The 144,179-nt window shown below is 39.4% G+C and overlaps 3 protein-coding genes across 3 annotated transcripts in view; 2 read left to right on the top strand and 1 right to left on the bottom strand.

Annotated features, from left to right (window-relative positions):
- The window catches only part of LOC139692017 (peptidoglycan recognition protein-like), an 11,875-nt gene extending 9,114 nt beyond the window's left edge, over positions 1 to 2,761 (bottom strand). Inside the window, exon 1 of the mRNA XM_071590024.1 lies at positions 2,646 to 2,761. Coding sequence (XP_071446125.1) covers positions 2,646 to 2,700 — 55 coding nt within the window. The 5' untranslated portion in view covers positions 2,701 to 2,761. The remainder of the gene's footprint in view (positions 1 to 2,645) is intronic.
- Positions 2,762 to 14,216: 11,455 nt separating this feature from the next.
- On the top strand, positions 14,217 to 18,702 carry LOC139691915 (alpha-ketoglutarate-dependent dioxygenase alkB homolog 4). Its single transcript, XM_071589855.1, has 5 exons — positions 14,217 to 14,436; positions 14,507 to 14,632; positions 14,705 to 14,797; positions 16,312 to 16,595; positions 18,075 to 18,702. Exons 1-5 carry the CDS (start codon positions 14,338 to 14,340, stop codon positions 18,643 to 18,645), a joined length of 1,173 nt encoding a protein of 390 aa, XP_071445956.1. The 5' UTR covers positions 14,217 to 14,337; the 3' UTR covers positions 18,646 to 18,702.
- A 12,245-nt stretch (positions 18,703 to 30,947) lies between these two features.
- On the top strand, positions 30,948 to 143,564 carry rl (Mitogen-activated protein kinase rl). The gene is made up of 9 exons (XM_071590942.1): positions 30,948 to 31,088; positions 107,496 to 107,622; positions 110,375 to 110,485; positions 113,479 to 113,613; positions 131,802 to 131,918; positions 132,823 to 132,990; positions 135,624 to 135,812; positions 138,311 to 138,455; positions 138,934 to 143,564. The coding sequence occupies exons 1-8, from the start codon at positions 30,958 to 30,960 to the stop codon at positions 138,437 to 138,439; spliced, it is 1,107 nt and encodes a 368-aa protein (XP_071447043.1). The 5' UTR covers positions 30,948 to 30,957; the 3' UTR covers positions 138,440 to 138,455; positions 138,934 to 143,564.
- Positions 143,565 to 144,179: the final 615 nt, after the last annotated feature.

Here is a 144,179-nt window from a genome sequence, read left to right as displayed (position 1 = left end):
AACCGAGTGCTCGGTGGAAGAAAACAAAACCGCTCGGCTCACCAATTCGAGAGAGAAGAGGTAAGTGTTCGGGGAAGTGGAAGAGACCGAGCGAGAGAGGGGAAGACCGGGGTTTCCCCGGCCACGCACGCACGGCCAATTCCCCTTGTTCGAGGCTGCTAGAACCTCAGGGACGTGTGACCTCTCGTCAAGGATGAACGTGAACAGTAACTTCAATCTGCTAGGATGTACCAAACACGCACCTCGAAAAAAAATGAACTGAAAAATGAAAACACTATCATCAATAGTGCAGCAATTGGAAGCGGTGTTAACGCATGATAACTTCGTTGACTAGTTGATTACGCCAACGAATTCGAAAGCTTTTTCTTGTAGTACGGTCGCTTTGGAATTTGTAATCGTATTTTCTTGTTGGATCATTGGTAGTTTGTTTTTTGGAGCAATAATTTTCCATTGTTATGATTATTTATATCCCATTATAGAGGAATCGAATGGAAATACATAAATGTCGGACCAAACTTTTACGTTCAAACTTATCCCTGTACGCGAAAAATGTTGAAGAGCTTGAATTTGGTGCATAAAATAGACAAGGGAAGACACTAGATAAAAATAATATGAACACGCGAGAAGATTAGATGATGTCAGAGTCAAATTCTGTGTCAAACCAGCCCCAATATTGATGAAAATCAATCTGTTATTTTCAAAGCGCAAATGATTTCTGTCGATAGATAGATAGAGGTCTTTATTTGGGCGAAATTGAGACCTAATGGTCCCTTAGAATAGAAAACTCCTGGAAGTACATTAAGATGGATTAAATATTTTATTGATATGGCATGCGATCACTTCACGAGCATTTCATTTAAATGCCTAGTTAGAGAGTAAGGGAGGTTGCTCATCCACACTATTCACCAGTCAATATTTGAATTCATTCAAAAACAAGCATTTTTCGTTATGCAACTCAACCTAGAAAATAATGCTATCCGTCTACATAAAAGAGCATACTTTTAAGAAATATTCTCTGGAAGAATGAGAAAATGCCGTCGGCCTGGAAAAAATACAGGTTGATTTCTTTTGATATATTTCGATTGATGAGGAGATCCTCTATGAATTTAGATGTTTTTTTTCTGTGAAAAAAGTCTTCAAAAATTTGGGGCGATAAATTGAACCTTAATGCTTTCTCCAAATGATTGCCGCATATTTCTAAAGCGGTCAAATCCACTCTTTTATCCTAATTCTATCCCCGATGCTATCAACGGCGGATTTTAGTCTCTCAATGAACCCAAACGAATACTTTTGGGACTAATATTCAGTTCCTGTCAGATAATTTTTATTATTCAATGGATGTTTCACCACAGAGATATTCTCGTATCAATATCATCAGAATATTTAGTTACTACTAATAATACTACTTAATACTGATTGATCTGTATGACGCACAAGAACTATCATACCAAAGGGAGCCACAGTATAATGAAAACTATACACTTTGATTACAATAGAAACAATTCATATATTTCTCATGGCTGTAAACATGTTTTAACTTCACAAAATAGTACAGCTTTATGAGAGCTAAAAACCTGAAGTTCCAGTATTTACTTTTTGTAAAAGAACGGAGACGTTTAATTTTTTCGAGCCGGCGTATGCAAGCAAGTTCTTGGAGGAAAGGAAGTATTCCATTACTCACCAAAGAAGACATTTTCTATTTAAATAACGCAAAATTCGAACGGTGAAATATCGTATTTCATTCTCATGCAATTGGTTGGGGCAAGAGTTTGCACAAAGAGGCCTTAGCACACTGCCAAGGAAGTGTAAACGTAAAAAATAATGACACGAAAGAATGATAAATGGTATTATTTAAATTAAAAATGGATTCACGGGGAAAAAAGATTTTATTTTAGATCTCTAAATAAAATGTACTTATTTTCATTGAATCCGCGATAATCTCTAGCCACATCCATTCGGAGCTATTTCATTAACTACGCGTGGAACCGGTTAAATTTCATCGTCATCATTGAGGATGGACTGCCCGAAGTTCCAAATGGGCCGTAGAGATCCGGTTCCCGAATGCAAAGTCTGATGAGCTGTGCACGAACGAGATCTTCTTTCATTGTTTTTCTCGTAGGAAAAATAGAAAAAATAACTTAGCGACGTCCAAAAGAGGTAACATGTTTGAGAAGCATAAGGAAGAATATATGAATAACATCTTACAGAAATCCTTCAGCAACAACAGGTCTATATCGGTAGATGAAGTAAAGGTTTTGTATTGACCGTCTCTCTTATTTCTTCATCTCGAGAATATGGTTTTTTATTAGAAAAAATGGTAATGAGCGATGGGTTCCCCACGAAAGAGGCCTTTGAATAAAATTGAGTCATTTCACTTGATAGTTATCATATACCCATTGAAGAAAAAATCCTCCCCTCCCTTTCTTGAAATCTATTATCTTTTCGCACATTTTCCCCTAAAGTACCACAAAATGCAAATATCATTATGCCCGATGAAAAAATGCCAATCTTTTTTCAGGGATCTACTTCCGACCCCAACATTGAAACCTTTCCGTAACTCTGCCGAATCTTTTTCGGAAAATTCTCTCCTTAACTCAGAATCTAGACATAACACACACGGTTACAAGGACGCAAGTTCCACTCACCAGTCACGGAGACGACGAAAAGTACCAGTATCGCGTAGCTTTTAAGAGACGCCATGGTTGGACTACCTCCTACGAAAGAACTCTGCGAACTATACACACACACGGCTCGCCGTCGACTAACCAAGCTGCAGCGACCTTCAAACTTTTATGCTCTTATTTTATTAGTATTTACCAAACAGTCCGCTACGGCGCGAGTATCGCAATGACTGTCCGTGATCTCCTTCCCCCCACAGTTTCTACTTCCTCAGAGTCTCCGTGGGAGTGAATCTCAGTGACCTAGAGTCAGCTTTACCTTTCCACCTGTGGCAATTACGCCACACACTTAACTGCAAAAGATGAAAATAAAACAGATTTTTTTACCGAGAAGGCTAGTCGAGCGGTGTGACTAGATGTCGGAGTTCAGCGACCTCTCCTGCCGGAGAGCACATGCGAAGTGGCCGTGATTAGTAGCCCGCCGATGCCGTTTGCCTGCCTGTCGAAGCTGCGAATCAGGGATCCTGTTTGATTAGGGTATAACAAAAACGTGATAGAGTTAGATCGCGCATATAATTCTCTTGTGAGCGATCACGCGGTCCGGTTCGATCATTTAATTCATCTGGATACGTACTTGAAGACCGGAATACTTTTAGTTGCTATTTCGATCGGCCAAATTGTAAGGTGGGAGACCCCGAAAGAAGGTCTAGACCCTCCAGGCATGGTGGCTATGCCGTAGGTCAGTAATCCAACAATGTGAAAGAAGACTATGTATACAGGTCTCAGGGAAGACTAGGGAATACAATGGGAAACAATGGTGCTAACAAAATATTTGTAAGGACAAATTAACATGAATTCTCGAGAAAAAAGAAGTCGCAACATGTATATATATATATATATATATATATATATATATATATGCATATGTGTGTGTGTACACACACACATGTTTAACATTTTGACGGCACAGTAGCATACAAAATAAAATTAATAACACGTAGAAAGAGTCTAACCTGAAGAAGGCCTCAGAGAAGGCCGAAAGCTCAATCAATCTGGTGTCCAAAGAAACTACGGGAGATGCCGCAACAATAACTTTTAACGGAGTCTTCAAAATGTGTTATTTTCGTGTTATTAACTTTATTTTGTGTTCTATTGTGCCGTCCAAATATTATATTGCTCTCGTAAGTGCTTCTAGGTCATCGAAAAAATAAATGAATTAAAACAAATATATATATCTATAAATAAATAAATAATATATATATATGTATATACATACATTCTAGCACGAAAACCGGCCATATGGCGAGCAAATATTCATTTGCATGGAAATCGTTATCGATACATCCTCGGGAGGTAAATTAAATATATATGATGTCGCTAAAGAAAGGATAATTATTGCCACTTTTCACACAATAGAGGGTTCCATATCTTTAGCGGTGCCTGTGCCACAAAATAAGAGGGAAAAAAGTGCGAGAAATTCTGGAAAGAGTCAAAAAGAATCTACCATAGCCAAAATAAAAATAGTAGCAAATTAGGGACTTTATACATATATGCTCGCATAGGCAAAATTCCTATTTCCTAAGTAATAAGCACACAAGGTGCACATATTCGGAATGGCAATGGACTAAATTTATAAAATGTAGGACTTAGGATAATTTTAAAGCTACGTATAGATTCTTCTGGCAGACTAAATGAGGAGTTCTACCTATCTTGTTTACGTCATAATTAATGGAAAACTGAACAGTCAAATAAGAGATGCAAGAGTTTTTCGTGAATAAAATATTGGCTCCGACCATTTCCTAGTCATTTCGGTATTAGATATCATCATATAGGAAAAGAACAACGGGAAAGACAATAAAATAAAATGCACTTTATGGATGCAGAGCGGGCGAAAGAGTTATATCAAAGAATACAATGAAGTGCTTATAGAATTTAAAATAACAGAAGATGCCGGACACGAATGAAGAACCTGGAAAACGGGATAACGAAAATAGCAAAGGACGTCCAGGCAAACAAAGACTTAAACACTCGAAACTAAATTAAAATGTAGGCAACCGAAACGTAGGCAGCCATTATATGAAACAAGAAGCACCCACCTGCCCTCACCGCTAGAGTCGCTCCCAATTTAATTTCTCTAAAAACCCTGCCAAAGTTACCTTCCTGTTACAGTTTTTGACAAGTTTACTGGATTATCTTAGGAGTTTATTTGTTAAAACAAAATAAACAACGGGATGTTAATAAATAAACATCCCGTTGGATCCCAATCGCTCTCCGCATATTTTAAATGTACATCGTTTATCAGCTAATTTCAAGAAACAACTCTCCCCTTCTTTGTCATTAGCTACATTTACCTACCAAATGAAATCGTGTTTCTTTTGAGCTACCTCAATACCACTAATTAGTTTCCCATTTTAAGAAAACGTGACTCCGAAGTACTTAACTTGTTCTGAGTTCCTTACAATTTGTTCAGACGTTTCCACTGTGTGTATAATGTGTTTCTAATTTCTTCTAGTTCCAAAGTTAACTACGGTATTTTCATTAAAATTTAATTGTAATTCCTAATCTTTATGCTGCTTCGTAATTTCATGAAATATACGTAATCAATCACGTGAAAAAAACCAAACCTTTTCGGTCGTGGGCAAATAATTATGTTTAAGTTTATTTTAAATAATATTATCAATTAATGAAATTGCACCCGAACAAACAAACCCCCGTGGCCGAGTATCTTTGAAGGATAAAGGCAAATAATATGATTGCTAACGCACCCTTTGATAAAGTGACTAATAACATTTGAGGAATTAAGGGAAAAATCAATGACTTCGGGAATTCTTAAATAATGCGTAATTTCATTTCTGGCCTTGATAACTAAATAGAAAGAAGGAAGCATTTTATGGAATGTTCTGAATCCGTGCATTACCTCATAATTTAGTTAATACAACATTATTTGTATTTACTGGTATAATTACTATTAAGATAACATCGAAAAATTATGCAATTCAGGGGCAATTTTTCTTCCAAATTCGACAGGGTTTCTTTCTATCCATCGAATGATTACGGCTATGAGCTCTCCCAACTCTGAGTGATTGTATTTGAAATTTAGCTTTTTCTAAGTCTCGAAAATCCGAGGTTTTCATGGAACTCCTCATTGTTTCATAAACATTTGATGAGCGGAAAATTAATTGCGTTACTTAGTTCAGAGTAAATGATTGATTATTCCACCTCTTCAGAGCTATGAGGCATTATTTTATTTCAGAAATTGTTTCCACACATGGGTGTAAGTCGTATCGTTATACAAACAAATGGACAATCTGTGCAGGTTAAGTATTGAACATGAATATATAACTTAAAGAGATAATCGCTTAATAGCGATATTCAGTTGTTTTGAAGAATTCCGATGCCAGAAGCTGTATCGCATTGAAACTCGATCAAGTGAAATATTTTACTCGACTTGACAAGATCCGTACCGAGGTGGGATTCGAAATCGTTCTAAAACTAACATTCCCCATTTTCCAAATAACTGGGCCTTCATTATGCAGCTGATGACTTCCTTACTTCATGCTCGGATAAGCCGCGCTGAGAATTGCTAGCGACGCCATAGAGCAATGGACAATCCGCAAGGATAAATTAGTTCCTCGGTTTTGATAACACTATCGGGTGACCTAACTCACCCCTCAGTTCATGGTTCGCATGGATAAACTTTCTCTCGGAAACTCATACGAATGCAGCATCTTAGACTCAAAGGCCGTGACTTTCAAGGCATTTTCTGTTCTCCCTGCGCTGCCGATGCCCCATTGCTGAGATTTTTTCGCATCTCTTTATCATCGATGCAATTCAAATTTTGTCAGCGAGGTTCTTTTCAATTGATTCGCTAGCCTTGCTGTGTTTTAATAGAAGAAATGAACACGTTGAATTGAGGCTCTCACCTAGTGGCTCACCAAGAACTGCTTCTTGTATAAATAAGTGAATCCTGGAGGATTTTCGGAAAGCTGTTTGTTTCACTATTATTCCTCAAATAATAGACATTTATTCCTCGAATTAAAAATTACTCGAAATTAACCTTGTTTCTCATCTCTGTTGTTCGAATCGTATTTCATGGAAGGGACAAAGATTGCAATGCGGATTCAAATAACTGTGGTGTAAAAATTGCGATGCGAAGAGCAACAATGCGGGAACACATTTCCCTCTGTCATGCAAAAGGTTGTAGTATTCAGGGTAGTCTTTTATCATTTGGGTAAATATGAGGTGCGAAAGGACTTGACTGTTATATATGTGCAAATGATACGCCTATGTATCAGCCAACGATTAGCTGAATCTTGAGCACACCGTGAGGCATAAGGGCTTTGTTAGGAACATGAATTGTTTTATTATTTTGCAATCCAAAAATAGTCAGGTTGTCCTAGCATTGGATTGCAGACAACGCACGTAACTAATCAATAAATAAATACTCACTTAAAACAAGAAATGAACACACTAAATATTATATGTAGACCTCAAGAAAGCAACATTATATCACATGAGCATACTATAGAAATCAAGGAAGGGTGAAACTAAGTTCGCGATTACTCACTTTAGCGTGAAAATTGCACTATTTACCGGGGTAGTCATTTGATGTGAATGATGTAATATCTGAGAAGATATTTATTTCAGAAGCAAGAGAGTCAAGGGAATTGAAGGTGTGTACCAAGAAGAGGAAGGAGGAAAATAAGAGGGGAAGGCCCTGGGAGGAGGCCGAAGGTCAATGTAAAGAAAGCAAAGAGAGAAGGATGAAAGGCGGAAGATCTGTCGGGGTGGGCGTCAAGGAGTTACATCGAGAAATGAAGAGCGGAGGGCTGCAATCAACACTCTAATTTAAAATCTGATGATGAAGTGCATGTACAAATTATACACAAATAATGGCATCACAATAAAAAAATCGGAGGGTTTGATATGATAGCGCTCAAAGCTTGAGGGCATTTGTCAATCGCACTTTCAAGTCGAAGATGAGTAATTTTCTTACACTGCAGTCTCCAGGAAATTTTGGTATCGAGATAATTAAACATCCTCAATTCGCTGCTGGTTTTCAGAGGCACCACTCGGATGTCAACAGTCGAATATTCAGATAACTAGCAGACAGCAATCTCGAAATCCATTCAAACGCATTCCCCTCCGTCGTGTCAGGAAGTCTATCAGTCATCACTTGTGAGAATTTCTGTAGCATGGTTAATAGTATGGAACCTATAAATGAAGGATTTTGACGAAGTTGAAATTAGAAGAGGAACGTGTCCTCAAAAGTTTCTAAATACCTACCCGACCGGTCAATTCCCGGCATCGGAACATTCGATCTTTATTGAATGATCTGTGTTTATTTTAGGTGTTGAAATTGCTCTACTTATTAACCTTGAAATTTACTTATTTCTCAGTGTACTCTATTTCAATGCCAAGAATTTGATTTTGTCAGGCCGTAATTTCACAGAGAGTTTTCCGGTTGGAACTCTGCGTCCGAATGATCTGATTACTCCAGTGCTGTGAGTGCCAGATTTGTCTGTCGACGAAGCATTCTATGGGAGGTGTGTTCAATAAATGACGGTAATTTGAATTAGTTGGAAATAATCTTATTTACTCGTCTGTATCAATTGTATCCCCTTTGAAGCAGTAACCAGTAGATATTATACCTTTATGCCAGCACTATTTCCAGTCCTCGAAACAAATCTGAATCGAATCGATCTTTAATATAGCTTTAAGCCATCCCAGTGATACGTTTTTAATCTTACCCATGCTTGCTATACGACGGCCCTTTAAGGCTCTCCCTATTGCTGGAAACAGAAAAGACACACGGGACCCTGTCTGGCGAATATGGAGGTTGGAACATCATTATATGACTGTTTTTGGCCAAATATTCACGGACAGTCAATTAACAGTGTGAAGAAGGTGCATTATCGTGATGGTGAAAAAGCCATAAATTGTTTCGTCACTTACACGGGCGTTTTTGTTTGTATTGCTTAACGCAAACGGCGTTGAACTTGTAAGCAGAACTCTTTATTGATCGTTTGACCTTGTGGTAAGAAGTCATGGCTCACTAGGCCATTTACTATGCGAGATTACAAAATTCCCGTTACTTTTTTGACACACCTCGTACTGCCCGTGCTACCACGGTGTGATAGGCGTAGTTGCATTTTCAAATAAATAAACTTTTAATTTTTTTTCATGGAAAATATTGAATATTTAAATGTAGTCTCTTTGGTGGCGGCGGTTGGTCCTCTTACACGGAATAGAACTGGACTCTCTTTATGAATCCGTAGTGTAAATGGTACGGCCCACTGAATACTTTACGCCTATAATGAGAGGTGTTGCAGCGAAGTCGGTCTTGCGAATAACACTATGGACACTCCTGAAATGCCATGCACCCTGTATCACACCTTTCCAGCTGTATCCCACAGTAAGAATGCTTGCACCCTTGAATCTGAGAGTTTCGCCACTCAGAGCTTCTACTCTTAGCTTGTCCTGGTCAATTGCATTAACTGCAGTCTCTTTATAGATGTACAGTATGTTACCCATTTTTTGTCATAAAATATCTCATTATCAAAATTGAAAAACTTTTGAAGCAATAGATGTTGTGGTATCAAATAATTGAGAAATGTATCTATTTATTATAGAATTATCCTCCTCATTACCTCATAAGGTCGAGTTGTTTTAAGCAATTTACTTGAATTTAAAATATGTCAATTCCGAATATTTGACTTCCCGGGTAAAACGACTCGCTCATCGAAACGTCGGCAGAAATGGATAACCTATCCCGGCAGAAAACCCGAGAATATTTCACTACTCGTAGTAGTAGTAGTAGTTTTTATGTGAGGCGACCGACAGATAAGGTCATTGGCGCCATTAGGGATGGATGGGAAAGGAAGGGTGGAGAGGAACCCGGCGTCGGCATTAGCCTACTCTAATCGGAGGGCCCCAAGGGGTCTGCAGTTTAACATCCCATCCGACGGACGTCGTACTCACTCAAAGTGCTCTCCTCAAAGCACAAGTAGGGATCGGGATACCGCTGAAAAATATTTGTTGTCTCCAGAATTTGAACCCGGGTTCTCACAGTGGAAGCCTGTACGTTAGCCACCACACCATCTTGATCCCCTCGCTACTCGTTTATGATATCAATGTTTCCAGTTTTTGTGCGCGAGTCATACAAGTTTGAACTGGCGAAACAGGATTTTGTTATTAGATTAGATTTTAATTTTTAAGAGTTTGCATGCGTATTTATATTTACATCTGTTATTTCATGTAGCGATGCAATCTGGTTAACTTTAGGAATCTAGGAACCTCTTTAGACGATTTAGTCTGTCCATTTCACATGAGAGCGAAAAAGGAAAAGTGAAGATTGCAGCGATCTCTAAAGTAACGCACTTCCCACAGCAGCTATTGCGACAGTTGATAACGAGTTGAGCTGTGGCAATGAAAACATAAATGGTAAAACCTATTTTCCCATCATGGAAACTGATCGGGAAATTTCCTGTTCCCGATAAAAAAATTCGTGCTAACTATGTTTGCCCTTTGATATTATTTTTATGTGCTTTATTTAATTTTATAAAAAAATACGCAAACCAATTCGAAAGTGGGGAATTACGCGTGAACATATTTGCCTCGAAGTATAGTAAGAAATCAAGGATTCTTCATTTCAATGATGATGCACTGATGGCATCGCTACCCGCGGGGTGCCTCTTTTCTTTTGAGACCGAATACATACGGAGGTCTTATATTTTGCATCTTACACTTACACTTATCTTACTTATCTTCTTCTTTGCATCTTACACTGGCTTAAATTACATTTGCAGTAAAGACTACGAGAATGTTGTCTAGTATACTCAAACTGAAGAATCGTGTGACTGCCGTGCATTGTGCTCAATTAAACAGAGTGAAGCAGAACAAATGTTTTCATGCAGCACTTGGTAAATAGTGCGACATGAAAGAATACTGACAAGAGTCAAGAGAGAGACAAGCTAGAGCATGGAGAGTGGAAAAAGTCCGCGAAAAATTATTTTCAAAAAATACATATTTTTCATATTGCATTATGTAAATACGAAAATAAGCAGTTCAATTTATAATAAATTATCATAAATTCAATTTAGAAAAATTTATAAAAAATTCTTCATTAAAAAATATTTGTTTAAAAAAATACCAAAAATTCTATTTAATTTGGAAGAATACATGTTGGCCACATTGGATTAGGTAGGGCTAAAAGAAACGTGGCACGCAAGCCATTGAAAAAAGAACAGCCTTCGTACAGTTTTGAAATGAAGACATTGACACGCACTGTTTAACACTTCAAGTCAACACTTAATAAAGTGCATGATTGGTTTTTTAAATATCATATATTTCAACTATTCATGATAAGGATATAACCTTGGTGTGACCCTATTCCATTTTTCGAAAATGTGTGCGTTGTATTTCATACTGCGAAGAAAAATCCGTGCTGTCCAAATAAATACCAGGAGAGTATATGCATTGCTTCAAGGGGAAGAGGGGTTTGATTCTTGGGGAGTCCGTCCTTGACAGGGCATTAGTCGGAGAGATAGCAAGTGGCTTGATGTATATATGTATACGTATCTATGAATAAAGGCTGATATTCTAACACCCCCGCCACATGCCCCTGCAATGGCCTGCAAGGTATTGTGTAGCTGTGGATTGGTTTCTACCTCTAGATCCTCATTAACCTTTCATGCTGTTTAAGCATGTCTCGTTGAATATCCGAGAGTGTCAACCGATATATGAACCCTGGACTCTCCAGTCAACAACACTACGACCCTCTACTCACTAGGCTAATGGTCACCAACCATTCGAGCCTCTAAACATTATTTTGAATACCGCCAACCGCTAGCATGATTTGTTTAGATCTATGAAATAATTCAATATGAAATGGTAACTACGAATTTTTACCATCAAAAAGTTATTAAAGCTTATTAAACGTTAACAAAATTGTATGTGCAGTATTTGTTGCTGCCAGTTTTGAAATTTTTCCGCGGACTACTAATTACCGGCTGCTGCACTAGACTACTGCACCCTGTAAGGCAGGTGAATGCTTTAACGAGATATTTGTATGTATTCCCCTTGTATGAAAAATGCATGCCTCATTGTAAATGAAAAACATGCGAATTTCATATCTAAAAAGCGAACTAAATTTTTTAAATATTTATTTTCTGGCATTTATTCTTTTTTCAAGCAGTCACTTCCAACCTTAATCGTGCAACGATGCATTCATGACCGTCCATCCGTCAGCTAAAACGGCGCTCGTCGAATCTTTGCCGCCCTCCGAAGAGATATAACGGGAAATACACGGAGAAGAGACGGGGGAGGAATCGATGTGGGTGGCGGAGGAGTTTTTTTTTGCGACCGGAGTCTGGGTTCTTCCCGATGGGAGGATAAAGAGAACAAACACGTCACGAGGAAAAAGCGGTCATCCATCTCCCTCGGTGACGGGAAATCTTTTCAATCCCCTCGGTTACTGAGACTTAGCTGTTTCTGAGGGCCAAGGAGATTTTTGACTTGTTTTTGTGTTGTTGATTGACCGTGTGTCTCCCGTACCGTGGGGGACCCCCTGACTGCATGTTGGGAGGGGAGACACGCCTCCTTGTTGCGGGTAGGGAAATTCATGAGCGCAGTCATGTTCGCGGAGAAAACTGGATAGGTCATGTTAGCAGAATTGCTGAGCAGAACGATCGGTCGACCTCACGAACTTAAAGCGCATTTAATTTTTCGTGTTTCGTTCCAACGCTCTGCCCCCGTTGCAAACTTGTCTTCTATGATGCCATGTTCCTATCTCACAGGCACGCATAAGAATTTTGTTTTCATAATGTGATGAGGTATGATTTGGAGGTTGTCTAATGTTAAAGAATATATATGAAGAATACCATAACACTAATAATAAAGTTAATGAAATAGAACCAGAGACGCAGTCTTACATTTACAAAGGAGATATGAGAATACAGGAACTCTCTCCTCACGAAGACCTTTTTTTTAAATACACGTATTGAATGACTAGCACAGAAAATCTAAGATCATTCATAGCATACTCAGAGACTGCTGGAAACGGTAATAGGGAAGGGAAAATTCTGGGAAAGCGAGTTCTAGGGAGAAAAAGAACAAGAATTTTGGATTAAATTAACGGAGGTAGAAAGCAAAGTAGAGCTACGTGTAAATAATGATTCACAGGCATTGTAATATTTAGCATGAGTTTTAAGGATTTGTGTGTTGTATTATGCAGGGCTCAGAATTAAAGCTGTGCGTAGCGCCCGTGCCCATCGAAACTCTACCCTAAACGTGTACACTAATGTAATATAAACGTACTCGTCAGACATAAACAAAAAGTCTTGCAAGAAAAAAATTGAGTGACATAACCTGCTCTTTGGACGCTCCGATATATTCATCTAAACTGCCATATTTCGAAAACATTCTCCTGAGATATACCCGAATATTGAGGCTTAGAGCTATGATTTTGACAGTCGCTGGATTTATAAATCCTACATGGTTGCAGGTAAAAAAATTAAAAAATATTTAACTACCTATGAATGAAAACTATAAGTAGATTCTAGTAACTGATCGTATTGGAAAATACAAAAGGGGAAGAAAGGTGATATGATTTTATGTGATATCAGTTACTGATGCCTCTCATGAATGCCTCTTCTGATATAACAGTGGATTAATGTTGGTACCTGAGCCCCTGAGTGCGTGCGTACAATCCAATCCGATACTGAAAGACGGTGAAGGTAAGTAAATAACAAAGAGATGAATCAAACCGTTTTCTTCCGCTGGTCCACAATTTTATTTTTGAACTGGAGTCTCACATTAATTTTCACGGATATATCGTCGATTTTCTGAAAGGCTATGAAAATAAATGGCTCCTCTGCTTTTTTAATTATTTACTAATTATCAAAAAAAGATTCACAATATAATAAGGTGACAAGCATACAAGTCGATGCATCCATTATTATCGGAACCAAACGGGATACGGCGCGCAACGATACTCCGGGAAGTAAATGCCAGAAAAGAGTTCGAAATTGCCTCATTAAATCGAAGTAACTTTAAATTTAATTTGAAATCTATTTCCTGGTCCATAAAAATTATTTTGAATATTCCAATCAATTGTGTGTGATGTTCACGCCAATTTACTTTGAATTGGATAACGTTAAAAGATGGCTACGTAAAGCTTGAAAGTTACGCTTACAGGTATAAGAAAGAAAAAAGAAAGTTTTGTTGGAATTAAATTCTCAAAATTAATTGTTAAAAGTCCATTCTCGAAATAATTAATGCATTAGTTTTCAAAATATACCAAATACATTATTTCCACGTTGCTTTCAACAAAAATGTTTTTAAAATATTCATGAAACGAGATTAAGTCAAAAACTGATACTGTCATGAAATATTACAATATATGATTTATGTTGTAAAAAGTTTTCACGGGATGTAGGTATCAGATAGCGACTATACTTTCGCCTTTCGTTAGATAGTCTGGCCATCTGCACACGTCTTTTACTGAAGTCCGTCTTCTAAGTAGCTTTCATATTCCCCTCCTCACCGTTGGCCTTGGCCCGTGTTTCGACCCAGTCAATGTTTTGGTCGAATTCGTGGTCGAACTCAATCGAACGTGCGATTGGGCGAAAGAATCCCGAGGGATATGGACAAGTTATCAGGCATGGCTAACTAACACTAAATTTGAAAACCAAAAACGGGAAGCCTCGTTTCCGCAGATATGGGTCACCCGAGACCTTGCGGGTGTAAGGGAGTAAGAACATGCTTGGTCTGCGAAACTGAATTTGGTGCTGTCAAACGCGAATTCTCAATCAATGAGGTATGTTTGTTTATTTACAATTGTGAATGCTCACCTTAAAGTGTATTCTTAAGCTTTTAAAATTTTTCAGGAATGTCTTTCCTATGTATATTGCGCGCTTTGCAAGAAAGCATGGAAAGGGAAGAACACGAATATGTGGGATGAACACCCCAATCACCGAGGGGAACCCTTAGATTTCCCTGGAATATATATTGAGGTACTTCATGTTTATTGCACGACACTCCAAATTAGATTCAAGTTTGAACCTAAACAATTATTTTTTCCACAGCTGGATTTTATAACTCCGGAGGAGCAAGAAAGCTTGATATGTCATATGGATAAGTTACCTTGGGACCCGTCACAGAGTGGAAGAAGGAAGCAGGTAAGAATTGTTTGGAAATATGAACACACGTAATTAATTTTACACGAGGACGACCGAACAAAATAGCTTGGTTTTTGTCTCGGACACAAGAAATGTTTCCTTGAAGTGATTTCAGGCAGAATTTCCTTAGCATTTGCCACCCTAGGCATGCACATTAAACACTGGTTTGGAAGACGAGCATATAAAGCAATGTTGAAAGAGAAAACTTGATTCACGTAGCCTAAACCATTTGATACGAACTACTTCTTGGGATTCATTTTCTTCTTTTCCATTTCGTTAGGTCTTGCGTTAACTCCTGCTGTTCTACAACGCCTCAAAGTTACATATATTTTTGCAGCTTCAGTGCTTGACTGTCAATAAGTCGTAGCACAAAATATATTTCTTTCTTCAACTTTTGCCATGATATTTTACTAGGTATTTTTTATAGAACGGTTATTCTGTGGCAAGAAGGGGGTACAAAAGCAGATTATGTAAATAAGGCATTTAATCAGAACTCTGTATATGGTTGTGGTGCTGTAACCATTGCAACCCTCAGGGTAATGCTCGTAACTAGAAAAATAGGTTCATTGCCACAGAAGGATTTGCTCTTCCACCAAGTTAAGGTACTGTGTGTGTACTCTGGTTTCATGGATTTCAATGCACTAAATTTAATAGATTTCGTTAATATATTACCATGCAACAATTTCAGAGTGTAAAAATCATTCGCCTTGACTGGGACTCGAACCCAGATCCCTCAATATCCGGTCGAGTGCTTTAGCCACTTAAGCTACCGAGGCGTCCTCTTAAACTCTGAAATTTGGAATATATTACCACCTAGATATGACTACTTGATCTTTGATAATTCCTGGAACATGGTTCCATGACATTTTATCCTTGTTTAACTCCTCTTGAAATAGTTGTTTACCATTTTGCTATCTTATTTTTTTTTGCATAAGAATGATTAATTCATTTGTAATTAATTCCAATAGATAAACCAACTGATGACTTTATTCTTTTGTGTCATTTAATTTTCAACAAGATATTTTTTCAAGTTAATATTGTCGCCATTGTAAAAATTAGATTTCCAGCAGTTTAGCAATGAGTAAATACAAAAATATTGTTGTAAAAATTGAGTTATTGTGGCAATAATGACTGAAGGGCTCCGACTGAAAAGTATAAAACCAAATTAATGTGGGAGGAGATGGACCTGCTTTGGTTGGGTAAGAATTTTCATTTTTGTTAGATTTGAGTAATTTTTTTAAAATCTCCAGGAAAGCCCAGAACTATGTGTAGGCACATATTTTGAATTTCAGGACTTTCACTGGCAGGTATTTCATATCAGGTCACAAGACACCAAAACCATAGAGTTGTGGTAGGATACTGGCAAAAGATTCCTAAAATTTAATCAAGGTAATGTAACAAGTATTCCATAATTTATACTCTTTCTTTGAAACCTACAGAAAAGATTTCTGCTGGGTGGAAAGAATTTCTAAGAATAAAAATTTTGGATATAAAATTTCCTTGTAAATTTTCAGAATTATGGCCCCAAGTGCAATTTCAAGAAGAAAAGAATGAAAGTAGGAGATTTTGATGGCTTCCCCAAGTTTTCTGAATTCATCCAGCAGCGATTTCATGATGTGAGCATTTTAGAAGGATTTATGACAGTGGAGCAGTGCTCGTTGGAGTATATCTCAGACAGAGGAGCTTCAATTGACCCACATATAGATGACTGCTGGGTGTGGGGTGAACGTGTGGTCACTGTAAATGTGGTTGGGGATTCGATGCTGACTCTTAACCGTTATGTGGGCACGCATGAAAGGTAGGAAATTCAATTCAAACTTGTGCCTTTGTCTATTACCAAAGTGTACTTTTGATTGTCTCTTATCTCAATAGATATTTTCAAGGTAGACATTGTCAACCTCAATATTAATTCTTTCCCTCTCTTCCAGACTTGGCTCTGGTCTGGGGCATATATGCTCTGAGAGCATGTACTGCTGATTTCACATAACGGATATAAATAAAACATTTACTTCCTCACTCATATCTACTAACCTATAACTTCCTTGCTATGTGACCCTGATATTTCTCTTAGCCATCATATGTCTGGAGAATCTCAATACTTTAGCTGTCTTACGTTTTATTTTCATTCAATATTTTTTATGCCAATTCTGAAATGAATGTGACTGCATTACTTTCACTGTCTTGTTTCATGAAAGAATTATCATATACTAGTTCGGTTGACATAATCAGCGCTTGGCTTACTTTCATTTCTAACTCTAATATCTTCCATGTTCTGATTACCATTTATGATGGATACAAGCAAGTTGAAGCATTGGTAATGAATGGCATTTCTGTATTACACCCAATTCCAATTTTCATCACACTGCCCTTAACACCTATCCCTATGGAACTTTCAATTTTGCAATAATTTACTGTGATCATAACACACTCATGAATGCATTTTCAAAATCTCTTAAGTTAAGAAAGTATACTAAATATATCCTGTATTCCTTTCTGTTATTGTTCTGATTATTGATATATCATCACAATTTCTCTCAACTTCCTAAACCTGAACCAGTCTTCATCTAAGCTGTCCTTTCTTTATTTGCCAGTCTTATCTTTATTCTAGGAAATATTATTCAGAGAAGGTGTTTATGGTTTAAATTGTATGCTCAATTACTTCTGAATTCATTATGCTTTATTGTTTTCTGGGATGGTGCTACTTATTACTAGACAGTTGACTGCATGCCTCTGGCAAATTGTCTTCATTGCGTGAAGATATTGGAGATAATAGGTATTTTCAAAATTTTTGGTGGTCTGTATACTTTGAGGCTAGATACTATATGTCACTTCACAATTTCATGACTACTCAAGTGATACCCTCCAAGTATGAACAAATTAGAGAGAATGTTAAAAATCACTTTGGAATGGACGAATAACCACACCTACAGATGGTACATTCTGTTTATTTGGCACATGTTGAAATTGGGTGATACTGGCATCATATGGCATGGTGTGATCATGCTAATCTCAAACCAGGCATCACCAAAACAACACCACCAATGAATTATATGTGAAAGATTTATACACATAGCTGTCTTATTCTAGTAACAAGTTTATTCAGTCATCTTGTGCCTAATGCTAAACAAAATCCTTGAGCATCCTAAATTTAAAAGAAACCATGTACTATTAGTACTATTTGAATCTGATCTTTGCATTTTTCTATAAAAATTTTCACCATAGCCTAAACTGATTTATTAAACCAGTTAAATCAATGTGAACATGGATTGTTTTCCAGGTACAATTTAGCTGATGTGCCTACCTACCCACGTGTTGTTGACAGTGATGGCGCAGTTGTTTGGAATCCCTCATGCTCTGACTTGGACAATGGATTGGAAGCTGAATTGAAGCAAATGGACTTGAAGAAGCCAAACGCTGCTGAACATGCCCAGGAGAAAGCTTGTGTTGCCACTGATGACCATTTGGTTGACACCCTCTCCTCAAGTGACTCTCCGGCCAGAGATTTGCCAAAAGGTCAAAACCAAAACAGTAATCGTGCACAGACACAGGGAAATCATTGTCAGGATGTTTCTAAGAAAACTGGCAACACTTGTGATTCGTACAGTTTCAGTGAAGTTTCTGATGATCTTGACAATTTTCCGATAATACGAGTTCCAATGCCCGCAAGGTCACTACTGGTTATATATGGTGCTGCTCGTTATGAATGGGAGCACAGTGTTCTGCGAGAGGACATAACAGGCAGGAGGGTGTGCTTAGCTTATCGAGAATTCACCCCTCCATTCCTCGGAGGGGGGGCTGAGGAAAAGATTGGATCTGAGGTGCTGCAAAAAGCTGCCAACTTCTGGTGATGTAGCATATGTGAACATGCGACTGTAACAAGACAGAAATGTAAATAAATCTTTTAATTGTAAGTCATTGGTTTTATTATTTTCAGGGATGTTTGGATGGAAATAATCCTGATAATACTATGCCAAAGGATCATGCTAGTATGATTTAATTTCATGATAAACATAATATTTGTGCATGATAATATAATAAGTAGTAATCTTCCAGGATAAGGCAGGTTTCAGATGGGCCTTGGCACTAACTACTGATGCATAGATAAGGTAACACTCAGCTATTCCACAAAATATAACTTATTGCGACCAGTTTTGATAGAGTATATCATCATTTGGCAATTTCTACCAGGTTACGCCATCCAACATAGCCGATTCCTCAGTAACGGCGGACGATATACTTCTACATGACGCATTTGGTAGACACTAACCAGATATCTTTGCGTGTTTTAATCAGTGAAGTGAGCATTTAATTGTGACCTGCTAACCTGAGTGTGACCTCAGTATGTGTGTTTAATATGAGCCCAGGCCAAAACAACATATGAAAATAGAGTGAGCATGCAATTATTGAATATGGCTTCGGAAAACGGCCCGGGTGAGGACCTTTCCTCTATCAAACTTCAATTCGAAACTAAGGTAAACGAGCTCAATCAAATGATAGCAAATGAAAGAATCGCCAAGGATAAAAAAGGGGACTTTATGTGCTGTGTTGGTGCTCTCTCCGGCTGTTTTGACAATGTGGCCACATTAGTGAATAACATTCTGATAGCTAAAGCGACAACTGACGAAATCCTTGGGAAAAACACAGATATCATCAGAAGCGTAATACGGGAAGAAATCGCAAAAATGCCGACACAAGCTAGGAAAGAAGCATCATTCTCCGAAATAGTATCAGCTCAAAGGCTGGATTCGAAGGGCACAAAGGTAGAACTTCCCAGCGGAAAGCGAATAATTACGAAAAAATCAAAGAGCGTTCTAATATTCCCACCCGACGATTGTAAAAAGATCGAGACCAGCGAAGACACAAAAAAGGCACTTATAAACCTAGTAGATCCCAAAGAAAAGGGAATAAAAATTCTAAGAATAGCAAGAATAAGGAATAGAGGTATTAAGGTAGAATCAAACGACTCTGATTTGGAGGAAAAACTAAAAAGCTACGACTGTTTCCAAAAGAGAGAACTGATAATGAAAAAAGAGGAAAAGAATAAGCCGCGTCTCCTTATAACGGGAGTCAAAGAGACACTTAAGGAAGAAGAAGTACTTAAGTGTATCAAACTGCAGAATGACCTACCTGAAGAAAGCGAGGTAGCTCTAAGGTATAAATTTGGTAAAAGAGAAGCCAAAAGAGTAAACTGGGTGTTCGAAGTTGACGCCACGACGAGGAAAAGACTACTGACAAATAAAAGAGTGTATATAGGTTATGAATCACACCAAGTCCGCGACCACCTTACGATTCTACAATGCTATAATTGCCAGAAATTTGGACACTTAGCAAAAGAATGTAAGAGCGATAATAGTACCTGCAGTCATTGCTCTGGGGAACATGACTCGAGGCAATGCAACGAAAAAGGAAGCAGTCCAAAATGTATAAATTGTGCGGAAGCTGGAAACGGGAAATTTGACCACAATTCCCATGACAGCAAATGCCCTATCATTCAGAGTAAGTTGGAGTGGCTAGCCAGTACGATAGACTATGGAGAATAATCAACATATTCTCAAAATAGGGCAAATAAACACCCAAGGAGCCAAAACGCCCACATTAGAACTGAGGGAAGTCAGCGAAAAACTCAGAATAGATATTTTATTTGTCCAAGAGCCCTACGTCATCAGACCGGGAGAGCAAAAGACCTGGAAAATACCAGGGATGGGGATGCGGGCAAGAACCATCCCAAGTAATCCAGCAAATAAGGTTTTCGCCAGCATTATCTTATTTAACAACAGCCTGGACGTCCTGGAGTTAACACCTTACTGCGACGACTACCATGCTGTCGCTGAGATAACGTCAGGGAAAAGCTCAATAATAATAATAAGTGCATATTTTCCTCCGAGCAGGTGTATCAAACCGTTCATAGAACACATAAGAAAAATCGTTAAGGAAAATCGAAGTCATAAAATCTTACTATGTACAGATAGTAATGCCAAAAGTGAAACCTGGTTTCATAGGTTTACGGACTCTAGAGGAAAGTTAATTGAAGAACTAGTCCTAGCTGAAGACCTCTACATTGCTAACTGTATCGGAGAACCGTTTACCTTCTCCAGTCCGAATGGCAAATCCAACATAGACCTGACTATCGGTAATGCCAAAATCATCCGAAATATCACCAACTGGAAAGTCCGGCCAGGGAAGATTACCAGTGACCACCAATTGATCACCTTCGACATTAAGGAAGCTAGTTACAGGGAAACACCCGAAATGAGATATATACTGAAAAACGCTGATTGGGAAAAATGCAAGGAAACCTTCCTGAACGAACTAGTAGCCTCGGAACGGAATACTCCATGGACACCAACAACGGAGCAAATAGATCTTAACATAGCAAGACTAACCAAAGCTATTAAAAGCTCCATGAAAACAAGTATTCCAGTAAGATATTACAGATGAAAAACTCATCCTTGGTGGAATGACGACCTAAACAACCTCAAAAAGCAAGTCCACAGACTGAGAACCGTCTTCCAAAAGAGTCGAAACGAGGACAGAGGAATCCATCGTCTGAGATACCTAGCAAAGCAAAGGATATATAAGGAACGTATTAAAAAATCCAAAGAAAATGCTTGGAGAAAGTTTGCTAGACAAAACTTTGGAGACAACTCCTGGGGCTTTATCTACAAGCTGTTCTCAGATAAACTGAAACTCCCAACAATACCAGGGACTAGACGAAATGACAAGGGTGAGGTAATGCTGATAGAAGAATGGATGGACGAAATGTTGGACACCCTTCTACCTGACGAAGATCAATCAGATAATTGTTACCACGAGTCTACCAGGAGAATGTACAATGAACCGCTTGAGAAAAGCGCCGCAAGGCTCTTCTCAGACGAGGAAGTCAGTGAAGCCATCTACCTGATAAGAGATGGCAAAGCCCCCGGCCACGACCAGATTCCGGGTACTGTAATAAGAAAACTGTGTCAGCCTATCTCAGGAGAGCTAACCAATATCATTAATGATTGTATAGTCCTCTCATACTTTCCGAACACCTGGAAACTTGGGAAGCTACACGCTATTCTAAAGAATAAGCGTAAAGGCCCAGCGAACGCTGAAGCATTCCGACCAATCACTCTCCTCCCAGAGCTGGGAAAGGTAATGGAGAGACTTATTAAAAAGAGAATTATAGAAGAGGCTGGGGAATGCCAGATCTACCACCCCAAGCAATACGGGTTTACTCCAGGGAGAAGCACGATTGATGCCATAACTAAACTGCTGAGACTAACTAACAACGATTGCAAATACACCATGGTGGTTTTTATAGACATAAAGGCGCTTTTGATTCCGTCTGGTGGCCATCCGTAATTAAAGAACTAAAATATTTAAGGGTCTCCAACAACCTAATAAAATTAGTCAAAAACTATTTTACCAACCGCGTGATAGAATACTCCAGCAAACACCTCAAGTTCTCTAAAGTAGCCACGAAGGGGTGCCCACAGGGTTCGGTTCTTGGCCCAACCTTGTGGAACCTCTTAACCAATTCGCTTTTAAGAGAAGAACTCCCGGATAGGTGCGATATTATCGCATACGCGGATGACATCGCAGTAACTATCCCTGGAAACAGCAGAAAAGAGCTGGAAATGTTGGCGGAGAAAACCCTACTTATCCTAGAAACCTGGGCAAAAAGTAACAAACTGAAGTTATCCATAGAAAAAAGCCAATACATGACCCTAGGAGCAAAAATATTAAGAAACCCGGCATGTAAAATCAATGGGAAACAGCTAAAGAGAACGAAGACCTTTAAATACCTCGGTATACACATAGACGATAAACTTACCTTCCAACCTCACGTGAACTACACTTGCTCGAAGGTTAAGACTATCTTTGGTGCCATAAGAAGGCTTTGCCGTTGTACATATGGCCTCAAACCGATGGAAAACATTTATGAGGGAGTAGTAATACCCATTGTCACTTATGGGTGCGAAATTTGGTCCCATAGAGTCAATCTCGCAAGATTCGAGAGAAAGCTAAAGGAGACACAGCGTGCCTGCTTGATAGCGATGTGCAACAGCTATTCCACCGTGAGCTGCGACGCACTCTGTATAGTGGCTGCAACTCCACCTCTAAAATACCGAATTTGGGAAAGAATTGCTATAAACAAATCGAGGAAAAAATTAAATATAGAGTATTTCAACCTCTCGTTAGATGCAGAAAATGCAGTACAAATATCAAAATTAAAAAGACTACTGAGACAGGAAACACATAGAGAATGGAACGACGAATGGAACAGAACAGAAAAGGGAAGGAAAACACACCGTATATTTCCGAACATAGATGACCGGATTAAATTAAATATTAAACACACATCAGCAAGCACACAAGTGTTAACCGGACATGGAAACTTTAACTCCTACTTAAACTTCATAGGGAAATGTTTTACCCCTCTGTGTAACTGTGGAAAAGAAGACACAGCAGAACACAGAGTGGAGGATTGTGTTTACTATGAGACAGAGCGGCAACTCTTATGGAACAATATGGAAGAGAAGCTAACGAGCTTTAGGGAAATGATCACATTCTGCCTACAGAACAACAATAACCTGCTCGGAAAATTTGCAATAAGAAAACCAGCAAATAGTGAACCACAACAAGCGAACTAACTGGGAAATATTTTGTGTAAAATTTTATGTAAAATGTAGCAATGTATTCTATATGTCTATTGAGTGATTTTTTTTTTCTTGAATTGTTTATCATTAGTTTAACTTCCAACATATATAAGCACCTGTAGATGTTAAAATTTTAGAAAAACTTTCCTTATGTCTGATTATTTTTGTCTCTTTTGTTATGTATGTTGTTTCCTTATGTCTCATTATTGTTTGTAAAAAGGGGAACTAAGATTCAAAGGAATCCCCAACTAACTATGAAGTAAAATAAAAGTGGACCCAGGAAACCATTGGTCAAATGGGTCCAAAAAAAAAAAAAAAAAATTGCATACTAACTACTGAATTCTCAAGTCCTCTCTTGTATGGTGCAAAATATCCTCCAACCTCACACTTCACATTTAAATAATGTGGCACTTTGGACATGATAATTTGATAAAAAATTGCAGAATTGTTATATGTTAATCGTTAACATAACTTTGTTAGAAATATTGATGAAGTACACTTCATGGAAAAGGATCTTAACACTATTGTGACAGTAGAAAAGGGCCCCAATCAATGCAAGTTAAAGTAACATTAGGGTGAAGTATTGCTCTTCTTTTTGTAGATTACTAATATTAACTATACTGTGTGAATAAAAGATACCTCTTTTCTTATGAATTTGCGTATCAAGCCTGTGAATGTTCACATTTATAAAAATTGAATATTGTAATCTTGTTCAAATAGGCATCCAAAGAAGTTATTTTGGTAAAACAGATTAAAATTCACTGCCATCTTTCCAGCCAAGTTTCAGGTGTGTCCAGTCACCCTTGAATACACCTGGACCCCCAGTACACGGGATTATTCTTATTGTTTTGAGGAATAAGATTTATTGAATATGGCTAAACTCTTAAACCTTATAGTACATGAATGTGTTTATTTCCTCTTATAATTCTAATTAAGAGATGTGATGCCATCCTTGAATGTGAAAGGGTGAAATTCTTAACCTAATGGTAATCGAAGGTTATATCATGGGTGAAATCACAGAATATATTAGAAAAACATATACAGTAATCAACCCAAAGGTCAGTTTGGTAGGTGTTGGTATAGTTATTAAGCCGGTAATAAGCATGAGGCCATGTGAAATTCACACATCAGGACAGTGGGGCTAGTTCCTTTCCCTGTGCTGGCTATGGTTTGAACCCCATGACAATTAAGTGCCATTGGGATAAGATTAAGTGACAGTGGTGGCATGGTTTGGAGCTGGATTCAAGGGGTGCATAATAGATAAGGAAATTTTTGTAGGGGAATAGGAGTGGACTTCATAGACTTGCGGCCTGTTCTTGCATCATATCGGGAGCCTCTCAATTGTTCTGGAGTAAATTATATGGTTGAAGCATTGCAGAAGGTAGTGACTAGGATTCAGGAACATATGAGAAGAGTTTAGCATATTTGGTAGGTTAGAGAGTAGGTCAACTAGTGGGAATTTACTTAATCAGCATTGTATGGGTTATTCACAAAACAATTGTGACAAGAATCATGGCATATGCAATGAAAGATTAGACTTAGCACATGAGAATCAGCATGCAAATATAAATCCTAGAGTAAGTAGCAACAGAAAGGGAAATTACAATGAACTGTTCAAGAATAGAGCTATTTCCGTTGTAGTAATCGACTGCCAAAGTTGGAAAACTAAAATAGCCAAATTTTACCATATGATTAGAAATAATAAAAGCCGAAATGATTATAGGAACTGAGAGCTAGTTATCGCAAGACATTGAAGACTTCAGGATTTAGAATTTACAGAGGAAACAGTGAAAATAGGATTGGGGAAGAATGTTCATAGCTGTTAAAGATTCATGAAAGCAGGAGTGTGTCTTTTCCCAATTGTATCATAGAAAGTGTTTGGTGTTCCATGAAAAGCCCTAGTTCAAAAAGAATCTAAATTTGTACTGCTACAGAACCCCCGATTTCAAAGAAACATCAATTTTAGAACTAAGAAGAGAGGTTTCCAGTTTTAATTCTCATTTACATAATAGGAGAATCATAATTGGAGGGGATTTTAATCTTCCATCCATAGACTGGAAAAACTATATTTTCATAGCAGGAAGTAAGGGAAAGGAGTCATGCAAGTCACTGCTTTGTGTTTTCACATTGCATTTGTTAAACCAATTAGTACTAACACCCTCCAGAGGAAACAATATAGTTGATCTAGTAGCCACAAATTCATCCAAACATGTCCCCAATATAGAAACACTTGAAGTGACCACAGAATAGTGCTAGTTAAAATTAACTTGATAACTATGAAAAATCAGAAACTTAAAAGAAAGACATACTTATTTGACCAGGCCAATTGCAAAGGATCAAGGCGTGAGCTGTAGAAGTCTTATGATTCATGTGAGGAAAGTAGTAGCAACAGAGGCAGAGCTTGTGGAGTGCTTTTCCTGACATCACAAAGGCTGCAATAGAAAAACACGTACCAAGTGAATTTAAAATTGACGGGACAGAACCTAGATGATACAACATAGAAATACATTGAGCATTGAAACACCAAAGAGCATGGTATTAAAAAATGAGGAGATCCCACAAGGACGAGTCTAACAATAAACAAAGGAAATAATACATGGCTATAAAAAAGCTAAAGCATTAGCGAAAAAAACATGTCGCCAGGTGTGAATAGAAGTTAAATATAAAAGATTAGGTGAAAATTTGGATGATAACACAAAAGCGTTTTGGTCATATGCACAGAAGGTTCAAGGAAACAAATCGACAGTGCCATCTTTAAATAGCAATGGGCAAAAACTCACCGCCAGTTTAGAAAAACCTAATACATTAAACCACTATTTTCATAGGGTTTTTAATAATCATTCCCAGAAACAAGGCGAGTCACTTCCCAATCACTCCTGTGAACCTATGTCTGAATTTTTATGCCTTCTCTTGGAATCAAACACATACTTAAAGACATCAGTCAAAACAAATCACCAGATCCTGACTGAATTCCTGCTCACATATACAAAATGATGGCCATAGAAATAGCTTCTTTCTTGGATATAATATTTCATAAATCCATAAATGATCGTAGTACCTAAAGACTGGAAAGTAGCTAATATCACTCCCATATTTTAAAAAGGCAACAGAGAAGATCCTAGTAACTACTGACCCATTTCTATCACATCCATCTCATGCAAAATTTTAGAGCACATAATTTTAAGTTCAATCATGAAAAATCTCGATTCTCAGAATTCATTTACAAAAAACCAACAGTTTCAAAAAGGTTAGGTCTTGCGAGATCCAACAGGCACTTTTCGTTCATGATATTTAGGTGTTAGGAGAAAATAATGCTCAGGTCAATGTTATATTTCTAGCATTCGACAAAGTCCCTCATTATAAGTTGCTCCAAAAGTTGGTAGCTGAAAAGACTGATAAATGTGTTATAGACTGGATTAATAATGTTTTTGCAGACCGCGAGCAAAGAGTTGAAATAGACAGAGTATCATGGGACACTGGTGCCACATTGGATGTCCTACAAGGAAGTGATATCGGTCCACTATTGTTCCTTTTATACATTAATAACATTGAGTCTCAGGTTTCCAGGAAACTTTGTCTATTTGCAGTAATATATGGGGAAATATTCAGTCATGATGATATAGTATCATTAGCTAACAACCTAAATGCAATCATAAGTGGTGAAAAACATGGGACCTAGAATTAAATTTGAATAAATGTGTTGCGATCAATTTTCGGAGGAAAGGTATTTCTCCGGAAAACACACTATATGGGACATACACAGAAGCGACATCACTCATGTAGAATCAGTGAAATACTTAGGTGTAATGATAGCGATGGATTTGCCCCGAAGAAAACACATTTGTGAAATTTGTGGAAGTACAAGTAAAAAGTTTGGATTCATAAAAGGAATACTTGGGAATTGTAATGAAAGCATCAAGGGCTTTGTTATTACAAGTCAGATAGGCCCCAACTTGAGTATGCTGCAAGTGTATGTGATCCTCATGAAGTAGGCTTAATTTTGGAACTACATTGAGTGTAATACAGAGCAGCTAGGTTGGTGAAAATTTTTTGCAAACAAGGTAGCAGTGTCACGACACTATTGGAAGAATTAGGATGGGAGCAACTAGTTGGCCGTAGGCTTAAATACTGGTTAAATTTACTGGGTAAATTTGAGGCAGGTTACTTATCTGACAATGTTAACTGACATATTACAGGCCCCAACTTACCATGGTAGATCAGATCACCCACACAAAATGAGGGAGATTTTTTGTGGAACAGATATATTTAAAATGTCGTTTTTTCCTAGAACCATTAGAGATCAAAATATTTATGAAAGCAATCGTGTAGGAGATAATTAGAATCGGTAGTGTATATATTTATAAATATCCTGCATGTTATTCTTTTAATTTAATATACCCATCTTTTTAATAGTTCTACAGTATGATTTGAATATGCATATCCTGTTATTGAATGTTGTTGCATGTAAGCACTCTCTTTAGTCTGATTAAAATTTTTCAAGTGCATGATCAAACTAATATTTGTTCAGAGATAACATGATTGCGATTGTGCATACATGGCTGGACCTAACACCCCCTGCCACACACCCTCGTGGAGTATTATGTAGATGAGATGTATGAGGGCTGTTAAATAAAGAGTTGCAATGAAGAGAGAGAAATCATTTTTTTCCAACAATTCCAACCTTTACTCATCGTTAAAATTTCAATGGTTCTTCTCAAAGTAGTCCTTATTGGATGTAATGCACATGTCCAAACGTTTTTAGTATTCGAAGAAAAGCAAACCTTTTATTGACGGGTCTTCAAAATCAACTTTGCCTTTACCACTACTTCTTATGGTGAAAAATGCTTATTAGAGACATGGAAAATGTTACATGGGGAGGATGAGGAACACATTTCATATTGATTTTTGAGATATATTCAGCAACACCATTTGCGAAGTGTGGCTATCCATTTTAATGGTGAATCATCCAGCTAGACATGTCACATGTGTAGTTTTTCTGTTACCAATCTATAGGTGCATGCAATGAAATTTTTGCAATATTTCTGCTAGTGGTCTCTAGATTATTCAATGTCTTTAGATATACTCTTACAATGGCAGTAGTGGTGTTTAATTCCATAAGAGCAGTGCCTGCTGCTCCATATCCACCTTCCTCTGAAATTGATTCTATCCCCTCTTTGAACATTTGAAGCCATCTTCAAGCTCAGCTATAGGAAAAAAGTGGGGGTTGAAAGAAGAAAAGGTGGGGTTGTGACCTCACCCCCCCTCTCCCTCATGAATGGTATATAAATAGACCGTAGCTTGATTTATTTGTACCTGTTGTTGACACCTAAGATTTGAAACTAGTTGTATGAAAATAAAGAACAGTGGAAATGTACATTGTGTTCTTCATTTAATGAATATGAACTTCCACTAAGCTGAGTCTGAAACAATGGAATTATACCAATTATTGAAACCTGGGTCATAAGATTAAAGCATTAAATGGAATTAACAAAGCTGCCATCTTTCTTTCCATTATGGATAAGTTCCCCAAAGTCAAGTCTTAAATGACCAATTTCATAGATTTCATAGTTTGAGCCTGGCAGACTGAAACAAGCTGAGTGATGTTGGTTTTTACCACTATAAAGGTACACTCAATTATTTTCTAAAAGTAGTGCAAGCAGGACAATAGACAAAGTGAGGGGCATTCCCTTACCTTCAATGGCATTGTAACATAGATATTGTAGTAAGAACACTTGGTAGGATAGTTAAAAGTTCGAAATCGGTTCAGGGAAAGAAACTGGTGCTGATTGTATCAAAAGTACATATTTTACTGAGTATAGGGCTTAGTACTGCCTGATTTAACCTTCACTGATCAAGCCTGGATTGAAAACTGTCATGGAAAGTTTCTGGACTTACCTTAATGAGGGTCTAACTTTAAATGTGACTGTCCTGGCTTGACTCCTTATCATAAGACCTATTGGCAAAATACTTGAGTGGTATTTTCAAAAAAAGTTATATATAATATTAATTCCTTGATGCGATTTATTTTCTCTTCAGTGACCTCAGATCAATTTTATTATGGTATATTGATAATCCCATCATGTATGTATATGAGTAGGTATACTTCCCAAGGGTCGAAACATCTCTTTTTATAGAACAACCAGAAATTAGTTGTGATTTGATTCCATTAGTTTAGGGATAGAAGTGTTTTACTCATCTGATTAACTTCACCTGCAAAATGAAAATAGTTGTAGATATATAATATATATATATATGAAATGACGCTCACCTTTTTCATTTATTCTTTTCGTGTGATTAAATTTCTCCTTTCTTGTTTATCCTTTGATCATCTGAATTTAGATAACTGAAAGTATGCATCTGAAGTTCTCATCGAAGAAATTAAAAAAGAAAAAGGCATCATTGGGTTTGTCATAAGATGAGGGTAATGTTATTATGCATCCAATAATCCAATTCCATGATTGTGGCTAATGAGGTTGTATTTTATGTGAGTGTACATGTATCTACGCATTAAGAGAGCCAAAGATATGTTAATTATCAGGTGAAAAAACTAAACAAGCATTATTAAAGTGGATCTATTCATTAATGACAAATTGCATAACAATGTAGAAAATTTTTAAGAAGGCAGGTACCTACCTTGCTAAATTCCTTAAAATGAAGCATCAGATTTAGTAATCCTAAAATCTGACTCTTTCCACGTTATTAGGAGTATTTTTAGATTACTTTTACGAAGCAGAATCAAATCAAACTGAATAATTTGCACACATTTTATTTTATGCTGCGTGTACTTTGTTTCCTGTTTAGTGGCGCCAAAACGGGGAGTAAAGGATATATTTAACATGTAAATGTACCTTGAATTTGAAATAAGAATAAAAGCCTTTTAATTGACGAGAAATAAACTAAAATTGATTGAAATTTCCCCACACAGTTGAAAAAATATTGAAAGTTGTACCTAAACATTAGATGGGATGGAGCTTTTCGCCTGGGCGGTGTAACGAAATTAAATTCCGTTAGCTATAAAGGTAACTTAAAAAAAATAGTTGGGGAAAGGATTTCTTGAGGTTTATTTTGAAGTTTTTCCGAAAAGATGTGATTAGAGAATTGAATTTGTCATTGACATCCGTACAAATGCATTTACAGAAATTAGGAAATAGAATCTGTTGAGAAAACTATTTAATTATCTCATAAATTTATCCTTTTCAAGTCCTTTCGTTTACTTCTTCGCCTATATTGTGGCCAACAAGTTACTTAGGGAAGATATAAGTAGAGTCAGATTTATGTTGTTTCATATGAAGCGCATAGACATTTTAGTTCCAGACACACTATATTTAAATTTGTTTTTTATTGAAAATGTACTTATTTTTTCATATTACTACCGTGTTAGGGATTTTAAAATTTTGAAAACAGATGAAGAATGAAATTGGGCAACTAAAGTGACATCTGCGGTGGAATCGCAAAAGTACACACAATTCGATTCCCTCGGCATTCGTCAAACAAAGCGATTGCAAGATAGTTGTTAAAATGGCGGCTGAAGGTGCGGCTGCGGCTGGTGGTAATCCTAATGCAGAGATAGTTAGAGGCCAGGTATTTGAGGTGGGACCTCGTTACACCAACCTTGCTTACATCGGGGAAGGAGCGTATGGAATGGTTGTGTGAGTACTCAAACTTTATTTACCAACAGCTTTTTGTGTTACTTTCGCTGGTTTCCAATTGCACGGCGATGTTTGGATGGTGCTTGTGTTCTGCGTAATGTGTCCAAATGAGTATTTTTTCTAATGTTGATTGTTTATCAAATATATAACTGAGCTCAAATTAGCGTTGGGAAGATAAGACTGTTTACTAATTTTAATGAGGTGTCTGCTTCTATATTTCAACACTATTTGATGCATGTCAGCCTCTTTTAGTGTATGCAAATTTAGGGCCAGTGCTCTTATTAATAAACATGTTTAAACTCAGGTGAGGTGTATGTAGTGTAAAATTATTTTATAAAGTTTGAATATTCTCATTATTTTTAATTCAGCTAATTTTTTTGTTTGTCGTGTTATGATTTGTTATTACTAGTACTTCAGATGTATTTACATACGCCTGTCATTGGATATGAAGCTATTTGAACGCCGCAGTATTTTGTATTTAGCATGTTCACATGCTATTTAGCATGTTCATGTCTTGTGCCACGTTATGGTTGTATTTCATCTTAGGTGTTCGACATCTATTTACCTTGTGTTGGTAATATAATTTTCTATTTGTCATTCCTTTTAATTACCTTTAGCCTGTCTCGTGTGCTTTTTTAAATAGCAAGAATCCGTGATGTGTGATTTTGTTGACGTATCCGTGCCATTATTAACGGCGGTTAACCCTAACACAGCGAAAGACCCACGCTTCGGCTACAACCGAATTGGTCCCTCTGAAGCCATCCTATGTGATCCTAGTCTTTTACCAAGATTTTAAACCCGCCTTTCTCCCAGTGAGATCATCTTTCTTTCTCCCCCCACCCGTTTTGGAGCTCCACGTCATTCGCCTGCCTGTATGCCCTCCATCGAAAGTGTTGCCGTGGAAGTGCGATTTCCACGACCGCCGATGGCGATGAGCTCGCCGCCCTCCCAGGCCGATCCACCGCCGCCTCCTGGCGCTCGCTCTGTGGGCGAAAGAGCGAATGATTATCGCGCTTCAGTTAGCTCGCCGTTGCCGAGTCGCGAATTGAGGTAAAGATGTCTGACGCGTATTCCTTTTTTTGACGCGTCCTCATTTTTTTTACTTATTTGGCTCTTTCATGTGTGGCTCAGTTGTCCATCTCGATAAAAAATGGAAACTCGCAGTAGCTGTTGATTTGATTTCGCTGAACGGCGATTTTCGAAAATGAGATCTTTTGATGTGATCTAGATTTTATTTTCGTATTTTCCTCCGGGATCAGTTTAACATTCGATGAGGGATGAGGCCTCGGAACGACACTGAACGAATTCCCAGGCGAAAGATGCAAATGAACGGCGAGCGATTAAAAAGCAAGGGCAACAGGTTTGTAAATCGGGGAGGGGACGGAACAATGAGGCGATTTCAATTATGGGCGCACTTGCGTGGTGGGAGGGGAGGAGGCTCATCGAGAGCGCATTCATTTGTGCCCGCAAAAGTGTGACGTTTTGCGTGTGGGACCCCCTTTCCCCTCTCCTCGCGAGTTTCACATTTCGGCCGCCGTTATCCATCTTGTCCCGTCCTTCCCTTTTGCAGGCCGAGAGAGAGAGAGCAGCATGGGGACCAGATGATTTCGTGCACGATACCCCCCTTAATTCTGCTGCTCCCCGTCGGTTCTCGGGTCCATTTGCAGACGTACCCCGTGCCTGGGTTACGCCCCCTCCTCGCTATCCCCCCATCCTGACGTTTCCCCCCCCCTTACGTATCACACCTCCTCCTCCACGTCCCCTCTGCCCTCCCCTGGTTCGCCCTCCTTTCACCGCCAGGTTATTGATTTCGAGAGGGGGTGGGGCGGCGCCTGTTCGCTACAGAGGGGCCAGGGGGAGACGGGGCTGGGTGGTGGAATATAGGAGGAGGTTTTCCTTTGGTAGAAGATCGGGATGTGGAGCGGGGAATATCCCTGAGTCTGTTGGTGCGGTAGGACAGGATGAGGAGAGGGAAGTTGGGGACGGAAAGCACGAGCTTTGTTTGCGTGCGGGAGTATGAAGTTAGAGGGGGATGGGATGATGTGGGGGGAAGGGTTTAGGGCACCCCACCAGTACTGGTTGGGTGTGGCCATGGCAGGAAAGTTAAATTTTTTCATTTTTTATGCGCGTGTGTGATCTGGGACATCCAAAACGGTGGAATAGAGTGGGGTGGGAAAGGTAAGGTGAGAGGAAGGGTTTGGTGCGGCTTGTTGGCGAAGTGGGACCAGGCGGCGTAGTGTCACTCGTGCCTCACGTGGAGTGCGGTGGGGGGTGTTGGAGGGTGTCCCTTCTTTCGATCCCTCATCAGGGTAGGAGGATGTGGTTTCGGTGGTTGTGGCGGATCCTCCCCTCCGCCGCAGCCGCCTCTCCTCCCACCTCCCTACCCTTATCCACACACTGTTCCGTTTCCTTCCTCTGATTATGGCGCACGCTGTCTCAACGGGCGGCTTTGTTGCCGGGGACGATTCCGCCCCTTCGCTGTTACGACTTTTTTCGGAATGTCTTCGTCCTCGCGGTGCGAGCGTGGCAAAGGAGGGAATGCGAGATGGACGGTTGACAACTCTCAATCGTGATTAAGCTGGGGACGTTACGTGTTTGCGTGGACGGAAAGCCACGTGAGACGCGTGTTGACGCCCCGACGATATATTCCAAGGACACTTTGAGACATTGAAAAACCTGCCCACTTTTTTTAAAAATTGGTTTTGGCAAAAAAATAAATTGCGCGGCGTTACAATTTCCCAAGCACAGTGAGGGGAGCCTAGTAGCAATTCCTGCGTCGCTTTATTGTGTTGACAAAAGCAAAATTATTTTATGATGATTTTGAAGTTGAGGGGTGCAATTTCGTAAGGTATTTTTGTTCGCGCCCACTTTTTCATCATTTTACTATTCAGTACTTTTGCTAACAGACTCAGACGTATCTCATTCGGCAGTATTGTCCCCCGCCGGATGCCAAAGGCAAATGTTATTTCAAACAAAATGTTGATAAATGTAAATAATATTGTGTGACCTCTTAGTGTGGACGCAACGGTAACGATATTCTATATTTCGCCACTGGGAGGGCTTCGGTTCAAACGGTTAAAATCACGTTTTAAGAACGTCGAATTGATGGGACCCGAGTCATTAATAAGTGATGGTGGGAGAGAAATCCCTAGATAGTGCTTTTTCAAGGTAAACAGTAATGATCAATACCCAATCCAATTAATGCATGGTCATTTGAGAGTGAAGCGCATTGGGATTTGGGTTTTCGTCGTTCCCACGGATCGCGATTCCCCCGTCGACATTTTTTTTAATCCTGAAAATCCATCGCCAAGTTCACTGCCAAGTATGGCTCATTAAGTTTTGAATGTGATATTGTGAAGATGTCTCCTGCTAACCTGCTTCGCTGTCTTTAACTGGTAAATTACCTTCCGTGTGTTTACCAATTCGATACCTAAATTTATCCCCAGGCCCGCATGCTTTCTCGAGCACCAATATTTCGACTCGGCTGCCATTGATTTAAACCAGCGAGGTCGGTAACCTGAGGGGAGCGTGGAAAAATTGGCCCGTGGATACATTTGGACTGGCCCGACTAATCAATCGATGTGACACTTGTTGCGACGTTTTTCACTTCAACCGTCTCCACGGTTTACGCAAAAACACGTGTCCCTGACGTGTCTGAAAATAGGTTTTTGATGCGACATCAAAGATTTTTCGGCGAGAGAATCATGCAGTGGGAGATTTCGGTAATTGGATCCAGCAACGCCATACCGGGTCAGGGTTGCGGATTGAGAGTTCATTAGGCTCCTCGGTGACTGGGTGAGGGTCGCTCGCAATCGGGCCACGTTTTTCGTCTCCTCCGCGCTAACATCGAGTTGCGATTATTTTTTTTACTAGGGAAATATTTCTAACCTCTCCCGCATTCCATTCCTCCATAAAGCCTGCGTTCGGTGTGTTTTTGGTCACGTGAGCGAGAGGCGCGATAAAGTCGGGGAAAACATGGCGGGGAGAGCGCATTCCGGGCCGTTCTCCGTTCCAATTGTTTCTCGGAAATCATCCGCCCTCTCCAGCCATCCACGCGCGCGCCTATCGCTCACGTGACCGTCGTTCGCTTGACGATTTTTTTTTCGTCCATCGTGCGGCGAAATTAATCCAGAGAGCGAGCAATCAATTCCGAAAGTTTGCCGGTTCACAGGTATCGGGACGGAGAGGGGGGCGTTATAAATCGCGTGCCAGGGGCCCACTTCGGACCCGCCTCTTTCCTCCCACCTCCCCACCCTCGCCCTCTCGTTCCTCCCCCCACTCCCGTCTCCTAACGCTTCCCTTCTCCCGAAACTCCCTAACGATCCCATCCCATCCTCCTTCACACCGTCCGACCGATCTCGAGGGCTCAGGAGAATTATGGCAGACGTTTCTGTCGCCATCGCAAACGGCTTCCCTTGACGTATTTATTCATCTCTATCTCTCAGCGATCCCATCCTTCGACATATTCTGACCGGGCTCATGTGTATGCCCTGACAGCGACAGAAGTTTCTGACGCTGATCCCGGTCCCACAATCCCCACGCTCTTAAGTAATTGCGGTGTGGGTTGCTGATGAGCCAGAGCGTTCCGAGAACGTTTTAGCTGCTCTTAATACGTGAATGCTTGCCGACAAAACGATTTTCCTTTGACGTAGTTTTTGAAACAGACCATTGGACCTCTTGTTACTGAACAGCGTTCCAAAGTAAACAGAATTGGAGAGGCTTAATCCTAGGTCAACACGTATTGTTCCCGTGACGTATTGATCCTCAAAGGGGCTTGCAGCGGACTTACACGATTTCTTGGAGTTAGGGTGAAGGGAGCCGGCTAGCGCGAAATTGGACGGGACCACCCACCTGGGTATCCGAATGTTCTCTGCGCCTTTTTTTATGGTTTATTGTCGAGAAAGAATGAACGATGCTGGTTTCTTACTTTAGATGTAGGACTTCATTTCACGCTCAATGAGTGAACATTCTACCCAGTGAACAGGTTTGCACACTGCCCAGTGGAGCCGTTGTTTCCATATGTTTAAAAAAAGTTAACAATATTTGGAATCTGAAATACATGCGTGGGTGTATGAGTCTTAGATTCGAGCAGGAAAACCTGGAATCACGGATGGTTTATAGTCGTAATCGGCATCTTAGGTTGCCGTAATGGGTAGAGTGGTTTTTACATTTTTTCATTTACGACCACCCTTGTCTTCTATTAATTTTTGTGTGTCTTACTCAAGTTATGCCGGTATGCAGACATTATGCTTTGCTCTAAGCCTCAAAAGAAAATAAAATGGCGAAGAATGTGAAGTGGAACGTGGAGTGTGTACGATTGACGAACTTTCCACCAGAGAGAAGAGGATTGGCTAATACCACGGGGTTTTGAGCTGATTAGCAGGATGGATAAAAATATAAATGGACTAGTGCTGTAATTGGTAGAGAAGTGGCGTAAATAGTTAGATGAAATTAGCCATCGGCAGAAGGGCTCTGGGGAATTTATGTCTGGTGGTGGTGTGATATTGTTGCCTGTGATGGAAGAGAACCTTAGGTAAGCGGAGGATGGGGATAAAAGAAGAGGTATCTACATCTACGCAACATCACACCGGCAGCCGTGAAGGCGCTTGGCGGGGGGTGTTAGAGCACCAGCCTTTTAATGCATAACTATGTAAGATTATACATAAATATGTATATACGTATTTGCTCATGTGCACGTACGCAATAATGACCTAATACATGCAGCATGCACTAATGGGTTTGACCGAATCACTACATATTTTTTGCTTTTTAATTGAAAAATATTGGGGTGGGAAGCAATATGGGTAATATTATATGACAATTTTTGGAAAACACCTGAAAATATTTCTTTTTTTTTCACGAAAGATTTCATTGAATTCGATCTTTGAGACACCACCCGTGAGAAAATGTCGGAGTGGTGGTCCTTCTATGGGGGAACTCAGTCTTCTTCTAGGGGATGGTTCTAGGGAGGGGGCAGTGTGCTGCAAGGTCATAAGGCATTGATTATTAAATCGATCGTAAACCTAATAAATGTACGTGTTAAGGCGAAATTCTAATTTATGTCAGGTAACAACTGACTGCACTCGTGCATACCCAACGGGCGAACCAGTTTACCGTAGTACCCAATTACCCTTAATGTAGAAAAATTTGGGAGCCATGTATTTTACGAACGGTGTTGCAGGATGTTATCCTTTTGCCTATCCGGGTCCAAAGTGGTGTATTATGCCGAGCCCATGTTTGAACTTGAGTTTCCACTACTGCTACATCACATTTTTTTCTTAATACAGACACACTTAGTTTCAAATGACCTCAGTCGTCGCGGAACCTTACGACTAAATTGCTAACACTATTGAGTTCCCTTAAATCGAGGCGATTGTATGATTGATGGGATATCATAATTTTATGACACCGAAAATAATTGATGTAGAATTTGCTTGTGCCTGTAATGCCTCTTTTTTGCGTAACTACGTCGTGTAAGAAAAAATATTTTTTTTGGTGGATATGACGGTACAGTGGGTAGAATGCTGGGCTGCAGACGGGAAGGCCAGGGTTCGATACTGGGCCTCTGGACACTTTGAGCTTCACGCAAGCTGTGTAATTTTTCGGGTCCCTGATCTTCCTGGGAAACCGTAGGCAGCACAAGGAAAGGATGTGACCCCCCTACCCTGATGTGTGGATTTCACACGCTGTCGGACTTGGTACTGGGTGAGCTCTACGCTCGCCTGTTGGACCGACCTTCGGGTTGGTTACTGTGTTTGGTTCATATGATTTTGCTGTTTTTGGGGGGACCGCCACAACCAACCCTTAGATTGGTTTCTATAGGTAAGTTGAGCTCTTTTCTGCGTACTGAACCGGACGGCGCATGAAATTCGACGATGGCATTGACGCTAATTGCCTTATTCCCATGGATACCTTAGATGAGGTTATCTCCCTCCGTTACCCATTATTTGAAGTCAGGACTCTTCGGTCGATAGTCGAACGCTCTCTTTCTATGACGTAATCGCAGATTTATTGGTTCAAAACAATAGTGCATATTTTGTTGAACTCTCATAGTTTTAATAAAATTGACCATGATATTTTATTCAGAATATTTATCGTTGGTATGATGCATCTACATTTACGCAATAGTCAGCAAGCCGTTGCAACGGAGTCGTATGTGGATATTCGGGCACTTGGCATTTATGAATTAAGAAAAACGTATGCACACTCATAAAGTTGGTTGAAATATCAGCAGGAATTGCTATGGGGACTTATTTAAGATTATTTTGTTAAATAAGTTGAACGTGTCCCAAAGTTAAATTGTTGGCAGTGCCGCAGAAATCTCCCCTTGAGTAACTATGTAAAGGTGTTCCTGTTATCATTGACATAATTGGCTGGGCGTTTTAAAAACTCGACGTTTTTTCTCCTTATATTTTCCCCCTTTTCGTGTGTATCTGATGCCAAGGAATTGCGTAGGACCAGCCGTCGGTGTCATATCTGGCAATATTCATGTATAGGAAGTGATGAAATAATAAGGACAATTTGCACTTTTCCACAGTTTATTTAACGTACGACGCGTTTCAACTCACAGAGTCATCATCAGGTACAAGACATGGTGAGATTACATATTTTGGAACGAGGTGCCCAGTCCTCCGTTCCATCTGTTCCTTGCCGAGGAGGAATTGTTGTGCATTCGGTTAGAAGTACAAGTGTTTTACCAGTGTTGTGAAATAAACGGCATTTCCTTCTGAGATATTTTTTGTTCACCACGTCCGCAACGTGGAAGCGACGTTATTCTGAAAGGAGGAAAGAAGTCGATTATGAGGCAAGTTATTGTCCATACTCGTCTTCCTAACTAATATGGTACAGAAATTTTTAACACCCCATGCTAGGTAGGGCTTCTTATGTTATCTAAAAGATAAATATTTGTATTACTTAATTGTGTCTTTTGTCTCCCGTTCGAAACAGTATTATACGAAAAGAGCAATATACAGTCACTCTGCAAAGCTCTTTTAGGCAGAGGATGCTACTTCCTGAGAATTGTGTGCATGGCTAGCTGTTCATTGATTTTCGGAATACGAGATATTTGAGGAAAATTACGAGTGCCGATCGTTCTTGGAGTAAGTGCGGAATGGCCCTGGGCAACCGGCCGGTACCTGTATTATTTCCAGCAACCAGAGCAGTTTTATAATATTTCCCTTTTATTGAATTCGATAACGTTTTCATCTCTTAACCGAATTTGCAGGCGAACGTTTTAAGTTCTCTTCAAAATTTTTGGAGCTAATTCGCTTCAAAAATACAGGACACACTCACCTCTTCGTTGTTCGGCGGCAAAGATTAGCTCAATTTATTGATTTCAACTCGCGGAGAAATAGTCGCCTCAGATATGTTGTGCATTCAATCCCTATTGCGACAAAACAGATGTAGTTGAAATCTGGATACAAGATACATGCACGTCTTTCAAACGGGTCGCATGTGACAAACTGTTGTTAGGTCATATCGACAACCATAGAACGTTTCCAGTTGAAGGTAGCCTCCTACAGGTGGAGCTTCAATACGCATTCCAATTGCGCTCTTAAGGATGACTAAAACCCTTTCAGAAAGTAAGAAGGAAAATATCGTTGAAAACGATCAAAAATGAGGCAGGAAAACTATTAGTTGAACCAGAAAAGATCGTCAAGGAATGGAAGGAATGCATAGAAGAACTGTTTGGTAAAGAAATTAGGCCAGCTAGGTTAGACATAGAGAATATGACGTACTCGTAGATAAGGATAACTTAAGTCCACAGTTGCTCGACGGTGAGATAGAAAGGGCATTAACGGAATTGAATTGTAAGAAAGCAGTGGAGGTGGACAACATTCCCGCGGAACTACTGATAGGTTTAATATAAGGTTAGAGGAAGAGTTTTTATGGACTGATTCGTAGTATTTAGGAGGGAAGTATTTGGCCGGAAGACACTGTCAGATCAGCGTTGGTGCCCATTCCAAAAAAGGGAAGGGTGACGACTACAGAACAATGTTTGATTTTACACGCCGCTGTAGTGGTTCTCAGGATCATCCACAAGAGGATGGAGAGCCGGGCAAATGATTACTCAGGAGATGATCAATTTGCGTTCATGGAGGGGAGAGGCACGTGTGATGCCATAGCAGTAATGAGGTCACGAATAAATAGGAGCATAGAACACAGACAAGGTGTATTTGTGTTTCGTAGATTTTGGAAAGGCGTTTGATATAGTAAATTAGGTAGAATTAATAAATGTATTTCAGAAAATAGAAGTGGATTGGAAGGATGGTAGACCAATCCGAAGCCTGCACTCGTCTCAAACAGCCCAGGTGCAAGTGGGGAACGGAAAGTCTGCATGGGCAGTGTTGGGAAGAGGAGTAAGGCAGGGTTGCCCATTATCACCGTTGCTGTTCAACGTTTATGGGGAGGAAATGACAAAAGAAGCACAGGAAGAACTGGAGATGGGAATGAAAGTCCGTGGGGAAATTATAAAATCAGTTCGGTTTGCTGATGATAATGATGATAGGCCAGTCAGGAAAGCGTTCGCAAGCATTGCAGTGTACATTGGTCTTTGCGATAGGTATAGAATGAGAATGAGTGTTAATGAAGCGAACGTTATGCGGTTTTCCAGAAAGAGAAAGGCTAAGTTAAACGTTAAAATATTTGGGCAAAAACTAGAGTAGGTGGACAAGTCAGTTAATGTATCTTGGAAGTATTTTGGGCCAAAATGTTCAACGTGGTAGGGATACAAGGAGAAGGAAAAGAAGCTTTAGGCACGGAAGCTTTAACAAACAGGGAATGGTTGGCGGAGACGTCGAGTAAGGATATTTAGAAAAGGCTCGCCAAAACTTCAATTAGAAGCGTGTTTCTTGACGACACGCAAACATGGTCATTGAAGCAGGGTAATAGGCGTAATTTGGAGGATTTTTAAAATGTGTGTGGAGAAGGATGGAGAAGGTGAAATGGACCGAAAGGAAAACAAATGATTAAGTACTAGGTATGGTGGGCAAGTAGAAGGGATTGTTGGGAGAAATCAGAAAGAGGCTGGGAAGATGGATGCAGGGTATATTGATTGGAAATGGGATGTTGAAGATGGTGATAGCGGGGAGGATGTTTGACAAACTCGGTAAGGATAGGAATAGGATACGTTTGTGAATGAAGGGAGGGAGGAAGTATCCGGAATGCAAGAGGAGCTTGGTGTGTTGTTGGATGTCAGGTTATGTTTTGTAAAGAGAAACAAGAGAATTGTCGCTTTCGGCAGCGTGTATCCATGCAAAAACCTACCGTAAACGGTAGAATACCATTATTACTAATAATATATCCTTAAGGTACGTCGGTTTCCGGTAGTCTAGTTTTCCTCCTTGAGTTCATGATCTTACAAGCCTGTGCTCTAATTTTTTGTATCATGTGTTGGCGTATATCTCGCGGAAGATTCATGAACACTGGATGAACCCAGACTGTGAGCGTAAAGTGCACCGACGATTTATTTAGAAAACCGTCTTGCTGTAAGGGATTTCTCCTTGGTATTAGCATTGCACTTGCCGCCAGGAATGCCATTTTGTACCTTGGAAAGGTATTAATTATCCACATCAGCTATTCCGTGTGCCTTTTATTTATGGAAAATGGTTTTTGCAATAAGGGCACAGTCCCGACTCTCAACGTACCATTTCCCAGGTGCTGCCGAAACCTTGCGTCGTAACATGTCAGCGCGAGAGAGCGGGGGTTCGGGGAGAGCCGGAGACTATATGTTTTGTGATCACGATGTATGCTTTACGAGTACCTCACTCCAACCTTGATATTTCAGTGCAAGTTATAATCTGTCAACACCCATTTTCCGTGAGCTACAACCGCCATTGGCTTTCGGGACATTATCGGTATTTCGAGTAGATGACGTGAAATTTAATTGCACTCGATTCCGTTTGGCATGTCTGGCCATCGGCGGATCGGATATGATCCTGCCACCAAAATTAATTGCAGTCATTTTATGGAATATTTAAATTTTGGTTTTAAATTTGTCGAATAAAAAATAATTATGACATTTCATTCCTTAAAACAGGGAAGTTAATTGGATCAGCGATCTCTGATTTATTTAATTGCAAGGAGTTAATAAAAAGTTCCTAGGTGACAGAAGGAATGGAGTTTGGGAAATTTGATATTTTTCCGGATTATTAGTTCGATATCGAAATATAACTTTGATGCGGCAGAGAATCAGGCATTACTGCATTTGATATTTTCGATAAAAGAAAAACGACTTCTTGTCTATTTTCTACTGGGACAAAAATTACGCTTTCCCAGTGTTCGAAAAATATCTTGTACGAGTATAATGGTTTATAGAATTGGTTGTCAGAGGAAATTAACCCTGAGAAAAAAAACTATAAACCGTTACAGCTGCTTGAATAGCAATTTTGATCTCTTTGGGGGGAAACATATGTTTAGCCATCGGTAAAGGCCCTTGAAGATAAGGAAAGCAAGTCAAATTTGAAAACTAAATGTCGGACACCCCGGAGAAGCATATGCAACGGTAATATGTTTGGCACGCGTGCCAATCCATTCCCGATGCGATTTAAAAACTCATGCGCATCAAAGGAATGCCGCCTCCTTTGTTTCTCTATCATGGACTTCTTTTGGAACCCCCGTCGGCTACGCTTGCTGCGGGTACTCCCTCCCCCTCCCCGGTCTCTTACCCCCCCTCCCCGGTCTCTTACCCGCCCCTCCACGGTATCTTACCCCCTCCGCCCTTGCGCACCGTTCCCTCCTGATAGCCGGCCCTGACCCGATAGTATCTCTCTCTCTCTCCTGCGGCCCTTCTTCCCGCCGCCCGCATGCGAGGAGGGCGCAGCAGCGGGCAAGGATTTGCCCCCTCCCGCCTCCTCCCTCGCTCCCCTTCCCTCGGCTCACCCTTTCTCTTCGCCCCAGAGCGCTCGCATTCCACGGCGCTGCTCATCTGCATTCCATAATTTTCCGGTTCCAGTTGCGTCGACTATACTCCCCTCCCACCGCCCTGCCGTCCTCCCTCTCACCGCTCTCACGTCCACCCCGACTCCCACCGGCCGAGTGATGTCCAGTTTGCGGCCGTAATGGGTTCTTTAGCAGCATGGCTAGCGCCTCCTTTCATGTCACGCGTGTGAATGCCCACTTCACCCCCCCTCTCACCCTTTTCCCCGCCATCTCCTTCCGCTTCCCAACCGACCTTTCCTTCCCCTTTGGAGTGGGCAGCTTACGCTCGCCGCCCCTCCATCCTCCCCGCCCCAATCCCACCCCATTGTGTTGCTTCGTCGGCGACTTGGGAGTTGAACTCTCGAGACAGCGCGTGTGTGCTGGTGCGATATTACCATTGGTAGTATCGACTCTGCTGCCTGAGTTATTGAGTAAGAAGTGAGATATCCGTGGCGTCTATGGCCGTCAGAGGAGTTTGGCAGGTCGCTCCAAATTGTTTTGTGGAATGTGCGTTTAAATGTCAATCCTCGGAGTTCAAGGACATGCCGTTTATAAGGATGAGGATCTGCGTATCTATTTACATCTTCCGTATTGTCCATCGGTTTTTTTCAAATCGAGGGAAGTCGTCAGAATCGACCTTTAAGGCTCTATCAAAGAAGCAAGGTGCGAGAAGGCGGTATGATCATAAGCATAGGAGCTGCTGCTTAATGAGGTGTTTTTCCTGGGGGTCTAGACATGGAGCTCATTTAATGTCTATTAAATGTTATCATTCAGCAAATTTGTCTGAGAGAAAGGCATTGATAATTATTCTCCCCGGTTGTCGCGCAGAAATTAGCCGACTGTACTTGGGCTAGTCTTAATTTTGAATACTTAGTTCAATGGTATGGACAATTCCCAGCGTCTCCGTTGCTGTGTTCAGAACGTGAAGGAAAACGGGGTAATTTTAAAGGATTTTTGCGGAGATTCCTTGTCACTGGGATATTTCGGAAGAAGTCCATTGCTTCCCTTGTCGCTGCCTCTTCGGGGGTTGAGTTAATTTTATAGGTGCCGTTACAGATTTGTGGCAAGGAACCAGGGGACTTGGGGTCTTAATGGGACTGTGGAGTCTCTTTGTGGGAGTGGAGTATCTTGTAGGAGTAGGGATCGGATTGTTTCTGATTGCCCCTGATTGCCTCAGCAAATCCTCATGGACTTCTGGGGCACTTCTGCCAAGGATAGGGGTTCTCCCTTTTCCCCTCATTTTCACGCCGTATCTCCTTGTTCTTGTCTTCGTAGGTTTCACCCCTTCCTTTGCCGTCCGAAATACCTGATCTTTGACTCTCAAGGCCTCATTTTCTCTAAAATATTTTCATCCAAGCCTTCAACATTCCGTAACCCCCGCCCCCATCCACTTTTTTGTGACTCATTCTAATTTCCCCCCATGACTTCCTCTCTTCTCTGCACATCTCGCACCCTCATTCTTGAATCTTTCTCTCCAACCAGAGGATTTTTCACATCGTTTTCCCCTTGCCCTTATCTAAAAATCCTCCCAATTTTCATCCTCTTTTCTGGAAGGGGATTCTATGGGATTGTACGTAACACGCTGACCTCTTTAGCGCGACATTATGCCATGTGCATGATGACAACCTCTTGCATTTCCCTGTAACAAGTCAGTGTTACGCAGTTTAGATCCCTGCCCGACTTAAACCATTTTCAGCTGTTATTTTTGCTGTCAAGAATAATCTTAAGCCAGATTTAATGGGATATCCTTTTTTGTAACCCCTCGAGTTGCAGAAACTGCGGGTGATGCCTAACAGTAACTATTAACGGAGTCATCCGCTTATATGCATTTCAATGCAATAATTTCAGAGGGTAAAAATCATTCGCCTTGACCGGCTAAAGTAAGTTGGCCCTTCCCGCGAGTTTAATTTTTTTTTAAATTTGGTAGAGTACGTGGGCTCAACGTTGTAGAACTTGTGCTAAAATGGAATGTTGAATACCTGTATGCCATATTTCCAAACGGTTTCTAATGCGAGTTTATTTTAGCATGGAGTATAGCTAATTAGTGGTGCGGTATAATATTTTATGTGTTATTTTCACTTCATATATGCGTGAGATTGATGCATAGTTTGATGATGACTTAGGCAGGAAGTAATGCGTATTTTTCTGAGGTATACTCGCAGGATATTTCTGCTTCGTGCCAGTCGAGAGTATCCATTAATGTTTGTCTCATCCGGGACTACTTAAGGAGAATCATGGGGGAAATCTCTCATTTCTGCAGATGAGACTTGAGCGTGACTGGGCCGGGTTAACCAATCCGGCCATTTCTCTTATCGTTTTCCCCGTTAGGTTTTTTTTATTGAAATTTGGAGGCAGTCGACCTCAATCAAGTTAGTCGGGGTTTTTTTTCAAACACGATGATAGCTCTGGTGGTGAAATATCATTTTGTTACAACGTTCCAGATCTCAATATCGGCGGCGTGTGGACGAAGAAAAGTAAAGGGAGAGGATATGACGTACTTTCCGAAGGGAAATTGATTTTCCGGTAACGATCGTAATGGAGAGGACGATCGCAATACCTTCTAGTTCGTCGCAGGTGTCTCATCGGCATCCATTCCAACTCGCCAATTTCATTACTTCGTCGCCTTATTTCTTCGGAATTCTACCGCTGTTACGCATCTGTTGTTTTCCTCTTGCGTTTCTTCGCACCTATAGATTTCCCGAAAGAATATCCCAGGATTTATTTATTTTTTGTCATTGTTCTCGAAATAACGTTTAATGTTTGTCTCATTACTGTTCGATTTCACGTTTATATTTGTCATAGGGGATCGAGATGGTGTGGGGGCTAACGTACTGGCTTCCCACCCTGAGGGGCCGGGTTCAAATCCCGGCGGTGTTGAATATTTTTCAGAGGTATCTCAATCCCTACTTGAGGCGCTTTGTGGAGGGCACTAAGAGTGAGTACGCCGTCCTTCGGATGGGACGTTAAGCTGCGGACCCCTTGGCGCCTTTCGTAAAGAGTAGGCTAATGCCGACGCCGGGTTTCTCTCCACCCTTCATCCTTTCCTGTCCTTCCCCTATGGCGCAAATGACCTCAGCTGTCGGTCACCTCCCCTAAATACTACTAAATATTTGTCAAATTTCCGTAAGTACTCGCTCTGTCCAGCTTTCACCCTTACGCTGTTGACAATGCATTAAAAATCCTCATAGTTCTTCTCACTTTTGTAGTTGTCAACGTCGGTGGGGATATTTTTCCTCTGATTGAAAATAATTCCAAATATACCCCCCGTGGTATGTTTTCTTATCAAGAGTGGCCAATCGTTTCATGTGTGAAGGAACCTCCAGACAAATTCCATTTCGCCACTGTACATGCAAACGTCTGACTCGAGAGAAATTTGTGACTTAATTAGATTCCATACTGTTTCATTAAGGTTCAAATGTTCACTTGTGTGACCCACCAGGAAAGAACAACTTCTTTATGCCGGGGATTGTGTCATGCGTATGACCATAGCTTGACACTAACTTTGAAAGCCTTTTAATTTACAGCGATAATTACTGGGAGCACCCTTTAGCAGAAGCATTTGTTCAGAAGTCTAAAACCATGTTCGTTTTTTTAGTACGTCGGTCTGGAACTCGGCAGCATAAATCGAAACCTTTTGTGGCTTATGGGTTGCCGAGTCCTATGGTCTAAGTTTAACGATCGTTAAGGCCGGGGATGGAATTAGGTCCGCTTAATTGAAAAAATAGAAATCTTGCATTTGTATAATTTCACCAGTGCATTAGGCTTGTTGGAAATGTACTTATACGTAGAACCTGCCGGATACCTCGAGACAGTTGCAGCGGCGAGTGGATATTAAAACGGTGACCTTCAATTATGTAATTTGGGTCAAAATGAATTGTTCGCATAGGAAGATGAAATTACCTGTGAGGTCTCACAGTCAAAATTACTGGGATACGTAACCTCGGTTTTGTCCAATGAGCGAATTATTCCAGGTGGAATGAGTTTCTTTCGTGCTCTCCGGGTGCCCTGATGATTCTCCTGCATCCCCATTTGCCACCCCTGCTTTGCTATCGGGTTTCACTCTGGCCAAACCAACTGAGTCGAAGCGACGCCGATAGAAAAGGCTAGACCCAAACCCGAGACTCACATATTTTTAAATATACGAGTGTTGGAATCTATGTATTACAATTTTACCGTGGTGGTCTCTTTCCTGGAACACGTTTTCTATAACATTAAAATGTAGAATCTAAATGATACATTCAATTTTGAAAGAAGGCCGCAGAGCCTTGAATCTTCCTGCCAGTCTTGCAATTAATATGACCCGGACTATTCCTTCCTTCCTGTGAGGGCTCCGATACTAGTTTAGCCAATAATCTCGTCACGCATACTTCCTCCTTGTAAAAAATTATATCAAATCTAGTGTATCTCCTTGGGAATTTTATTAAATGTTTTTTTTCTTTATTGCATTGTGTAATGAACACTTTTCTAAATGAAACTTCATTTTAAATTGGGATAACAAGGAGAGCAGTTCTGATTATGCGGTCGATTGTTCATGGCTTCCTCTTTTGTCTCGAAATATCTTACCCTCTTCACCCGAGAATAATTTGTGGCAATAGTTGGGGGGGGGGTTAATTTATTAGCACGATAACTGTCGGAAAAAAGAGATTTAAATATGTTTAAATTTTCAATTTGACTTCTGTTCAATGGGATGTTGACTTCGTCGGCTATTTTTTCCTGTTAAAATTTAAGTTTGGGAAAATGAAAATTTCCTCCTTCCGAATAATTAGGATTCCGAAAAACTCCTCTTTCCGAATAATTAGGATAAAACGAATACATGATTTGGTTTTCCACCAGAATCTCATTCAGACTCACATTTGGACACGTCAACATTGTGAAACTCAAGAGTTCTCTGTCAACTATTTTTGAATTGAAACTATAATAATATTTTATTGTTGCAAAAACCTACAAATAATAAGTGATGTAGTGTTGGGATCAGTTATGGGGGGGAAAACTCCTGTATAGATATATTTGGTACCTAGGCGATCACTGAGGAGAGGGACATATTGATAGTTAACTCGTGATGACTGAAGTGTAGATTGATGAAATTTTCCCTTGATCTTGTTGGCTCTAGGCGTGGGCGCGAAATCCGAGGGGATTACGTCCAGATTTTAGGTGGCCGTACCGGGAATTCCCTCAAATTTCACAAGTTCTAAAATTATGAATGTTAAAGCATAACATTTGGTTGAGTTTTGATGTTCCAATCATGCTTTTACATTGATAAATTATTTAGTTGCAGTAAATATGCAGTAGTCGGTGGAAATATTTCAAATTAACGTCGGGAGGATAAGATTTAAAAATGTATTCACTGTGAGGATTTTTCCCTCCCAACTTTTCATTGAAAACTAAGACCATGGCTCTAAGATCTAATTTCTGTCGACATTATAAGTGATGTTTATCTTTAGGTGATGTTTAAAAATACTCTTGGTTAGGTTGAGTGGCTGATGCTTCATTGTAGGAGTCAGATAAGATGTCGAGTGGGTCTAATATGTTTGAGTAGAGACGACATAATGTTGGGTGCTGAAACTTGGTAAAGGCTGAAAATATGGGAAAGGGTGAAAATGTGGCAAAAAGTTCAAAGTAGATTAGTGGCTCAGTTTTATGCATATCTTTAGGTACAGAATATTTTTTCATGAACGATACTGGCAATTTTAACGGTTTGATTTTCCTTAGGATATTTCAGTGCTCTTCTCATAGTACTGCTGTAGTCATGTGATCGGTTTTTATCTAAAAACGTGTGTAGCATTGCAGATTTCAATAGTAACTTGGATTGAAGCGTACTTAATAACTGAAATTATTAAATCGCTAGTTATCCTCTGACTTCCAGTTGATTTATGTGGTTAGAAAGTCTGTATTTGCGCCGGATCTTTCCATGTGGTTACATGAAGTGTGGCATAAGGACACCAAGCATCAATTATTTGATGGATAGGAATTATGAATTTGCTATATATAGTTTTCGAAATGGGAACTGCACATAGCGCTGCGTTTCATGGGTGTTGGGCTGTATTTCTGGTTATGATCGCGAATCGTGGAACATTATCATGGAAATAATGAAAGGAAGTGAATGTAAATATTTAAACGTACATCATATTAATCGAGTAACGCGTTAAAGATAGAGACTATTGAACAGGTAAATTCAGGATAGTGTCTTACCTCTTGCAGTTCATGATTCCAGTCCTAAAAGAGGGAAATGTACCCCCGTAGAGATTTCTCTCCTCCATCCCTTTAAATTTTCAAAATCTCCTAGTCGTCCTTGCGTGACATTGTATAGATGTAAATGGAATTGCTGATCGAAGTGGGTGGCGTAAGAGTAAATACGGTATCATCTACAGAATGTTTACCTCAGGGAGATAGCCACTTTGATAACATGATTCATGTAGTGTCGTCAGTTCAATTCTAAACAGACTTTATCATCTACTTCATTTATTTTAACCAAGTGATATTGGTTTTCGTTGTGTGGTAGGGTCGCCTTTCCCTCTTTAATGTCGACGCACGGGATATCTTGGAGCGTTGGGTTCGCCTTAAGATTCTCCTTCGCCAACAAATCCGTTCCCTGCCAAGCCGTTGAGCTTCGGTGCAAAGTCGTGTGCCTGCAGGCCGTGGGGCGACGTCGTCCGCGTCACGGACGCCGGATATGGCCCGCAAACCACGGCGGGGGAGGGGGGCCTCGGGAGAAACCGTTTACCCAAACCGAAAACAAAGGAGGGTCGTTTCGGTGCGCCCACTTCCCCCAGCACCGAGCGGGTATCTCTGGCGACGGCGGCCCACGGCTCTCGCCCGGCCCTCACTTGCACTCGCTCCCCCATCGCCCTTTCTCAACGCTGACGCCGCCGTGTCCCTCCCGTGTGTCGGAGGGGCACTTCCGGTCGCAGGGCTGGAAGGGGGGGAGGAGGCGAGGTGGTCGCTGTGGGTTCGGCTGGGCGAAGGGGGGGCGGATAAGGGGATAGACGCAGTTGTCCCTCCAACAGGTGGCCCTCGTGGTTCCGTCTCGCACCTTGGGAAGTCTGCGCGGTGGCAGGCGGGGTCTGGGCATGTGAGGGGGTTTTGGGGAGGGATCCCCGGCGTCACGTTTCACCAGTCGCCCGGATTCGTCGTCCGTGGGCTGCGGCGGCCTCTCTCTCCCCCCCCCTGCCCTTCCTTCCTCATCCCTCGGTCGTGTTCCTCCGTTATCAACCGCCGGCGGGCCGCACTCACGTGCTGTAGTCGAGGACGCGTGGCAATGAAGACAGTGCGACGTTCGTTTCAGCCTGAAGGAGAGCCGTAGTTATGTTGCTTCGGTCGTGGAATTCATCGCAGTTTCCAATTGCAAAGTTCAAAATGGGCAGGTTGTGGGGGACGCGGTATTCCCACGCGTTTCGGATTCACCACAGGGGTTTAGACACGCTGGGTGTCCCTAATCCTTCCCAACCTTCCTTGGGATGTACAGGTTGGGGAGTCGGACTTTCGAAACAGTAGGATGAGCGTTCGTTTGAGACTTTAGAGAAGGGGAGGAATGGACAATTAAGTTGGACGGAGGGACAGCGTACGACGAAGTAGTAAATGTGTAGGGGAAAATGCTAGGGCAAATTCGTGCAGGCGAATTGTGATATTCTCATGGAGGAAATATTGAGATATAATGGGATTTATGAATGCTATGATGAGGGGAGGAGGTAAATGTGGAAGTTATTAGGTGTTTTGGACGAAATAAATATGGGTAGAAATAAGAAAATAATGTAGGCCAACAAGATATTAGGCTGGGGGAATTGCGAGTGATGAGTAATAATTGTTGGAACCGTCCAAAAACTTCAACACATAGATCGCTATGAAATGTTGGGAGACTGCGCGCGTCAACCTTGAGAAACTTAATATCAATAGACACGTCGTAGAAAAATGCAAGAGAAAGGTAAAAGAGATGTGTAATTTCTGAAGAGGTTCGGCCACGGTTGGAGTGAGCGGAAATTCTATCGAAAATATCGAAGGAAGTTTTTATAAATTTCGGAGAAGCTCCGCGGGATTTGTGAAAAACTTTTATGGCAAGGGAGTGTGTGTAGCGGATTGTCGGAGGATCCCAGGTTGGTAGTCCCTGTATTGACGTAAATAGGAAGCCAAAGTAAGACATTTGGGTTGATTTCTGACACTGAGGGAACAATTAGAATCCTGTACTATGTGGCAGATGAGGCCAACCAGATAAAAACAAAGAAATATACACCGTCAACGAGAGAAATGACCTTGCGACAGTGAGCTCTTTCCGAGAGCAGGAGGCTCCTTTCTCTTGCAAAATTCTCTCTACGATAACATAGCCAAGAACTCCAACAATTTTAATCGAATCGACGCGTCATGTTTACCCATGCCTATGTTTAATTGAACAACACTCCCTGCCACACGCTCTCTTTGTGAATCCTTTATAATGACGCCGCGATTACGTTAAGATTCTGTCAACTACACTGTCTGTACCTTAAGGGTTTACACGAATCATGTTTGATAGGACACCATTGTAAATTTGCAAATTTAATGCTGCGGAGAAACGCCCAAGAATTATTTTAAAAGGAGGATCGAGAAGGTGCGGTGGCTAACGCACTGGCTTCCCACCGTGAGGGTCCGGATTCGAATCCCGGAGGCGGGAGATATTCTTCCGGGGTATCCCACTCCCTACTTGATGTGTTTTGCGGAGGGCACTTTGAGTTAGTACGCCGTCCGTCGGATGGGATGTTAAGCTGCGGAACCCTTGGCGCCTTTGGACAAGAGTGGGCTAATGTCGGCGCCGGGTTTTCTCCACCAGTCCTCCTTTTCCCCCCATTCATAATGGCGCAAATGACCTCAGCTGTCGGTCGCCTCCCCTAAATACTAATACAAGGATATAAGGTAACATCAGGACCTTGAAAATACGGAAGAGACTGTAAATGGAAGCATATTTGTACGTCTACGTAACATGAGGTTTTGTTATGGTCGCGATTCAGGCAAGATAGGAGAAAGAAAGAGTAGATCCTTCAGTTCTACTCGAAGAGACTGTTTCTCATATTCCATCCGCGTGTCTGATCTACTTCTAAGCCGTTAGACCATAATAATTCGTGTGACAGATGACATAGTGAATCCTCCTCGCCGCTGTATCTCGAATGAATAGCTGATGGCATGCTCTGTTTTTGTACGGAGTATGGAGCGCATTTCTAATACTCTTTCGAAGCGTCATTGAGCTCCTCTTCAGTCAACATTACCTGTTTCTTCTCCGAGATTTGACGTTCGGAAAAATATACCATCCCTCAGATCGGCGATTTGAGAGATAGGCGGTGGCACCTACAGATTATTATTTAACATATTATTGGTGAGTTACATTATAGGGAACAAATAATTTCGATGTTGCATGCCTGGTGTGAAATCATCCCCCTGTGACACACCCTAGTCGCGGTTTGCAGGGGGTCTTGTAGATGACTATTTTATCTTTTGGGCAGTTTCGATCGAAGAAGCCTGGAGAGAAAGAGGAAGGTGGCTTTGCCAATTCTCTTTTGCATCGTTATCTACGCGCTGCCGTCTTCACCTACTCTCCTCGGGACTATCTAAAATTTTTTCATATACCCTCCGCCGTTCGATTCCTCCTCCTCACTCGCTCTTGCGTAACACAGCATTTCCATCGCTTCCAATCCTGGCATTTCCGTCGCGATCAGCTCCCTGAAGAAGCTTGCTCCACGTATAAATGTTTTGCCGAAGCACTTTCTCGCTTTCGTTCCGGAGCCGTAAAAAAAATCTTTTTTTTTCCACATCGTCCTCCGGCTTGCGAAGTTATATTTTTTTTGTTGTTGTTCGCTTCACTGCATTCGCAGACTGCGCCCGGGGCCGACGCCTCGTCCTCGTTCCCTCCAGATGGTGACCAACCCCTCAGCCCTCTTCCCCCCTTCCCCGTGCCCCCTCTCCGTCTTTCCCCTGCTTCCCTCGGCGTTGCCGTCATCCTCGGGAGATTTTCTAACTTGCGTCACGCCCCGCGGTCGATGGGAAATTCGGAGCTCGTGTCCACGCTTCTTCTCCCCGGCCATCGAATCACAACTGATGACACGAGAGTTCGATTTATCTCGACTCTCTCTCTCTCTCTCTCACGATGACGAGCGGGCGGTAGCTTTGCATCACTTAAGACGCTTTAGCGCGATCAGTGTTGAGCGGGGAGGGCATGGCGGATAGATCGATGGATGGTCAGTCTTCATCACTTCTGGGGCGAGGTCGTGTTGTCAGTCGAGGCCCTGTTGCCGCACGAAGATTGCTTTCAGGGAGGGGAAAATGGTTTTATTGGAAATGGGTGAATAAGCGTGTTTTTTTTAAATTTTAATAAATTGTTAAATTTTTCATTTCTGAATCATCATTTGGGATGATTGATCGTAATTTTCAGTTTTGTGGTATGATTCTTCAAGGGGAAGGTATCTGTGAAAATGCAATGACGACGAAAAAAGAAAGAACAGCCGTCAACCAAAAGATATTGTTTATCGGAAAAGTTGACGGAACATAAAAAAGCAATGATACAATCACAGATATTTTATAAAATCAAAGCGCCTATCTTGTCAATTTGTGCATAATTTGAAATATATCTGTCCAAGGTTTATAAAAGTTAGTTAATAGGAAATTTATCCATAGTTACTCATCTAAAAATAATTGTAGGAAGTTAATGCTTGATTACCTTATGTAATCATGGATGACGTTCCAAATATTTCAAGAAAATGCAATCAATTGAATCGGCGGTTGGTTACGAAAATTACGCGACACTTATGACCTTGGCCCACATCTAAGTATATAGTTGCGTAGTGTTACTTTGATAAGAATAACCGCATAAAGTTACATCATGGGCAACAATTAGTTACATAGTTGTGTCCACGCGTGTATTTTGCTGATAGCGTATGATATCGTAATGTCGATGTAAAGAGGTATTTTGTTTAATTTGCGAAACGTTAATGCCTCCGAACAACGTTAATTTTGAAATACCCCGCATAAATACATTTATCATGACCATTATTGAACGCCAATTGCTACCTGTTTGCAAACGGAATGGGATGTGGCGGTCGAGGTTGAATTCCGGCTCTTGTCTCAGTGGAACGCCAACGATTTCGGGCAATGGCCTAGACCAGTATGAACACGACGATGCATGGATTGGCGTCTGTAGTGGAGGGGGGTGGGAGCGAGGCCCTCATCTCCAAGGATTTCCGGTGTTTTCGTTCATTCCTAATACATTATGATATATTTGGTTAAAGCAACTATTTAAACCTACGAAGAATAGGCTCCGAGAGAAAAGAGACCGGAGGGCAAGGATAGCTAATTAATGATTAATGAGGTTAGGTATAGTTTCAGGGATCTTTTAGTTAAAAATATAGGCATCTGAGACTGTTTATTCCTTCTCTCTCGCGCAAAAATAAATATAAAACTGGGTTTTTACATCAACCTTAAACGTTTGTAAAGGTATCCTTTATAAAATATTCACCTATGTACACATAATTAAGTATGTTGTAAATTTTTGGAATTCTGAAATTTGCAATGATTTGCCGTTGACCCAATTTATTTATCATGATTTCCAAGTATGAAGTGTTTTTCAATGCAGTTAGAATGTCAAGTAATATGAAGTAACTACCTTGAGCTAGTTTTCCTTGAAGTCCTGCTTGGAATGTATTTAAAAATTAGAATTGGGAACGGTTGAGAGGCATACTATATGCTAGAATGTAACATTCGACCTTCCAAATTCCATTGAATCCCGTTTAGGGAAAGCGCCAAACATCCCCGAGAGCGACTCATTCTAGAGCGTCCAAAACATATTTGCTGTAGTTCGGGAGCCGCTTCTTGTTAAGTAAAGTCGAGAAGGGCCAATTTCGCTTCTGACGGTAAACATTGTCGGTATTTTTTTCTTCCTTTACTTATCTCTCACTAACTATGGTTTCCGAACTCAGCGTACACTTTGGAGGCCTCAAATATCACGATGGAATATATCGTATCTCAAACTATGATTTATGTCTTAAATGTTTACTGTTCGCTTTAAATTATGTTTGCACGTGCGAGACTTGCGTAATAAATCTTTATTCAGTGTTACACATGAAATTTCATGGGTTTTTCACGGCTGCCAGCTTTCTACATTAATATTAATAGGCTCAGAGTTTCCCAGGAAACATTTTCATTTGAAAACTAGGGAATATACGTACCTGATTTCTCGAAGATTTACACCAAATACGAATAGCATCCACAAGTGGGATGATTGCAACGATCATTTATTATTGGTGAAAAGGCTAACAGGCTCAGTACTTTAGATTTCTCTTATGAATAATTGTGATAAGTAGTGTTATATATAATTTATTTCAATAACGATAACAGATTTTAATTTAAATTTATTGTGCAATATTAAAAGTTCTTACATGAATAGTTATTCGTCCACAATTCACGACAGAATTGGCCTCCTTCATAGATCTTCGCCTGGAAACATTGCCCGGCGCAAAGTACGATTTATTAAGCTCCTGAATTTTAAACTAAACTGGAAGAAGACTTATTGTGCAACAGGATGTAGAAATTTAATATTTTACCGATCAGAATATAAATATGAACTTTGTAATTTAAGTCTCATGTCAATCAAGTTTGCACTACTTGTTTCGCGTGACAACAAACTTTAATGAGTCTTGTTCCGTGAACTTCCTTGAGCGAAGGACATCCTGGCAAAAGCTTTGGTTAGGAATGACTACCTATTTCCACGAAACTACGAATTTGCGCGTCAATTACGTTGTGTTTTTAAAGACTAAAAGAAACCCCAGCTTTTAAGCCGACGAATGCGAAAATGTGAACCTCATGTGCGAATAAGTCTATTTTGCTGGGAGGTAAATCACTCTCATAGAGAATTTTCTAACCACATTTTGGATTATCCTCCTTTCCTACGAGGAGGGCAATCCAAGCGTGTAACATTATAACAGGAAGCATTACTTATGCCTAATTAATTAAAAATTGACAATTCACCACAAATTAAAATTTAATACGACCGGTTTCAATATAACTATATCGTCATCAGGTCCGATGGTGAGGTCAGGTTCACCTGATGATGATGTAGTTACATTGAAACCGGTCGTATTTAATTTCATTTTGTGGAAAATTGCTAATTTTTAATTAATTATGATATTCCACCATTCCACGCCTGAAACGTCCCTTTTTATTACTTCAAAATAAGAAGGAAGGAAAAATGTTTACCTTGAAATCGCGAATGAAGAGACGCTGATTTTTATGGCAACACGGCACTAGCGTACCTGCACTTGGTTTCAGTTGAACGCGACACATTCCCCTACGAGAGGGCCTCTGGTCTCATCTAGTCTGTGACACACTCCGTTGGAGATGAGAAAGATCGCTTCCGCCTTATGCTTTCTCTTTAGTAATGTTCGTTGTTACCGTTTCTCCCGCTAGTGGGGTCACAACTAAGGCAGATGTCCGGTGTTCTACGCCAACATAGCGTAATGAGTCGCTGATGTCAAGTGATTAACCGGCCCAAGATTGACGACCAAGGCACACATTTTGCTGTTGTACTGTTCCCATGAATATGTAGGTAATTGCAAAAAAAAGCCATTGTGTCATCCGCAACAGGTCCTTTGGCAATTATTAATCTTGTCTGGAATGATTTGTCTTCTGCATGACTACTGTCACGGGTATGAATGATCTCTCTGGATTTTGGAGTAGCTCTGAGTTTATACAGTTAGTTTGACTTTTCTATAGAATTTCAGTAAACTTTTTATCTCCCACTTGGGGCCCTGGATATCTCGCCCGGAAATAAACTTGAGAACAATTGTTTCGGGACCACATTGTTTCGTCTAGGTCTTTCTACTGTGTCAAAAAAGGCAAAATTACGAGATTTTTCAAGTTTTTCAATTGATGAATGTTTTTGACTTAAACGTTTGCAATGCTTTCTTTCAGGAAGGCCGTCACGAATTTGTTCCCAATCTGCTTCGAGGCTTTCCAAGTTCTATGCCAGAATTTACTTATCTGATCTGATCGTCGTACAGTGTTGACCTCCTGGGGTTCAATTTTTCCGATATATTTTTCATATTTGTCTTCGTGATCTTGAAAAAGTCCTATGAACACATGGACCTTGAAAAAAAGTAAATTACGAAGTAGGCAAATTGTCTAGGACCCATGAATTACCATAGACCATTGTCATTTTCAGTGCCCAATAATTACTGTTGCTCCTAAATTAATGGTCACTGACTACTCGCATATATAATCTTATTCTCAATTGGTCATACAGTGCATCGAGTTTCATTAAGAAATAATGTCTTTAAAACCAAGGTTAGTTTTTTCGGTGAGTTTAGAGAGGCGCAATCCACAATCACGTTCTGGGGCAGTTCTATCCTATGCTGCGTACTGTTTCCCAGAAAGTACTTCTTATGTTTTAAATGTCAAAAATCAACTTTTCAGCTGTAGTTGTTAAGGGGCGTCACTATGATTACAACCCAAGACCTATCATTTCAATATAGGGTTAATTTATTTGATCAAAGCCTTGTTAAATTTTATAGTGCTTTGTTATAATAGAATATTTATCTCTTTCCTATGTCCGCAGGTATTCATATTTTAATTTGAGTGTATAATTAAACAAGATGTACGACCTGATATACGTCCCGTCCACCATTAAAGGTTTACCCATGGTTAATCGAAAGGCGCTGAGTTGATCTTATTCCAGGAAGAGTTCTCTTCCTTTTGGGAGTTCACTGGATGGTTTTCGGTTTCTTCCACGTTTTGTCATGCCACCCCCGCACCGATGGTGCGGTTACTTTCACCCCCTGACGCGTCCAGTTTCTTCTGTTCCACTCGAGGACGCTTTTTGGGAGAGGTCGCCAAACGCCGGTCCTTGTGGACCAGTAAACTCGACAGGAACCAAAAGTCAGCGAATCAATTTGTTTTTCTTTCCACCCCGGTGCCACTAATTAATTTCTCATGATAAAGTGGGGAGGAAATTATTTTCTGTGCGCTTCCACATTTGCGTGGGTGCTTTTGACTCGTCCTAAATTCGAGGTCAAAGTCGCTGGGATGTATCGGAGGGGGACGGTGCGGTCCACCGTTAAGCGAATCCCCGAGGTAGCGAATCATCGCGGCAGAAGTTCATTTCGAAAAAAAAATTTTAATTAAAAAATTAATAATTTTTTTGAAGAGTCTCGTGGGGAAAATTTCCAAAGATTTAATGTATTTTCATCGCAATCAACAGCGGGATTATTTTTTCTTTTTCATTCGGTGAACGTTGCCGCACGGTTTCATAATGGCCGTGGAGGTCGGAGTCTGTGTTTATTAGCATCAAGTTCCCTGCGTCTTCCGTGTACCTCGCTTTGACACGAAGTTCCGCTTCATGGAGCGGTTCAGCGGTGCGTTGCCCGCGGGCGCTTGGTGACTCAAAATTAAAATTGGAGTTGCAGGGAAGTGAAGGTGGGGAGTGTTATTTCATCCAGGTTTTTGCCTGAGGGCAGAAAATTGAGTTTACCGAAATGCCGCTTCCTCAAACACTGATGGAAATGGCGTAACAAATGCAGACTGAATGTATGCGTCTGCCTTGGATAAGTCGGTCTGCTCCCTTTGTTTTCCTTCAACACTTTCAAGCACCCGGCCAAAGTTTTGCGCTAATGTGTAATTTCCTCATGGTAGTTTTATTTTGTTTTTGATTCCTTTGTCAAGTATGCTCTTCTTGTTAGGTGCTTATCAAGTAATGCTCATTTCGTACTGCGTTTTCCTGTTGGATCGATCAAGTGACGCAGATGTTATGTGGCGATCATGACATCATCATCACACTATTATATGAGCTGATAGTTAAGTGTTCAGTAGGGTGTGTTATTGAAGAGTATTTAAAACCCAGAACAACGGTGTTGTCGTGATTCTTATTTTACGCCCTACGGATACGATGCCCTTTGCAAACGTATTCCATCTTCATGTTTTAGACAAAAATTAGTTTTTGTTAACGCCGAAAAAAATATATCTTCCTTTCGGATATGTGTACCATAAATATCGATGAAGTAGCGTTAATTCTGACCAAAACATGAAAATTGCCTCGATATTTTTTGCGAAAGTACTCCCTAGTTTTTATTTTAGCCTTTTTATTCTTCGATAGAACGAAAACGTGAACTTCACGTTCATTTGGATTTAATGCATTTTTCATTATGCTTGAATAAGAGGCCATACCAGTGTATGGTGGGAATGCGTCGTGAAGGTTGTCGGATATTCTTAGCACGGTTTTTAGCATAAGGGGAAATGACACGTAAAATGAGGTTGTTATTACTTGCGACACGCTTAATTTACTTGAGTTCCTGTTAACCTGTGTCCGTGTCGCAAGTCGCACGTGAAGTCCTCTTGGTAACTCTCTTTCAGATGGCTAAGGAATGACAACATTAGCGCAGCTTGCCTCATTGTCAGCCAACCCTAAATTGATCAGTGGGTGCATATTATGAAGTGAGATTAGCTAGACGTCTTAGTAACGGAGTAGAAGCAAGACCCGAAAGCGAGTGCCTGAAATTAATGCATCTTATCACTTTAGGGTTGACTATATAAATATAGGGCGCCATGAAGTTGTATTTTTTTGAAGAATTCGCACACTGAAATGGTAGAGCACCAAAAGATTCGAATACTAATTGTTCGGATGTTAAACTAATGATTTGATTCTGCGAGGGAAGGATAGAGTATTTATTATGTTTATCGATCAGCAGTCGAATCTTTTCCTTTTGTGCGTCACATCCAACGTATAAAAATAGTGTGGGGCAACGGTAATTACCTCGGTGTCAGCAAGAAGCTAAAGAGACCGACCAAGGTCAACAAAGAGTCGTCAGCGCATAATAGTGTTTTACGACGTAGGATACGTTTCATCGAGTTCTGCTACGTGAGGTCACCGTGAAGGGAAGAAATCTCTTGGAAAGAAATCGTGGGTCCAGCGGCAGAAGGTGAGCTCACTTAAAAGAAGTTCACAGACCATAGATTTATAGTGCCGCTCCATTTCATCAAAGGTAGTGTTTCTTTACGTCTTCTGTGTACAAAGGTGCGTAGGTATAAGATCAAAGAAAGGTTTGCTCGGGACTCTTGTTGTTAAGCCGATCCCCCCCCCCCCATTGCATCACCAAGGTTATCAAGAGGGATTTACCTTCCCCGCACTCTCCTTCACGTCGTTATTCTTCCCCCGCAAGCGAAAATACCTAATAGTTCGCCTTTTCCTTGAAGCGGATGCGAATCACAAGAGCTCACGCAGGTCGCAAAGAGATTTTCCTTGTCTCTGCGTGCGAGCTGCACGACCAGCGTACCAGAGTACCTTGTTGAACGGCCGATCGTAAACCTTAGTTAGGCCGAGACAAACATTTTATTTGTTGCCGGGGGGATCAGTAAAAAAAAACATAATGCGAACGCTCTTAAAATGCCTTCATGGCATGTATTTAAGATATAAAGAATATATGTAGCACACTTAATGAGAGTTTTTATTGATTCAAAATCAGTTCCATTCGATAGAGATAGCAAATTGTACGATATGTGGAGCGAATGTTTTATTGTGTGAGTGAAACTCTGTGAGCCGAATGATCGTGAGTAATAGTAGCCCTTGCTATGCGTCCCACGCTCGCTAATTCCCTCTCCAAAGCGTTCTCCGACTACGCGCTTCTTGCTCTAAGGGTTAATGTGTTTGTGTAACTGCCATCCACGTTGTTTCCGCTACTTATGGATTGATATTTGTGATGCTTCCGAAAAGCGGTGATAATTTTCTTCCTGTTGTTGTCCTAAATCTTGGATGTCTTTGGATGGCGAGTCTAACGAGGAAGTGATTCATGTAATGGACGTCCTAAGCGTCAGTTAGGATTCAGCTATGTTTTGATTTCTCTTTTGGTTGTTTTTGTGGCCGCCCACCTTACCTAAAAGTAAAGTGGGTGGCCACCGGTAATCGGCAATAAAGTAACCGAGATACCCCCAATATATATTATCTTCTATCTCATATCCGACCAGTAGCTCGACGATCTATCCCTGGACTACAGCGACCTGCGATCTATGTTATATATATATATATATATATATATATATATATATATATATATATATATGCATTTACATACACACATGCAAAATGATTCAAATAATTCAGATCATGATAAATACAGGTACGTGCACTATGGTTTCTAAGTAAGGTATACTCCTAACTGATAGTAACAAGAAGAACTATAACCAATACTAGATGGAGATAAAGACATCGTACTAGGCTATTTGGATTGAAACAAGAATTATACAAATATACCTCCCCCCAAGCGCGGTGGGATACAATTAATCAGATCTCTTATCGTGGGAAAACGACGTTTCAAATCTATCACTTCTGCACTTAATATCTCTAATTTTATTGACATGATATCTACTACCGTCGTACGTTGCGGCCAATCAAACATTGTCAGGGTCATTGCTAAAGAGGTCTCCTTCCAATTTATGTAAGGGATTTATCTGTAATTTAACCTTCGCCCCGTGAGTGATTCCCAAACTAGCTCCTGTACGCTGCACGAAACGTTTTGCCCTGGAGACGTGTAAGGGTAACGCCTAGGTATTTAATGGAGGCTACTCTTTCTATTTCGTTATTTTTGATGAAGCAGGCGTTCGGGATGCGACTACTCCTGCTCCAAATATCCATTTTTACACGCTTTTTTTAAGTTGGAATGAAATTGCCAAGTTTAACGCACCCACGTTGAATTGCAATAAGGTCGTCTGCTGAAGTTCCTTTCTTCTCCGGAATATGGGTGTTTTAATTTTCCAGTCCATCCATATGTTCTTCTTTTCTATTGAAGCCTCAACGTTCATTACGACGGCTTTGTGCGGTTTTATCAATGTCTTGCTCGCGACGTCAATTGTTCGCTAATTCGATTCCCCTGAATATTCTTTTGAAAAGTTGCCATTTGGGTTGACGAGCTCGCTAGATCAACCAGGGAAGACCATTATTTTTTGCTCAAGTTGCCTCACGGTCACCGTCATCATTTTTATTTTCGTTCCTGAAATGAAAAATAATTCATCCTCCATCCTTGCGGTCTCCCTCAGCGTCGTATTGCTCCCATTTGCCAAGTCTCTAGCAGATAGATTTGGCCATTTTCTTTCACTTTCCATGTGTTCCTCTATCGCGAGCCTCCCTCTATTTTCCATCCGTCGGGCTTGGGTAATTTTTCGCGCAAATGCCGGCGAATTAAGAACGAACGTCCCCGACACGAATGACTCGCATCCCACTCTTGGGAGTTCCATTTAATCTCGAAATGTCAAGCTTGCTGGAGTTGGGAAGAAAAAAGCCGCTGCGAAAATTTTGTTGAAAGAGTGGCCACTTGGAGTGATGATGAGAGGATAGGCCAAACGCGCGCTGGCAACAAAATAAAATTTTGGTGAATTCCCGAGACCGGGGGGAGGGGGGGTAATGGAATACCCCCACCCCCTAATTGCCCTTCCCCGCTACACCCCATGTCTCCCCCTTCCCAGCTTTGTTTCCCTCTCGGGTGGATAGGAGAGGAAGTCAAACACGCCTCGGGAGAGATTCTGGTATCCGTCGCTCGAGGATGTGGAAGAGGATAGGCGTGAGTCAGTTGAGTGGCTTTTCCTAAAGAGGCAAGGGAGACAGGAAGGCGAAGAGGGAGGGGGGCGGTGTGGGTCGCTCTTCCGCGTTAATGCCTCGGCCCTCTCTCCTGCCACCCATCCTCCTTCGCCATCCTCCCTTCCCCGCACCTTTCTCTCTGCCCTACTCCTGCCCTCCACCCTCTCTCTGTCACTCGCTGACACGGTGGGTGGGTGGTTGGCCTTCCGAATATCGATTGAGTCGGATGCTGCTGTTGCGACGCGATGCACCGGTCGGGCAGACGCCGCCGCCGCGACCAGGGGGTGGTGGCGGCGGTCTCCGGGGGTCAGAAGTGGGCGTGGGATGGGGTGAGAATGGGATGCAAGTGCGGCGATTCTGCGCGCGATCGCCTGCACCCCCCGACGAGGGGCGGGGGAGTGTGCTTCCACCCCCATCTTTCAGCCCCCCGCTCGCACAGGGGATGGCATAATGTTTGCATCGAATGGACTTAAATTAAGGTACCCCACTGAAAATCATGTCCATACTTGCATGAAAATCAATTGTGGAATATCTCATGACCATGTAAAAAGCCAGCTAGCTAGCAATGGAAGCTTCTACAGATTTCGTGGAATGGGTGTCTCAATATCCAGGACAGTAGGAATGTAGAAATGTATACTATATGTTCTCTTTTTGGTAATCATGTTATCTATATCGTATTTCCAAAGTTATTTTTCTTCTTTAATGAGGTTCAAGGTTTGTTTTAATTTTTGTAATGGAATGCAATAACAATATTAAATCAATAACTCTGGACGACCACCCGATCAAACCGAACTGCGCAGAGAGTAAAATGAATTAATTTTAAGAATAAACTTAGTCGATATTTACTCAGGGTCAGTTGAAAGAAGGGGCTATGAAGTTTCAAGCTAGCCCAAATAAAATCAATCTATAAATAATGGTAAGTGAAATTTTGTTTTCCTCATCACATGGATAGCAATTATTAATAATTAATTGAGTGGACAAGTATTTTTTTTCAATGATAAACTTACATAACGTTTAGCTCTAACTGATAGAGCAGGTATATACTCCATTATAAATTTACTAAATACAGAATTAACTTAACATCGAACGACTACCAGGCACAATGCTTTAAATTTTTAATTCATGTTTGAATGCTCCACTTTATAGAGTTTATTGAAAGATTTATATGGCTTACTTTTCATGTATATCATATGACAGCAGTCGATAAATTTTACATGTTGATATGTAAAATGTTCGTGCATTTTGGTTATATACCATTTAAAATGTTTTGATGCATCGATGCCATCATGGTCTCCTCTTTAAGTTTGGGGTAAGGAAGCGGTAGGGGATGGCGAGAGATATTTCGATTTACGGTTAATTAATATATATATATATATATAATATGTATTTATATATATATAGTGGATTACATGAATAAAGGATGAATCAGGAAGAATACGGTTGATTGTGAGTAGGGGAGATATCAATTTGTGTTCTGAAAATTATTGGGCCTCCCGGAAATCAAATACAACTCAATCCGCTCGGCGTCATTGTCGATACCTTTTTTCGATTTTTTGTACAAATATGAAGTAACCGAAGAGGAAAACATACATGTATCACCCTTAAGAGTGGCACCGGTGATTTTTGTATGTTTCATGATAGAGAACCGCGGAAGTTGAACATCAGCTTGATAAAACGTCTTCATCATATTGTCACAAATAGTGACCAACTCATGGCCACCATCAGGAGCTTTTCGATTCGGTGTAGGCTTTCAAAGATCGCAAAATAAATGCTACACCTATCTCCCTTGGGTCCCAGAGCTCTTCTTCCCAGTCCACAGTCTGTTCTGCATAATTTTCATCAGTTCTTCGTTTATACACGTACCACTATCCTTTATGGCGCCCGACATTACTCTTCTTTCTGTCCGTCTTCTCCTTTGTTCAAAATTCTAAATTCTGTCGCCTACTCCAACATTCCCCTATCTTTTCTCCACATATCCTCCTGTGGCGTTTTTTGCTCTCTTCGAATTTTCTCTTAATTTCATAATTTTCCGTACCCACATCGTGGAGCCTTATATATGGGTGTCTGCACTCATTCTTTTTTCATATACAGGTCTGTATGTCAGGTTTCTGAAGAATGAATTGCGACCCTCAACTTAATAGTATTCATTATCCTTTTCATTTCGTCTTTAGTTCAGTCCCGCTCGTCATTTTCTTCTCTTGATGTTTCTTTTTTTTCCGACACAGTTAACCTCCTAATCACACTATTTCTACTCTCATTATGTCCCAAATTAGACTGCCTGCAGCATGCGCGTACTCCCCATATTAATTGTTATTCGTAGCCTTCTTAATTTGGGTGAGACTAATTCTTTCATTTCCTCACGATTTAATTTACTCCCTGCGCTACACATACCTAAGAGTGTTCTTCTGCAATTATCGCATTATTTGGCTGACTGGCTAACTAAAACTTCATATCATCCCTAAATGTGTCTGACGAAAATGGTATAGTGTTCATTGTAGTTTTGTTGCGTCTAATTTCGAATGGTTGAAATTTTTGTGAACTCTGCCATGTTTATTTTTATCTTTCAATTTAATAATTATTGACAGCAGTTCAACGGCATATTTAGATTGTTGATGTACTAAGCTCTTTTGAGCATCACTATTCTCATGAGCCCTGCATATCTCTGATATGTTGACCCTGACAGCTTGCATTACTATATACCATCGCGTTAGGTTAATTTGTAAATTATAAATTTCTCCTAGACGCCTTTAAGCCTTAAATAGTTACGGATTCGGCTTTTTATAAGATCAAATTTTTCATTCGGGCGTACTGTATAAATGCACGGAAAAAGCTCGCTCGGGAAGTCATTGAGACTTTGCTGTCGTGTTTCCCTTTTGTTCTCTGAAAGGGGAACTCGGCGTTCGCTTAGCTAAACGAGTGCGACTGTATAGCGTTTTGTGCGCACTCGTGGCCTCCAGATAGGCGCCAGCTCGGGGCGAAAGGGGATAAATAAAAGAGAGAGAGAATCGCAGCAGCGTGGAGCGAGGGTGCTCGACGGCGACGCTCGAGTTGTGGAAAACGTGCCTGACTTTTGCTCAGCGGTGTCCGTGGCTTCCGTGGAGTTTTCCTTCGTCCCCCCCACCCCCCACTCCTCCGCCCGTCACCCCCACCCTCTCTTCGTCCTTCGCCCGAGAGAAAAGGGGGGTTTGGAGCTCTCCTTACCCCCTCGCTGCACCCAGAGAGGGGGCTCGAGAGGCACTCCTGTTGCTCGCAGGCAAAAGCCGTGTCCCCGGAGGGGCAAATAGGGTGTCGGGGGATGAGCGGGGAGGGGGAAGGGGTTGACGATGGGTTGCAGGCGGGCAACCAGCTCGCCCCCGACGGTCTCTCCATTTCAATCGCTCGTCAACGCAGAGCGTTTGCCGAGTGACGCCCGTGAAAAGGCTGCGGGAATGGGCTCGATTGAGTTATGTGGGGCGGGCGGGAAGGCGTTCGTTGGCGATCCCGTGCATCCGTTAGGTCGTTATAAATCAAGCGCATCAAATGAAACGGTCGTACTTTCGTCCACCTCGCGGCACCTCCTAAACCTTCCTTAAAAGAGTAAATGAAATATGGAATGTGATTTTCATTTCTTTTATAGGGTGCGGCAACATAACTTCCTTTTTTGAAAGCGTTTTGCGTTTGAAAAATGGAAGTTATGTTGCCGCACCCTGTATTAAGTTAAGAATTCGGCAGGGGTCATCTATTTTCATCATATTTCCTTGGACACAAATTCTTTAGCATAGATTTAAGTATTACACATCGTAATATATTAGAAAACTGAATTCCATGCTTTCATTGTCGAACTCTTGTAATATCTACCGTCAGGATATTTGTATTCATATTTATAATTGCATATTTCAGGGAGTATTCTGTGAAAATATAAATATGGATAAATATTCTATTTCTGATATACTACCTTGATCAAAAAGTTCCCGGAATAACCACCGTGTGGCGCTCCCATCGTTCCGATTTGAGTTCTGTTTTTTTTGTTAAATTGGTACATCTGTTGTTGATATTCCCTTTAAATCTTAGTGTCATAACTTGACATTTGCAAAAGTTACGTAGCCAAGAGTACATCTATCTCTGTGTGTGTTGGCGATTTTTTACAATTGCAGAAATGGATTTAAATTTGCAACAACGAACTTGTATTAAATTTTGCGTAAAAAACGGATTTAGTGGCGCACGGACGTTGGAAATGTTGGAAAAGTGTTTCGGCAACGATTCTCTAAAAAAAACGGTCGTTTACCAGTGGCACGAGCGGTTCAGAAGTGGTCGTGAGTCAATCGAAGATGATGAACGCAGTGGCAGACCATCGACATCGAAAGTCGGTGAAAAAATTGATAAAGTAAAAGAAATGTTGGTCAATAACCGCAAATTAACCACCAGAGAAATAGCGGAGGACATGAACATTGCCTATGGATCCGCCCAAGACATTGTGGTTAATGATATGGGTTTCCGTCGTGTAGCAGCAAAGTTGGTGCCAAAAGACCTCAATTTCATGCAAAAAAGAGACCGTGTTGACGTCGCAAAAGACATGATTTGCGAGGCTGAATCCGATCCCACATTCATCAAAAGGATCATTACTGGAGACGAGACGTGGGTTTATGAGTACGACACGCAATCCAGACATCAGGCAAGTGAATGGCGTTCACCAAATGAGCCGAGACCAAAAAAACCACGTCGTTTTCAGTCAAAAAAGAAGGCAATGCTGACGGTTTTCATGGATTACAACGGTGTAGTGCATCATGAATTTTTGCCAGAAGGCCAGACAGTAAACAAAGAGTATTATTTGGGCGTTATGAGACGTTTGCGTGAAGCAATTCGCCGAAAGAGACCAGAAATGTGGGCAGAAAACTCGTGGATTTTGCACCATGATAACGCACCGTCGCACAGTGCTATCATTATTCGTAATTTTTTGACGAAAAATGCAACAAATGCCATCCAACAGCCACCGAATTCACCTGATTTGGCTCCCTGTGACTTCTTTCTGTTCAATCGAGTTAAAAAACCATTACGGGGAACGCGTTTTAGCAGCCGAGAGGAAGTAATGGAAAAATCGCAGGAAGCACTGATGGACATACCGAAAACCGAATATAAAAAATGTTTCGAGGATTGGATCAAGCGCTGGCATAAGTGTGTTGCAGTCGATGGGGATTACTTTGAAGGGGACAATATAGATTTAGATGAATAAACTTGTATTTTTAATTTTCTGAATAAATTCCGGGAAATTTTTGATCAAGGTAGTAAATAGCCAATTTATATGTTTTAAATCCATTTAATAAATTCGAGGATGACCGGATTTTTACTGCGTAGTCATTTTCAAGGTAAAGCCTCGACCAAGTCAGTTTGGTATCATCCGTTTACTTAAGACTCGTTACATTCCTTCATATAAAGTATACGTTCGATTTTGTAGTTAAGTGAAATTTGACATGAATTGAGATTAGATGAGGGCTAAGGTTCTGTTGAATTAATTTCATTCGGACTCGTATCCGGAAAAATAATGCATTGGAAGTCGAATGATCGTGGCAAAAAGGTCATTCTGCTAGGAATCTCCTCGTGGGTACGAGGGTGATCAAATGTGTTAAATGCCCATGGAGATGAGACAGGTATTGCCCCAGGATATGGTCGTCGGACCCGTCTCGCCACGTGTAATGTACCCACTTACCCTCAGCCAAATATAACCGCTGCGTTTATGGTAATTTTATTCTAGTCGTCTACTCCCGATGGTGATCCTTCGGGTTCAAAATCAATCCTAAACCTGCAGAAGCGAACCGAATTATATGTTGAAAAATAAAGAAGCGTGAATCCACACACAACTCAGGAAACCGACAAGGGACGTGGCAGGGGATAAATTTACACCAGGCATGCACAGAAGTGCTCCCGTCACGTTATCTTCGGGTGTGATTGGCGATTATAAAAAAATGTCATATGAAGTAATGAAAAATTGCGAGTGTGAAATTCGTGGTGAAGAGACTATCACCATTAGCGGAGAGATCCTGCAGATTAAGAAATCAGAAATCTGTACCAAATCCCTTTGAAAAAAGTTAGTAGTTCCTAGATAAAAAAATTAATTAGCAATAAGCTCGAGCAAGGGTAGTGGATTCGCGGATTTTCAGGATATTTTGGACGGATGTGGGGTTCGGGGATCGTATTAACAAAATCAGGAAATTTGTTTTGGCGTCGTACATAATTAACAAGTTGGTAGGGGATTGATGGTCGGGACTCTGCAGTGACGACTTGGATATGGAGAGAGAGAAAATGGTACCCACGCACCAGGCCGTTGAAGAATGAAGGACGGGCGTGAATTGGAGGCTTTTCACGTGTAGCCACGGGTAAAGATTTGAGATAATAACCTGAATAGAATAAAAGACAATTTTGAAAGGGTGTGCCGAGAGGAAGCTTCCTGGAGATATCGGTAGGTGATGTGGATGGAGGAGACACTGGGAGGTATCCGGATTCCGACTGTTGTGATACAAGGGATGAGACTGATGTTAGGTAAGCGTGGGGAGGTGGGGGAAATACAAGACTTCTTGGATGGGTGTGTGGATGACGTAAAGGGCGGTGGGAACTATAAGCTTGGGAAGTAGATGACTTAGGATAAAACGTGTTCGTCCTGTTCATAAATATTTAGGTGGCTTTTATTCGTGGAATAATCGTTGCGCTATTCGTCGCAGTCTGGTTTCGTTCGATTGAGTTGACTTCCTCCACGAACTTTGACTTATAATTGAGTACGTAAGTGGGAGAAATGCACGGCATATTCTATGTTTTCAGGCTTAACTTAGTGGTAATCCATTATCACTGAAGTCAAAAAAACAATGTATCTTTTTATTAGGTTAGATTCAACGCATCAGCGTCATCCTCAGGTACCTTGATGGTATGTACCAGAGGTTCTTGAGAATGACGTCGATGCGTCGAAACTAGTCGTACCTAATAAAAAATTTGGTGGAAAGATACATATTTTTTACTTCAGTGAAATGCACGACATTTTTACTGTTTGGTGAGACAATTCCCAGTCGTTAAAACGTAGCTAATACTTTTCCGCCGTTTAAAAGACATTTATTTCCTTTCCCGCACTAATCGATGACATTATTTCACGTAACTATCATTGTAAATGAGCAATTCTCGTCACTGATAAAATTAATCGATTTCCAGGCCCGAAAAATGCCCAGAAATCCATCCTTGAAATATAGCGCACCGTTCACTCCTACGTAACTGCCCGTCGCCCCATGGTGTTTCGACTCATGGGTGGTCATTTCGACTCATAATTAATCATCTTTGAATCATTGCATCAGTTAAAATTGCACCGAAGAAGTTGATTCTGATTAGGAACATAAATTAATTGAATGATTTAAACTCGCAACTCTTAAGGAGTTGGTTTCCCACTTGAGAGATAATAGTCACAGCTAGTTTTGTTGCCACCACGTTTGCTAGGTCGGTCGTCATTTATGTTAGCTTTTCGGAAACCTATCTCTTATGAAAAATCATTATTATTCAACGGAACTGATTACCAGTGTATCTGCATATTGCCTGGAAATATATTACCTACAGCTTAATAATTTTTAAGAAATAAATGGGGAAATTCATGGGAAAACCCCGAAGAAAATATTTATCTTCGCCATTTAGCTTAAAGAAAATATTTATCTTCGGGATTTAGCTTAAAGGATCAGTGTCATAATAACTTTCCGTAAAAGATAAAATCAAGTAAAAACATCTCCGGGGGAGATTAGGAATCTAGAATGGGAGTATTTGTGAAACTCGAAAGCGTAGGAAAATATCTTATTTTACGGTTTACCTAAAAGTGCGAAAATTGTCAAATCTTTTGAATTTTGCCTGGAAGCGTGAAATGTGGAATTCACTCCCCGAGCTGGAGTAACCCTGATTGAGATAAAGGCGAATCTCATCGGTTGATGCAAACAGATATTTAAGTCTAACCATTGGCAAAATCGATTTCTTCCCCACAAAGATAAAGGTTTATGTGCTCATGCTGAGATTATGAAATTTTATTTTTTGTTTAAAAGCTGAACTTGTTTGCCTAACGTCGCTCGGGGATACCCGACCAAAATGATGAAAAGTATTGATTTGGAAATTTGCCATTGGACAGGGAATAAATTGCAATTTTGGAGGGTTTATTTCATTTCTTCGAAGTTGTGTGTAAACGTGCGTCACCTGTTCGATGTTTCATATGATTAACGGCCTAGATGCTTTCAAGAAATAGCTTCGAAATGCGTTGTACATTGTAATGCAAGTATAGGGTAAATGTATAAGTCTAAGTTATGTACTTAAAATGAATTTCCATTAATTAGAGCCTACTGCAGTATCCAATATTAATAACTATATTTAATGGATGGTTTGCCTTTGGTATACATCATACCTTTTCTTATTCTAGTGAGCTTAATTGTCTCTATAATTGATGGACTCGAACTCGTATGGTGAAAAGCTTATTATATCCAAACTCGCCGTAATTGTGAACTTACTTTTCATTTAAACGAATATATATTTCATTTATCATCTACTGGTACGACGTGTTATACCAGTTAAATGATGCAATCACGTACTTGAAACTCCTGTAAAAGAAGACGTAATTTCAAATTATGTGAAACTTAAACCGTGAGTGAGTTTTCGAGTAGTATACGTAAATTCTGCCAATACTAGGAACAACAAAAGGAATATTTTAGAAGAGAGGGCGAATTTAAGACCGTGTAAAATATAATAAGGTAACATTTAGGAAGATGAGCGAAAGCTGTTAATTCGTCCGAAGGATAAGTTTTTGTTTAGTCTGTATTTTTCCCTGATTTTCGGAAAAAAGTAGCATAAAAATGTATTATAAATGATTAATTTGGGTTGTTGCGGTAGAACTGTGATAATAAATTGGACTGATTTCCTACCAATTATATTCTAAGAATAGGCTAAGAAGGATACGTTTAAGCAAGTCGTGGGGAAAGAGAAGACGCGGGAAACTATTTGGTCGTGTAATGAATAGAAGTAGTTTTCAGAATGCCGTAATTTGAGGAACCAGAGAATGAAAGAGCTATGTAGGAATGTTTAGAGTGAGTCAGGGAAATCATGTGAGGAATGACATCAGTGCAAGGCGCGATGAAAGCCTGTGGGGTTGCAACAGTCTTTTTAGAATCGATTACCCGATGGTGATGATGAGGACGTGGCAAGAGGATTAATTAATTAAATGTTTTGAACATAAAATACTGAGAACAATTACCTTCTTCCTATGGAGAACTAATAGATGAGGTTCTCGTCTCTTATTATTTCGTTGGCGACTGTATTACCCGCTAGTGCAGAGTTAGGAACTATTACTCTGCGGTGGCAGAAAGGAGGAAATAGGGAAGTGAAATATAAAAAGGCAAGCAGAAAGTATGAACTGAAAATGATGAGTAATACACGTATTAAATTCTGTAGTATTGTTGTCTGTTAGTTACTTGGCACCTGGTGAGACACCCGGAGGATTTTGCTGGGATGAACTCCAACCTCCAATGAGGCAGCTTCGATGTCACTGCTAGGTATTGTATTTCCGTTATCGATCCCATCGATTTACAATGCATGCGGTCATAAATAACTCGGCGGCAGTGTAGCGTCATGGTTCATCATTTTCGTGAATGTCCGCATGCGGGGTTTCACTCCACTTAAATTTTGATTTTCCGACAATTGCACGTCATGTTCGTCGAGGCGTCTTTAATTTTGAAATATAGTGCGTGGAAGTTCATTCGCGGCGATGGTACGAGGGTAGGTGTGAGGTTTTTTTTAAATTTAGGGATGTAGACTTGGAGAAGAATGTAAAAGAATAAACTAGAGAGAGAGGGAAAGGGATTAAACGGCAATTTCTTTGGCCGAGGGGGGGGGGTAGTATGCTGCTAAGTGAAGTCAGAAGGAAAAATATTGGGTGGAAGAGGTATAGAGGTATTGATAGTTGGTGGGATGCCTAAGGCCGTCATAGACGGCTGAACGTTACGTGCAGTTAAGCTGGGAAGAGGGGCGTCGGAGAATTTTTTAAAAACCATAAACACAGTAATCAACCCGAAGGTCGGTTTGGTAGGTGACGGTTGAGTTCACCCAGTACTAAACCCGACGGCGTGCGAAGTTCACACATCAGGGTAGGGGGGCCAGTTCTTTTCCCTATGCCGGTTATGGTTTCCCAGGAAGATCTGGTACCAGAAAAATCACATAGCTTGGGTGGAGCTGCAGGTGTCCAGAGAGGCTTGCCCGGGAATCGAACCCGACCCCTCCGGTCAGTAGTCCAACGCTCTACCCCTGGACTACCTTGACCCACTCAGAGAATTTATGGATGGCTTTTTGGACGGGAGTGAAGACAGTCAAGGAGTGTGTGAAATTGGTAACCTAAAAAGGAAATGTCGAAAGGAGGAGTACTTATAGAATACCCACTGGCTACATAATATTTGTTAACGTCGATCTTAAACCTACTCTTGATAGGTATATTATTTATTTTATGTGTACAAAAACATTTGGAGATTACGTTCATCTGTTATGTAACTTACCCTGTCATTTTAATTCGTGGTGAAATCTAAACATAGCGGTGAAATTTTTCCGAGCATGGTCATTTTCTCTAATTCGGAAAACGCATAAAACGTGTCTTTTGTGAAAGCGAGAAAACAGTAATGGGTCCTTAATGCTCCTCATGTTTCTGCCTTTATAATTCGTCAGTTTTCGCAGCAAATTCCCGATGGAGGATGACCGAATCAAATTTCAAATCGTAGCGAGTTCGCGTGAACCTCACGTATTCACATATCGTTTTATTCGGTTGATTTTCGCGAGGACCGCGGTGCAGCGCTTTCAAACAGAACGCGACGAATACATTTCAATCAGGATTAATGAAACGTCGGTGTTTTCATGGTGTCGCGTTGACAAAGAGTCGCTTTTGCTCGTTTTGCTGGAGCAAAAAAAAATAAACCCACGAGGCAAGCCGTTTTGAAGAGCAGTGCACGCCGACATTTCCATTGAGCTCGCCGTGTGCTAACACACCGCGAGGCAGGCGTCGCGACGAAACGTTTGAGACCGACGTTACTCCGCTGACAGCTCTAATTAACGGTCTCGTTTTGATTAAAGTGGATGCCATGAAAGATATCAGAGTTAAGTGGAGAGCATCAGACCAGTCCTAGATTTGATGACGATGATTAATGATAATAGTGAAGACAGATCGACCGTGATATCTTACCACGGGAAGTGGCCGACATTGTCGAACATACCAATATCGAACATAATATTGGGGTCCATTTTCTATTTCAATGCGTTATAACTGAGAAATCAACTAAAGACTGACTGCTCGAGGAAAAAAACATATTATCCAATGTCGCTGTACATAATGATGTAATGTATTACTCGAACGTCAATGCAGAAGTGATAAATGACTAGACGTAATAAATAGGTTCGATTGAATACGATAGTAATTTGGAAATCTTAGGAAAACTTACAGAGGTAATAGCTCTGGTGCGTATCGAATTAATTTTCAGTTAGTGGCGTGTATGGAAGGAACTCTTCGTTTTTGTCGTGTTTTGCATTCTCCAATTTGATATCCCCATTTTCAAGCGTCAAATGTTCTATTTGCCTCGTCTTAATTTTGTCTTTCATGCACTCCGCCTTAAATCGAAGTACGCATTTGCTTAGATAATCTTAGTTAGCGTTGCGACCTTATTATCTGCTAAAGAATCGTCTTAATAAAAGAGTTTGTAGTTCAAGAAGAATGAATTGGTTCCTGGAATTTCAAGGGTAAAATTGTGTAGGAAAAACTTCTAATATTACTACATATTACCTAATATTACTATTACTTCCATTTTATAGTGAAGACTTTAAATATTTTTCCGTATATTTCCGAAACTTAGTCTTCAAGGAAAGATCTTGAACCTGAGTTAGTTCCTACATTTCACTTCATGCCCCCATCAAAAAATCCTCTGATATACGCTAAGCACCTTTCCACGGAATACCTTTAGTTCACTGTATTACCAATCATAGGCCCCAGAACATCCCATGAGATATAATAGCCCGGTAAGTCAAATTAAACTTTCGGTTAAATGGATAAAGGTGGAGGTAAGGAGCTACTGTGGAAAACAAAAAAAAAGTTTGTAGGATGGGGTGATAGTGGGAGTAGGCAGAAAAATTCGAATGAAGAGCAACTTTATTACAAAATAGGTGAAAAATATTGGAATTTTGAAGGCAGTGATGTTTCAGGTGCGCAGGGAGTTGGGTGAAGGTAATATAAGACTTTTCGACGATACGAAGGGTTTTAAGGAGTTGACGAAAGTAATATTTACGACAAAAATGTATCGATAGTCTTCCTATATTTCTGAAGACTTCGACGACCTGTGGTAGTGGTGTTCACAGGCTGTCAAAGGTCCTTGCCCGCGACACAATACCTACGTACTTTCTAAAAACGGCTTTCCCCTGGCACTGTTTGGTCTTGTCCCCTGGCATATCGACCGTCCCGCAGTGATGGTATTTCGACGGATTGCCTATCTTTCACGGGGTCACTCACGCGCAAGCTAGGCCGCTGGCCTCGCGCCCGAACCGTGTCGGAGGTGGGACCCGTAATGAGCCGTAGAATGATGAACATCATCCCTCCTAATGGAACTAAAACCGCGCTAATGCCTTGATGATGAAAAGCCATTAGCGCGGTTTAAAGTTGGAGTAATTAGAATTTACTCCACAGTAATGATACTCAGTCGGGGAACTCGGGAAAAGGGCAATAATGGCTCAATTTCTTCAAAAACTCAAGATAGAATCGGGAAAAGCGACTATTTTTTTACGTGGGGAACTTGGTATTATCAAACTGGGAATGTTCGATTGAAGTCGGGAATTCCCAATGCGGACGATGTTAATTTTATTTGCGAGGTCATAGTGTGTTTTCCGTGATATCGTCGGCTCGTTATTGCCATGAGGGATGATCCTCGTAAAATTATGTTGTCAGGGTCCAAACATTTATAAGGAAAATCGGAGGCAAGGGCAATATTTTCGTCGGGAAAATACTGTCTTTTCCTGTAGGTAAATGTCAAGAATGCGAATGTATAAAATAAATAGTTACCCTCAATGCCTCTTGAAGCAATTTTTTACATACTTAGTAGGTAGAGAAGGACTAGTGCCTCGTATTCAAGAGAGTAGAGTCTCGTATTCAAATCCTGCCGATGCCTGTGAACAATACAAGGAGGACTGACATAACTTTCAAGAAGATCGAAACTGGGGCAGCATCTGTCGAGTATCTCACATTGTATACCAGTGTGCGGTACCCCTGCGGTTTGCGAAATTCTCTCACTCAGGGGGATAGACCTCACCTTGAAAGGATATACATTATATTCCGGACGATATCGGTTACTGAATTGTTCTTTATGCTGATACGTGTAGTGGTTTGGGGTTAGAAAAGTCCAAATGTATTTTTTGGAAAATATATTATGATTTACGTGGAACCCTTGCACGATGTAAATGTTTTTTTTTGTCGAGGATTACGTGCACGAATGGTTTCATATTTCGATTTCATGTGCCCTCGAGCTCTTCTATAAACCTTGCCCAATTTCCGCAGATCAGGTTTTCGGATGATTATCTTATTTCTCTTGCAAAGTATATTTATAAACCTTCCAAGTAGTCTGTGGGTTCTAAGATGTATCAACATGGGGCGAAAATTTGAATAAGTCGTTATTTGCTTTCGCCACTTTCGAATCTGGGAACTGAGTATCGCGATTTTCGATTTGCTCTCGCTCTACTTCTTTGTTGAAAAGTTTTTCTTTTAATATGAGCATTCTCATAGGCCGTGTCGCAGTCCATTGGGCTATCGATTGAGAGAAACTGCGTTGAAACTTGTGTTTCCCCATCCTTTTTTTCGAAAAAGTTAATGGAAACAACATTTTGTATTCCGTTTGATATCCATCATTTACGCGACTTAAATTTTATTGTGTATCAATATCGAAATATTTCGATGTCACACCACAATTAAACTTTGAGGCTTACTGAATTGGAATTGTATATTCTGTAATAATGAAGCAATTTCACCAGGTATCGCTGAAAATTGCGTTTTTGCAAAATTAACTTCCTTAGAGTGTGTACTCTCTTAGAGCAAACGATTTTCACATCTCCGTTGCATTCTGTTGAGTTGCTCCCCAAATGTAAAGTTCGAGAGTGTTTCTGAGTGAGAATCCCTGAGACACCTGCGTCGTGGCTTGCCAACCGTGAAGGGCGACCTACGAGACCTACGACCTACGCCGACCTACGAGATTTCAACCGAGTGAATGATTTGCATGTATGCCATATTTCGGATGCACAGTTTTGCAATTTTGGACAGCGATCTTTGATATCTCTTAATATCGGCAAATGGAAGTATTTGAGCAAACAAATTTGAAGTGGAGTAATAGCATGTAATCGTAGGTGTATGTATTTTACCCAGCGGATTAGTGACTGTACGTTTGAAGTAATGAAGTATTTGCTGAACTAAAATGATTTATTTTCCTCCGTTAATTTCACGGGTCTCGATCCATGTTGCCTAGGCTTACGAAATCAATAACAGTTTGTGACATATATCTTGGCGCATCAAATCAATAAGGCGAGAAACAAAATATTAACCTAAGAAAATTTCGGAAAAAATTTTCAAGGCCCCTATATATTTCTCAAACTTAGAATTTGAACATTTCTAGTAGTTAAAATAAGTTTTGGAGTCTAGGATACCTTTTTCACTTAAATTCTGTGTGTTGAAGAATATTGAATCATACGAACTGATGAAATGCCGTATTTTTTTTATTTTAACGATAGGTTACAGGCCATCGGTCTCCATTTAATATTTTGAGCTAGCAATCTTTCATTTGGTCAAAGACTGTCCCAAATCAGCATTTTGAAGTTGACATCCTGGTTTATTTAAGTTGTGCCTAAACGGAAATGTAAGTCCGTGACTTAACGACTCCCGCGCGACTTCTACTAATGAAGTTGTTGATACGGATAATGCGGCTCTTTTTTTGTTGTTAAATGTCAAATAATCTCATAGGATTTAAGCCGTGGGACATCTTTCAAAAGTACGATTCATCTCCATAGTTATGCTCGCCAGCGTCGGAAAAATTCAGCAATGAAAGTTTTGGTTTCATCACTATACTTTTTTTCTTGAGTACTTTGACAAATTCCAAAAATTTCAGAGTTTAAGAGGACGCCTCGGTAGCTTAAGTGGCTAAAGCACTCGACCGGATATTGAGGGATCTGGGTTCGAATCCCAGTCAAGGCGAATGATTTTTACTCTCTGAAATTGTTCCATTCTTGAGTACTTCATTCTCATAGATAATTGTTCGATTGCCTCATCAAATTCGTGTGTTAAAACTCTTTCAAATCAAGATAAACCTACATGAGCCAACAATCGTAGTGCTCTCAACTGTTTACCTGAAGTGTTGGGTCCAAGAACATTGGCAATGAACAATTTGGTCATTTTATTTCTACTAGTCTTTAAAAGAACGAAATCGGTCCTTTATGTGGCGCAGCGACGCTGTTAGCCCGCTTCCACCACACTGACTGAGATGGAGAGTTCAGTCACCCCACGCTTAAATTTCCTGCTGCAAGGGCCGATTAGATTTTTTAAACAGTTAAATTTATAAGTTGTCGAGCCTCTGTTTCTCGTCCATTCATCCCTCTCCTTCCCTTATTTTACCTTTCCCCTCGCACCTTCTGTGTAATTACTTGGCAACCTCATCTAGCCTTTCCCGCCCACCCTTCGTGTCTGCCGGCTGGTGCTCTCACTGTCCCTCCACACAAGGAACCTCCGTAGTCGCTCTCAGTCTCGTAATTACGCTGCCGAGAGGCCGTCGGCGTCAGAGAATCCTGTTTACGATTTGCCGGGAACAGGGGAATCCCGGAGGGTGTCGTTGAGTCAACAAAAGCGTTCAACAGTTCTTATGCATAGCTGTACACGCGAGGCCCACATGAGCCGTGTTCGACCTCTGTCACGACGAGCGCCGGAGGGATATCCTCCCGGTGGGGTCAAGGCGAATACATCCCTGACGCCCAGTTGCGTGGTTACCCCGCAAACGCGAGTTAAATTGCCGCGTGCGACAAAAGGCTCGCGTCAAGCGTGTGAAGTCGTGTGAATCTCACTGGTGTTCGGTGAGGGAATACAAAGACGCGACTTTCGAGGCGCAGATAACCGAGTTTGAAGTTAAGAGTGATGAGCCTCAGGCTGAAACAAGCATCATGTTCGGGCCATGGCCGTTTTGGATCCAAAAAGAATTTCGCGAGCGAAAGAAAATATATCCGTAATAATTTAATGACGGATATTCACTGCGAAAGTAGGATAACGAAGACGTTTTAAATATGATGGGCTAAGAGAGGAAGCTGCGCTCCATCAAAACTACTGCGCAGCATCATGGCCATTAGGGAGTAAGCACAGGCGTAATTTTTTGCCCCGCCTAACACTAATTGAAATATAAACAATTTTTCAGCTCCACGCAGGAGTAAGATAGCCGTAGAGTGGAAGATTATAAAATGTGGGTGTGGCGAAGGATCGAAAAGGTGAAATTTGCAGAAAGACAAACAAAAGAGAAACTTTAAGGCATGGTGGGGAAGGAGAGGGGGCTGTTGGTAGAAATACAAAGGAGGCAGGAAAGATGGACGCAGAGCGTTTAGATCGGCGATGATGCGAGGGCAATTAGAAAATTTCTCGGAATGGAGTAGAAATGCTAACGACTGCGTAACTGGTTTATTAACGACTGTGATAGAGGGGCGAACGTTAAGCAAACGAGAAAGAGGTAACAATATGATTGACATGTCGGACAGAATGAAGGGAGGAAGGAAGGTGGCGGAATTAAAGAAGGATTCATCGGTTGTGCCCATTGTCAGGTTTTGTTTTGTTGATACAGGCAAGTGAAAACTTCTCTTAATCGGTATAACACCGATAATAATAATAATTTTAAAGTGTTTTGTGATTGTGAAATCTGGAGGGAATGCAGTCTCATCATTTTCTCGGTTTTTAACCGGAAAAAGAACAAAAAAGCAATTTATTTATAGTGCGGTGTGCGAAGGGAGGAAGCTGCGAGGGGAAATTCGCAAAAGGTCGAAAAAAATTGAGTGGGGAAAATAGTGAAACGTATTTGGGCATCAAATATTACCAACTGTACCGCTTTCAATAATTTTCTTCAATGTTTCTCTTTTTTTAATACATTTTAAAGTCATAAATGTAGCATAGATGTATATTTTCATATTTCATGTATTAATAAAAGTATTTAGTTCGATGGTAATATTTAAAACCCTTACTAAATCACCAGTCAAGCCTTCCCTCGCGAATTTCTCTCAGGAAACATGGATTTGGGGGCTTCAAATAAAAAAATACCCACTTGCTGCTGGGCAGGGTTGCGTGATTAAGAACGGGAGCACCTAATGGCTTTCGACGAAATCTTTGTCCCCACACAGATGCAATGAAAACATTCCCTCGGAAAACGCAGCCGTGGGACGAGAGGGGGTCGTCGCAAGCCTCCGTCCGCTCGTGGAATCCGTGTGACGTCGTGCGCAGAGCGGGCGCTTTCTAGGGCGCGGCGGCGACCTGCCTCATGTCGGTGCTCTCTGCTCGCGTACGAGCGCGCGCTCGAGCCAGTCCGCACGCACTAGTACACGCGCCGCCCCCCACGTACGCACAGCGGAGCGGGCCGCCGGCCGCGACCTCTCCCGTGACCCTTTATCCCTCTCCCGCCTCCTCCCAAACCCCCTCCTATCCGTCGCAATTCGGCTCCACGGACCTCTCGGAAAGAGAGCTGGCGCCCTCTATCGACCGGCCAAGCGGCCGTCGTCGGCTCCTGCGCGCAGATGGCGCCTCCCGCTGCATTCGCGCGAGGATTATTTTATTATTATTATTATCATATATTTTTCGGTGGGTGATTCGTGGTAGAGGTATCGGGTTGCAAAAAGGAGAGGCAAGGTGGAAGGTTATAAAATATTCTTCGGAGATGATCGGCTGGGAAAAGGGGAGGGTGGTAATTTGAAAAAAAAAAGATGATGCCAGTCATACCTCTCCGATCGCCGGGGTGGAAGCGGTAAAACCGTACGGTATCGCTTCGTCGCAGCGAAACGGCTCGATGGGAGTGGATGTGTCTGTTGGGAGAGGGGAAAGGGCACTTCGCCGTAATAGCCGGGCGGCTGGCCCCTGTCGGTCTGCCAAATCAGTTCCGGCCTCTTCCCCCCCCCCCCCCACGCACAATTCGAGCCAGTGGGGACTCATTTCTCGTGACTTGGAGGATTGCGTCGCAGTTTACGTTGGCATTTGTACTTTCGGCTCACGTTTCAGGATGGAAAGGTGAGAAATCGCGTGGTATTGCTAACCCCCCCTCACACCTCCAGCCAATCCCTGGACCCCGATCATCGCGGAGCTAGTCCGACGAATGTGGAACTTCCATGATTTTCGATTTTGAGATTTGGCTGATGACAAGCGGCGTGAAATACTTACAGATAATTAGGCTTTATATGAGCAAACTATAATGGCTATCAAATTGATGTGCGGTGTTGAGAAAAGGCAGTTTTAGCGTAGGATTCGTTCAAGAAGACGATCGGCTGAGGAGACTCACATTGGCCCCCGATGTAGGTGTGTAATTTGGCTAGGGCAAGGTGCTGGCAAACCTGGCGTCATCGGGTTTGTTGCTTAAGGTGCCATGGATCCTCGAACGGAAGGGCTCAGTTTTGTAATCAAATTATACAATTTGATAACCTAGAAGGAAGAGTTTGAACGAAACTCGTGGAAAACTTACGGAGTCTCTAAGTGAAAGTTACCAGGGGTCCAGGATTTCACGTCATTTCAAACGGACGGTATTTTGCCCTTAAAAACCCAAGTAAAGATCGGAAAATTCAACGAAAACGCAATACTGGCTGAATCCGAACCGACGTCCTTCGTATGAGGCGTCGAGGTGGATTGACTGCGTCAGCAAACCAGCCTCGTCCGAATCCAATATTCCTTGAAGCATCGACGAATTTAATCTACGTGAGTCTACCGTGAGAAAATACCAATCTACGTGAGAATTACCGTATCTATAATGGCATCCATGGCGTATTGCCGAAGCAAGCAGTGTTTTTTATCGGGAATTTTCAGTAGTAGGTGGCTAGTCGTTCAGTAAATAATAGAATGAGAGCAAGTAACTTGAAAGTTTGATAAAAAAAAGCGTTTCCGATCGAAGAAACTTTCAGCGGTCAGAATTTATTTTGTATGCCAATGAGATAACGTTTCTTTTGATGTCCACCTGAGGCCTCCCGATAACCGTTCCAAGTAGTCACCCAACCTATTTTCGGAAAGAGCGTTTGAACAGCATGGCTCTTTTGTCACACTGTTGTGTTCCTTTGCCTTCACGAGTCCCTAACAAGGTTCACGAGTACTTTTTTCCACGTCACGCATCTGACCGTGCCCATTGCAAATCCGGACAAAGACGCGGACGTCGGAGTAACTGTCGTGATACTTCAAGATCTGGGAGTTAAAATTTTAACAATCCAGGAAATATCATGATGGAAATCGACCCGGAAATATTCTTTTCTAAACCATCAACGATTTAATCGTATTTTTTAAATAAATATGATCAAAGCAAATAGGATAGAAAATTAAATGTTTATTTCTTGCAATTATGAATTCTTCTAGGGATCCGTAATGAATGTTTTTATCTATATGTGTGTAATATTGGGAATTAAATCAACTAGTCATGAGTATATATTTTCTGCTTATGCCTCATTTCTTGGATAATCTAACCATGTGGAAGAAGACATTAATATATAATAAGAATATATCTCGAAAGGTCATGGTCCGATCATTAAACTTTTAGCAAATTGGCGACCGCAATTACTTCTCCATCGTCATTTGACAAACCTCAAATCAACATTATTTCATACTCCTAGTGGCTCTGTACTCTGGCTGACGCTTTATTTCTTTTGTCAAGCTATACCTTTAACCGAATGTATATTTATTTTAAGTTAACACCGTGAAATTTCGATTTTTTTATTCAAATTAACTCATTATTTAGCTTTAGTTTGCAACTAGACTCAAAACGGCTTCCCTCAGCAGACAGGTTGCTAACCTAGCAAGAAATTTTAAAACAGGGCGAAATAGAACACTTGCGCACTCGATTTGAAGTCAACCAGGATTGCTCCGTCCACCTTTGTCCTTAATATCAGCTTTCAAATGTTATGCCTCAGAACCGGCCCGGTTGATGTCAAGGAAGCATTTCCTCCATTTTTTATATTGATCTCCGTTTCCACGAAAAAATTGCATGTTACTCTTGATTTTCGCATTGTTTCCTTTGAACGGTATCGTATTACAAAGTCATGCTTTAACTTGAAAAAGTTTTGAGGCAGCAGCTCGTTACGATACAGCCGCTCATGTCGTGAAATATCCGGTAGTAGAAGTAGTAATTTCATTTTTAGATGCATCGACGATTGAGTTCATTTGCACCTTACTGTCCATATTAAGAATATGGGAAAGTGTAGAACATGCTACCTTTGGTTATGATCCATTCACGTTAATATTTTACACGTGCTTCTACTGTATAAGGTATTACTCTGACCGGAATAATTCGGTTTGAAAAAATATTATTGTGGATGCGGCTTAAGGGTTAACACCAAGGATAATGTCAAGGTCTCCTCATATATTTAGAGATTCGCATACTGCCTCTTGAAACACCTTACATTTCACCGTACCTTCCCGTACCGTACGCACCGTACGTTTCCTGTTTTACCAACAGGAAAGATCGGGATTAGATTAAGAGTATTATTGAATTCGGTCTAGTAATATACTACATTAATTTGCTAATTGATATATTTTACTTATCTTAGGATGACTCAAAAATTCATATGTGAAAAGTAACTCGTTTCGACCATTATTAATAAATATATATTGAAGGAATAGCAGTCTCCTATGTGACGCGGACCATACCAAACCAGCGAAGATTGTGTGATGCGAACCCTTGTAATCCCGATTCGGCTAAAGAGTTGCCGGACCCCTAAGCCAAGAATTTTACCATCTCTTACCGGTCGTAAACCCGAGCGGCTCTCCACTTGCAAGATGTCCATGTTGCTGCCGTCTGTGAATCTCACACATGTATCAAATGACCCTGTTGAGATCTTATGTCTGTCGATTCCCTATTCCTCTTGTGGCATATCGGCTCCGATTTTTGATCCCTGCGATAATTTCTTCGTCGGCCAGATCCTTCCCCTCCACATAGCCTAGTTTTTCGTATCGGAAACCGATGGGCATTTTTATGTCTGTCGCGGAAGAAAAAAAGTCAAGGGTTGGCGTTAAATAGTCGATCGTGGCGTGGCCGAGGTTTTGCTCAATCGTATTTCTTTAAGTAGATACTTGTTGTATGAGATGGATTTTCCTCGAGTCATAACCGCAACGCCGTGGAATCCCTTGTATGTCCGTATCGACCAGCACGCACGCAGACTTCTCATGGTTCCACTCCGTTCCGCCCCTCGCCATGCCAACCCTATTTTCCCCCCCACTCGCCACCCCAACTCGCATCCAGACTGCCTTTCCTGAACATGCATCTCGCCTCCCCCCTCCCTCCATGGCTAACCAGATCAACAGGTCTTGCTCAGAGGAAATCCTCTTCATTTTCACGGGATTCCCGCCGTCAACATTCTATTTTCCCATTTCGTCTCCTAATTCATAGTGAATAGTTATATACGTATAAAATTGCCTGTAGAAATATTTTGGTAGTAGTTCTCATGTCACAGTGCTCGAAATATCCCGACTGCCAATAGAATTCAGGTTGAAACCTATAAGATTCCTCAACTATGGCTACTTAAAGCCTGCAACACTCTGGGAATCAATATAGTCCATTGGTACCCCCTCCTAAGGTCTCGCGCACTTTCCTCTCGCATTCATTCCCCTCACCCGCCCGTCCCCCTCCATTCCTTGACCCCCTGCAACACTTCTCTCCTTCCCCACACCCATTTGTGTCCTTCTTACGTGTTTTTTCGTGTTAGTATTGTATTCTGATGTGATATATCGTGTCGTCTCTCGTCAGTGTTTCTCCTAAATTTAGACTTTTAACAATCCCACTGAAACACTGTGGTGTCCAACACATTCCAGTGTTGAAGACAAAATGAGACGCTTTAGATAAGTGAGAAAGAGAGGAAGTTGGTGGAGAGTATTAGAAGGAAACGGAGGGGTCTATGAGGATATGTATTTAGGGTCTCGGGAGTTTATGGCTTTAATTGAAGGAGGAATGCAAGATAAGCCTGGTATTGAGGAGAAGAGAACAGGCATCTAGGACAACGTGAAGGGGACGGAAATATGAAAAGCTGATGACACAAAGGCGAGGATAAAATTGTTCATTTTGGGGAGTAATAATTTAAAAATCAAATGAAATGGAATTTGAAAGTCTTCCTTGCTGATTTCAGTCTTCGGCATCATCGCTCTAAAGAAATCACTCGGTGAAATAATTTCACTTGAAATTCACTCTCCGCAACGAGTGGCGTGTAATCAGACGTTAATTTTATGTGTAGCATTTTTGATTGATTTTTCGCTATGATGATCTTTTTCATTTTTGAAATGTTTTTGCAATCTGTGTTCCTCTTCATTTCACCTGTAGCACCCTTTCATTCTTCCCTAAATTCTGTTTTTCATCGTTCCAAATTCCCTGTTCTAGAATCCCCTCAATATTAAATTCCGTTTTTATAAACATTTCCCTTGAATTTCTCCTCGTAAATCTTTTTCGCCTTTCTGCTTTCTTTTGCACAAAGGATGATTATACACGTATGCATTATGGATGGCCAACCCTTTTCCTATCCCGTTAATTATGCCCGCTGTACTGGTTTACCTGTGACGATAATCATTCCGCGAAGTTCCCAGCGACTTTATTTTAAGCTCTAATTATTGCGTACTAGATTTTTTTATCTCTATTCTCAGTCCCTAGTTGTTGTTCGGGTTGGTTTCGTGGCTGTCCCTGTCGGTTTTCCCACGCCAGCTTTTCGGATTGATTGCAATTCGTCTATTATGGAACATAACGATCGATAAGGGTATCCAGTGAAATGGCGTCCATTGGTGTCGCATTTCTATCGAAAACACTGAATAGATTCCTCGAGCCGAACGTCACGAGGTTGAAAACTGAACAACAAAACCGCCCTTTCGATCGGAATGTGTAAATCTAAAAGTTCCTCAGGAGACAGCGAGGAGTGTCGCTAACATTCCGGTCCTTTTTTGTGACATGTGGGGAGCGCTTCAACTTCCCTATTGACGGATTTGACGTTGAACTGCGGACTTTCAGGTCACTAGCGTCAATAGCAGACTGATTTATCCCAAGGTTATTTACTGCAGTTACTTCTTCCTCCTTCCAACGTGGTTGAACTCCGATAATTGGGACGCCCATGACCTAGATAAGTAACTACTCCCTATCTTTTCCAACAGTTTTTGCTTTTGAGGTGCTTTTTGCGACGGTATCACGGCAACGTAAGGGATATACTACCTTGATCAAAAAGTTCCCGGAATAACCACCGTGTGGCGCTCCCATCGTTCCGATTTGAGTTCTGTTTTTTTTTTGTTAAATTGGTACATCTGTTGTTGATATTCCCTTTAAATCTTAGTGTCATAACTTGACATTTGCAAAAGTTACGTAGCCAAGAGTACATCTATCTCTGTGTGTGTTGGCGATTTTTTACAATTGCAGAAATGGATTTAAATTTGCAACAACGAACTTGTATTAAATTTTGCGTAAAAAACGGATTTAGTGGCGCACGGACGTTGGAAATGTTGGAAAAGTGTTTCGGCAACGATTCTCTAAAAAAAACGGTCGTTTACCAGTGGCACGAGCGGTTCAGAAGTGGTCGTGAGTCAATCGAAGATGATGAACGCAGTGGCAGACCATCGACATCGAAAGTCGGTGAAAAAATTGATAAAGTAAAAGAAATGTTGGTCAATAACCGCAAATTAACCATCAGAGAAATAGCGGAGGACTTGAACATTGCCTATGGATCCGCCCAAGACATTGTGGTTAATGATTTGGGTTTCCGTCGTGTAGCAGCAAAGTTGGTGCCAAAAGACCTCAATTTCATGCAAAAAAGAGACCGTGTTGACGTCGCAAAAGACATGATTTGCGAGGCTGAATCCGATCCCACATTCATCAAAAGGATCATTACTGGAGACGAGACGTGGGTTTATGAGTACGACACGCAATCCAGACATCAGGCAAGTGAATGGCGTTCACCAAATGAGCCGAGACCAAAAAAACCACGTCGTTTTCAGTCAAAAAAGAAGGCAATGCTGACGGTTTTCATGGATTACAACGGTGTAGTGCATCATGAATTTTTGCCAGAAGGCCAGACAGTAAACAAAGAGTATTATTTGGGCGTTATGAGACGTTTGCGTGAAGCAATTCGCCGAAAGAGACCAGAAATGTGGGCAGAAAACTCGTGGATTTTGCACCATGATAACGCACCGTCGCACAGTGCTATCATTATTCGTAATTTTTTGACGAAAAATGCAACAAATACCATCCAACAGCCACCGAATTCACCTGATTTGGCTCCCTGTGACTTCTTTCTGTGACAATCGAGTTAAAAAACCATTACGGGGAACGCGTTTTAGCAGCCGAGAGGAAGTAATGTAAAAATCGCAGGAAGCACTGATGGACATACCGAAAACCGACCGTAACTTTTGCAAATGTCAAGTTATGACACTAAGATTTAAAGGGAATATCAACAACAGATGTACCAATTTAACAAAAAAAACAGAACTCAAATCGGAACGATGGGAGCGCCACACGGTGGTTATTCCGGGAACTTTTTGATCAATGTAGTATAGTTGAATGTCCGCCGTGGAGAGGTCTGGGAAATTCGTGAATTGGGAATCGTTATGGAACTTCACGCGCTCCGCGAAGCTTTTGGAGCGTTCCCTGAACCTACCCTTCCACCCGGGCGAAGGCGAAGAGAGGTAAATGCGAGGGAGATGGTCTCTTTTTTGTGGGTGAAGACGCGGACGGGCGTAATACCTTGCGTCTGTGCCATCACATAACGAGTAAATATTTGGCTTATGCGAGGTGAACACGCTCTCTTGCTCGCGACGCCTGTTTCGTAAATGGCTGTTAATGCCCCCGGGTTTCACGTTTCGACAAGTTGCGGGGTAGGGTCCAACTGCCCTTGACATTGGAGTGTTCTTCGGCTAAAGGAGTGCACCTATGTTAGGTGTTCATCCATCCCAAAATAGCTCTCTGGTTGAAATGTCAGTCTATATGACTGGTATATGTATCCACGGTCGACTCTGTGTACATTCGTCTTACCATTGCGTTGTATGCACTCAAATGGTTTTCGAGTCGAATATTTTCCAGCGTGAACTATGGATTATGCGGTGAAATTGAACTCGTTACGATCATTCGCTCATTATATTGCCGTTCTTTAAGTTATCGTGTGGATAAATACGACATATCGTATTCAGACTTGGTGCAGGAACACGGAGGAGTAGCTAACGGAAAGATTTTTAAAATCTTTTTTTGTCTCGGTATGTATGTAAGTCGTTGGGTGTGAGTGGAAAGTGATTAGTTTCACGTATTCATTGTGAATTAGGTTCATGTTAATGATAGCATACACGTGGCTTGTCAGAAGCGTAAAACAAATGTTTAGAGGTTAAGTATCGTAGGATTTTGGCTCGAAACTAGGAAATCAAATTGCGAACCATGCTTAAGTTTTAAGTAGCTTCATGGCCAACCAAATTAATATACATATTGTAAAGCGATCATTAATCTGTCTTCGTGAATTCGTCATTTTTTTGCAAACATTACAGCCGGAATATTTCGGAGTAAGGGGAAACCATGTAGATAAGTTAACCAACTGAAAAAGTTCAAGTAGATGTATTTTTTTAAATGTACGAATTCGGGTAGGGTCATAATTCAAAATTTTTTTGTGATTTTCAGAGCTTTTTAGGTGTTGGACGCCATGGTTTCATTATATTTTTATCAGCTCACGTCGCCAACTGGACCTGTTGATACGCGGTAAATATTCGAATCCTGCAATGAAGCGAAACGAATATTTGCGCAATTTTCGCGATATATTTCGACGCATGCAAATTTCCACCGTACGCAGAGGCAATAATTTTACACAGATTGGTCGATTGTTTACCAGAAAATTACTGCGTGTAACCGAATGTTTCCTCTGCCGAAACAGCGTTGTTTTTTTCGCACGCATAGCATGCATACATTTCTGAATGCCACGCGTAAATGTTATGGTTTATGTTAAAAATGATACAGCCCATTTCTTTGGATCAAAATCAAGGGTGGTCACTTAGTCGGGAAAAAAGTCTGGGATTGCTCAAAAGATCTTTCTAAAAATTCGGGAAAGAATGGAGGAAAGGGCCAAATTTTGTTTTCAAAAGTCTGGAATTAGATGTGCGAGTCGGGAGTATGATATGAGAAAGTTAATTACCGATGGGAATGATGTTCCTTTTAGTTGTGAGGTCCGTCGTTCGTGTTTGCCTTGGACCATCGCGCGTGCAGACCGCATACAAACGAAGGAAAGAATACTCCATGGATAAACTAGACCCATGCGTGTTATATTTCCATCGTGAGATAATTAGGTGAACAGAATTGAAGTTTGTGTTTAGTCGAGAAGTCACGAGTGTCATCTCATATCAAGCGTCTCAGTATTCCTGACGGGAGTCCGATTGATCAATTGATCAGCCCTCTATCATTAAATTGCATGGAACTTACAAGGACTCAATCCTTTAACTACCACTTGTATGCACATGTTAAACACCCAACCCTATTCTAGTTGTTTGCCAAAATCTGAGTAGTGCAATCCTTGTGGGAACAGAATGAACATGGCCAATCGCAGCCTATAATTTCAATTTTTTCCTCATTGGGTACGCAAAAATGATTGAGCCTTTGTTTACCGTTGTTATTCATCAAATGCGGCTTTGAAATGACAGTTTTTTGATTGGTTACTGGCACTCTTTAATGTCGCCATGCACTTGGGTAAAAATAAGTCAACTTTGACGAGTGAAGCATGCGATGCTGGGATGTGGGCCATTTTGTTTTCCTCTAATCGGGTCATTTGCTCCTTTTGCATGTCATTATTCCTCCGTCGCGTGTATTTACATTCCACTTCTCTCCTCTCTCGCTCCCCTCCCCCCGCCCCCGCTACCCATCCATCATCCAAAGTAAACAGATCAAAGATTGGTTTGTAGCAGCCTTCCATTTTATTTGGTTCCACGCCAATCTCTACTCCTCGTCATAGCTCCTTACTGACGTTGAGGTCGGTTGTTTCCCCGTGAGTAATCTTTGCCGCAGCGTGTACATCATGTGCGGCACGGTGTGTGCGGGCTTGGTCTCTCGTTTCGGTTGGAGGATGGCCGTATCAAGGTTAAAATTAAAAAAAATAGGATTTTCCCTGAGGCCGTAATCTTTGTTGACACAGGTGTTAAGGAGGAGGAATATAAAAAAAATATATTAAAAAATTAATGAAAGGAAAAATAATAACAATAATAAATCTGTCACTCTTAAAACAGCCAATATAGTTAACACTACTTGACTATTGCCAATATGACATTAGCCAATATAAGATGAGGTTAATGAAAAGAAAATTTAATTCGCACCCGACGTAGGTCCGAACACTGTGCTACTCAGGTTCGTGACTCGTGAGTCGCACGTACTCATGTTTTACGGGTTTTTCACTTCCGCGGCAGGGATCCGTCATTCGGACTGAAATGTAATTATTATTTGGTAGTCTACCGTTTTAAGTTATATTATGGATGGAAATAGTAGTGGGCACCGCTATGTTTGGTAGTCTCGTCTAAATAGGCACACCCTGACATCTGTAAACTAAAATAAACCCTTCGTCATATCTACATATTATCTGCCCCTGTTGGCCAACGTTCTCCCCTCTATCCCAATCCTCCTATATCGACGACCAAAATGTCCTACATCCAACTTCGTTACTTCATTTATGCGTAGAATTCTCTCAATCTCCCACACCCTGCGTTGTACTTCGCTGGTTTTCCTTTTCCCCATTTTTACCTTTACCATACTTCTCCATACTGGCATCTCAAAAGCTCTCCGCATCTCAAAAGCGTTTCCAGAGAACTCCGCTCATCTTATTTCGGAGGCAATGTTTCCGCGGCGTATGAAACTACGCCCCGTGTCAAAACTCTATTCTTTTCATAACTGATTCTCAACTAAATAACTTACCTCCTTTATTTATATATTCTACGACTTTATGATGGGCACAGTTATAAAAAGAACATCATATGAAAAAGAATAGGGGTACAATGTGGACTCACCCACTCTCTCACTCGGGTTTATGATCCGATGATGGTAACTCCCGTGCCTCACAAGTACCAGCCACTCACTCAGGGTTTCCCGTGTCATAATGAAGCCGTGTACGTATTTTCACCTCAGAAGGGAATGCCATGCGAGGGATATTTTGAGGGTGGAGCGTGAGATGTAATGGCGCAGTCCTTATCTTTCCCCTTTAGTAATAATTTGGTTAGTCGACGAGGCGTGAGAATGATGTGAGGTGGGAGGGTCACACACGACCCTAATGGGTATCAAGTTTCTCTTTAGGAAACCATGACGAAACGAGATTCCTCCAGATGATAAATGACTGCTATGGGGATACGGGCGCTGGCGTCGTCCTCGTTCATTACATCTAAGGATCCAAGTTGGGGCTTCGTGGCCATGTTAGCACGCTTGGTACCCCTCCCCCTCATGTCCAAATTATCGGAAATCTCTTTGAGAGTTTTCTCGTCGGAATAATCACGTTGAGAGCTCTTTCATCGCTGAGCGAATCCGTCGAAAAAGGATTGGTTCAGGCTTGCTAAGACAATCGGTAGAAATGTTTTTTTTAAAGGAACTGGGAAATTGTCCTTGAGATAGGTTCTATCTTTTGAAATCGCATCTGAGTATCAATCATTTTGAGCGCGATCACGATCGAGCCATTTCACATCGAAGTTGGATCCTGTTGGATACTGATGGACACTATTGTCTCTATTCTCAATAATTCAGATTGTGAGTTAAATTAACCGCAGAAAAGAAAGTAAGTTTTTAGGAAAAAGGAAATCGTGTTGGAAACATATTGGTCCGTGAATTTCTTTGACAACTCCGGGCTCGAGCTTTCAATTAGTTAAATCGCACTCCATGTTTTAACTCGAGATTATTGAAGAGGAATGGAGAAAATTTTTACTTGAGGAAATAATTTAGTCGTGTACATTTTAGGTAACGCTTGACTTTAATCTCCTGGGAGTGTAGTTGTGCTGGTGGAAAACTTCCCCATCAAACAATCGTTTCCATTTCAATGCCCCTCGCCCTCTCCGAGCTGCTTTTTCTCCAGTCGTGAGTGCGCCTGCGTTTTCAAACGGGCGTCGTCTCGTCGTTGTCATGCCTGGGCGATTTTCGTGATACTTAGGTATAATGCATTTCCCGGTGCCTACGGTGTACCTCCAAGCGACCCGTGTTGGAAAATTCGCTTGTTTTGCGGAGTGCGGAGATATAGGCCCAATTCTTCGAGCGGGAAGGTGGGATCGAAAATAAGGGATGCAGGTGCGGGAATTATCATCGCTAAGTAAAAGTGGAACACGATGTGCGAATTTTTTTGCGTGGAAGATTTACCGCCATTTTCAGGCGATATTTAAAGTTAATGAGGTCCATATCCGTGGATTATTTAGGCTATTTTTTTATGAATCCTTTATGATTACAAGGAATTTAATGAGATGGCAGTTTTACGTTATCAACATCCACATGGTACCCTACAGGCCACTTCTAGGATATGTGTGGCAGGCTATGATTTGGTGTTGCGTAATTCTATCTACCAATAAATGTGCTAAATAATTCAATTAATGTAAATGCTCTTAACACATCTTCATGCACTTCGGTATTTGAGTGTAAAATACTTCTCTACGCCTGCAAGACGAGTTGCTAGCTACAGTTAAACAAAGGTTAGGATAAATAATGACCACACGCAAGGCTATTTTGTGTTATATTTTCCCCTAGTAGAGCGTTAAAAGTTATTCTGATCCCTTATCGTGCGCGGGAAAAATAACATCTTAAATCCGTTGGATTGGAGCTACACTTGATATATCTATTCTTATTTTAATGGCCTCTGAGTATATTTTCATCATCATCGCAAAAGTGGCCCCCTGCCAATTTATGCAAGAGTGTAATCTGTAATGTAACCTTCGCTCCATGAGTGCAAACCTAGTTCAACTGTTAATATAGATACGCGACTAGGTTCAATCTAATACAATTTTGCAAATCAAGCTCCTCTTCGCTGTACATAATCTAATCCTGTTAGTTTGGATCTTAGTCAGTCATCTTAAACACGGTTCAAACGTTGTGGAGAGGAAAGTTATCAATCTTTATGGTACTCCTTCAATGTGTAAAACCAGTACTATCACGTTAAAGTTTTTGTGCCTTTGATGTCGTACGGCGACGTCACCGAAACCCCTTCGAATTAATTAGAAAGCATCCTTGGTAATTAATGAAAAGTGGTCCTTGGTAAATGAACATTTTCCCTTCGCCCCAGAGGGATAACAGCGTAGAAATTGGTCCGTTGTCGAATGCAAAGCCTCTGCAGATTTCCGGAGTAACCGAAATTAATCATGGTGGTGTTAAATTTTGCTCTAAGCCGTATTGGAACGGATCTTGGGATATTTGCCATCGGCATACAAACCTCTTTAAGTTATTTAAATGGGGGGGAGGCCGCAGAGCGAGCTGGAAACGTTCCGAATCGTCGCGTGCTACTGTGGCAGATGGCTTTAATGAATTGGCTAAATGAAATGTTCATTATCGCTTCCTACACTGTGACGCTCGGTTACTTAGATATGCTTCGATTGGCTAGTGTTTGGAAAGAGCACGGACACGGGGTCTTCTTCCCGGATTCATAACATCACATGGACTTATTGTTCATGTACCACCATTACGTGGGTTCAAGCCGAGGAATTTATTATGAATGGTGCACAAAACGTGTATGCGTCACAGGTTTGAGCTAAATATTCCATTAACTAATTGGGCAAGTATTCGGTCACGGAACTGCCGGTATTATTTTTATAAAGCAGCATAATATGCAGTTGGATTGTTCTAATTATTTACTTTCGGGATGAGATCCCATGTCTAATTACTAAAACGCGGGGCGTTAAAGTTTTTATAATTATTTACTTTCGGGATGAGATCCCATGTCTAATTACTAAAACGCGGGGCGTTAAAGTTTTTATAATCAAGCCTTGTTAAAAAAATATTTTCGTCGAGGGACGAGGAAAACATCAGTGGTAAAAATTGAAATTGTGATATCTCTTGCTGTATTCGCCTAATCTTCACTAGTCGTTGAAAGGAGCTTCAGAGAATTTTCCTTGTCTCGCCAATGCTTTAAAAATGACATTTATATCAATTTGGTTACCTGTATAAACATGAAAACTATGTGTAAATTTTACCTGATATAACCGTATATAAGATCTTGCTAGTTAACGTACTTTAAGAAATTAGTAACCATTATAGTAAGCGATTGAAATGGTCGCAGAAAATAAAAGTCACTTGTAGAACTGGTTTGAGCTGGTTACGTGAATTGTGTAGTTTATCGTTTACCTACGTTTATTTGCCCTCGGAAAATGAAATCTAATCTCCGCTCCTATAGTGTGCAGAAATTGCGTTACAATGTTGCATATTATGTCCAAGGCTAATTTTAATCGTTGACTGTTAAAAGGGCAGATTGACAATCAAACATAATTCATTCAAAGTGAAGGAATGCATCCACTAAACACGTAGTAAGCTGTACGAAAATATTCTCTCCAGCAAAATCTCGCCAAAGCCTAAGAAATATGTTACTTATTTTTGACTCTCTAATAAGACTTCTTCCTCACTCAATTGTCTTTTGGAGTATCAAAAAAAATTCTGGTATTTTAAATTTCTTGTTTGCGCATTTCGGCTCGATAAACTAAACAGCGTTTCCCCTTCTCTTGTGTACTTCCGTCTATTTTTGCTTCCTCATTTGAAAGGTTTATCACGCCAGTAAGCGTGGGACCCTCCATCATGATGCAACGGTTGTTGCGATAGCTCATTTTAATTTTCAAACGCCATTTCATTCGAATAATTGGCACGTGTTTTTGCAAATATTTTTGATGAGAATTAGAGAATTGCCTAAAATCAAGGATTTTGTTATCATGAAACAAATAGTTTGTTGTTACAAAGGTTTCTGAAATGGGCTGGATCATTTTTTTTAGGATAATGCTAGATGAAATGCGAGAATATTAATTTTAAGCCAAAGCAAGAGAAGATGTACTCACATCCGAAAAAGTATCGCCTAATCATTCAGAATATCTTCACCGACCAGGTGAAATAGAATTAGAGATTCGTTTTTCCCTTCCGAGAACCATAATTGATGGAAAAAATGATATTTCACACTCTTAATCCGTTAAACCTCTTATCCCATATCAGGGCCAGGGGTGGACACGCGCATGGAAAACATGTTAACCCTGGTAATGTCCCGGAAAATTGAAAAAAAAAAATGTATTAGAATTTTTGTACGGTTAAGATGAACTGGTGTTTTTATGTATTTGCCAGCAAAGTGCTACAGTGCTAACGTGGAGCTTGCTTCCCCCCCCCATTATACCCATTTACATGTGATTTTAATAACACGCTGGCAATGTTCAATGCCTATCCCGAAGAGAACCTGGTAGACATCATGAACAGTCATCATTCTTTCTCTAAACGTATTTCTAGTTTATTTGTAATTGTTGATTCAAATGTGTGTGCTTTGATTATTAGATTTGTGCGATTTTGCATATGGTCAGTTTTTAGAATGATGTTGAACAAAAAAAGATTTTTCAATCGGTGATTTTAATTGTAGCTTTGTTGCATCACGTGTCTTATTTTTGTTACACAGTTCTCTCATCATATGTCCTGTACAAACGGTTTTTATATGAAGAAACGTTTATAAATTTTAAAGTAATACTACGCTTCTCTTTATGAATGAATTGGCACCAAATGGAATCTTGACTTTTTATAAAAGACAACATTTTGTGGTTTTCTGAGCTAATATACATACTATTGTTATTATTGTGAAGAGTATTTTACAGGTCAAGTGACGTCTATGATGGATTATCTGTTACATTTCTAAGTCCCACTTAAGACAACACTGGATTAATGCTTGGAAGCTTGCATTGCAAGAAAGCATTATTCAGATCAACTTCAGATACACACATATCTTCCTTACTGCATCCCTTTATTCTGTCTAGCATGCCTATCCTCTTCCTGCCTCCTCCTCATTTGTCCAAATTTCTTCCCTCTGTCGCCAGCGTCAATAGTCCATTGCCACTCAGTATGTTTTGCATCCTTTGTGTTTGAATTTTTTCGAACAGCCTTCTCCCCTCCCGCACCATACGTATAAAATCTTCGTTTGTTTTTCTTTCCGTCCATTTTACTTGATTCGCCCTCCCCCACACCCGCGTCTCAAAATTCTCCGTTCTACGGTTAACTTCTTGCCTCGAACGACGAAATTTCACCTCGGTACAATACTACGCTCCAAATTTTAGTGCTCGCTAAGCCTTTTCTTTGAATATGTATTTTATGGTCCCTGTCATCAACTCCTTCCTCTTGGTAAAAGCTTCTTTACTTAACGCAAATTATTCTTCTTATAATGTCCTTAAACTTTGCCCCCACCTAAAACAGTGTTTAAATAGGTAAACTATAGTTCCTTCTCTAGTTTAGAACCCCCCCACCCCCAACCTTAATATTTGTCTTAGCTGTTCTGTCTCGCGAAAACCTTATTACCTTCGTTTATTTCTCGTTGATTCTCATCCCAAACGCATGACACAGAGTCTACAATGCGCAGAACATCGACTGCATTCCCTGTAGTGACTGACTAGCTAACGCTTGATCATGCGAAAATATTATTTGCTGAGTTATCCGCCAACTTTTATTCCTTCCTCCACCCCCCTCTTAACATTTTCTCCTTGTGTGCGTTGAAATGGGTGACCGGTAATGGGCAGCATTTTCCCACCCTCCTTCCCAATGCGGCCTATCCGAACTCACCATTCGCTACCCGCTGTTCGATATTATTTATTTGCGGAGAAAAACAGTATGGAAACATTTTTAATATCTTAATCCAGAAATGTCGTTGAATTTTGCCATTATTTTTCGTGACCACCCTGTTAAATGTTCTTCCATACTCTGGCGTTCCCCGTCGTGTAGCTCGTAGGAAAATGTAGAACACTTGGTGCACCCGTTCATCATGTCATCCAGCGGTAAGGCACCGACCTTGACCTTGACTCCTTCCAGTGAGACCACGCACAGCATCTCCGTACTCGGTAGATGTCCCTGTCTGGCCCGTGTCCACGTGAGCGCGCCACGGTGAAACTCAGGGGTCGACAAAGGACTTGGTTTTGATGAGGTGTGCCCCCGGGTCAGCTTAACGCTTCTGTAAACTCGAGTCCCGTTACGGAGGTGCGGCTCAATCGGAATGGGCAATGATTGTTCGTTGGACCGCTCTCTCTCCGAGAAGCATTGGAGCACGCATTGAAAACAAATCGAATAGAAGTAACGGTTATTGTAGGAGATAAATCATCGGACAGGTAAGAGGACCAGCCCGATTCGATGATCCAATTTTTCCAGCTATGCGAGTCATGCGCTAAATTTGATGCCCAACCACATGATGCTCTCAGGACGTAATGCAAAGAACGGTATCAATTTTCAGGGCAGTATCAATTTTCTCGGCTCATTTTTCGCTCTCTTCAAGAGGCATCACCTCGTTGGCGCGTGATTACAGGTCTCCCGTATCCCGTTTTTCGAATTAGCGAATCGATACTTTAATACCTGGTAATATCTGGATGCCGATGCTACGGTTATTATAAGTATTTGATATTTTCATTCGACTCCGGTGACGGTTTTTTTTTTAGTTCGATGGTCTCGAGCGAAAGCGATTAGAACGTGGAGCTCCCGGAGCCTCGTTTGCAGATTTCAATGATGTCACGGCGCACCGCCGATGTATAAAATTCGGTATAATGTGCGCTAGTGATATTCGCAGGCGATCCCACTTCGTCATGCTAATCGCTTTGTTCGTCGTCGGCCAATAACGGGCCCTCAGTTCGTAGGCGGTCCCCATCCGCTCAGGGAAGGGTTGGAGGGCACGGTTTCGTCACGTCCCCGATAGGGTCCGTGATCGATTACTATAGCCACCCTTCCTGCCTGTTTCTTTTCTCGGGATTTTAGGAAGGGAGAGAGAGGAAAAAAAAAGTCCTCCGCTGCCTAAAATTCGGAAGTTGGCAAGTATGATGTGTGCACCGTAGGCGGGAAAGAGATGGGAGGTAATGGGATGTGGGGCGGGGAGGGGCTGGTCGATAATGGAGGGGTGGGGCGTTTGTTTTCGATTTGACGAATTTAGCGCCCCCCCCCACCTTCCCTCGCCTCTCTCATCTCCTTCAGAGACCACCTCCACTCCCTTCGCGTCTACCACCCTTCTTATGTTACCCTGGTATTCTTCATTTGTCCAAAGCGAGCTCGTAAAAGCACTTATTTTTATTAATTTTCCCCTCGTTTTACGTATAATTTAAGTCGAGCATTGTTCGAACGTCCATGGTTGGATGGAAGTTTTTAAATTGAAAGTGGATGAAATGAAGTGACGGTCCATTGCCGGGCCCGATTCCTTCGGTTCTAAAAAAAATCTCATCCTTTACTTTCCTTGGTCCGGTTGGTATTTCTTTTATTGGAGTCTTAATTTGTGACTTGAGAAGAAAATGGTAGCGCAAGGGACGCGCCTAACCGAATTTCATCGGAGGGTTTCAAAGCGTAACAATCGCTCGGGGGATAACGCTGAAACGAAAGGATTTGCAGATGTTTGAAAACTTTTCATTGTTATGAAAGAGTCGTTCTGCGTGGGAGGATTTTGTGAGCACCAACTCCATTTTGTTGTTGTGGAACGCTCAAAAGTCACGCTCACTGCCCATGAGTCCAGAAAAAGGGTTCCATTCGGCACTTTTTGGGCGATGTAATACCTCAGCTACAGATATAAATGAATGAATAAATAAATATATATATTTATTTATTCATATTATATATATATATGTGTATATATATATGTGTGTGTGTGTATATATATATATATATATATATATATATATATATATATATATATATATATATATATATATATATATATATATATATATATAAATTTGATGTTAGCCATCGATAAAATTGAATGCATTATTTGGAGAAGCCAGTTTAAGTTTTAATGGGTTAAAGTATTAGAACTCGTTAAAACGATGTACTCGAAAATATTTCGTGCACCGAGCCGAAATTACTCGATGTTCATATTTGTTTTCTTTTGTAATATTAAAATGTTTGTAGTTTGAAAAATGTGATATGTGTGCTCGATTTTTAGGGATTTTCGCTATACCTCCGCGATAAAGTAATACTTGAATACAGAAGTGTAACTCACAAGATAATATTCCGCCGCGTAGACGCGCACCAATCGGCTCTTTTAGGATAGATGTGAGAATATTGCGTAGGCGAGAATCAGGAGGGAAAGATGGAAATATATGGAAAATGTCGGGAAAGGAGGTAGAAACTCTGAATTTTAAAAATTACCTTTCATTGTAGTGTTAGGTGGGAATTTCAAATAGTAGCAGAGCCTAGTCTGTGAAAGACCCCGGCGATGTTGTGTAGTTTTTTTGGATCCATAAAAACGCAACTGTAATGGAGATGTATTACTAATGAATGCGTGCAATCAAACAACGAAAATCGGCACTCAATGGAAATATATTGTTCTATTATGGTTGGTTATACTTCGACCTTGTAGTTTAGTTGGAATTTAAAATTTCAGTTGCTATATTTGGTCTCAATATCGCAATCATTTTCATGTTTAAGTTGGAAATAATTCTGTCTCGCTGTTAGATACGGCGTTCCAAAAATTAATATGTACACAGGGTTAAGTCTAGTGAAGAACACGCCAAACGAATAGAAAATATTAGTCGGTTACTGTAGTGAGATTAATAATGCAGGAATACTTCGTTGTCATAAAGGAAATTATATCTTAGCTGAATTTCCCTAAATGCAAATGAATAACAAGTGCGGAATTTTTGCGAAAGCTGTACACGCATGCCGTCATCGATTACGATGTTGCACAAAAATAAATACTTTTATAGTTCTAGAAATTTGCAGGGCTTGAGTGAGCGTATATGAATGCTTGTGTTCAATATTAGCGGTAATTTTTCAGCGAATAAATTTGTGTTAATAATTAACACACAGTTCAACCTGTCAGACCGCATTTTTTTGTTTCGCACTCTTTAAATCATGCGGTGGGTCAGCTTTTGAAAATTTGCCTGATTTACGAATGTTGCATCACACACAACGATTTTCAAGAGACCTCCCCACTAGTTTGGCGAAGTGATGTATGCGCATATATTGCGCCGAGATTTCACTGTATCCCTCCGGGATCCACATTCGAGTGCGCTGAATTTGACCGCGGCTTACGTATAATCGATGCCCCATTCCGTCTCATGTTTACAAAATTCGTTTTTGGCTTCAGCGAGACGGGGCCTTCGTATTTTTATGAGGGAAAGGGGAGGATAAGAGATTAGAGCGTTCAATTTTTTTCTCAGAAGCTTGTGGCTTGATGAAGGGGAAATACTGAAGTCTCTCATCTCCTGGATGACTGTTTGAAGATCGGTCACCATGCATTTTTCACCCAGGTCACTGCCAGATTTACCGATGAGGGGTCTCGAGATTTCCCGAACCAGGACCCCGGGGGCGCCACAGATGCCAAGTAAATTTTAAGCTTGCGGGTTCCCGCATTAGGTTTTCGAGTCGAGACGATTTTTATACTATTTTCACCTTCGACTGTGCGAACTTTGTTTATGCAGAAGTACTATGCAATTAAGCAAGATTTCATTTCTAGCCACTAGTGGGAAATAATTTCAGAATTATTGACTACTAGGTTCACTTTGCATATTTTTTACGACTGTATTTTAATTTTTTGGATCAAATCATGATGTAGTTCTATATCTTCAAAACGTAGCAATGTGTGTGACGGAATTCATTCGGATTCTTTACTGTCTTACTGAAAATATTCTTCAATTTTCTATGGAAAGCCTTTGAAATTATTAATACGGCTCTGTAACTTCCATGCATGTTCTAGTAGTAGTGTTATTAAAAGGCTTATAGTATACTCTAAAATTTAGTTAGTTATTGTAATCACCGTATTACTCCGGTATCTCGGCATAAATTTCATGTCCATGCTAAAAAGAAAGACTCGTACTTCCACGAAGTGAAGCCTGAAACAATAGAATATATATAAATTTCATGCTTAATTATATATTCCGTATTAATAATTATTGAGGTTCCCATGGGGGCCCTCAGTCGGGGAATGTTTAATTCATTTAAAAATGCGGGAAAAATGGGGGAAAGGGCCGAATTTGTTGAAAACTTTGGGAATTTCGTGTTTCGTGGGAATATTATATGGGAATCCCCTCCCGTGGACTACAACCTAGACGTGGTGGAAGAGATTGTGCGTTACGATGACCCCTAGAGCTGTGGTGGCCGGAGCAATGATAATTACTCCTGGTAGGGTCACCCATGCCAGATAGATCGAAGGTTAGGAGCCAGACGAAAGTTAGTCCACGCAGCGACTGTTCCTCATTGAGGCCGCTACAAAGGCGTCCGACCCCAGCGGGGCGGCCATTGTGTTATGGTGTCACGTCTAAAACACTGTTGAGGAAGGCCACTGGAAACCACCTCATTTATTATTCCCGAGAATAAAATGATGGACAGTATAGATAATATGAGTCCTGGCAACTACGGGACTCGGCCAAATCAGTCGTGTGTTGTACCCGGCATTGGTAGAGGCAAGGCTTTGGCGGTCGTCATCTCACGAAACCCTTGCTAAAGAAAACCGACAGCAGGAGGGCAGAAGACGCAAAGGAACAAGACCAATTTAGTTAGAAATTGGAATACTGTTGAGGATATGAAGATTAGAGAATATTAAGTGAGAGATGGAAAGAGAAAATATAGATATTTTAGGTTAATGCGAGGTGGGATGGAAGGATAGTGAGGATTACTGGAGTGATAGTTATAGAATAATATACAGCGGCGGGGACGAGAGCCAACGAGGGGTTGCCATTATATTAAATGAAGAGGTAGGAAGAAGCGTAGTAAACATAGAACAAGCAACGGATAAAATATTACTGGTAGAGATGAAAGCAAAACCGACGAACTTGGTCATTTTTCAGGTATACATGCCACCAAGCAATCAGAAGGAGGAAGAAGTCGATGGGATATACAATCAGTTAAGAGGACATAATCGCTTGTTCCTGCAGGGAAACCAATTGATAGTGATGGGGGATTAGAATGCGATGATAGGCAAAGGAAGAATTGGCGATGAGGTGGAGGACTACGGTTAAGGTATTAGGAATGACCGTGGGGAGAAAGCAATTGAGTTCTGCCGGAGACAGGGGTTAGTTATCCCCAACACTTGGTTTAGACACCACAAAAAGCGTAGGCATGCATGGAAAATGTCAGATGACTCACAAAGGAATCAGAATATAAGTATTCTGGTAAGACACAGATGCAGGAACAGTGTCAGGGATCGGGAATGTGCGGTGGCTAACGTACAGGCTTCCCACCGTGAGGGCTCGGGTGCGAATCCCGGAGGCGGAAGATTTTTTTCAGTGGGATCCCGATCCCTAATTGAGGTAATTTGTGAAGGGCTTTTTGAGGGAGTACGACGTCCGTCGGATGGCACATTAAATTGTGGACCCCTTGGCGCCTTCCGACAATAGTAGGCTAATGCCGACGCCGGTCTCTCTCCACCCTTCCTCTCCCATCCATCCCCAATGGCGCAAAAATTACCTTAGCTGTTGGTCGCCTCCCCTAAAAACTACTACTAGGAACAGTGTCATCAATTCGCACAGCTTCCCTGGAGCGGATGTGGATTCTGACCACAATTTTGCTGTCATGAAGTGTAGCGTCCGTTTCAAAAAGATAAGGCAGGGGCGGGGGTTAGAAAATGGAATGTAGAAGCATGTATTGACAAGTGGATTAACAAGGAAGGAATTCCAGCAGGCTGTAGAGAAAATCATGGATGGCGATAAAGCACTGAGTATCATCGAAGAAAAAAGGGTATGTATCAAGAAAGGGATATCGAAAGCCGCAAAAGACACTAAACGAACCGTTAACGGAAAAAGTGCAAGGAAACCGTGGATCACGGATGAGATGATTGCAAAGATGGATGAGAGAAGAAAATGGAAGAATGTAAACACCGAGTTAGGCAAAATGAAGTACAATGAGTTAATTAATAAATTGAGACGGGCACAAATGAAGCAAAGAAGCATGGCGGAAGACGTAGTGCGAGGATATGGAAAGTTTGCAGAGGAAGGGTGAAATTGGTGCGCAGTACAGCAAGGTTACATCACTATCGGGAAGTAAGAAGGGAAGATTTATGCTAACAGTTAGAGGTAAAGCAGGTAAGATAATATTTGACACATAAAAGATCCAAGAGAGGTGGAAGGAATATATAGAAGAACTGTATAGTAAAGAACTTAGACCAACTAAGTTAGACATAGAAAAGGAACATGACGTAGAGGAAGATAGCCTAGGTCCAGGCTTACTCGACGATAAGATGAAAAGGGTATTAAGGGAGATGACATCAAGCAAGGCCGTGGGGGTAGACAACATTCCTGCGGAAATACTAGAAGGTTAAGGAAAATGTGGAAGAAAGAATCTAAATGGACTTATCCGTAGTATTTATGAGGAAGGAATACTATAGTACAATAAGTTTGATTTCCCATGCTGCTAAAGTCGTTCTCAGGATCATCAACCAAAGGATGGAGAGCAATGTAAATGATTTCTTTGGGGATGATCAGTTTGGCCTTAGAAAGGGGAGAGGCATATAGAATACAATCGGCACGTATTTGCCTGTTTAGTAGATTTCAAAAAGATTTTTGATAGAGTGAATTGTGAAAAATTTATTAGTATATTGCGGAAAATTGGAATTGATTGGAGGGACAGTAGGCTAATCCGCAACCTGTACATGTCTCAGACTGCTCAGGTGCGAGTGGGGAACGGGGAGTCCGGATGGGCTGTATTAGGAAGAGGTGTAAGTCAGGGTTGTCCATTGTCACCGGTGCTGTTCAACGTTTATGTGGAGGAATAGATTACAGAGGCATGGAAAGAACTGGAGGTAGTATTGAAAGTGGGCGGGAAAATCGTAAAATCCGTTAGGTTTGCTTTAGTTTGTCAGTCAGCCAAGGGATTGAAAGCATTGCTGTGTAAATTGTAAATTCATTGCGATAGATACGGGATGAGAATCAATATAATATTAATAAAACAAAGGTTATGCGATATACCTGAAAAAAAGACAAAGCTAAACGTTAAAATAGGAGGGCAAAAGTAGAGCAGGTATAACAGTTTACGTATCTCGGAAGTGTTCTGGACCAACACGATCAGAGATGTAAGGACATAAGGAAAAGAATTGCATTTGGGAAAAAGGTTTTCACAAGGAGGAGGGAGTGGACAGGGACGTTGAGTTAGGATGTTAAGAAAAGACTCGTAAAAACTTTGATATGGAGCGTAGTTATGTACGGTGCGAAACCGTGGTCATTGAAAAAGGATGATAGAAATAGATTGGAGGATTTTGAAATGTGGGTGCGGAGAAGAATGGAGAAGGTGAAATGGACCGAAAGGAAAACAAATAAGGACAGAGTAGGTATAGTAGGTACAAATGAGGACAGAGTAGGTAGGTAGGTAGGTGGGCGGGTGGACTACAGTACAGTACTTGGTATGGTGGGCGAGGAGAGGGGTTTTTTTGGGAGAAATCCTAAGGAGGCAGGAAAAATGGATGAAGGGCGTATTGATCGGAAATGGGATGTTTTGACTGTAATAGAGGGGAGAATGTTAGGCAAACGAGGAAAGGGAAGGAACAGGATAGGGATGTCGGACTGGATGAAGGGAGGAAGAAAGTACTCGGAGATGAAGAGCGACCTGATGTAGAGTAGGATGCTGGATTGTGTTTTGTTAGGAGTCACAAAATATTTACATGGTAATTTTGTCCATCCAAAACCTACCTGGACCGGTAGATTACTTAATATTAATTAATATGGGAATCGGTAAATTTGGATGCAAAGGACTTTCGTGAGATGAGCTGTGAGTTAAGTTCGTGTTTGCATTGCTGTAGACCATCGCTTGTACGGTAACTGACAGAAGTCAATGCTCTAGCCTCTATTGCTCTAGCAAACAATGCCTAAACAGATTCCAAACGCTCGGCAGAGAAATCGAGAAAAATGACGTGATGTTTATCAGGAAAACTTCGGGAACGAGAATCCATTAAATGTGGCTATCCGTAATAATAAATAGTTTTACACATTTGTTGTCAGTTGATGAAGGTTTTGTTTACGTGAGCTAAAAGGATTTAATTTCAAGACGTCAAGCATGACTCCAGATCAACTGTCGGTTCATTGACGACTTTTCTTCTTGACCTCACGTACGCAAACCGTCCTTTCCAAAGAGTTCTTTGCTCGTTTTTTTTTTAGCTTAACCGTTAGCATTCCTTGCAGTCTTTTGTTCCTCAGCGCTTATTCGCCGCGGGCTCCTCACGCCGCGCCGCTGAGGAATCATGCCAAGTCGTGCACGCGGTGACATTGGGCCGTGACAAGCGGAAGTCAGGGAAATTAAATATTTGACACAAAACCCCGTAAAAGTCAAGGAAGTAGTTTATTCACGCCGCCGCGCACCTCGGAAGTCCGAGGTGGTGGAAGAAATGTTCTTTAGAAGTTGTTTTTTGAATTTTCATCATTGTTTCTTAGGACTAAAGTGGCCATTATTTGAACGGAGTAGCATTATTAACAGTACCACTATGTTCTGGTGTATAAAAATTAGTTTTTGCTCGTGTGCAAATTAGTTTGTAAATACTAGTTTTCATTATTTACATGTTTGGACATTTGTTTTCTCTTACTATTAATTGGTGTTTCGTAAATTAACAGTATGGTGAGCTGTTGTTTCATGGGCATGTATGTAAGAATTTAGAATAAATTCACTGTTTAAGTTTCACAATTATTTTTGGAGCATTAAGGGAGTCAATTCATCTAATATTTCAATTCCCAAAACTCCCAACTTTTCATTACATCCGTGGAGGATGGCATAACGATATTTGGCTGTTAATTTTTTTTGCTTCAATTCTTGTGTGTAGAATGAGCCCAATGTATCCATTTTATCCTCAAGCAACTAATTGTTACTGTACTATTCTTTGAACCTTTAATGTAGACAATAATGTTATGATGTTTGCATCATACTCCTGACAGAGACTTTACTTTTATTGCATTATTTTTGCTTTGCTTTTACTTGCAGAATTTTACTTTGATTGCACTTGTTAGGAATAATTTTCACTCATTTCAGATAATTTTGTTATTTACAGATATCACTAATTATATGATTTTCACTGTCCTCTACTAATTCTTTGTAGACAGGGCGATGCCCAAAATTAACGTCATTTGCCATTTTAGATGAAAAAAGGCAAATATATAATTAAGAAATGTTAGTTTGGTATTGCTTTACTGGGAATGCTTTCACTTACATTTTCCATAATCAGTATATGATACAGACCAAACAACAATTCATAGTCAACCATAAGGTTAGTTGGATGGTTGAGGATGAGCTCTCCCCAATCAAAACCCTACTTATGTGTAAAACACACACCTGGGTAGGTAGGCTATTCCCCTATGCCACATTCAGCTGCCTAGTAATATCTGGTACTTGAAATATCACACACAGCTTGGTTAAAGCTGTGTGTGGGAAAGCAAGGAATTCCAAAATGATCGCACATTTTGATCTTATCTGTGTTTTCCTTCTTACCGAACAAATAAAAAGTTGTATGATCAAGGTGGCAGTGTTTGGAGTTCTCATTTGATGAAGGTGGGACTGTTTTATCTTGAAATATGATAAGAAATGGGTTTTTTTTAGCAAAAGTACACTATAGAACTGAATTTAATGCCTTTTCCTCCTAAATGACCTCAGCTGCTGGTTTCCTACCCTTAAAACTACGCCCGTGATATATTTTTCTTTAAATCATTTCTGATTTGTCCATATGAATAGAGGGCAAAGTTAAAAGTGTAACGGTTTATTATTGTATTTCACTGAGCAACCTTATTTTTTTATTTTACTCGTTGAATATTGTGGCATTTTTCATTCTTTTTAGTTTTCACTGCTAATTTTTCCATGGCTTTTCTCAACTTTCTATCTGAAAAAGGCCTTCTTTTCTGATGAAAGATAGGGTACTTGTGGTTAGCAGCCTTCGCAGTGCCTAATTTCACAGCCAAAAATCAGACTCAAATGCTCTTGTTACTTTCCTAAATGTTTCAAAGTTACATAACAATTGAGGCATAAAAAACCTGATTGATAGAATTGCACTTTTTTCAAGTTTTCATTTTTAATTGGTGATAATTGAGTACTCTCAAATAGAAATAATTGGATTAGGTCGTCTACCATAATCTTGTGCAGTTTATGGTAGATGAAAGCATATTGCGTTTGGAATCTTTGGAAGTGGCTACTACTGCTCTCGGTCCTTTCATCCTACTAAACTGGTGGTAGTTATTTTCTGCTATAAATATTGTGGTGGGTTCTGGATTATCAGGGTCTTTATTATAATTTAATATGCTCTAATAATTAAGAATGGGCAGTTACAAGGGGCAATAATACTGCATCATCAACCCACTGTTAAGTACTGATTAGTAATTATTTAAACATTTAGCATACAATTCTAATGTTTTAGAGCACTTCAACTATAGCATCTGCTAGAATTGAAGTGTTCTATAAATGCCACTAATATAGGAGTCAGGGTGCTGCTGAGAAGTCTGTCACTCTGCTTTGAATTTAACCGAAGTTTTAATTTTGGAAAGCCAAATGCTTGTGTATTTTATGGTCAGATTGCTGTTATAATCTTAATGTATTATATCCTATGGTTCTTTAAAATTTTCTCTCCTGATAACTGAATTTTTTTCTTTTCAGGTCTGCATATGATAACGTTACCAAAACAAAGGTTGCAATCAAGAAGATATCACCCTTTGAGCACCAAACATACTGCCAGAGGACTCTGAGGGAAATAAAAATACTGACAAGGTTTAAACATGAAAATGTAAGTGCTGTAATATGAAAATATTAAATATAAGCTTTTATTTAGGGAAGACAGATTAGTTTTTGGTGCGAGATATCAAACACAAACTTTTTCATACTTGTTTTGCAAAGCACGTGCCATATATTAAGGTCTACATGGTCAAAGCCAGCTACTCACACTGATAAAAACATGTCTATTGAAGCATATTTCAAGAGAGAGACCACTTATTACTTTAGGGGTTATTGGTAGCTATATGAAGTATTTACGAGGGTCATCCGGAAAGTAGTACCCGTTCGTGAAATAAAAAGACAAAAGTAAATATTAACAAACATAAAAAATTTTATTTGAAAGAGGATACTTTAAACTACTTCTCAACATAATCTCCAAGCAAATTAAGGCATTTGTCATAACGTGTGACAAGTTTCTGTATTCCTGCTGCATAGTCCTTCGCCGCCAGCTCATTGAGATACGCGAGGGACCCATCTTGCACAAATTTTTGCATAATGCAGATGGTGTTTAACAATTTCATGAACAATTGTTCGAGAAACATTGGGAAAATGCTCACAGATGTCATCAATTGTGACGCGCCGATCGTTCCTCACGAATTCGTCAACTGAGCTCACCAGTTGGTCTGTAATGAGCGACGGTCTCCCCGAACGCTCATCGTCGTGTGTGTTCCCCCTCCCCATGTTGAAGTTGCGACACCACCGCCGAACAGACGACTCGTCCATTACATTGTCTCCATACACCTCCTTTAATTGGCGATGAATATCACATGGGCGAACGTTTCTTGCATTGAGGAATTTAATCACTGCCCTCACTTCACAACTGGCGGCGTTCTCAATTTTTTTAAACATTGTAAACAATCACAGAAACAACACAGGCAATGCTAGCGTCACGCAACTTGGCTCAGAGAAGGCAGACAAGCCACTGAAGCTATCTGGCCTCGTCCAGCGGCTACTCGCGTCGTCAGCACTTCATGCGGCACGAACGGGTACTACTTTCCGGATGACCCTCGTATTTTGACCAAACATCAAATGTAAGAGACCCCTAAATGCAAAAGGGGAAAGATTAAGCCATTGCGTGATGAAGCGAAGATTGAGGGGGTGCTGCAAAGACACCAAAATGCCTCTCACTTTTGTCAGATGATATCAAGTTGTGTCACCCATCCCTGTACTCTAAATGCCCCAGAGATACCTCATTCAAATACTAGTTGCTCTCCAAGATAGCCAGTAACCTACCAGTCTCCTTAAACCTTAATCATTCCTTTCAGTGCTTACATCTTCCATCTCTTTCTTCTTGTGAATCAGTCCCTCATTTTTCTGTAGTCAGTGCTGGTCTTAAGTAATGTCATATTCCTCAGCATATGCCCAATCAGTGAAGCTCTTCATCTTGTTCATGTTTGCTGTTCACTTCCACCCTCACCCAGTGTTTAAAGCACACAATCTTATGCTTATTTATTTTTCATCATTCTGCCATAGTACCTTATTTCCTTTACCCTTAACCCTATTTACTATGTTGCTAGGACTGCTTATGTCCATAGGTAGTTGGAAGGTTATTTAATTTATAGTATTAACTTTAGATTTTCTTCTTTTATATTTTGTTGTCTCATTCCATTATGTTCATCTGCATTGTCTGTGGTCCATTATATGCTTAACATTTCTTAAATTATTCGTATATTGCTATATCTTTCCATTTATTTCACTTATTATGATTGAAAACACATTAATGGGCAAGGAGCAGTGAGTATCCTTGCATTAACACTTCCTTTATTTTAGATTTTATTATTCTTTTATCACATCTCTTGTCCTATTGTTTATTGAGAGTGTTATTTCATGATGTATTACATTTTCCCTAATGTAGCCTGATGTTGTTTCAGCAGACTTTTGCGGAGCTGCATGAGGATACCTTCACCTAACTCATTCACAGGATATACTTTGACAAAGAGTCTGTTTTAAATTCATGCTGCTTGAGAGTGACAGATGACTTAAGATCTTCAAAAATTTAGTTTCTGGTGATGGAGTGATATTTCTTAATGAATGAAATTTCTAAATCAATGAATGACGTCCATAATCAATTAATGACATTTCTCTGACATTTAATTAAATTTCTCAAGAAAAATAAATTCTCTATGTTTAAAATGAAAATCCTTTATACACAAATTGCTTAAACTTAGCTTTTGCTTAGTTAGCTTTTTAGCTTTAAAATTTGACAGCATGTAAGTTAGACGCACTGTCACTAGACCCAATGCTATTAATTTATATAATTCTTTTTGTAAGCCATTTCATAAGCATAAAATATCAAATTATTGTCAATTATTAAGAGTGTCTCTTTCCCATAGATTGATGATGGTTTGACCGTAACTGGTAAATGGCAGTGATTTTAACTAATTTAGCAACCCTTGTGGCAATGTAGGCAATGCGCTGAGGAAGATGTGCATTTATTTCAGGCATTCCATCTAGTGGAAAATAAATCCTTAATCTGATTTAAATGTGGTCATTGCTACATTACATGTTAGCATGCTGGAGAGAAAATCATATTACATTAAAGGCTACATTGAATTGGCCGGCCTTAATGTGCAAAATATTTTTAAAGAGTGCCAAACATTGCATAATGATTTTAATGTTGATATTTAAAAGGTACCCTCTCAGTGTCCTTTTTTGTGTTGCACCCTTTTTGAAAGACTGCTAGCCTTGATGCAAAATGTACCATTTATGGTAATGCAAGTGTTTTTCATGCTTATTAAAAATTCAAAAATATTTTCTTGGGACAGATAATTGACATCCGAGACATACTGCGTGCTGTTACCATAGACCAGATGAGAGATGTGTACATAGTTCAGTGCCTGATGGAAACAGACCTGTATAAATTGCTAAAAACTCAGGTAAGAATGTTGTTTTTGATTCATCTACATCTACGTAATATCCCGCAAGCTGCCGCAGGGGCATGTGGCGGGTGATGTTAGGTTACCACCCATAAAAGAGAATAAAACCGTATGAAAAGCCAACAAATTCATGCAAATCTACATGATTACTACCTTGATCAAAAAGTTCCCGGAATAACCACCGTGTGGCGCTCCCATCGTTCCGATTTGAGTTCTGTTTTTTTTGTTAAATTGGTACATCTATTGTTGATATTCCCTTTAAATCTTAGTGTCATAACTTGACATTTGCAAAAGTTACGGTCGGTTTTCGGTATGTCCATCAGTGCTTCCTGCGATTTTTACATTACTTCCTCTCGGCTGCTAAAACGCGTTCCCCGTAATGGTTTTTTAACTCGATTGTCACAGAAAGAAGTCACAGGGAGCCAAATCAGGTGAATTCGGTGGCTGTTGGATGGTATTTGTTGCATTTTTCGTCAAAAAATTACGAATAATGATAGCACTGTGCGACGGTGCGTTATCATGGTGCAAAATCCACGAGTTTTCTGCCCACATTTCTGGTCTTTTTCGGCGAATTGCTTCACGCAAACGTCTCATAACGCCCAAATAATACTCTTTGTTTACTGTCTGGCCTTCTGGCAAAAATTCATGATGCACTACACCGTTGTAATCCATGAAAACCGTCAGCATTGCCTTCTTTTTTGACTGAAAACGACGTGGTTTTTTTGGTCTCGGCTCATTTGGTGAACGCCATTCACTTGCCTGATGTCTGGATTGCGTGTCGTACTCATAAACCCACGTCTCGTCTCCAGTAATGATCCTTTTGATGAATGTGGGATCGGATTCAGCCTCGCAAATCATGTCTTTTGCGACGTCAACACGGTCTCTTTTTTGCATGAAATTGAGGTCTTTTGGCACCAACTTTGCTGCTACACGACGGAAACCCAAATCATTAACCACAATGTCTTGGGCGGATCCATAGGCAATGTTCAAGTCCTCCGCTATTTCTCTGATGGTTAATTTGCGGTTATTGACCAACATTTCTTTTACTTTATCAATTTTTTCACCGACTTTCGATGTCGATGGTCTGCCACTGCGTTCATCATCTTCGATTGACTCACGACCACTTCTGAACCGCTCGTGCCACTGGTAAACGACCGTTTTTTTTTTAGAGAATCGTTGCCGAAACACTTTTCCAACATTTCCTACGTCCGTGCGCCACTAAATCCGTTTTTTACGCAAAATTTAATACAAGTTCGTTGTTGCAAATTTAAATCCATTTCTAAAATTGTAAAAAATCGCCAACACACACAGAGATAGATGTACTCTTGGCTACGTAACTTTTGCAAATGTCAAGTTATGACACTAAGATTTAAAGGGAATATCAACAACAGATGTACCAATTTAACAAAAAAAACAGAACTCAAATCGGAACGATGGGAGCGCCACACGGTGGTTATTCCGGGAACTTTTTGATCAAGGTAGTACGTGTATGTAGGTGTTAGATTTCAGTTTATCCAGTGCTCAATCAAGTGCTAAAATCTTATCGAGTTCATTAACAGCATAATGTGAAGTGGGATATTCATGTTTCTCATTGAATCTCTAAATTGCACTCAACAGTGTTTTGTATTAAATTTCTCAAATCACGTGTTCCTGTAAATATTTTCCTGTACCACAGTCACTTCTGGAGCAGAGCTATATGTTGTATTATCTTTTTAGGCAATGCACCTTCATTATTGAGCAAAGTTTTTCTTTGTTCAATAACATAATTTAGATTTAGAATTTGCTAAATTTTTCATCTAGAACATCTTTAGACCTCATCTAAAATTTTTGAAATATTACTGATTATATATTGTTTATGCATTTTTTATGTACTCTTCTTAAAAAGGCATGCCTCTAGGGGAAATGAATTCAATATTACAGAGGAGTTAAACTGAACAACTGGCTACTGGTGTTAGGTTCACAACCACTTTAGTAGCTCATGAAAAGATGTTGTAGGGCTAAACCTTTTCAAACAAATTAATGTGTTATTTTGTAATGAAATCTTAACATAATGTAAATGATTGCATTGGACAGTATCGAATATGTTATCCCCTTTTTTATTTTGGCTTGTCTTGCACTATTGGTGGATACATGAGGGGGCTATCTATGATCCTCCCTTTCATTATATATTTGGATTTGATAAAATTCTAATTAAAGATACTTTGATGCCTGACTCAACTTCTAAATACATAATGTTATCAGAGCATTAAATTATCTATTTCAAGGTGGGCTGTAGTATTTAAATTAATGTGATTAGTATAACATGACTGAGAATTTCAGCACTGTGGAAAAAAATAAAGATTATTTTTGCCCATACATGAGAATGGTCCTCTTAAGAGGTTTTATAGCTTTGCTAGTGCCTTTTGCTGTTTGCAATGCTTCAGTGTCCTCATCAGATAATGCATTGATAATGTTTTTTTTACTGTTTCTAATATTCCTCTTAATATTTGAATTCCCTTTATTGTGAAATTGTGTACTGAAGTTAATTTTGTGCTCTATGCCTAGATAGATTTGATATCAGTATTGAAACATATTCTTTTCCATTATGTTTTGGGTTTTATTTTATGGAAAGGTTACCAATTGTTTGTTATAAATTGAGAAAAAGTTTCATTAGAAGTAATTTTTTCAATAAATTTTTCTTGATATGGTCCTGCTGACTTTTTCTCCTTTATTTCTAGGATACAACACTTTTCAATAAGTATATTATGCATGAATGTTTATTTATAACATTGGCTTGTGTATCAACAGTAAATATAAAAAATAATGATAGCATATAGATAATGGCTCACTCCATGGCTTACACAAGACCTAAGGTGTGATCACCTCTATTGCGTGGACTACAAATGTTCATATGTAGTTTAATATTTTATGATTGCCATTTGTTGTCTGAGCTTTTCAAGGTAAGAACAAAAGTTAAAATATTGTTCGTACATCCAGCTTCTTTTTAATTTCAGAGGCTCAGTAATGATCACATCTGCTACTTCTTATATCAAATCCTTCGAGGACTCAAGTACATCCACTCAGCGAATGTCCTTCACCGAGACCTTAAACCTAGTAACCTCCTCCTCAACACAACTTGCGATCTCAAGGTGAGTTTTAATAATTAATGGCCACGATTAATGTTAATATAAACCAGTTCCCATTCTACAAGCATCCTCTCTAGCCTACCTCTTCCTTTCTCATCATACTTGCTTAAGCATTGTTGCCTGTGTGTCATCAGAGTTCGTTACAGCTGTCTTTTGTTCTAAGCATTTACAATTGATTTTTTCTGCATATTGTAGCATGTAGTTGTTGCCATTGCTCAACCATGAGCATTAAAAGACTGCTGCTTTAGAAGTTGTCAAAAGGTTTTGTTTAAATGATGTACAAGTTGTAATGGATGAATGCATTATGTTTTAAATTATTGGTTGTTGTATAACATGGATATTTTAATTATCTCTGAATTACCACTGCAATTTTTAATTGAACTATTTATCCAAATTTACAGAAACTTTTAACAAACGGGTTTCATTGTTGCAAAACTTGCATGAAAATCTGAACACTCAATCATATCTTTGTCTATTCTTTAAAAATTAAATTCTCCTGTATCAGGTAAACAAAATTTTACAAGATTAAATTCTACTTTGAACGTGAATGTTGTGTTGTTATTGCATATTTTTGTGTGCTCATAGTTAAGGGTATCAATTAGTGGCTCCCAGATCTAATTAGTATTGTATTTGTTCTTTGATTTAAGTCTTCTAAAGTTTCAGTAATTAATATCGTTTACATTTTTCTTATTTTTAGATTAATGCATAACATAAATGTCAGCTAATAAAATTCTTCGTTGTTATTAAGGGTACCCGTGCAAAAACAAATAGGAAAATGAAAAATGTTGGGTAGCGTTCAATTCTGTCAAAAGTTTTAGAAAAATATCTGGAAATGAGTCAGAAATGCCGGGAAGTATTCAGAAATAATATATTTTTCTCTGGAATTTTTTTTGAGGGAATGTTTTAAAGGTTGAAGTAATTGGATGCGAGGTCTGTTCAAACAGTCCCTGAACTTTTTTATTGCAAAAAAATACTTTACAAATTATTGGTCAGGGTCCCTTCAAAGTAGTTTCCTACCCAAGACATACACTTATCCCAACAGTGTTGCCACTTTTTGAAACAGTCCTGGAACGCTTCTTCCGGAATGTTCCTAATCTTTTCCATCAAATTTTTCTTTCTGGAATCTCTGGAATGGTGGCAAAATTTTTCCTTTGAGCGAGGTTTTTAGTTTAAGGAACAGGAAAAAGTCACATGGGGCCTAGTCTGATGAGTAGAGAGAGTGGAGAAGCACATTGGTCTTGTTTTTTGCTAAAAACTCATGAGTTCTGAGAGAAAAATGAGCTGGCACGTTGTCGTGGTGAAAAACTCACCGGTCACCACTCACCGTTCCTCCAAATTTCAGGCCATTTTCACCTAACTCTCTCTCTTAGGCATTCCATAACCCCCAGGTAGTACTCTGTGTTGATTGTCTGGCCTCTAGGTAGGTATTCGTGATGCACAACCCCCTTTGCATTGAAAAAAACAATCAACATCACCTTTATATTTCAGTGAACTTGTCGAGCTTTTTTGGAGAGGAGGGGATTTTGGGGGCACCATATGCCTTGGTAATTGGCAAAAGTTTCCGTGAAGGATTTTCAGAGTTTCACGTGGAATTTCACAGAACATTGCTGCTCTTCCAAGGGCTCATTTCTGTGGATCCGATTTATCTTTTCACTTCACAAACACCTCTTTGCATAAATGGCTGTAACTAATAAAAAAAAACAAGATGTCAACTAATTGTTTGAAGATTGTTATTCAAGTTTCTGTGGACAAAACGCCCCCAAGCAGATTAAAAAATAACCATCTGGAGGCACACTTCAAAAGTTCGGGAACCTTTTGAATAGACCATTCAGTATAGCATGTGCAAGTGCCTTCACAAACCAAAACACAAGAGGAAATAGAAATGGAGGTAATAGTAGTGAATTCAGGGAGTGAGAAAAGGAATGATTTATTACTTCCATGTTGGTAATTAATCTTATTAAAATTGGCAATATAACAAAAACATGTAGAGTAAACTTCATCAGCACATTCTATCTGGTAATTAAACTGCGTGCATTTTTACAATTTAAGTAAACAGCGGAATTCTAAACACTGTGATGGAGGGAAGAATGTTTGGCAGGGCTGGGAAAAGAATAGGGATGTTGACTGGAATGAAGGGAGGTAGAACATATGTGGCAATGAAGAAATTGATTATGGTGTAGCGTGTCAGTTTTGGTCTTGTTAGCCAAAGCTTAGAAATCTAGGAATATACAGGTAGGGTCCATCGAAAATGTATCTTAAATGGTAGACTACTAAATAATAATAAATCTGCAATTGAGAGAGATTGTTATTTTGTTGGATTTATGTTATATCCCAATATCCCTTTTAGAATGCTATCTTACTGGTCTTTTTTTTAACTATCATGAAATCTTTTATCAAAAGACATATCACAGGGAATGACAGGCAATGGGTGTCTCTGCAGTCACCCATGTTGACCTTTTGCATTGTTTTCCCCTACCTGACTATGTTCACTTGGTTGATCGACATTTTGACAAAAAAGAGTTGGGTTCTTCCATAAATACTTTAATGTGTTGTCTTTTTGAGTGCAAATGTTTGGTTGCCTTATCTCTCTGCCTGTTACGCATGGTAAAACTGCATATGACAGTGCGCATCAGCCATGCTTTACATTAGGCTGAATTTTAAATTTTTTTGTGCATAAATTGCCATAATTCATGTATCTTTGTGAATATAAATTATTACTTGTCACTTACCATCCTCTTTTATTCTTCTCCATTTTAGCACTGCTCTTAAATTGTGCTTTAAGTGATATTTATGTTCACATTATGCCTGTGGCATACTGTTTTTTTCTTATCATTTCCAGGCCACTCCATTTTAATTAAAATAGGGCTGTAAGGAAAGTGTTTGTGCTCGTGTAAAGCATATACTTCTACTTTTTTTTGAAAAATATAAAAACGAGAATGTTTGCGTTGAATTTTGTTTTCCAGTTTCTGTGGCCTCTGTTTTTGATGTTATGAAACTTGAAATGTTAATTCATAACATTTTGTGTATTCATACATGGATTCATCTCCCTGCATTAATAAATGCATACATCAATGGAAACTTGAAAATAAATGCCTTCTGTGAATTGTTTCTTTCGAGTCATGCCCAGTGTATGGATATTTTGAGCTCTCTTACCTTTCCATTTAGTGGAATAGAGTTGGGAAAATGTCCTTTCTTTGCAGATAAGCTCTAATTGAATGTAATAATGCTCAGGTTCTCTTAAAACTGTCATTATTATCCAGATAAGGGCGATGATTGATCAGAGAGGTGATATGTGACTGAGTACATAAAAAGATTAATCTCATAGGGTTTCATTATATGCAGTTATAATGCGTGTTGCTTAGTCTATTCACTTACTTGCTCAGGGTTCAAGATTAGGGAATAATTTTGTGTCCGGCTTTTTATGGCTTTGTTCTATGAATCATATTGTTTGCTGCTATTCTGCAAGAAATATTTTTAGTGCAATGACTAGCCAAGGTTTAATTTGATGTGCATATTAATATGCATTATTTAATGAGTCATTGTTGGCCTAGTATTTTTAAAGTGTTTTATTGATCTGAGGTTTGGATATAAAATATCATCTGATTATACTAAATCATCATACAGTCAGTTCCATGTATAGGCTACTGGTCTTAATGCCATTCAAAAAGCCTAATCTCCTTCCTCTTGGCATCTCATCATAGCAGCTTTTTTCTTTCCCTGTCTTACTCGAAACTTGTTTTCTGTCTATGTTCAACTTATTTTCCTTATCTTTTTTGTATCCGCATTTCTGAAGATTTCAATGAGCGACCATTTTCATCTTTAAGACAATTTTCAAAACTATATTGCTCTGTATCATATCATTTTTTTACTGATACTTTCTTTCTATCTTTGCCTTTCGAAATGGGAGAAAGGAAAGTTAAGTAGATGGTACTACTGTAGTAAAAAAATAATTGACAATAAAGTCGTGGGATTGATCGAGATATTTCAAGTCAAACATTTTTCTCACTTAAAATCTAAATTTTTTAACCTCATTCAAATGTATACAATGGGACGGCATGTAAATAAACGATGACAAATGGTAATGGCTATACAATGAACCAAAAACATTACCATAATTGTCCAACCCCTTTATCACCCTTCCCTAACTTACCACCAAGTGGCGATCTCTCTTCAGTTTGGAAAAACATAGCCTTAACCTAGTGGCAGTCAGGCATATGACTACTATATTAATTGCATTAATTGTGAATAGGGGTAAAAATTGTGAATATTGAACAAAATTCAATAAACTTAATAATATTCAATTCTATTATTTCACATAATTAGCAAGCATCGAATAATGATTTTTGTGACTAAAGAATGTTAGTACATCTATTTGAATTGCTTCTGAAACTGGTCATAGTTAAAATGATGTTGGTTTTACCATATATATGCAAGAAAGTAGGATGTTGTTGTCCAGTGAATAGAGTGCTGGGCTGCTGATCACATGGTCTGGGTTTGATTCCCAAAAACATCTCTGGGCACCTTCATCTTCACCCTAGTTGAAAGATTTTTGAGGTACTAGATATTCCTAGAAAACCATAAGCAGCACAGGGAAGGAATGAGTATATATGTGTGAGTGTCACACACCATAGTGCCAGGTGAGCTTCATCCTCACCTATTAAAACCAATATTTGGGTTTATTACTGTGGCTTGGTCAGCAAAAAATAGTTTTGAAAAATCGTTGAAAGTTCATTATTAGTATGGATATCATGTATACACTTCCTCTGAATCAAGCCCCAACTATGTTAATTTTGTTCTAAAACCTTATTTTTTGTCTGCTATAGAATTTGATTGTCCTAGAAGTTGATTCGCAAAAATCACCGCAGTTTATCCGTTTAATTTTGCATCAGATGTTGTGACTTAAATTCATCGGAACATAAGGGGCCACAGAGCATTACATGCATTTTTAGTATGTATGAAGAAATAATGTATAAAACCCGGAGATATATGAAATAGTTTTTTCCATTAGAAAAACCAGGTTTTAGAAAGATCATCCAATGCATATTTATTTTGCATTCCTTCTTTAATCACTACCATTGTTAACTCATCATCATCCATAATATTTTTATAGAAGTATTGCAACCATTGTTATCAGTTGATATTATCAGAATGTATGACTATCTAGGTGACATCATCAGGTACAAAACTTCATAGCATGTTTGGGAAATATATAATACATCATATAGGGGAAAGTGGGGTACAAGGGAGGAAGTGGGGGTGGGAAAGGAGAGGCAGGGTCTGTTATTGGTGAAGTAGGAGGACAGGGGGGGGTGTTGTGTTGAAAGGGGTTGCTAATTTAGTGGTTGACAGAGGGAAGAGAAAGCTAAGAGGAAGAGAAGTGGGGGGTGGGAGGAAGGAGATATGCATAGGAGGTTATTAATGCAACAACATGGGAAGTTCGAAAAGGGGTGAGTATCTTTCATAAACATTTTCCTTAACCTGATGTCCATTTTTACACTTCATACATGTATCTCCAATCGTACCTATGCGTCCTTTTTCTGTCCCATTTTCTCACAATGTTGTATGTCTGGAATGAAATCACCGGTATGGTCCATATCCCATTGGTGCTTGGTGATATGTTACCCAATCCCATTTTGCCAAACATGTGTTTGATGTGTACCACACCAGGAACTTCACATTGCATTTTTAACACTTGAATTAATTTCAATAGCTCTCTCATTCTTTCATCGCTTTGAATTAAAAGCATTTTGTTTTTAGGAAGGTCATATGATATTTCTTTCACTTGGGATAAAAATTGTTACATGAAGAGAAATGAGAAAAATGAGCAAATTAGGTATGAAATCAAGTCAGAGGAATCCGGGGACGTAGTCAACTAACTTCTATATCATCTAATTGCAGCTTCGTTCCATTTCCAAAGAAACTGCGGGAGATGCCACAACAGTAACTTTTAACAGAGTCATCCGCTGATTTGCATTTCAATGCAACAATTTCAGAACATAAAAATCATTCGCCTTGACCGGGATTTGAACTCAGATCCCTCATTATCCGGTCAAGTGCTTCAGCCACTTAAGCTATCGAGGCGTCCTCTTAAACTCTGAAATTTTGGGGGCTTTGGAGGAACAAGATGTTGTGATGAAATACCGTTCACACAATGTCACAGGCATTCATAGTCATGCGTGACGCACCACAGTCCACAAGGTTAAAACTTACTTTTAAACACTTAGGCTGTTTATACATTGACAAATTCCAAAGAAACTGTAGGAGATGCCGCAACAGTAACTTCAAATGGAGTCATCGGCTAATGTGAATTTCAATAGGTTAACTGGCTAAAGCACTCGACCAGACATTGAGGGATCTGGGTTCGAATCCCCGTTAAGGTGAATGATTTTTACGCTCTGAAATTATTGCATTCATTCCAATTGTTACTTTTAGTGAACATTTTAGCGCAGTAAAATCTCGATTACCCATGCTAATGGATGCATGATAAAGCACAGATAATAAAAAAACACAAATAACCAAAATACGTGGATAATATGTTTTGTATAAACAGATGTACACAGAAAATCTCCTTTTTCATTATGTGTGATTAATTCGAGTTTTTTTTGCAATGGAAAGTACATATTTTTCCATTTTTCAGCCATTTTTTGATAAAGGTGGAATTATATATTTACAAGAACACAGAATTTCCTTAAAGTGAGTGGCAGAACATATTTTCTTCAGAAAGCTAAACCAATCATGCAGCAGGGAAAAAAATGAGTGGCAAAAGATGAATTTAAAAAAAAAAGAAGATCGCTAATGTGCAGTCATATTCATGACATGATGCCAATTAAAATAATGCATTGTGGATAGTTAATGATTTACTTGTTGCATAGTAAAACTATGTATTTGCTCGCTTTAAAGGAGAATATGGAATTCTCAGGGCTAGTGAATACAAGGAAAACTATAAATACCTGTAGGAAAGTGCGGTTAGTAATAAATTGGAAAATGAAAACATTTAATACCATAATTTTTGATTTGATGAAATTAAATTTTGACAACTTTTGATTTGATGAAATTAAAAAATGTTAAGCCCAGGTATTTCAAACTTGTACGGGTTTCAAATCTGTATTTATTGAAAGGTGTATTGAAGTTTCAAAGCATTTAATTATCTTTAAAATTGTAATTTTCGTAAAAATTTTGATTCGCTGGAAAGAGAGAGAGGAGCACAGATAATCAAGAGTTTACTTTATGTAGTACGCGCATGTGGTAGTGCACAGCTGTAATCATGCATTTTTTCTGCATGTTAAATTTCATCATCAGAACTTATGTATGTCAAGGAATCAACCTATTACCTATAACTATTTTAAAAATACTTTTGGACCTAATCTGTCATACATTTCATGCCATGATATGTATGTTAAATACACATACTTCCTTTTGTATGTTTCTTTTTTTAGAATTTTTGCGTTTTGGATCATAATCAGTATTCTGGTTGGCAGTTCCTACCTATTCCACCATATTTCCCTATCCTGTCTCCTTCATTTTATATCCACATTCCCCTTCATTATGTCCACAAACTGTAGTCTTCTCCATCCTCTCCTCACAGCTCCCTCAATGGTTCCTTCCAAGGCATCCCTCCTTCTCAGTACATGTCCAAGCCAGTTCTTCCTTTTTTTATGGCATCAATCAATAATCTCTCATCTCTGATTCTCCTCGGCACCTCCTTTCTCCTGACTCTGTTTGATCACATGATCTCAGCATCTTTCTTCAAATTCACATTTCAAAGGTTTTTCTTCTAATAAAAGTCACTTTTTCCACAAGATCAATACCTCAGATCTGTATATTATTTTGCTCCGAAGGTTAAATTTCACTAATCTCTTCCTCAGTTCCAAATTAATCCTCCTACTTAATAATCTATGTCATGATGCCACTTTGGCGATTGCTATTTTTACTTTAAGTTTAGCATTTCCAGTCTTCCAATTTTTCTGTTTCTTAATTCTAATAGTGTCTCACATTTTCCATTTTGTTTCATCTAAAACATTCAAGTTTTCTGGATCTCACACATTTTTCTTTGAGTTCAGCCTTGAACCATATTCTTGTTGCAGTATGATTTTTTCTAAATATGTACATAATTGGTTTTGGTTACCTAAAAGGTTAATTCATTTTCAATAATATTCCAAACTAACTGTATAGCTGGTATTGCCCTGAACTACAAAATCTTGAAGGATTATATGGTTGACGTATCGACTACCCAAGATTGACTGCTGGCTCCATTCGTGTGCACCTACCTTCCCTTATGCCCTGCAGATATCTCCATATCCAGACGCACTACCAATCCTCAGCCTTGTATTTATTGTATGAGCCAATTTGATTAAGTCTTCCCCTTCTAAGAGAACAAGAGTGAAAAATCCACTATTTACATTGGAACTGCCAAAAGTATGTAAGCACCACAAGTTTCATTAAAATTTATTGAAAAATTCTTAACAAAGAAAAACCTCATGTTATTTTAAAAAGTTATCGCCTCTTAAATTTAAAGAATTCAATTTAAAGGGTAATGGATTTAGCGGGTGCCTATTTTAAATAATACATCCATTTTAAGTTCTCGAACTTTAAAAAGCTTATATCTTGGGTTTAGCTGACAGTGACTTGGCATATAATATGTGTTTTTATGAAGACGGAATCAAGTGACAGTATTACTTGGTGTATAACTGATGTCATAAGTATTGGGTGTTGCCTTGGCAAAAGATGTGGGAATGATTGAAAGTTGCTTAAATTTTCATTTTTGTTTCCCTGGCATTTAATTACAAGGCTTGGTATTGCATGATCGATCAGACTCATGGAAGGCATGAAATGCATGCTTGTATAGCTTTTGCATTAAATCCATTCTTCCTGTAATTTTAAATTTACTGATACAAAATTGCATTACTTTTTTGTTGGAATTTGAATAAATTTTTGGATTTTCACTTGCTTATTTTGTGACCATTAATAAATCTTCATATTAGGTTCATTTGCCATAATCTGGCCCACGGTGTAGAGTAGAAGATAGTTTATCCGAATAAGTTGAGACGTGGGTTGTATCATGTGTGTGGATTTTCTTTTAATTGATGAAAGTGCATTTTGTCATTTGAATTGAAATAATTAAGCTAATTATCTTAATAAGTCAAGTGTATTGATGGATGGTGCACCTTTTAAATCATCATGTAAAATTTGGCTTTGTTAATTTATGTTTCAAAATTAATGTCATGGTGCAGTTTTAGCTGTGAATTATTGTCTATGGGAGAAATACATGATCATTCATTTTTCTTATGTATGTTATGTTAACATCAATGCTCAACTTTGAGCCTTAATGTGGGCTGATTAGACTAAAAGATGAAAGCATAGAAGTATGTGCACACATGAATTGGTTAACAAGTTTTTAATCTATAGAACAAAATTCATTTTGTAAATAGAAATAAAATCAATGAACCATATAATCTTTGTGCCAATTTAATTCATTCTTTGGATTTTCGGATAAACAATCCTCTACAATAACTGATTTTTCACTTCTTTAACGTTTTGTCAGTGATTCTAATATCCTGATGTAGCACCATCTTCCATGGAGTTTTTCTGTGAAGTTTTTTGCTTTTCACAATGTTTGCAAACCATTATTAAATTTCATCTCTCCTCAACATTCCTTGTCCTCTGATTATCCCCCATGGATGACATCTCAATAAGGATTGCCGCCCATCGAGTTTAATTGTGTAACAGTGTTAAAGAGAACCAAAAAAATCACTATCACCAATGCAGGAAAGCCGACTGTGTGTACATTTTGTAATGTTTGTCATTACTTGAATGAATTTTTGGGGTGACTTAAGATGATGACTTTGTCATTGGCAGTAATGGAAGGTTTTTATTTCAAGCACTATAAACAGGAGCATTGGCATAAGTTAATAAATTTTTTCATCCTCGTTCGAAATAATCATCCCCACAATTTGAGGGCACAGGATTCAAATGTTGGAACAATAACCGTGGACAGCCGTGATGGACCCAGAAACGTGATTATCTTTTTGGAAAACTTTGATAGTTCTGCAGAAGAAATTTTGATTGTATCCATAATGGCCTACTGCAATGTTCTTTTTTGCATATATGGCTCATATTGACTCATATCTCTCTCGTTTTGCTCTGATAATATTTTAGTGTTCTCTTTTGTCGAAAATATGTAGTAGTAGTAGTTTTAGGGGAGGCGACGGACTGCGAAGGTCTTTTGCACCATGAGTGATGGATGGGAAAAGAAGGGTGGAGAGAAACCCGGTGTCAGCATTAGCCTACTCTTGTCGAAAGGCCCTAGGGGTCCGCAGTTTGAAGTCCCATCCGACGGACAGCGTACTCGCTCAAAGTACTCTCTCCAAAGCACCTATAGTAAGGATCAGGATACTACTGAAAAAAATCTGCCGCCTCCAGTATTCAATACTAGACCCTTACAGGGGGAAGCCTGTACGTCAGCCACCACACCATCCCGATCCCCTCAAAAATACGTCCGTGATTTTTAGCATAGGAAACTCCCAGGTTGCTGAGGAAGTCTTCAACAGCAGTATTAAAATTGGTCGTAGGCTATTAATATATTATGGATTTAATTTGCTATTCCCTTCGTAATTGAGCCATATTTACAACTTTTCGTAACCTTTTGGTTGTCTCGTTTCTTGCTACTTTCAAGTGTGCCCTGAGATCCCAAATAGTCTTTTCTTGTCACGAGAAGTACCATAGCCTGTTTGACCTATCAATATACCACACCTATGCTAGTTTTATAGCAAGCTGGCATCTTAACCATCTGGACTCTGCTGACTCATCACCACTTTGATTCAATTGTTCCCGGCTCAACCTTCTGGAAATTCATGTTAATTAAATGAAGAATACAATGTATCTTTCTACTGTCCTTCATTTGCGTACAACCGGTTTCAACGCTCCCCTTCAACTCAATTTGGACACCATCCTCTGGTCTTATCCTTATTGTCCAATCCAAAGCAATCAACAGTCCATCATCCCCTTCCAATTCCTTTGACATTCCTTCCCTGCACTTGAATCATAACTTGTTGGTCTTGACTTATTCACTCCTGTGAAAAATCTAATGGATAGTGCAGGTCAAGGGTTGTAACTTAAAGTTTTTTAAGTTTCATAACCCTCTTTTTGGCAGAATAGTGATCAATTTGATAGTTTGAGGGGTTCACGTAGCTCATCTTTCACAAATGTTTAGAGTGCATGAAATCCATGAATTTTCTCCAGAGAGCTTAATAGTGTAACTATTCACTTTTCCAATGCTGCAAGAAGTTTCACCAGAAAGTTCTGATACTGTGAAACCCATACAGCCAGAATTACTTGCCACATGTCCCACATGGAAATTTCATATTTTTTTACAATCTTAAGAAAATTTATTTAACTAAACCCTGTCAGTGCAGTAGTTAGATATATCTGTCCTGAGCATTAACATACCTGATTGTGAACAGTTGGTTTTCTCCACCTATTTCAGACTTGTTTCATTTGACTGAAAGAAATACTATATACCTATAGCCAAAAGTAGCGACTTAACAAAATCAGAAATTCTTGGAAAAATTAAAGTATGCCTTGTAAAACCTTTATTTTTATTGGAATATTGATGGCAATTATTAATTTATGTGAATTTCAATGGCATAGCAAGAGGGATTAATTGTGGACAGTTGTAATATATCCCTACATGATGCCTAGTCACAGTGAAAGTTGTAGAATCTTAAAATTAAAAATAATGACAATAATGTGAAGTATGAAGCTGTATGGATACATTATGGAGAAACTTCCACCAAGTCTGAAGTAGCTGATTTTATACCTTATTAATAGAGGAATCCAGACCATTGCCTCTCTAAGGTGCATGTGTATCTGTATCCAATGGCCAATCATCTTCAAAGAAATATTGAGGATAAAGGACACTAGAATGTATAAAATATTAATGCAGTAATGTGGATGCTTCCTTCGTGTTATCTCTTCCTCTGATTTAATTGCCAGTCAGTCCTCTCTTGATAGTACAGCATGTACTGCTTTGTGGCTTTCTGATGCACTTCCTTTGAGATTGAACACTTTTGACAAAGATTCTTTGTCAAACCAGTAACTGAGATTAGTTAGATATTATTCCTGCTGAATTATCCAAGAAGTATTTCCAACAATGATTGCATTTGTTATTGCAAGTAATTTTTTGCCTCTTTTAGGAAATCACCTTGAAGAATATTTTTGAATTGGACTAGTCAGGTATGGTCATAAATGTGTCTGCATTGTATATTTTTGAAACATAGTGAATTACATGAATACATAAAGATCTAAGTCTCTTCAATGTGATATAATCAACTTGAGAGGAACTAGGTGAATTTTCAGTATCCTTTGACAAGTTTCAATTATGTAGGGCAAAATAAACTCAGTGGAGGTTTCATAAGGGTGGTAAAATATTTTGTTGCTTTCTGCCAACTCCTAAAGTCTATAAAATAACTGGCAATTCGTATCTGGTATAATAACTAAATGGAAAAGAGTTGCTATTTCGAAAAGATAATTGCGTAGGCAATATATATATATATATATATATATATATATATATATATATATATATATATATATATATATATATATATATATATATATATATATAATTCCATGAGGTTTTTTAATTTCTGAAATTGTCATGGAATTCAAATGAGTACAAAAACTTTTCAAGTTTTTGCTTTTTGTTAGAATGTTTGCTTTCTATGATTCATGAATACCATAAAATATAACTTCCACAATTATCAGGCACTTTTTTTCTCCCACTATTTCCACTTAACTCTTTATTCACGATCCACTCCTAACCATCACCCTGAAAACTTAATTCACCGTAGATTTTGTTAACTATAGCTCACATTTTCACTCGACCAGTCATAAACCTTGCAAAGTAACTCATGCATAAATCATTTGAGCATCTCTCATCGGTCTGTCAGTTGTTGTGCTTGCGATTGGGTGGCAGTCCTATTGTGAGTTGTCCATCCGCTTGTGGTTCTGGAGACATGGAGGAGAGGAGAGATGGGTGGGAGGAGGGAGGGAAACCAATTTTTTGATGAACTGGGGGAGGGTGAGAGGGGGAGGAGAGATGTCGCAGTTGGGTATGATTTGTGCCGTGTGACGTCCCTTTGCAGGCGGCCCAGGCCAATCGGCCGAACGTTGCCTCCACTGAATCCACGGGCACCGTGCCCTTTGCCTCACCACCATCCCGACCCCAAGGCTTGCGTTGTTGCCTCCTCAGTGTGAGTTGGGAGACTTAATAATTCTCGCTGTTTGGGGCACCGGATTTAGGGGTGCTAGCTCCTTGTTCCCATTTTTGTTTTTTATGTTGCCCCTCCCCCCCCCCACCTCTGTGTTCTTTTTCTTCTGCATCAGCACATGTGTGACTGTGTGTGGCCAACCGAGCAGAGCCTAGAGAAAAGGCTGTGTTTACCTGACCAAGTACCATTTTAAACCATTGTGTCTACCTGGTAATGAGAGGTGATGCTTGTCTCCATACTCACTTTCAAGCAAAAACTGACGTGATATTATGGTAATGAAAAATATGGAATTACCATTTTTAGAGAATACATATTTAGGAAATATGCATAAGGAAATTACCTTGTTATTTAAATGTTTTGTTGTTAGCCTCATTTTATTTTCAGCATAAAGGTAACAATTGTGAATACATGTATGTCAATTCCATGAAATGCATCTACATACTTGGCTGTGTTATTAAAAATGATTTGGTTCACTTAAGGTTTTTAATGATTGTCCAGAATGAGGCCCTAGCCATTATTTTGTATATTCTCCCAGTGTTACTGGTATGTATTGAATTTTATGAAGGTCATCAATTCATTTATTAATTGCATTAGCTTTCATCAAATTGGTCAGTATTTAGTGAAGCATGTTTTTGAAAGTAATGATATTTCTATTATTACTGAGAAGCAATAAAGAAGCCAGATAGATATTAGACTATTAGGTAGGCGTACTATATACCTGTATATCCAAAGAATATTTGCATTTGCTGATCCGGTGGCAATCAAAACTTGAATTGTTGATAATTGGCATTAGTAAAATATTTGCTTGAAAATTCTTTTGATGAAACCTTCTGTTCCACAATATAACTGAAATTATGGCAATTTATATTTATTTAATGTACAAAAGAGTGAGCAGTGGGATAGCAATTATCGCCTTCTGCCGTGCCTTTTGGGAACCATTACGCACTGATGTTTTGTCAAAGGTCGAAGGACTATGTCCTAAATGGAATACCAAAACTGTGCTAAATGATACATAGTTAAAAAATAACATCACCTTATGTTTTATAGCTGATATTTGAGTCAGAAAATGATTGTTATACAGAAAAATTACATATTTTTATTTTTGCACACTTGTATAATGGAAATAATTCCCAGCCTTATTGATGAAAAAAATGAGAGGGAATAAGGAGCCTTGTAAAAGTATGGTGAGCCCATTTTTACATTTCTTTATGCTTACAAATGATGAGTTTGTATTATTCTTATTGTCCTGGAAATTGTGCAAAAGATCAATAATCGTTGGCTAAAATGAATTCCACAATGTTCCAAGGATTTTATCATTCGTTATACTTCAGCAAAAATTTCCCTTAAAATGTAATATTTGTGTCATGGCTATCTCAGAGCTCAGTGCTTTTGCATTTCCTTAATACATTTTCTGTTTATGAACACCAAATCTATTTGAAATGGTAAACAATGGCATGTGATGGGCCAAGTGTGAAGTTGGTACTGATAAAGTTGAATATTAGTTTGGTTGGTACATTCTTTTTATATATGTAACTTATTATTGCCGAAACAAATCTTAAAAATGAATAACTGATTGAAGCACTTTTCCACTTGATAAAATTTTTTATATTTATGACCGGGTTTCGATGTATTACATCATCATCAGGTAACCAACTGAAGTTGTGTTCAAGCTTATATACATTCCGGAAGGGGTGGAGAGGGTGTGGTAGGAAACGAGGGGGGAGGGTATAGGGAGGGGGAAGGTAAAGACAAGGGAGACATTTGCAAGAAATAGCGGAAACAGCGTATTGACCTTGTTAAAAAACACACAGTATATTTTGTCTTTAGGGTTCAAAGGGGTCCTATTGGGTGGATGGCCAGGACGAAACCAGTAGACGGGCTGGGTTTGGAGGCCAAGGATTAGGCCTTCTTCCCCCCCCCCCCCCTCGTTTCCTACCACGCCCTCTCCACCCCTTCTGGAATGTATATAAGCTTGAACACAACTTCAGTTGGTTACCTGATGATGATGTAATACATCGAAACCCGGTCGTAAATATAAAAAAAAATTTATCAAGTGGAAAAGTGCTTCAATCAGTTATTCATTATGTTCGACTTCCACCACATCACGCCTGAAGCTACTCAATTTAAATCTTAAAAAATGTCAAATGCTAGGTGAATATGAAAGTTGCGTAGATTTCGAATAATTGCAGTTCTTTTAAATAATTCTCTTCTATATTTATCTTATAGATTCAATTAGACGTTGCAAATATTTGTTGCTAATAAGTCAGGGTAGTGATCCAAAAGTATTGGATGCTGGTTGTTACTAAGAAGTATCACAAATGTAAATTAAGCCCTTAGATAGGATGCTACTCATATATTAATCATTTATTCAAGTTAATGGTATGAAGTGAATAGCTGGGGAATATTAGCTTACAAATTATTTTTTATCAATGGGATATCACATGTTAAGTATGTGATGTAGCTTTTTTGTTGGTGTGACCTCCTTTAAGAGTTGAGGTGGTACAAGGGTCAGGTAAATGCTGCTGATGTAAGATTTTTATTTCTGGAATTTTGAAGTCATACATGTTTATTCCTTATTATTATGTGAATAAGACACTTTCTCTCCTAAGTATTGTCACAATGCTGAAAAAGAAAGATTTTTATTTTTTTAACCTTCAGTTAGTATTGGACACACCTGAAAATGTATTAGGCCAATGGCCGAGGTATTTCCTAAATTTTTAATTTCTTGTAGGCCTTAACTTTTTCAATCAAGTAAAGAAGTATTATTGTTGTCAGAGTTCAAAAAACATATTTATAACTTATTGTCTTTAATTAGTTTTATCAGATTTTGATTATCTATACTGTTTCTGTCCAGTTGTTTTTAATTCTCTCTCTACTCAAAATTTAAATTTCCTCGAATTTTGAAAATATTCTGGAACATGGGTTACACTTAATGTTATAGTGAAAAATCCCTAAATCCGGCGTACTATGTTCCATGTGTATTGATGTTCTCTCCGGGAATGCCCACGCTTTATTTTTCTGTGCACGTTTGCATTTGTATCTAATTTAAACTTTCATAAAATTGAATAACTGTTATTCATTTTCAATGCAATTTGTAATCGAATAAGTTATCAAATGATGCCTCTTCTAGTGGAGCATTCCCGGAATTTTGTTGTGGAATAAATATTATTTTGTTAAAACCTTATTTTCTGTATTTTAAAATATATTTTTAGATAATCCTGATGCCACCTCTTGTCACGAGTAAATTTTTATCACAGTTCAGTGTCTGTCAATGGAACCCACATTGAAAAGATTCACAAGTTTGCTAGCTAGTAGAAACAATTGTAGTTTGAAATTATGATGCAGTTTTGAAAGATTTGAATATAAGCATCTGAGTAATGTTTCCCTGTAGTGCTTGTGGACTTGCAATTTTTCCTATTGCCTCATGTTTTATTTGTTTCTAAGTCCCTTTTGATGCAAATTTATTTTAAGTATGCAATGCTAACATGCAATATGCTGCTTCTTGGATGCTTGGCAATGGGGGCATTTTTAATAATACTGCAACTTGGTATTTGAAATGCCATCAAAGTAAAATGCTCAGTTATAATTCATTAAGTATGAGTAATCCTCTCACATTGCTATAGGCAACATTTATTGAATATTTCACATTTTGTATACTCATTTTATTGTCTACTATCTAATCTTGCATCTTCTGTTTTAAGTGTTTTCGCCGGAAAAATCTTTTTTACCAAATAATTCTGTTATTGTAAGCATCTTTCATTTTCTTTTACATGTGGTGCCCATTTCATTGGATTTTATCTACAGTTTAAATTTTTGAAGAATTTGATCCACATGAATTTATTTTTTTTTAGTTGCGAAATATGTATTTTCAATTCTATTTGTACATTTTGTAAGTTCAATTGAGGCATTATGTCTTTGAGTGATTGGTCAAGTTTTCAAGGTCGTATGTGATTTATTCTGAAATATGGAGTCTTTTGTCTTCCAGGCTGACTGTAAAACTCTTCAAAGTTATGCTTGCTCTAATGATATGGCACTAACTGAGGTCAGCGCTTAGGCCAATGCATATGGGCACAATGAATTCTTTATAATCTGTTAGCTTCCATCCTGGTCTTAACAGAGGTAATGCCACACTGATGCCTGATGCTTCATTCAGTCAACTCATCCAGTAGATTGAGGCATGGTGTTCTTCCTTTCCATAAATATTTTACAATGGGGATGTAAAAATATTGTAGTCAGGAGTATTCATTATTTTTTCTTAGTTTTTTGAAGTTTAAAGCTAAAGAAGTATATTATCCTGTTCATGCTTAGTAATCGCTGGCACATATTTTCTAATTTCAGATCTCATTTACGAGTAAGAAAGTGTAAAAGTTACATTTGGAAAAAAACCCATGCGAAAGCCTATGTTTGTAAATGTGAATAATTGGCTGAGATAGTAGGCAATGAAACTCAAAAAGTGGTTGACTATCTAATGAGTAAAGTGTTAAGATGTCATGATTTTAGTTTTTGGCCATTGAGGGATTTAAATTTTATTATTGTCCAAAATTAAAACAGCATTTTTCTTTCCTAATGTTTTTGTGCATTGGAGAAAGTACCAGCGAAAATAATATCATGATAAATGAAAATTGTCATAAAAAGTAAATTTTGCAGCTTTAATATCCTCTCTTTTTTAATCTGGCTTTTCCTTTATTTCCAGCAGAATTAAATATGATGGACACCCTAAAAATAATGTTGTATAAAAGTCAGATTTAAGGGATTCATTTTGCTCCTATGTTATTATTTTCCTGATGTGTATACTCTGTTTTGTTTGGAAATTAAAAGTTCCATTAGCTATAAGGCTTTGTTGTAATTGCATTTGGAATATGTGTTTATTTCATCATTGGAATTAAAAATCTGAAGGAAATTTCTCTGACAAACATTTTTCAGATCTGCGACTTTGGACTTGCTAGAGTAGCTGATCCAGATCATGATCACACTGGGTTCCTAACAGAATATGTCGCCACCCGGTGGTACAGGGCACCAGAAATAATGTTAAATTCAAAGGTTGGTTTACTTATCTTTTTGAATTCGTAATACTATGAATGAAGTTTTTACAATCTACTTAATCCTCTCTATTTAATCAGAGCTCTGAACAACAGTAAGTGAACATGTAATGGAAAATTCATTTTGATGAACCTTACCATTTTTATACATAACATTTTTATGCCTAAAATAGTTTTAAGCAAGAGCTCATTAAATAATGTTAGCTTGAAACTAAAATTTCAACTGAAAGGTCACTAATATTGATGTTGGAAAATGAATTAATGGCACATGTAAGTGTTATTTTTATTAATAATATAACATAGGTGTTTATGATAATAATTGGTGTATGTATTCAAAATTAGAGCAGTCTTTGAATTATGATTTTACAAGGATGTTTAGTTAAAACTGGCCAGTGTCAGCAAGATGATTAAAATAGTTTAATATATAATGGTCGATGTATTGGAAAAGTATATCATTAATGAGCAGGGTGGCCACTCAATGTGAGAAATTAGGAAAAAGTAGGGAATTAAATTTTTTCCTTTCTTTGAAAAACCAGTTTGTGTTTGGTATAGGTTGTTGCACATAAAGACCCTAGCTAAAAGTTAAAACTATAGCACTGCCTGCTTTGGTGATGGCAGTGGCACACACAGTGATAAAGAGTAATTCATTAGGAATATTCGATCCAATTTCCAATGCAAGAGAACTGAACCTGGGAAAAGAGGCTCATTTTTCCAGAAAATCAGAAAGAAAGGAATCTAGAAAATGAGCGACAACTCAGACAAGGTTTCAATTAATAGTTGTTAAATCTGTTGATATTTATAATCAATGTATGTTGAAATTCTGCCCAGTTGCATGTATATTTGATGATATCACTCAGTATTAAATATTGAACTCTAATTTTTTTGTGTTATTTTTTTATTTTTAGGGCTACACAAAGTCTATTGACATCTGGTCAGTTGGATGTATTCTCGCAGAAATGCTTTCAAATCGCCCAATATTTCCTGGCAAGCATTACCTCGACCAACTGAATCACATTTTAGGGGTTTTAGGATCCCCAACCCAAGAGGATCTGGAGTGCATCATAAATGAAAAGGTATGGAAAACCAAATCTGTATGTTTTGAAAGTATTAGTAATTTTTAAAATTATGGGGATTCAGGGAAACTCATTGGAATAGAAATGAAATTTGGGAATGCTGCAAAAGAGATTTGGAATTAGTTTTGAGGATACAGGGGGTCCTTGCTTTTCCATGGATTTAAATTAGGGTGAATTTCATTTGCAAGTGAAATGGTTGTTTCTTTGGAAGAAATTATGGCCAAACTTCATGATGATTAAATGCACTAAGATTACCTGTCCTTGGAAATTTGGCATCTTACGTGTTTTGAGTGTCCCCAATTCAATGCTTACTCAATTCTATGCCTGTCAATAATCATATAATAATTGCAATAATTACTGTATTTTATGCTGTTTGTAGACAGTTTGCCTGTAGCATAGGAGCAGGATGATACAAAATTCACATAATTGGTCACAAAACAAGACACGTTCATTTAATAATATTTAATAAAATTGTTATGCATGCTATGAAAAATATTAAAATTGTCTTCTTGCAAATATTTTCCTGTGCGGTTTGTGACTAAATGCTCTACATAAAATTCAAGTTACAAATTAATTACTCAAATAGATAATCTGGAGAAAATAATGCTGGATAAATGTTACTGGGATCACTTCACAATGTTTTCACTCATTATGATGTGCTCTGCAGAAAGGTTTAAGATCATTAGAGGGTACCACTATGTATTGATTCCAGTAAAATTTCCTATAATCCCTCCGTATATATGATTGAATTAAAATGGTAGTCATCAACTCTGGTCCCAAATCCTTCCTCTTTGATAGCAATTATTCCCCCAACATTATTTTGTAAGCATTGATTTTTCTCGTAAGGAGACCCAATGGCTTGTGTACTTGCTTTGCAAGCTAAAAATAAAGATTTGATTCTTGTAACAGGTGGAATGTTTCACATTTGCGCATTTCCAACCACCTGCAGTTGTTGGTTGTACTACTCTCTATCTCTGTAGGAATTGAGTGTAGTACTTTGGATATCAGGCACTTTTTAACTGAATGTAGATTAATAGGCTAATGCCCACCTCTTTCTCCCATTAGTTCACTGTTCCTAGTATTCTCCATACTGTAGAACAAAAATTAGCTGCTAGGTAATCTGAATCTTGCAATAGCTATGCTGCACTCATTCTACTTTACAAGTGTTATTTATTTTCTATGGTTCACAAAATATGATTTGTTCATCCAAAACTGTTTGGTGAAAGTAGAGTCAATATTTTAACCATTTGAAGAGCAGTTAATGGATGCAGTGAAGGAGATAAAGTGGATTACTGATTGAAACATAGATGATCCAAACTTCTCATTAAAAAAGTGTAAGAAAATGTAAACAAACCATTTGTTTACCCGTAGTCCAGTGGCTTTGACTATTTAAAAAATTTTCTCCACCTTACAAAATATTTTTGTAGTAGTCATATCTTTTTAATTGTAATCCATATCATAATCCTCATCATCAGTAATTTTAAACCTAATATTGGTTTACTGCGGCCCTCCGTTCTTTTCAATTCAGTGTTAATTCCATTACCTGCTGATAGCTTCTCTGTTCTACTTATGTCTTCATTGCCCTCTGTACCTGTGCTTTGGTTTTCCTCAAGGAATCTTCCCTTCTTTTACATTTCTAACTATTACATTGTGCCTCCAGATGTGCCCAGTCCCTCCCAACTCTTCATTGCCATAGAGTTCTCCGTATGATTTTTTCCTCATCTGCACTTCTATATACTTCCTTCCTTCCTCACTGTATGAGCTCATTCTCCATCAATGTTTCAAATGCTCTGTTGGTGTATTTTTCCAGTGTTCCATGTCTCCGCTCTGTAAAGTGCCATGCTCCATACGAACATTTGACTGTTTGCTTGTTTGAAACCTTAGGTTCTTTGAACATAGTATTTGTAACCAAAATCAATTTAATATCCACAGTTAAATGACTACCTAGTATATACTGTGTTTGATCATTCATAGTTCACAGTATGTAAATTACCAATTTAATTTATATCTTTTGTACAACTGCTAAACATGAAATTTAACTAGCCGATTCTAAGATTTCTGTTATTTATCAAGTTGACTCCTGGCCAAAATACAATGGCAGAGGAATAATATTCATGGACATAACTTATTTATAATGGAGGAAGCAGCTTAAGCAGTCTTTTTAAAATAATTTTCCATTTTATATATTATCATAAAGTCCAATTTTTTTAAGGTTTTTAACCATATATATGTGACTTATTATTGCAGCTCCATTTACCAAGATGATACATTTAATTGAAAATTTGTTTGTATGATAAGCCTCGTGAATATATGTAGTAACCTAATGTTTATAATGCTCAACTTCTGTCCAGATGACCCTGATTCACATCGGGTGATATCTCGGGAGACCCTCAGCTTTATACAAGCAGTATGGTTTCTTAGCTATCAGGTCGTCCAAGAAAACTGCAGATGATAACCCACTCCAATGTTTGATTTTACATGCTACATTTATAGCTTAGCATGAGGTTGTACTAATTTAAGTGGACTACTGTGGCATTTCAATTGATTATACCAAATAATGTTAATCAAAAGCATATGCTACTGCTGGAAAAGATAATATGAAAGGAATAACTAAGTTTCCAATTTTATTTCAGGCAAGAAGCTACCTGCAGTCTTTACCCTTCAAGCCCAAGGTCCCGTGGTCCAAGTTGTTCCCGAATGCAGATGCAAAGGCCCTTGACCTCTTGGACAAGATGCTCACCTTTAATCCACATAACCGTATTGTGGTAGAAGATGCCCTTGCTCATCCTTACTTGGAGCAATATTATGACCCTGCAGATGAGGTATGAGATGCATATGATTGAGAAAGTGTAATGGTGTAATATAGGGACCATTAGTAAAAATTCCAACTATTATATTCCTTCTTTGTGTAAAAAATGACTTCCGATTTTCATCTATTCCTCATATTTTCATAGAAAATCAGCTTTTAATACTGTTTAATTGGTTTTTATTATTAAGGTCATTACATTGTTTAGTGTCATCCCTCAAAACTCTTATTCTGGTGAATACCTTTTTGGAATGCATTGCTCGATGTGTAACTAATAATCTGGGGTCAGTAAGACTTTCATATGACCTAAGTTTGAAATCATATCAAAGACTTTTTTTATGCTGTACTCACCAGGTGTAGGTATGAAAAATGGCTGCGTGTGACAATGGCAGCTTTCTAAAATATTATGGGTGCAATCTAGTGCAGATGAGCGTATTGAATCATCCAGAAGAAGCAGTCTAGATTACCTTGCAATTAGAAATCAAAGTATCCATTTCACATCAATGGGGAGGATAGTTTCCTTCCTTTACGAGAATATCTGATCTGCCTGTAAAGCATCTGGAAAGACAAATCTGATACAGAAGCACAATTTTGTTACTATTTTCTCTTGTACTATCTCATAAATTTCACTGTACAAAATAATTTCCTCTTAAATTTTTTGAGCCATTGACTGTCATTAGATGTTACTTGGTGGTCATACAACAGATGTTGCAAATATTTATTGGAGTTAGAGCAATGAGTCTCTTACGATTAATGCACTATTCATGTGCTGATGGTAAGTAGTCTTTTAAGTTGGATTGGAATTTTTTTAAAAGTAAATCAAGTAGAATGCAAATTTGAATTTGAAATGTAATGTCTTGTAAACTACTAAATGGATGAGATAGTGATGCTCAAAGTAATGTTAATGCAAGAGGAATAAAATCAATTGTTAGGGCTTGGTGTTTTTTTTGGGTCCCACTTTGGTGGCAATTTGTTTTATGTGGGCCAGGAGGGTAGTCAGAAGAATTTTTGAAAGTTATTATGGTGCCAATTCGAAAGAGAAGGTAAAATAAAGTGCTGGGAACGTATCCTCTTCTCACATGTTGCCAAAATAGAGTTAAATAGGAGGATGATTAAGAAGATAGAAAAGAGAATAGGAGAGGGTCAATTTGACAGAAAGGGAACAAGAGATGGCCTTGGATTGTTAAGAATCTTTGGAGAATGATATTTAGGGAGATGTACCTAAGGTTTGTTGACCTTGAAAAGGATTTTGATGAGGATTGGATTAAGTTGATGGAGATTTTGAAAAAGGAAGGAGTGGACTGGAGGGAGAGAGGAGTGATTAGAAAGGTTTTCATTGGTCGGATATTGGTAGTTAAAAGTTGGCAAAGTAATGAAGTGAGGGAGGTGTTGTTTATCACCAGTTCTGTTTGTGATTTGTTCGAAAGAGATCATTAAATGAGTGGGAAGAGAGAAGGTCGAAAACATAGAAGCATAGTTGGGAGGGAGAAGGATAAGATGTATTGTTTGCAGATTATATGGTGGTGATTTTGCATAATTCTTGAGCTTTGGAGAGGATGATAGAAAATATTTGTAAGACGTACAAGAATAAAATTTTCGATGAGGATAAACAAACCAACTACCAAAGTGCCATGTGGATCAGAATATAAGAGAGGATAGAGCTTGAAATAGATGGAATACAAATTGAACAAGTGAAGAGATGTAAATACTTGGGAAGTGTGGGAGAAAGGAGCTGTGAATGTGAGTTGATTAGGGAAAGATAAGGTACGGCAAAGATGACATTCAACATGATTAATGATGTCATGATAGAGCTCCAGAATGTTGTGTCAGAGTGTTCAGCCTTTTCTTCTTCACGGCTTCACAAAGACATTTCATAACCTTCCGACAATATTTCTTATTCATTGTCTTCCATTGAAGAAGAAATTCATGGTGAAATACTCTTTAAAAATTAAAGAAAACCGTAGACATGAACGTAACATTTGACTGAACAACTTTCTGGGTTGCAGTGAAAATTTTCCGAGCCACTGTGGTGGCTGACATTTTTTTTCAACATTATATACATAGATAAAAGTCTCATCATCAGTGATGATGTTTTTCATGATATTTTCCTTAGACCTAGAGCATCCCAGTTTCTGATGCAATCCCACTCAATCATTTAGAACTGGGAGAATATCAGTGGACATGACAAGCATATGTGCTCAAACAATCGAAACAAAAATCTAAGCTAGGACTGACATCAATTGGCAGGTAATGCAGAAGACATGCCACTAGATGCCAGAAAAAGATGGATCCAGGTTTATTTATTGATTGCTGCATGATTCAAAATGTTCACAAACTTTCCAGACAGACCTCATATAGGTACATGCTAGAATGGTTCTCCAACACAAGTATCCATCTCAATCATTATATGTCTCTATTTAATATCTAATGGTGTTGTTGTCTTTTTTTTCATGATCCTTAAATTGTTGCTCTGAGAAGCTCATTACAGAACTAATGGTCTGTTTCTTGTTACAGCCTGTTGCTGAAGAACCATTCCGCTTTGCAATGGAACTGGATGATTTGCCAAAAGAGCGCCTGAAGGAGCTTATTTTTGAGGAAACTATGCTCTACAAGCAAAAGCTGTCACAGGAGCAGAACATGTAAAGTCCTTAACTATCAGGTATAAACCTTTCATTATAAAAAATATGCTTGGCATCCTTTTCATCATTGAATTTAAATGGTTAGTGAAATACTGTAAATCATTGTTTATGCAAATTTATTAAATATTTTATGACATAAAATTAATGCTAGATAAATAAAATCATGGCTACTTGATTCGAAAAAGAATACTATTTGTACAGACTGGTGGTTGTATTTCCATGTGCACTGAAATTCAGATTCTAAGCACTGCATTTTCATTTATGGCCCTTCACCTGAACTTGCACATTTGCGTGATTTTTAAGGTGTAACGTATTTATGAAATCGTGTTCCACTCATTTTGGAAATTTGGACTAAAGCTTGAAAAAGTGAATTATTTTTGTGTGTGCTTATTCATTGTTCAATTTTGCAATTGAAAATGCCTTTTTTGGTTAAACTAAAACTCCAATTTACTTTATTTCTTTCAATAGAAACTTAATTCAACTTCCATTATTTTCCAGGACATCACATCTGCTGGAAATCACTTCTGTTGACATCATCACCATCTAATTCAAAACCACCGGAAATTCCTTTCGATATCTAGAAAGAAGCTGGATCAAAGGAGGGCTGCTTCCTAGGATTGAGAGGAATGACTTTTGGGGTCTTTGATGCCTCTCTTTTAGAGGCTGCACAACCACAAGCTTGGGTGCCGGAGAGGAAGGGGAAAATAAGTAAATCGGCAGTTAGTGACACTCTGTGGACATGAGGGGAATGTTTATTTATTGAGAGACCAAAAGTGTGTTTTTTAATGTTTTCCTCCTTCATTGATTGTCGATGGATTTGGTCAATGGGGCACGCTTCCCACTTTTCCTCTGCATGCATCGATGCACCTGAACAGCAACAGCCTAATTTTGCCCCTTCGGAATGCTCGAGAAGGGAGACTCAGTTGGCTTGCCGGTGACCACCCCACAAGAAACAGGTTACTCTGGCAAGCCCTATGGGGTCAACTCTCTTTTCTTTGAGGAAATGTATTCCCCCCCCCCCCCCTCCCTCCCTCCCTCCCTTCCCTCCCCATCCCCACCAACCACGTGAGGTGCATGAAACGAGTGTTCTTTCATTATTTCTCAAGTCAAAATGGGGCAAAACGAGGTTGAGTGCGTATTCGATGAGTTTAAGCTGTGATCTGGTCCCTCTCCGGGGTCTGGCAGCACTTACTCGATATTTTTAAAAGGAGTCAAAGGGGCAGGAAAGAAAAGAAAGAGTGAGGGGATGGCTCATTCCCTGTTTACCTCCCCAATGCTCAGTCTTTTAAATAATTTTTCATTTGAAGTTGTCGAGGTGGCAGAGTCCTGGTGAAATCCATAATGTTGTTAAGTGGCATCTTGTCCACCATTTATAAAAAAAAGACACGGCTGGAGGTGTTGATAAGTTTTGAATATTTATTATATATGTTACTTTCCCATAGCTGGTTGGATTTGACACTGAACACCGTTATGGTGTTTAAACATGGTGAGTTCACACAATGCCTACCTTTTTGTGGGGTGACAATATTAATACCAATAACCACCATGGAGTTAACAGTAGTATCTCGTTAGTATGTTTGTGATGGGGATGAAGTAAATAAATGTGCCAATGTGAAAAACTTAATTTGGAATGGATTACATTCCACGAATATATACACATATTTGCCTTGGAAAATAATCATGTTTGATAATATAACTGCATATAATGGTTTATCATGAGGTAAGCTCGGATGGTGTTGCATAAGTGGGCTTTAGATGTAAAAGAGGTAACCCATATTTGTTTTTGTTAGGACACCCTGAGACTCCCCGGTCATAGTTGTTGTAACTGGAAAATTTATGATTCATTTCCCTTTGGTACTACGTTTATTTTCCACTGCTAATTTTCTATTTGAATTTATTTTTATGGGTAACATAAATACGATTCATAAGCCTCATTGTATTTAACCCATGGGATCATATTTTGAAGCCGACAAAGCCAAAATTTCATTTTAAATTTATTGGTTAATGACGTAAATACAAATCAGGAATCACTTTTCTTGTCTAACTTGTGTAGATTTTAAAAATCTGTATTAAAGCCCGAGGGATCATGTGCTGTAGCTGGAAAATTATCAAATTAATCTTTCAAAATTTTGTGATGTAGTTCGGAAATTCATGGTTTTTTATCATTATCTTTACCCTAATCTCAGATTTCACCTGAAGGGTTGGGTTTAAAAAAAAAGAGCAACATGTTGAACATTATTTTTTGAGTTTTTAATAAGTGACATGTTTTCAATAATAGTTTTGAATTTACTTCTGAGGATATTTTCCCAAATAGAACATCAGAAGCACACACATGATTCTTTCTATCCAGGAACATAATTTTTATTGCCATAATAAATCCCTCCCATGTACAAAAACTTCATTCTCTCATGAGTGTTGCATCAACAGGCACATTTAATTTTCACGGCAAACTTCAGTTGAAGAGTACTCTTGTTGCCTCTAATTAATTAATTTTATTTCTTAGATCATAATACACCTCACGACTCTCTTGTTTTTTCTCTTTGGTAAATGTTGACGCACACAATTATATGGAAGTTGCATCCCAATTGCTGCTAAATAATATGCTACAGTTCATGATTTGGGGAAGCGGGAGAAAGCTCTTATATTGAGTACAAATGGGAGGTAACCCAAGGGAGTCACATAATGCAGGTCATGTATCAGTGACTAGAGTGAGAAATGGTTACCTTGTGATGTGAAACTGGCTGCAATAAGGATGTGGTCGGCAAAAAGCTTAATAAATATGCCAATTACTCACAGACACTTTTACTTTTGTGTTTATATCTTTTTGGATGATGTGTTTCATATTTACACTATTCTTCTGAATATACTAAGCAGTAACAAGCAAAAAAAAATCAGAACGTGATACTGTAAGCTTTGCGGATATGTTTATGTAGAAATGAAATATGAATACAAATTGCATGTGCAAAGAGAAAAATGCCTTAATGTCGGACATGCTAACGAGATTTCACTGTATTTTAATGCTAAATGTTTTCTTGGAAAATAAAATAGGGGAAAAGTGAAGTAGGTAATGTCACTTGAGAACTGCTGCCTAAAATGGTTTTTAATCAGTAATGGTTGTGTAGTCCTCTTGAATCAGTAAAGGGAAGCGGAAGTTAAAATTTAAATATTTGGCCTAAACTTGTCATAGTTATTGACTTTTTAAAGTCTATATGAGAAGATTTCCTGTGCCTCATTACACACAAAATAGTCTCACCTGTTTAATCTGTGTGGTATTCATACTTTTTGTGTTGAATAAGTGTCATAAACCCTTACTTAAAAGAAAACTAAAATACAAAATTTGTGAAAGAAATAGTAGGCAGGACTTAACTATTTTTTGCAGCAAAATATTTTTATCACATGTATTAACTTGTGGTCCAGTTGGATCGTAAATTGTTTGACAGTGTATTATTTGAAAGTCTTTAAAAGAAATTCCCCCATTTTGAATCTTCTGAGAAACATGTTTAAACCACCTCACTGTTCAACCCTTAGTCATATATTCCATCAACTAGTTGTCTCCAACACATATCATTATCCCCTGAAATTGCTTGTCAATTTTTTAAATTCCGTAGACTTCAAAAGACAAACTGGAATTCAAAGTCAGCATGTGTTACAAGGTGAGGAGGCAATTGTTGCACAACAGGCACATATTTAATCATTGTATATGGTACCAAGATGTTGTAAAAAAAAAGCTCTCTGTATGAGCGAACCAAAAGAAAGTACTTCTGTTAAATGTCTTTATACCCATCGACCCACTGAGATCACCTTCAGTTCAATAACTCCCCTGCCCTCACTTTGTGGTTCACAATTAATCTCATAAAGGTGTCAAATAAACGTTTAGTCCTTTATCAACTTCTCTGTGTGTTCACAGCTGTTCATAGTGATGGAATGGTTTTTTTTCCAATGGATGGACAATCCTGTTAAAGTTAAGTTTTCAAGTACTTGGAAGCCTTTAACTTTATCCGGATTGATGTAAGATAAATTTATATACATATATATATAATATATATATATTTTCTACCTTGTCTTTGTATAAAGTTGTAAAATGAGTGATTGGGGGTGATTGTGATCACCCCACTAAGCAAGCCAATCCTTCATTGAGGGGTTGACAAGGTGTCCAAATTCTCTTTGTTGATGTCGCAGCACTTGCTGCGATCCTTACATGGAGTTAACAGTATGTGAGCATTTAAAGAAAGTTTGTAGACTTAACTAGTCTGTCAAAAGAGGTCTGAATCTTTGTGATTTGGAGAATTGTTCTAAGATAAACGAATGCCTGAGGGAGAAAGTGCGTGTGCTTGTTTGAGTGTGGGAACGTCACTTCACTCTCTTTTTGAGTGCTTTGTGAACACCCGAGTTTGTGTTCACTTGATGACTAAATAAAAATATAATGTTGGAGAGGTGGCGAGTATTTCCTGTTTGTTTGCCTATAATGCCCCATTTTATGTGGCCATCTTATCTGTGGTCCATGTGTCTTGCACATCATTTGTGAGAAGGTTTCCAATATTTGTCACTTCTGGTGTCTCTCTCTCTTTATCTCCTTCTAATCGTCTCTGTTAAGGTGGCCAGTTTCGGTGTTAAGAAGTTTGAATGGTTTTTGAGAAACCTATTGGAAGGGGAGGCCAATGACGATCTGATATTTGTTGCTCTTTGTGTACTATGCTCTGGCCCGGGGTCAAATATACCCCATTCCCAAATAGTGTACCTGTAACTTTTATCAATAAATATGGTGGTTCAATGGCTAATTTAATCTGGCATGGAGGATGAATGAGCTAAGTTTGATACCATTTCATTCCATGGCACATTGTGATTCTCTGCCAAGGTGAAGACATTTCCAGATTTTTCTCCATACAGTATTATTGATTTAATTGTTGTGCTGCAATAAAAAGCTTTGTTGGCATTTGTTAAGTTTTTAATGATTTCTATAACTCTCAAACTATTGGCTCTATTGATTATTTCAAATGAGCAAAATGGTCTGGACTGTTGGCTAAAAAATACATTCCAGGAAATGTATGGTGTTATCAGTTGTATAACTGGCTCAGTATCAATTAGCTTTCAACTTCCTGCAAGATTGTAGCTTCCATAGTTGCACCAAAGAGTGAAGACTTTTCATTCAAGACTGGTAGAAGGTACCTACTGGATTGGCTCCAGTTCCATTGTGTATCCCAGGGGTTCCCAAAGATTTTTGATTTGAGGATTCTTTTAATCTTAAACTCTAAAGTACCACTAACATTTTATGATACAAATGGCTGACTGTAAGAAAAGGTGGATAATGAATTTTAAATTGTAAAATTTGTATACATACCTCATAAAACAGGATATTTTCACTTTTTTTTAACAAATCAGTAGAAAATTTTGGGTGAGATTTTGCATGCAAAGAATAAGTCTCTTAAAAATTTAAATTCACAAATAGGGAGTGACTACTTGGGGTTATATCACTTATTCATGCAGAGTTTGGGAACCACTGGCATGCCCAAATGGTAGCTTGTCCTTGTTAAGTAAATTGGTAGTTACTATTGGCAGTAGTCTACCAGCTTAAGGTATTTTTAAACAGCATTTGGCAGAGTAAGCTAGGTACAATTAATGATAATTTTACAGAAGATATTTGAGTATAATGATAGATGATTTATCAATGGTTCAGGTAGCAGATGGAGTGTGCAGTTCTAGACAGGGGAGTGAGGCAAGAATGTTCATTACCACCTGTTTGTTTA

This window comes from Hetaerina americana, unplaced genomic scaffold (genome assembly GCF_022747635.1).
Source record: "Hetaerina americana unplaced genomic scaffold, ioHetAmer1.1.p SCAF_4, whole genome shotgun sequence".
NCBI classification, from domain to species: domain Eukaryota; kingdom Metazoa; phylum Arthropoda; class Insecta; order Odonata; family Calopterygidae; genus Hetaerina; species Hetaerina americana.
This window is presented reverse-complemented; position numbering and strand designations above follow the sequence as displayed.

What these genes read in the sequence shown, in the direction of transcription:
- LOC139691915 (XM_071589855.1), top strand. Translation starts at nt 14,338, where the DNA reads ATGGGTCACCCGAGACCTTGCGGGTGTAAGGGAGTAAGAACATGCTTG. An exon ending in GCGAATTCTCAATCAATGAG is followed by an intron (nt 14,437 to 14,506) that starts GTATGTTTGTTT and finishes AAAATTTTTCAG; the next exon opens with GAATGTCTTTCCTATGTATA. An exon ending in TCCCTGGAATATATATTGAG is followed by an intron (nt 14,633 to 14,704) that starts GTACTTCATGTT and finishes TTTTTTCCACAG; the next exon opens with CTGGATTTTATAACTCCGGA.
- rl (XM_071590942.1), top strand. Translation starts at nt 30,958, where the DNA reads ATGGCGGCTGAAGGTGCGGCTGCGGCTGGTGGTAATCCTAATGCAGAG. An exon ending in ACACAACTTGCGATCTCAAG is followed by an intron (nt 113,614 to 131,801) that starts GTGAGTTTTAAT and finishes AACATTTTTCAG; the next exon opens with ATCTGCGACTTTGGACTTGC. An exon ending in AAATAATGTTAAATTCAAAG is followed by an intron (nt 131,919 to 132,822) that starts GTTGGTTTACTT and finishes TTTTATTTTTAG; the next exon opens with GGCTACACAAAGTCTATTGA.